Genomic DNA, 144,179 nt, shown 5'->3' with positions numbered 1-144,179 from the left:
CGGAGAAAGAAATCAGCAACCAGCAGGCGGGTGGGGGAAACTAGAGGCGCAGATGCTCTGTGCCCGGCCCAGATAGTTTCTTTTAAAGTCTGGAGAGAGCTATCCTAAGCACCAACCAGTGAATAATACTCTTAGAAGTTCTCTCCCCAAGCCCTGCTTGACTGGCCTCACTTGTGTTAGGGATGTGCATGAATCAAATTTTCAGATTTGATTAGAATTTGAATCGAAATTGGCCAATTTGATTCAAATTTAAATGTATTTATTTAATACATTTGTATACTGCCCAAAACGCAAACCTCTTTTTAGGGTTGATTTGATTAGGATTCCAGTTGTTCGAATCAACCAGATTTGAGTCAAAGCAATTAGAAATCAAACCAATTTGTCCATCTCTAAGCTGTGGGAGCATATTGTGGAGGAGCAATTTCCTAAGAGTTCTGTTTCCCCTGCAAAACAGACTCTACCCAGGGGTGCAGCTATAATTGAGCGGATGGGTTAAAAGAACCTGGGCCCCCAGCTCCTGAGGGCCCCCGCAACTCCACCCCCCCTATTTTCTTCATCATCTCCCTCACTCTGAGGGGCCGCTGGGGAGAAGGGTGAACACAGGCCCCCTCACCCCTAGCTACACCTCTGCCTGCCCACAGTATATACGAGAGCTTGGGCCTCTGAGGGGCTCCCAGACAGCAGAGATGGAAACAGTGATGCACATTTCTCTTCCCTTCTCTTCCCTTCCCCAGACTGCTGCTGTTCCTTCTCCTCCCACTCCCCAGGTTTCAAAATGGCAGAAGAGAACAAACTGAGTGCATGAGGAAGTGTGTAGATGAATGGTAGCCTAGAGGGTTTCCTAAATGGGAGACGGAGACACTCTAGCCCACCATTCTCCTCTCCTCCACACACTTCTTCTTCCTCTCCGCTCATCCCCCTGCCCATTTTTAAAATCTGGTGAGTGAGAGAGGAGGAGGAGGTGGTGGTGTTTGGTGCACTCTCAGACTGAGCAAGTGGGATTTGCTGGCTGGTGGAGGTTGTGGGCAGAAGTAGCCAGCGGGCAAGGGATGTCCCATCTGCTAGACTACTGCCTCTACCAATCTGCTGCCTGAGATGGATGCCTCACCACGTTCACTGATTAATAGGCTGGCCCTGAATGGGGGGGGGCAGCTTTTCAATGGCCTCCCCAGCATTCTGCCTTCTTTTCTGGGAAGTCATTTGCAAGTCAAATTCCACTGACCACGTCCTCCACAAAGTAGCTCTGCCTTCAAGCTCATACAGCTGTTCTAAAGGAATAATAATAATAATAATAATAATATATGCCCTGGTGGAATTAATGCTTCTTAAAAATAAAAATAAAAAATTAGCATGGCAGATAAAAGCCTGCAGGATCCCAATGACAGGGATTTGTTTTTTGTTTCTCCTGGCTGTAATTATATTTGTACTTTGCAGAACTACAAAGCACTTAGATGAACTGTGGGCTCCTGAGAATGAAAGCGGGCAGTTAGCTTCAGTGAGTGCAAGGGGCAGAGTGGATTTACACAAATTCACACAAAGAGGAAATCTGCCTCCCCAATCCACTGAGCTTCTGGAGCTGCGGCAGCTCTGATAGACTCGTAGAGTCTCCTTGCCTGCAAAGGTTTCTTGGTTCACTGAAATTAGGAACGCCTACCTGACCCCCACCTCTTTCACAGCCCCCACTCCCCAAGCTGGAGAGGATCCTCTTGAACTCTTCTCTCTCTGGTGTGGAGTGCCCACCTGCCCTTCCAGAGGGAAAGGAGTTGCTTCCAGCCACTGCAGATCTGCTAGATCTGGCTCTTCTCATGGCCTGTCCTCACCTCCCCCAGTGGAGGGCAGGATCTCACAGGCTGCTGAGATGGCCAGCAGGGACCTTGCCCACTTTCTGCAGTGCTTGATCTTGCTTTCGGTGAATAACCCACCCCTTCTCATTAGGAGGAGGAGAGCTGGTCTGTGGAGGACGAGAGCACGTCTTCTGGTAGCAAGCATGAATTGGCCGCTTTGCTAATCAGGGCCCACCCTGGTTTGCATGTGAATGGGAGACTACATCTGCGAGCACTTTAAGACATTCCCCTTAGAGGATGGGGCTGCTCTGGGAAGAGCATCTGTATGCTTGCATGCAGAAGGTTCCACGTTCCCTCCCTGGCAGCATCTCCAGAAAGGGCTGAGGGAGACCCCTGCTTGTAACCTTGGAGAAGTCACTGCCAGTCTGTGCAGACAATACTGAGCTAGATAGACCAATGGTCTGACTCAGTAGATGGCAGCTTCCTATGTTCCATTAGCACTCTTCTTCTTCTACTACTACTTTATTTTTTTTAACATTTTGTATTTTACAACATCTTTCCCAGTTCTCCACCCCCACCCTGCCCAAGCCCCCAAGCCCAACCTTCCCTTCCCCTTTCAGCACTTGTTGGGGGGAGATGAGAAAAGAAAGGAGAGATGGAATGGGAAAGAGGGAGGAGGAGAGCAGAAGGGGAGGGAGGGAAGAGGAGAAGGGATACTCACAATTGCACTAGTAGGTGTGGGTAGATCAGAGGGGTTTATATTCTAAGAATAGTTCAAGGAAGTTGTCCCAGATTATCCAATTTATTTCCTTTTATGAGGGCCCATTTTTCATGTGCCACTAACTCAAGCAAGTCCTGCACCCAATCCTCACTCCTAGGGGGATTGGGAGATTTCCACTGCCTCAATATTAACCTCTTGGCTACCAGTAAGCTCCTCCATAGCCATTGTTGAGAACTGGATTTTAGTCCCCATTTGGATGGGATATTCCCCCCTCCAACACTACATGCAGATCCTTCAGTGCAGGAGATGAATCCATCACTAAGTTAATTCGCATAGTAACCTCCCTCCAGAAGCCTTGCACTATGGGACAGTCCCAGAACATATGCATTAAACTGGCTTGAGGATTACTGCATCTCCAACAGTGAATGGAGACAAGGATGGGTTAATCATGGGAAGCAAGAGCTGGCCAGCAGGGGGCACTGCAGAAATCCCATGAGGCCCCTGCTGACCGTGGAGATCCCACTGGAAAAGAAGATGCAAGCCTGAAGATGTGTGTGAAGACTGGGGAAGCTCTCACTTCCAACTATTTGCTTGCTTGCTTGCTTTCTATACAACCCTTCCAAAAAAGGCTCAGGGCAGTTCACACAGAGAAATAACAAATAAATAAGATAAACAAAATGGATCCCTGTGCCCAAAGGGCTCACAATCTAAAAAGAAACATAAGATAGACATCAGCAACATTCACTGGAGGGGTGCTGTGTTGGGGGTGGAGAGGGCCAGTTACTCTCCTCCTGCTAAATAAAGAGAATCAGCACCTTAAAAGGTGCCTCTTTGCCAAGTTAGCAGGGGTAACTTGCATGCAAGCTGTTCACACCGTGCAGTTCTTTTTGCCATCTGGAAGGACCCTACGATGGGTCTCTCTCTCTCTCTCTCTCTCTCTCTCTCTCTCTCTCTCTCTCTCCTTAGCATCCCCTCAGTTGCACATGATGACTTGCCCAGTCATATCCACTCCTGTGCAAACATAAACCCAGTTGGGAGACCAGCAGTTCTTTCCTCCCCGTTTGTCATCCTTTATGATATTGGTTGTGTATGTCCTTTTCATCTTCTCTTGTTTGTCCTTCTCTGTCCATGGAGAACTTTCCAAAACAACAGGCTTTTTTCCATAAGGATCCGGAAACCGCCGGGGAAGAGAGACAAAGACTGGCAGCAATAAAGCAACACTCTCCATCTCTGCCCGACACTCCTTTCTCCCGGGAGGGCCCTGCGTGACTGTTTGGTTTTTAGTCTCAGGTGCCTGTCTTGTTTGATGCCCAGGCATCAAAAGGAATTGACAGACGAAAACCCAGCAGCTTCTGGCCACCTTGGGATGCTGCCACTTCAACCAGTTGCAAATTAGCAATTTCAGCTCTAATGAGGCATCCTGGTTTTCTATTTGAGTCTATTTTGGATCTCCAGGGATCCTCCCTGAACTTGTCAGAGTTTCAGCAGGCGGGTGTGTGTGTGTGTGTGTGTGTGTGTGTGACAGAATGGAACTGAAGAGAGAGGGATACCTTTGCCCTATATCCACATCTTATGCTCAAGACTCATACAAGCTGGGGATTCACACACTTTGCTGGATGCAGGTACCACAGTCCACTTTCTACCTGTATCCTGCATTTCAGTGGGTTTGCAGCCAGGTTCACTTTTAAAATGAACTATTAGTCACACAAGAATGTGTGCATGTGTACCTGAATGCACACACAACATAATGAGAAAAGCTGGGTTGTAGAGAGGAAACCCAGCTTTTCAAGGTCGGCCAGGCGCGTAACAACGATCATGCAAGGGGAGACAGTTGTCTGGGGGCCCCACTGCCTGGAGGGGCCCCCCAGAGGCACCTCACGTGACTCCCCATTGCCCCCTGCCCAGCCCCAAGGCCCCTCAGCCCCTTGCCCTGTTCGCCCTCCTCTCTCCTGCTTGTTCTGCTGGCCCGCAATCGAAGCAGCAGCCCAGCTGCAAAGAGCTCCTTTTCTCCCGCCTCTCAGCTGATCGGCGGGTGGGCAATGGGGCTTCCACGGAGGCCTGGTGTAGGCCTCAGTGAAGCCTGAACTCCAGTAGGGCCCAAGCCAGCCAGGAAGGAGGAGGCAGCCAGAGTGGCCACCACTGGTCTCTGCAGCAGAAGACCCCCTGCTGCCAGGTAGAGTGTGAACTCCTTTTTGTGGTTACCTTCCCCACCCGGATATATAGGGATCTGCTTGCCATAGGGCTTTGATATGGAGGGGAGGGACTGAGAAGTCTCTGAATATTTATTTTTAAACAGCTTGGAAAATTTGCTGGCTTAAAAAAAACTATCTAAAAAGTCCTATAAGTGGCTTGTTTCATGGCAGAAAATTACAAAAACTTCTGGAAGAAACAGTATTATATTTATTTTATTCATTCATTCATTCATTTATAAATGCACTTATGTTCAAGTTGTTTTGCAACCCAGAAGGTCTGAGTGAGAACTGTGAAGCATGTGTGGTGCTTTTATTTTATTTTTCTTGTGCGTGAACTGCTCCCCAATAACTCGCAGGGACTTCAGGGTCAATCTGGCCAACATGTGAATGCAGCACCTCCATTCCAGAGGAGGAGATGTGTCTTAAAGGGCTTTAAAAGCCTCCTGTGAAAAACCTCCTGGAATCAAACTTGACTGAATTTGTTCAGAATCCTGAGAAAATAAACATAGGCTCACCCTGCATGGTTGAAAGTCTCCTTTGCTAATCTGCAGCGAGGGGCCCATTTTAATCATTCATCTTTCTAGTGTGTTCTAGGCATTAAAAGTAGCACAGATGTATAGTACTCAATGTATATCACTATATATTGTGACGTGTGCGTGTGTGTATTCAGTGAAATGTATTTCCAGGCAGCATACTTATTTTGGAATATCAGACTTAAATCCTTGGGGGCCTGGGGTGTGCGGAGGCCCTGGACTTTGAGGGGGGGCCCCCATTTTAAAATCTCGTCTCTGGGCCCACTCCAACCTTGCTACGCCCCTGCATGGGGCCCCCACAAACTCACCCCATTTGGACCTGGGTAACCTGTTGCCCAGGTCCAAACTGATGTAGGAGGAAAACAGCTCCGCTCCCACCTTGGCGGCTGGTTGCATAGCTGACCTATCTATAAGGTGTCAGTGGCTGTCAGGACCATAGAGTCCTGTGTAAAGTGGGGCCAGGCAGAGTGGAGCAGCAGCAGCAGTACTGCCTCTCCACTGCTCCAACAATGCATTGTGGGATATTGGAGGGCCTGCCACATTTTTGCCCCTCTCCCGAAGCGTGCAGCAGTCCAATTATGTGGGGGGTTGGGAGGCATGGGGTTCCGGCATTCCTCCCCTCCAACCCATCCCCCATATGATCGTGTGAAATAACATAAGGTCTAAAGAGGACTTTTATTTTGCCCAGTTTCACATCTGGGGATTTCAGGGGAAGGCAAGGCAGAGCTCTGATGAACAGGGCTCAGCCACCGACTGAAAACCTGGAGACAGCTGCTGAAGTCAGAAGCTGGAAGTCAAGCCGACAAAAAGTCCTGGGCTACTTTTTGAGCATTTGCCTAAGCTAGGAGTGCTCAATGACGCTGGCTCGGCAGCTGCTTTCAGACTACAGTTCCCATAATCCCCAGCTACAGTGGCCAATAGACAGGGGTTATGGGAGCTGTAGGCCAGCTTCTCCAGGAGGGCTGAAGTTGAGCACTACGGCCCTGAACTAAACCGTTATTGACCCCTCTTTCCCTCCCCCTTCAGCAAAAGACCTTCTCTTGGGGAAAGGGGGGGAGCGGACAGGTGCTCCCACTCTGTTTCTGAGGCTTGAATCTCGGTGGATTGCGCACCCTGGGTTTTATGATGACTATTAGAATGTATTTATTATTATTTCTTGTTTACACAGTCAGACAGGTGTTATTGACTGGTTTGTTTTATCCAGACATTGAGACCTTCCCAAGGACCTGGGATGCCAGAATTTTATTGTCAATGTTGTTGCTGTTATTATTATAGATATTGTCGCAAAATATAGGCTGTTCCCAGTAAAGTTGCTTCTTGTTGTTATTAATGGTTATTATTGTGACTGTTGTTATTATCCCACCCATCTGTATTCATGGCACTTGTTTGTTGGTTTAACGTATTCATATACTGCTTTTCTATGGCCGCATCTGCAAGTAAGACGAACCAGGGGTCTCTTCACTTCCGGTTTCGGAAACGGCACGTCCAAGTGCGGGCAGCTGCAGTTTCAGGGGGAAATGGACCCGCGGTTTTTCTCCCTGGACAGAGAATTGTACTTTCAGTTTGTAGTGAGGTCCGCCGCCTGGACCTCTGGTTCCGCAGCGCCAGTTGTTACGTCCGAACACTGGCACCGCAGTCTGCCTGTTCCCCAACCAGAGTTGAGGGAGGAAGCTCCTCCCTCTCTCCGGCTTCTATTGGCTGTGTGGGCTGTCCTTCATGCAAGCAGGAAGACTGCACAGCCACCTCCCCCTCCTCTCTGCAATCAGCAAGAATGCAGAGAAGGAGCTTTCGTTCACTCGAATGCAGACGGGAGAGGAGGGGACAGGTGGCATGGAACTGCGGATCCATCGGATCTGAGGTTCTGCTTTACATCCAAAGGTGGCCTATGTAAACATTCAGAGCTTTAGTTACCGAAGTTATTTTAGAAGGCATCCTAACCAAAAGACAGGTCCTTGCTCCAAGGAGCTTACAGTTAGCATTTTATTCATTGTTCCTTTTCTCTCTCTCAGAAATGTATGTCACTTTCTGCACACTTTCTGCACACAGCCTCAAAACAGCTTACAACAATATCAGTTAAAAGCAAGGTAAAATACATTACCCGCATTTACTCGAATCAAAGACGACTCTGAATTTAAGACAACCCCCTTTAAAAGTAGAGGTTAAATACAATTTATACTGGCATGTAGTCAAAAGGAACAGGACTCTGAATTTACGTGGAGCTCCCGGTTTCCAATATCAAAAAACCTGGGGGGGAAACCTAGTCATGGTTTCAAGTATATACAGTAAAAGTAAGGTACAATTTTAAAAATCCAGTGCCCACCCCCATTCCTGGAGTTGTTACAATTATTACCAAGTTTTGTGTCCTGTCTGCCTCTCAGTCAGCTACGCTTGAGGACACCATAGACCAGAGGGTGCCCCCACTTGGGTCGCAGAGGTTATTGGACTACAACTCCTAAATGGCCAAAGGCTGAGGTGACTGGGAATGATGGGAGTTGTAGTCCAGCAACATCAGGGGACCCAAGGGGACCCGAGACCTTTGTCTCATGGGAGAGTCACCCCTTGGAACTGCTCTTTGCAGCTGAGGAAGCAGCACCACTCCATAGAGATTGTTTCATTTTTATTTTTACATTTACAGCCCACTCTTCTTCATAGGCACACAGGAAGCTGCCATATACTGAGTCAGACCGTTGGTCTATCTCGCTCAGTATTGTCTTCACAGACTGGCAGCGGCTTCTCCCAGGTTGCAGGCAGGAATCTCTCTCAGCCTTATCTTGGAGATGCTGCCAGGGAGGGAACTTGAAACCTTCTGCTCTTCCCAGAGCGGCTCCATCCCCTGAGAGGGAATATCTTCCAGTGCTCACACTTCTCGTCTCCCATTCATCTGCAACCAGGGTGGACCCTGCTTAGCTAAGGGGACAAGTCATGCTTGCTACCACAAGACCAGCTCTCCTCATCCACAAGACCAGCTCTCCACGCCTCCAAGGAGCCCAGAGCGGTGTACATGCTTATGGTTATTCTCACAGAAAAAAGAACAGGGATTTGAACTCCAGTTTCCCCAATCCTAACCCAACACTCTAACCACTGCACCACACTGCCTCTTGGTTGCTTTGTGCGAGCATAGCTGCCTAAGACCATCCCACCTTTAAAATGCCGGGACAGGCTGGGCAGGGCTTTGGAGAGAGGTGGTGACTCCATTCTTCCACCCCAGGCTATAAAAGCCAGAGACAGCCTAGATGGTTCTCCTCTTAAAAGCTCAAGAAACTGCATTACAGGTCTGTCCCAGTGGTCTTGAAACCTCTCTATTTTATTTTTTAAAACTTATTTTTACATTTATATCCCATTCTTCCTCCAAGGGCGCAGAGTTTATCCTCCCACGAGCCCTGTGAGGTAGGTTAGGCTGAGAGAGAAGTGATTGGCCAGAGTCATACATGGCTGAATGGGGATTTGAACTCAGGTCTCCCTGTTTGTAGTCCAACACTCTAACCCTGGAAGACCAAGTTTGCCCATCCCTGCTCTAACCACTATACCACACTGGCGCTCTACACTCTGGTGCCCAGTTAATGACCTCTCCTTGGAATGGTGGCATGCAGAGAAAAGAGGTGGGGATGGCCAAGGCCTTTCATTCTCTGTTGTTCCTGCTACAGACGCAGACACAATGCCAGGCTTCCTAGCAATAGCTAAAAAAGAAGAAAACCCTTTTTTGCAAGGGCAAGCAGAAAAGCACATTCCGCTCTTTATGATGGAAAATCAGCTGGGCAGGAGCAAGAAGCTAATGTGTGCCGAACAGGCGCTAAAACTTCTAAGGGGGGATAGATGGCACATCATTTAAGAGGGCCTTTTTTTTAATGCTGAAATGGAAGAAAGCAGCTGCTATCAGTACAAACAAAATTAGGGCAAAAGAGGAAAGTAATTTTGTAAAGAGAAATCGGGTGATGCAGCAGGAGATGAATAGCCGGCACATGAATAAACGCAATCTACATAGGAACAGATAAAAATTCAATTTCTCCGCACACACATTTCCTGTCTGGCTTTCCCTCTCTCTGTCTCTGGGCCTGGATGCATTTACTCCCCACCTTGCTACGGTGCTTTCAAAGCTCCCATCTGGAACGTGGGAGGCTGGTACGGAGATTCAATTCAGACCTGAACACGCTGCAGAATTAGCTTGGGTAATGTTATTTTCCGCCCCACCCCCCTCACAACTTCTTACAATTAGGTTTGCTGTAAAATGTATTACAATAGAACACTCTCACTCTTCCGCACACACGGTCCTCTGTGCTCCAGGTGTTTGAAACAGCTAATTATTGAAATGCACACAGCCTCAGGACGCCAGCGTCAAATGTAAAGAACAAAGCACTCCCTTTGGCCAAATGCAGAACATCCAGTGATCTGCAGATGGAAATAGATAAATCAGCTTCAGTTGTTCTGCCCGTTTTGAGGGTCATCCATATTTTGTATGGGTGTGTGTGTGTGTGCCTATATCTTTGTGGTAGAGCATCTGCTTTGCATGAAGAACATCCAGGGTTCAATCTCTAGCAGCATCTCCGGGTTGGGCTGCTGCCTGAAACCTTTGAGAATCACTGCGAGTTCGTGTAGACAGTACTGAGCTAGATGATGGTCCAAGTGTCTGACTTGGTAGAAGGCAGATTGCTTTGGTCCTTTTTTAAGGGATAGGCCCATAGCTCAGTGGTCGAACAACTGCTTGCATGTAGAAAGTCACAGATTCACCCCTTGGCAGCATCTCCAGGTAGGTCTTGGAGAGACTCCTGCCTGAAACCTTGGAGAGCTGGTCCTCCCAGTAGGTGTGTGCATGAATCAATTTTTGTGATTCAGTTCAAAATGATTTGACTCAAATCAAATCAGCAAAAACTCAAACTGATTTGTTGAAAACAGCCAGCTTGGCCAGCTTCCTTGACAAATCAACCTGGAATAGCTCAAATTGATTGAAGTGATCTGAGGGAGAGAGCTCTCTCTTCTAGGGAATAAAATAACCGGTTTTTTTTCTGGGGGAAGCTGGTCTACCAGTTGGGGTCAGCAGGTAGACCAGCCCTCCAATCCTGCCTCGGAGAACTGGTCTACCTGGCTAGGGCTGGTCTACCCACTGACCCCAATTAGTAGACCAGGCACCCCGGAAAAATGGCACTTGAATCACCTGAATCAATTTGGGTTAAATTGGGGGTGATTCTCCTCAACCCCAAATTGGGCCCCCTATTTTAAGGATGATTGAATTCAAGGTTGAACCCCTGAATCTCCCCTGATTTGACCCAAAGGACCTGGCTTTGTGACCTACAAATCACACTTGTAACTAAAGCTGCAAATGTTTACAAAGAAAAGTGAAATATACAGACTTACATACAGATATGAAAAGACCTTCTCCACTTTCTTACTAGCACGGGCAGTTACAGCCATCACAAATGGACAGGAACTGGGAAGTACACGATATGGGCAGCAACAGGAGAAGGGGGAAGTTGGGGTGTTTTTTTTTTAAGAAAAGACCAGTCATTTTGGTCCCCCTTTGCCCCCACCCCACTCTTCCCCACAAAGGTGGCAGGTTTTCAAAAGAGAACTTACAGTTCAAGTCTAATTGAAAAGATGTATCCGGGTGATGATCCAGCAGATTGCACCGCCTGAGGTGGGGTGCCAAATGCTGCCTGGCCCCATGACCCCAGGGTGGTCATGTGGGCCAGCCCCCTTGCAAAACACATGCTTGCAAGCTTTGAAAGTGACACAAGGGCAGGGAGGAGGGGAGGTTTCCAGTAGCCTTCTTTTGGCAAGCTTTGCAAGAAGTCTGAGGAAAGATGCCCCGTGCAAAGCTCGCCAGGGTCAGTCTGGTCTGGAAGAGCTGCGCCAGTGACAGAAGCAGGGGGCGCCATCTCACTGCCATGCCGGTGCCCTGATAATCTTCCGCCTGAGGCAACTGCTCACTCGGCCTCATGAAAGAGCCGCTTCTGTCCAACCAGTTCTATGGGGCCTAGGAGTGTGTGTCAAGAGACACATTTTCACATGTGTTGGCAGTCCACGAGGAAGTCTGTGCCTTTGGCTGGGGTGTGTGTGTGGCTTCTGTAATTTGTGCAGCCTCTTCAAAGTTGGCCGAAGTCATTAGCGATTCTGATCCTCACCCCTACCCCACCCTTCTCTTGCCATGGGAACTGTGTGGAAGAACAAATGTTGGCTGGCTTGCAAATTCTCTCCCCCTTCTAAAAATAATCCTGTTCCCTGCTGCACCAGAGAGATGAGATTTAGTTATGCGGCTAAGGTAGGTCAGACGTTTACTCCCCTTTTTGCATTCGCTGCTCAGTTATGCCATGCAAATCTAATAAATTAAATATAAATAGAAGCTTAATGACAAGTGGCAGAAAAAGAAAACCCAGCTCACTCCTCAATAGATGACCTAGAAGTAATGCATTTGGATCAGGGATAGCGAACAAAAAATTAGGGGCGGGGGCGGGAGGGATGCACAATATCTTAGAAAATTCTGAATCGCTGTTGGGAAACAGTGAACTTGGCACCACAGGACTGTGGAGAGGATTTACGGATGCCCAGCCAAAATGGAGTCTGCAGCAACACCACAAATGGCAGCGATTGGCTACAAAGGACAGAATCATGGAGTTTCCAAGTTGGAAGGGGCCTTGGAGTTCTTCTAGTCCACCCCCGCTCAGCTCAGGAGACAGCTCCAGCATCCCTGACAGATGGGAAACCTACAACAAGGAGAGCTCAACATTGCACAAGGCGGACTGCACCACTATCTTACTGTTTGAAACCTTTCCTCGGGAGAACAGAGAGCAGGTCCACTTCTTTTCTGGGATAGCCCTTTAGAGATTTAAAGGCCACAATCAGATATGCCCTGTCTCCCGTTCTCCAGGCTAGGCTTACTCAGCTCCTTCAAGCATTACATAGGGACATCGGAAACTGCCATATACTGAGTCAGACCCTTGGTCCATTTAGCTCAGGATTGTCTTCACAGACTGGCAGCGGCTTCTCCCAGGTTGCAGGCAGGAGTCTCTCTCAGCCCTTTCTTGGAGATGCTGCCAGGGAGGGAACTTGGGACCTTCTGCATGCAAGCAGGCAGGTTCTCTTCCCAGAGCAGCCCCATCCCCTAAGGCAGGGGTGGGGAACCTTGGCCCTCCAGCTGTTTTTGAACTACAACTCCCACCATCCCCAGCCACAATAACAGCTGGAGGGCCAAGGTTCCCCACCCCTGCCCTAAGGGGAATATCTTACAGTGCTCACATGTGGTCTCCCATTCAAATGCAAGCCAGGACAGACTCTGCTTAGCACAGGCAGCAATTCATGCTTGCTACCACAAGACTCACTTTCCTCCCAGTGTCCCTCATTGGGGTTGGTTTTCAGACCCCCTTACCATCCTTGCTGGCTTCTTCTGGACCCATTCCAATTGATCAATGGCCTTCTTAGTATCCTACAGTGCCCAGAACTGGATGCAAGATTCCAAGTGAGGACCGGCCTGTGCTGAATAGATTGGAGCCATCACTCCCCCTAGGCCCTGGCAGTGGCCCCAGTCTGCCCAGTGGCCCTGAGTCTTATAAGGCAGGTCCTCAGACCTCTCCAATGGTCACGTCAAGTTAGGATAACCTGCTTGGGAGGTGAGCAGTCCCCAGATCCTTAGGAGTCTGTCTGGAGAGGAATGCCTCCTTTGGTTTCTCTAGAGAAGTGGAGACAGAGTGGATTTGCTAGACTCTCAACTTGGTCCTGACCTTTAAGAGACCTGCCAGGTCTGAACTGGCCCATCAAGGCCAGGGTTCTAGGGATACCTGGCTGAAGGCGCTTTCATGGTGCCACAGTGCCCAGTTCCAGACCAGAGTTCTTCCCTCTTTCCCCCTCTTCCCACAGAGAGGAGAGCAGGTCTTGTGGTAGCGAGCATAACTTGTCCCCTTAGCTAATCAGGGTCTGCCCTGGTTGCATATGAATGGGAGACTTGATGTGTAAGCACTGCAAGATATTCCCCTTAGAGGATGGAGCTGATCTGGGAAGAGCAGAAGGTTCCAAGTCCCCTCCCTGGCAGCATCACCACGATAGGGCTGAGAGAGACTCCTGCCTGCCACTTTGGAGCAGCCACTGCCAGTCTGTGAAGACAATACTGAGCTAGATGGACCAAGGGTCTGACTCAGTATATGGCAGCTTCCTATGTTCCTATGTTTGCCTCTAATTCAGCCTTCTGTTTCCAACAGGAGGCATCTAGACGCCTCTAGCAAGTCCACAAGTAAAGTGTGAAGGCAGCAACCCTCCCTATGGCTTGTTCCCCAGCATTTGGATTTCACAGGTGCACTGTCTTTGCACATGCAGGTTCCTTTTAGCACTTGTGCTTTAGAGCCATTGATAGGCTGATCTTCCATTAACCTAACCAGTCCTTTATTAAGTTGTCTCTTGCCTTAATTTGTGGCAGTGAATTGGGTACATCTGTTATTCAGGGGCGGCACCAGAGGTTGGCTAAGTCAGGCTCTGACTGGGGATCCAGGACCATCAGCAAGCCCAGCCCTGAGACCCTGTCTAGTGCCCACCGTATCTGAGAAACTGTGCAATGGTGCTGATACATCACAGGAGCATCACTGTATGCTGCCATCTTAAAAAACAACAACAACAACAAAAACCAGCCAGCAATGCAATGCACTCATCCCATCACTGGATGTCAGGATGGCACCAACAGCAGTCATTGTGGCTGCCCCAAAGAACTCTGCACTGCTGCCACCCTGTGTAGGTTAAGCCCCGCCCCCGAAGCCCTTGTAAGGACTTCTGGGCTGCTGCCACCTGGCCACAGGAGGGTGGGGGCCCAGTCCTAACTTGGCAAAGAGGCACCTTTTAACGTGGTGATTCTCTTTATTTGGCAGGGAGAGAGTAACTGGCCCTATCCAGCCCCAGCACAGTACCTCCAGTGATTGTTGCTGGTGTCTAACTTATGTTTCTGTTTAGATTGTCAGCCTTTTGGGAACAGGGAGCCATCTTATTTATTTATTAATTATTCCTCTGTGTAAACTGCCCTAAGTCATTTTTGGAAGGGCAATATAGAAATCAACCAACCAACCAATCAATGCATGCCTGTGGGGGGAGGGGGCAGCACACCATCAATGGCATGGTGCACATATTCTCACATGATGTATTGTACTCCCTCTGAATGTACCACTAATTTCTTTTAGTTGGCTTAACCAGAGTCCTAGTACTATGTGGAGCACACCATTCATAACCCATAACGTATAAAACACCGTCATGTCCCTTCTCCCTTAGTCATCTTTTAAACTAAACTAAACATCTCCAGAATCTGGTACCTGGAAGCACATGTTCTCTGAACACGGCATCTTTGGTTTAGGGCCAGGAGCCACAGAGGACTCCTTTCCCCACGTCATCCTCCAACATTCAGATCTCCAACATGCATCCAGGTCCTCATTCACGCACACATTTTTGAACACCAACAATGACGAGCAATCGTGGATAATAATAGACACATAGCACATAACCATTTGAATCGACTTGGCAAAAATCTCCCATCTGCTTTTGTGGATAAGTACCCTTAATCTGCGATGCCAGTGAGCAGAGCAGTAGAAAGACCCCTGACCCCTCTTTCCTCCTTGGCAGTTACTTAGTACTGTATCTTGGGAATCCAGGGCTGCGGATGAGGAGCTAGCAACCACGCAGGTAATGTCTTTGCCACGGCACCTAAGGAATATGAGAGAAACAGTGTGACTGACTCCCCCCTCCAGGGTCTGCTATTAAAAATGTATAGAATTACTCATGCAAAAAAAGAAAGAAAGAAAAAGGAGAAAAGGAAAAAAGGATACCCTGCTTACACACAAGGCCTTTTGTGAGAGTATTCTTTAAAAATCGCATCATTTGTCAGTCAATTTCCTGCTGTTTGTGATTCATTCCTGTTTGCAGTGTTCTTATTACGGGTGTTCCGCGCATTGTTTCTAGGACATAAGCAAAACAGCCTCGTTATCTCACATGTATTCCATCATGTCCTCGGATTTGCTTCATCTCCTCTTGTTTCTCCTCCCCGCCCCATGCCTCCCTTCCCCGGCAACCACAAAGGGTAATGCCACGTCTTTTCGCAAATTGTCCTGACCCACTTTAGAGCACTTAGAGTGTATTCGCCAAGGTGGGACATTAAATCCCGTGGAGGAGTTCAACATCTCACAAGGAGCCATCATTTAGGACCAGGCAAGCCCAACAGCGTTATATGGGCTTAGGGCAGTGCGCACTTGGAAAGCTAAGGCATTGTGCTAGCCGTTTGGTGCTGGAGACGTCAGATTGACTTTGATTTCACTGCAGGTGAAATCTGCAACTCAAAAGGTAAAGGTGAAGTGTGCAGTCAAGTTGGTGTCAACCCCTGGCGCCCACAGAGCCCTGTGGTTGTCTTTGGTAGAATACAGGAGGGGTTGACCATTGCCTCCTCCCGCGCAGTATGAGATGATGCCTTTCAGCTTCTTCCTGTATCACTGCTGCCCAATATAGGTGTTCCCCATAGTCTGAAAGGGGATCAGAAAATAAGTTCGGATCAGTAATGCCTCATCCTAATGAGCCAGGGGGCAGCCAAAGCAGGGTGGCTCGTGTTGCTCCTCATTCTCCCACACTGCCTGCAGGCTGGCCATTGTCAGGTAGAGCTGCATGGTTAACTGTGAAGCTCTACCTAATGAATAGCCAGCCTGCAGGCAATGCAGCTCTCAGGTGGGATGGAAGAGAGAGGAGCAACTTGTACCGCCTCCTTTGGCGCACACACCCCCCCCCAGCTCCTTAGGATGAGCCACTGCTGGTCTGGATTAAGAGCTAGTCCTACACTCAGGAGAAAGAGGGAGATTGTTGTGTTTTCACTCTTCTTGCTGCTTTTAGTAGGCCAACAGAAAGCATGACTGAAGCCATCAGTTACATTGATGCAGTTGGGATTCATGCCTCCTGGCTGATGAACAGGGATGTAACTCTAATTGGGCAGATATGTTCTGAGAACACATCTCAGTGGGGTGGGGAGGCTTGCCGCTTGCCCCCTCCCACTCCTCCCACTTGCTGCTGCTGCTCTCACTCCTGTTACCTTTAATTTATTCATAAATGATCTAGAAGCAGGGGTAAGCAGCGAGGTGGCCAGATCTGCAGATGATACCAAACTCCTCCGGGTAGTGAAATCCAAAACGGATTGTGAGGAGCTCCAAAAATATCTCTCCAAACTGGGTGAGTGGGCAACAAAATGGCAAATGCGGTTCAGTGTTGGCAAGTGTGAAGTGATGCACATTGGGATGAAAAACTTCGTATATACGCTGATGGGATCTGAGCTGTCGGTGACTGACCAGGGGAGGGATCTTGGGGTCGTGGTGGACAGCTCGTTGAAAGTGTCGACGCAATGTGTGGCAGCTGTGAAAAAGGCCAATTCCATGCTAGGGAATATTAGGAAGGGGATTGAAAACAAAACTGCTAATATTCTAATGCCCTTATACAAAACTTTGGTGCGGCCACACCTGGAGTACTGTGTACAATTCTGGTCACTACACCTCAAAAAAGACATTGTAGAACTGGAAAAGGTGCAGAAGAGGGCAACCAAGATGATCAGGGGCCTAGAGCACCTTCCTTATGAGGCAAGGCTACAACACCTGGAGCTATTTAGTTTAGAAAAAAGGACGACTGTGGGGAGACATGATAGAGGTCTATAAAATCATGCATGGCATGGAGAAAGTGGATAGACCAGCAAACAGAAGTATTTTTTCACACAACGCACAATCAACTTGTGGAATTCTCTGCCACAAGATGTGGTGACAGCCAACAATCTGGATGGCCTTAAGAGGGGTTTGAATAATTTCATGGAGGAGAGGTCTATCAATGACTACTAGTCAGAGGGCTATAGGCCACCTCCAGCCTCAAAGGCAGGATGCCTCTGAGTACCAGCTGCAGGGGAGTAATGGCAGGAGGGGGGGCATGCCCTCAACTCCTGCCTGTAGGCTTCCAGCGGCATCTGGTGGGCCACTGTGGGAAACAGGATGCTGTACTAGAGAGGCCTTGGGCCTGATCCAACAGGGTTGTTCTTATATTTATAAGAAGTTAAGAACAGCCCTGCTGGATCAGGTCCAAGGCCCATCTAGTCCAGCATCCCGTTTCACATAGTGGCCCACTAGATGCCTCTGGGAAGCCCACAAGCAAGAGGTGTGTGCATGCCCTCTTAGCATCTTAATGGCTACTAGTCTGGTGGCTGTGGGCCACCTCCAGCCTCAGAGGCACAACGCCTCTCAATACCAGTTGCAGGGGAGCAGCAACAGCATGAGAGAGGGCATGCACATACCTCTTGCCTGTGGGCGTGAAACAGGATGCTGGACTAGATGGGCTTCCTTGGGCCTGATCCAGCAGGGCTGCTCTTATGTACTACTCCCACTGCCTGCCCATCAGCCACCGCCTCTGCCACCCCTTTCCAGCTGGCTCGCATGGCAATAAGGGACTGAACAGCCCCTTTCCTCTCTCCAGGGAATGGGAGGGAAGGAGCCATCCAGCTCCTCACTGACATGTGAGCTGGCTAGGATATGGAGGGTTCGTATGTGCCCTGATGCCAACACAGGGTGCATGCATGCCCTCCGTTTTCCTCCAGAGGGAAGCTCAAAAACTGGGAAGTATGCTGGGAAAGCAGCTGGGAAGTGAGAAGCTGGATGTTCCCTTTCCTCTCACATTCTCTGAAGAGAAAAACGGAGACATTCTGACCAGTCTTGCTGTGTGGGCTGGCTGGCAGGGGGTGACTGGGATGAGGGAGGAGGCTGCAGAAAGGTGCTCCATGTGAGTAGATGTTTGCAGGGAGACATTGTGATCACTACCACTGCAAAAAAAAAAAAAGTGTTAAATAATCACAGTGCCTCTGGTGCATTTGAGGGTCCCTCCCCCCATGGTTCTGTCTGGAACACAGTCCCCCTCTGACCCTGCAGCACCACGATCTATGGATACAAATCTCAGGAGACTTGTAAGGCTTGCCTCAAATTTAAGGTGAGCATAGTGAGCCTGAAAGTTCTTCTCTGGCTCGGATTAAAAATATGTGCTGGAGAGAGAAACGAACCTGTCCAGAGAGAGAATTAAGCCTCCTCCTCCCACCTACTTTCCTTCCCCGATCTCCCAGTGGTGGCATCAGCGCTGCAATGGAGGAAGGGGAGGAAGAGGAAGAAGTCTCTCTTCTCTTCCCTTCTCTCTCTGCTTTTGGTGCCTATGGCACACACAGAGCTGTCAACCTGGCAGCAGGACTGGTGGGCCGGTGCAGTTTTCTCAACACTGATGAATCCGTATGTAGGTAGGGGCTTGTAGTTTCATGGGGGGGGGGTGCATGGGGAGGGATCGGACCCCGACATGTTGCTGATGACATCACTGGGGGTGCCAAAGGATGTGGTTTTGGTGCGGGAACTGGCTCTGAATCCACCAAGCTGTTTTCTCAGGAGCATTTTGGAAACAAGCTTAGTGTCCAAACATCTGGGCCCAGCTGCCAATCAGCCGTGGCACCCCTAAGTCCACCCAAAGGGTTTTCAGGAATGCCCCAAGGAGAAACTGAACTTTTCTCCAAATTCCAGAGTTCCTCCAAAGGAAAGATTTTGGATAATCTTCTCAGATGATTTCTCCACATTGCTAGCGTCTCTATGCCCGTAAGCACTAGGGCAGCATGCCCAGAGACATCTGCCCCCCTACCCCAACTTGGACATTCCATCCAACAGGTAGAGGTCAGGGGCAGCCCCAGCAGGTGCAGCCCTGCTTCCCCCTCAGTGCACCCGAGGCTCATCCACACAACCTAAAACAGGGTTGGAGGGTTGGCCAAGGAAGGAGACGCACTCCCAATCCACGGCTGTGTGAACTCAAAAAACAAGGTGATCATATGGGAGGCAGCCATTGGGTAGGGTGGCTTTTCGTTCACCCGTGGCCAAACACTGTGGATGGGATGTAGGCAGGGTGTGCCTGACTGGCCTCCCGGTCACTCTCCCCTCTGGCTACCTTGCTTTTTGAGTCCACATGACCCCCGTTCTCCTACCCTGACTGGAGGCATCTCTGACCCTCTTTTGGGTCGTGTGAATGCGCCTGCAGTCTACAAAAGGAGGAAAAGCCATCTATGAAGTTCGCACCTTTGCTCACAGGGCCCATTCACAAGGCTACGGGGACATTTCCTCACCTCCCACACAAAAGGCCTCTACAAGTCCTGACAACAGCCTCCCGTTTCCATATGAATCTGCTTCCAGCAACTCCCGGACTCAGGTGACGCGTGGCTCCAACTGAATGTTTGGATGCCTTCCTGGATGACGCTCAGGAGCCCATGGATGCCGGTGAGATGGATGAAGTCTGCTGGAATATTATTAGCAACAAAACATTTGTGGAAGCACAAACGTGTGGGATTAATTGGGTTGTTTGGCTATTTCCCCTTGAGAAAAGGAGGGCTGATTCATGTCTCACTCCCCCCCCCCCGCCCCAGCTCCTGGCTGTGAAAGCATTTCAGTTCTTAATGTGTTGCGCCCCCAACCCCCACCCCCCCACACACCCCCCCGCTCTCTCGCTTTGCTGGAACAAGCAAGTGCTTTGGCAAGTCAATAAGATGGATGGCTGAAGGTGATAGAGCCTGATTGGGTCAACAGCTCTGCTTTCGAAAACATCGGTCACGCTGCCAAAGTGCCAGAGGCCTGGGGCAGCTCCCGCTCCTTCCCCTCCCCAAAAATTCTCACCTTGGCTCGGCAGCTGCGTCACTGCGCTCTGGGAAGGGGGTTCCCCACCTCCTTTCATCTGTAGCCTTCCTGCTTGGAAAGAAACGCCACCACCAGAAACACAGGGGTGTCTCAGGCAACACAGCACCTGTTAAGGTAATATCAGGTCAGGCCGGGGGTGGGACCTGGGTTCAAATCCCCTCTCAGCCATGAAGCTTACTGGGTAGCAGAATCACTGGCCCAAGATCACCCAGCAGGCTTCTTAGCTAGTGGAGGTTTGGGTCCCCCGAGGCCTGGTGTGACCCCCTGGCCACCACACTGCACTGGCAAAGGCACAGTCTTTCCAAGAAAAGTTGGAAGATGAAGGTGGGTGGGTGGTAGTAACAGAGACCAACAGACCAACGGACGGTAGTAACAGAGACCAACTCTTCCAGGATAGTAGTAACAGAGACCATTCACATGACCATCGGGGCTGGTGCTGGGGAGGGCTGGGGGGAAGGCAGGAGCCTGCCTACTCACAGGAACACAGGAAGCTGCCATATACGGAGTCAGACCATTGGTCTATCTAGCTCAGGATTGTCTACACAGACTGGCAGGGGATTCTCCAAGGTTGCAGGCAGGAATCTCTCTCAGCCCTGTCTTGGAGATGCTGCCGGGGAGGGAACTTGGAACCTAGATGCTCTTCCCAGAGCAGCTCCATCCCTTAAGTGGAATATCTTGTGGTTCTCACACATGTGATCTCCCATTCAAATGCAACCAGGGTGGACCCTGCATAGCTCGGAGGACAAATCATGCTTGCTACCACAAGACCGGCTCTCCTCCCCCACACAACATCTCCTCTTTGGAGCACTGCTACTCACACACTGACAGGAGCAGTGCTGCAGTAGTCATCGGACGTGAGATAAAGAAAAGGAAGTCCTCCTGCATCCCACAATGCTCTGTGCAGACAGTAGAGAGGCAGCCACCTCTCCCTGGCCGTGCTGTTCTCTGGGCTCTATGGCCACTGCTCCCAGCAGCCATTTTCACAGCCCCAGTGCTGTACATGACCAAAACGTAAAGTCGGGTTAACTCCTTTTCCATCCTACCTCACTTTTTGCCTGGCTAGTGGATCTGGGCTACCAAGGGCTGCAGCTGCTGGATCAGGAGACCTCCTGGTCTCCCAGATGAGACAGGCTGCTTGGGTAGGATGGAGTTTACCCAAGCAGCCCATGTCATGTGAACAACCCTAGAGTCTATCCTACCTTGCAAAATTGTTGTAAGGATAAGTGCTTGAGCTCCTTGGAGGAAGGGCAGGATGTAAATGTAGTTTGTCTGAATGGCTCAGTAGATGTGATTTGAGACCTAAGGTTGGGTCTTGGGGCTGGCACTGGGATTTTGAAAAAGCGAAATCCAAAACATGTTCCTCCCAAGGATCTAAGAATATTCAGAGGCAGTCCAACAAGTTTCTGTAAAATGGGAAAAATTTCAGGGGTGTTTCTACACATCCCTGTGTGTCATTTCTCTGTCATCTGCCTATCCATTCTCCCACAGCACCCACATATGGAGAACCTTGCCTGACCCGGGGGTCATGGAAAGAAATATAGAAGCTTGGAGCAGTAGAGGTTCTCAAACTTGGGTCCCCAGATGTGGTTAGACTACAACTCCTATCACCCATAGCCATGAAGGCTAATGGCTGGGGCTGATGGGAGTTGTAGTCCAAACACATCTGGAGACTGAGAACTTCTGATTTGGGGTGTTGGAGTAGCAGCTATCAATTAACTACCCAGGATGGGGTGTAGTTCAGTGGAGGAGCATCTGCTTTGCAAGTAGAAATTTTCAGGTTCAATCCTTGGCAGCATCTCCAGGTAGGGCTGGGAAAGACCCCTTCCCCGGGAAAGTGCCACTGCCTGTCAGAGTAGACAGTTCTGAGCTAGATGGACCAATGGCCTGATTCGGTAGCTGGCAGCATCCTATGTGCCTCTGCAAAGTGAGTTCAGTACATGAAGATGTTCTTGCCCATTAAACATAGGGAAAGCCTTGCTGGGTCAGACCCAAGATCCATCTAATCCAACATGCTGTTCCCAAAGTGGCCAACAAGATGCTTCCAGAAACCCACAGAAGGGACATAGGAAGAAACACAGGCAGCTGCCATATACTGAGTCAGACCCTTGTTACATCTAGCTCAGGACTTTCTACACAGACTGGCAGCGGCTTCTCCAAGGCTGCAGGCAGGAGTCTCTCTCAGCTCTCTCTTGGAGATGCCAGGCAATTGCTCTCCCCTTTCTTTGCTCCCCCATGTCATCCGGTGTTTGCAAATATGCTGTTTCTGAACACACAGGTTCTATATAGCAATCACGAGTGATAGGCATTGATCCCCGCCCCCCAATGAATGGGTGCGCTCCCCTATTAAAGCCCTCTGAGCATTCTGTAAGTTAATGTGGAATCATCTACTGGGTGAACATCACCCATGGGTCATTTCACTTTATGCAGCGCAGATGGGCTCCCCACTGGAAACCGGTGTAACATTGGCAGGTGCTCTTGATTTCGGACCTCTTCTCAACAAGATGTTAGCGCCTGACCCCATCGCTAGGCATGCAGCTGGTTCTTGGGAAAGGCCTTATGTCAATACTCTGAAATTACATGTTCCACCACATTGCCCAGTAATTGCATCTCCAAAAAAAAGTAATTACCACTACTGTGTAACTTGCCCACAGTCGCTATGGAAGACAATACATTATTTATTTATCAGTCCTCTAATGATGTAGCCAGCCTGGAAAATTCTCCTCCTGACACTTCTTCATGGCAATTAAGCTGTGATTAACTGGGTCGCCATTCCCAGCACGGGAAACCTTCCCAGGGCCCTCTCTCCCCTTCTGTAACTGGACACTCTCTTCATCTTTTTTGCCTTGATCTATAGTCTGAGCTCCTCTGATGCATGAGTTCCTCCCCGTGATCAGGAGAAACAAAGGCTGCATTCGCACCATCATGGCAATCCTGGTTAAAGGAAGAACCCAAGAACAGCCCTCTATTCCAGCCTCCTGTTTCACTCAGTGGCCCACTGGATGCCTCCAAGAAGCCCACGGGCAGGGGCAGGGGCAGATTAAGCCTGTTGCTGCCCGTAGGCGGCCAAGGATTTTCTGCCCCCACCGCCGCAGTGAGGAGGGTAGGGGCGGTGTTGAGGAAGAAGTCCCCCCATTTTTCTTTTAAAAGCCCGCCGCAGCGGCAGGATGGGGGAAAGCAAAGGCCGCACAGAGGCTGCTGCAGGGAGCAGGGGACAAGGGGAAAAAACCCCATTTTACATTAAGATGCTGCTGCCTGCTGGACAGCAGCAGTGGGGGGGGGTGTTGTGTTGTGTTGTGGGGGAGAAAGAGAAAGGTCCATGGAGAAAGGTCCAAAATGGGCTGCATCGGGGGCGTGCACTCATTTGGGAGGGAGGAGAGCTGGAAGGAGCTCTCTCTCTTTGTTCCTCCGTGCAGCGGCCGTGCAGCGGCAGGCTTTAAGGTAAAGGGGGGAACTCCTCCCCCCAACAACACAGCCCTCCCCACCGCCGCCGCTGCATTCTGCTGCACAGACAGCAGTGTTTTATTGTAAAAGGGTGGACTGTCCCCTCGCTCCCCGCAGCAGCTCCTGTGTGGCCTTAGTTGCTCTTCATCACGCTGCTCTGGTGGGCTTTTAGGAGAGAAAAGGGGTGACTTCCTCCTCAACGCCACCCCTACCCTCCTCGCGGTGGCAGTGGGGCAGCAAGTGGCTTGATCTCTCGCTGCCGCCGCCGCCACCATGCAACAGTAGTTTTAAAAGTTAATTTTTAAAAATCAACTTCCCCCACCCCAAGATTTGCCGCTCCCTCAGGATTTGCCGCCTGTAGCCACTTGCCTCTGTTGCCTGTGCAGTAATCCGCCTATGGGCAGGGGTGTGTGGGCTTGCCCTCTCTGCTGCTGTTGCTCCCCTGAAACGGATATTCAGAGGCATCTTTCTTGCCTGAGGCTGAAGGCCATTGGTAGACCTGTCTTAGTTAGATCATTCACCAAGATCCCTGCGGAAATGATTGTGAGAACCAATTTCCGGGCAAACCTGGTCAAACTGCTGTGGTTGAACCACGTTTAGCCAGGATACGTAATGAGGATCTGGTCCTGGTTAGGACTGTTCACACATCTACAAATCCAGGAAACAGAAATACTTGTTGAAATGGTTGAAAATTGTTGTAAATACTTGAAATTGAAATTGCAAACTTGAAACTTGTAGCATGTAAACTGGGCATGTAAACTTGTTTCAAATTGAAATTGTTGAAACCCTGTGCTTTTACAGGGTTTGCTTTGATGGCTTTGCATGGCCACCTTGTGACAGACAAGCCCTGGGAAAGGAGGTTGCTGTCAGCACGGAGCCATAGGCCTCCAAGACAGGGCAACAGATGGCCGTGGAGGGGTAGAGGCTGGTTTTCTGAGGGACATCCAAGAGGCCATGGCCAGAGGGTCAAGGTGAGATGGTGAGAGGGGCTGTTCAAACAGATTCATTGATAGACCAGCCTGTCGTCACTGGGCATAGCTCCTGTAATCACATCCTCCATGGTGGGCGTGCCCACAATCTGGAAGGACTTGCCACATCTATGGCGGCTGCAAGCATGCCCACCCCCCGGTTGCTGCGCTCACCTATGTGTGGCCAGCTTGCTTCCTGGCCAGCCATTGTGACCAGCGTCTCCCACCCGGCATCATCCGTCAGTGATGCCAATAAACGTGAAATCACAAGCACATGAACCAGGGGCAGAGCCACCAATGAGTGGACGCATTCAAACAACAACAACAACAATTTATACACTGCTTTTCAACAAAAGTTTCCAAAGCGGTTTACATAGAGAAATCATACATACATATGATGGCTCCCTGTCCCAAAGGGCTCACAATCTAAAAACGAAACCAGCAACAGCCACTGGAGGGATGCTGTGTTGGGGATGGATAGGGCCAGTTATGCTCCCCCTGCTAAATAAAGAGAATCACCACATTTAAAAAGGTGCCTCCTTGCCCTTTGAGCAGGGGTCACAAGCCACAGCCACAGAAGGGCCGTGTGAGCCCTCCAGAGCTCATTCCCAGCCAGTTGGCTGGGAGCATTCGTTTTCCTTTCTCGAGACACTGCCTGTGAATGGCCTGTGGAGGCCCTCTGGTGATTAGGCCACACCCATGTGCATGTGACATCACCCGGGGGGAGGGCAGAACCCGGGCCTCCGTTCCAGGACTCCGCCACTCGCATGAAACCAAGCTGTGGGGTGAGTCCTCTCATTCCTCACCCAGCCTGCCCCACCATCACCGGACTGTGTAATGGGCATATTTGTAATCTTGTAAGTTTGCAATACAATTGAGAATTAAAACCAGAAAATGGCACTTGAACTTTCATGTTTGCTCTCTGATACAAGGATGAGATCCTGGCAACACAGCTGCCCTGCACACAGAAACTGCCAAGATACTCTCCTGACCAATGTTCCCTTTGCAGGCCTCGGAGTCCAGCACTCAGGTCTGTCTGTGTGCTGCGATTCCACCGACTAGGGTATTGGCAAAAGAACCCAGATTCCTCAGCATCTCAACACACCTGGTGCCTTTTCCAGTGCACCCAGCAGCATTTGCTATCTGGATAGGTGCTTACTATGGGATGGAAGAGGAAGGGATTCAAACACACTGTACTGCACATGTGCACATTGCAACACAGTTTTTCCCCCTTTTTAATTTTAAGGCATCCCCAGGGCCAAACAGGGTCGGCAAATCACCAGGGACGGGTAAATTGGGACAGCTAGAGTATACCATTCTGAAGCAGCAGTGAACTACTAAATCAAGACCTGCCTGCAATCCCTTCTCTGCCTCTTAACGGCATACTTCACCTTTGAAGGACAAGTCCAGACAGAGGGAAGGAAATTAATTAGGAGGATTTAGCCACAGCATTGAAAACATCTCTGAACATTTGTCCAGAGAATGCCCAGCTCTCACTGGCAGTGGAACAAGGATGAGCTTGGGGAGTGGGAAGCTTCTCTTATCAGTGACTAAACATGACTGGTTGGTACACAGAGCCTGCAAACCGAGCCAGCTTCGAAAAGGGAATCACAGAGCATATCAGAAGAGCTGGTCCAGATCTGGCCAAAGCTCCATCTTGCTCAGTATCCTGTAGGGGTGTGCACAAAACTGGTTGGACTGGTTCAGTTCAAGTTCAAACCGGACTTGAACAAGACCAGGCCAGTTCAGTTTTGCACCCCATCCCTGGTTTGGTTCAGGGCAAGGGGGTTGAGGTTTTAAAAACTCGTTTTAAATCAACTTACTCCCTCCAGGTGGGTGCTGCCGCAGTGGGGGGGGGGGTTTCCAGAGGTACCCCCGCCCCCACTGGCCTCCATTATTGCCAGAAATTGCCCTGTTTGGGCAGTCTTCGGCCCATTCTGGGCCTGCCCTTCATCATGGTGGCCATTTTGGAGGCCACTGTGCATCCCCAATGGGCCTCTGCATGGCTAGGTCATGACCCAACCAAACAAGTTGCAGGGAGGGGTTGGCTTGATACTGAACCGGGGGAGCGGGGGTTCAGTTCAGCACTGAGCCATCGAACCAGACCAGTTCAATGTTGAACCGGTTTGATTCCAAACCAGTTTGCGCATCCTTAGTACCCTGTTTGCAACAGATTCTTCTGGGAAGCCTGTCAGCAGAGTAGACATTTGAATGCAAAGTCACTGCTGGGGGGGGGGCATGCCCCTGCTTCTTACCTCCCTCACCCGACACCTCCAAAGGTCTGTTTTGTCGCCATCTACCATTTTGCTGCCCAGAGAGATGGCAGCCATGGAGAATGGTAGATGGGGACAAAACAGACCTTTGGAAGTGTGGGGTGAGGTGGGGAAGAAGCAGGAATACGCTTATCCTCCAGCAGCGATGGTGCATTCACTGTCAGTTGCACTTCCTGTGCCCACCATGGTGACCATGGGAAACGGTGAGGCACACAGTGGCAGTGGGGGAGGTTAGGTGGGCTCGGGCTCGACTCCAGGTCAAGCAAAGCCAACTGGAGGCAGAAGCTCTCAATGGGAGCTGTTGAATTAGCAGCAGGCTGGTAGAGCCCTCATGGGGAGCCCCACCGCTTCCTGGTTCCTGACTCCAAAGGAGGCCTCCAGGCTGCCCTCTGCTCCTGAGTAGGCCATCAGAAGGGAGGATCTGGGCAGCCAGGCAAGCACACCATCTTCAGGTCTGGAGAACCACCAGGCTGAAGAGCCAGTGAATTCCCTGGTTCCTTTGCTGAGGGATGGGTTGAGGAGGTCAATACCTTTGGTCAAAACCCAGCATTGTGAGAGGAAACAAACCGTAAAACACACACAACTTCATTCAGACATTATTAAACAGGAAGCTGTAGAGCAGGCATGCTTAACTTATTATTATTTATTCACACAGTCAGACAGGTGTTATTGACTGGTTTGTTTTATCCAGACATCGAGTCCTTCCCAAGGACCTGGGATGGCTGAATTTTATCATCAATGTTGTTGCTGTTATTATAGATATTGTCGCAGAATATAGGCTGTTCCCAGTAAAGTTGCTTTTTGTAATTGGCTGATGGTGATTTCTGTGGCCCCTATGGTGTTGAGGTGCTCTTCAAGGTCTTTTGGGACTGCACCCAGGGCGCCAATTACCACTGGGATTATTTTGGTCTTTTTCTGCCACAGCCTTTCAATTTCAATTTGTAGATCTTTGTATTTGGTGATTTTTTCCTAATTCTTTTTCTTCTGTTCTGCTATCCCCTGGTATTGCTATGTCGATTATTTTCTGCTGGCCAACGGCCATAATAAAATTGATGATGATGATATGCCGATTATTTTAACTTGTTTTTCTTTCTTCTCGACTACAGTTATATCTGGTATATTGTGTGGCAGATGTTTGTCTGTTTGTAGCACATGTCCCATAATATTTTTACATCTTCATTTTCGACAACTTTTTCAATTTTATGGTCCCACCAATTTTTGGCTAAAGGTAGCTTGTATTTTTTGCAGATGTTCCAGTGTATCATCCCTGCTAGCTTGTCATGCCTTTGTTTGTAGTCAGTCTGTGCAATCTTTTTACAACAACTGATTAGGGGGTCCACTGTTTCATCTGCTTCTTTACAAAGGCGGCACTTGCTGTTTGTTGTTGACTTTTCTACTTTTGCTCTTATTGCATTTGTTCTCAGTGCCTGCTCTTGTGCAGCTAGTATTAAACCCTCTGTTTCTTTCTTCAAGTTGCCATTCTTAAGCCATTGCCAGGTCTTGGTGATGTTTGATTTTCCACTTATATTGTGCAAACCTTGACCATGCAGGGGCTTATTTTTCCATTTTTCTGCTTGGTTCTTGACTTGTTCTTTCTTGTAGGCCTGCTTTGTTTCATTGATGTTGAATAGTTTCTCGTTATTGACCATTTGAAGAGTATCTTCTTCACTGTCCTTGATATATTCTTCAAGGCCCCTTTTCTCCTCCTCTACTGTTTGATGGACTTGTAGCATTCCTCTTCCACCTGAGCTGCGAAGGAGGTATAGCCTATCAACATCACTGCGGGGGTGCAGAGCATGATTGATGGTCATGATTTTCCTAGTCTTACAATCTAGCATCTCTAGCTCTGCCTGGGTCTAGTCTATTATTCCTGTAGTGTATCTGATAACAGGTATAGCCTAGGTGTTTATGGCTTGTATGGTCTTCCTGCCATTGAGTTTGGACTTGAGGATTTTTCTAACTCTCCTGATGTATTCACTTCCAATTTTTATTTTAACTTCAGTGTGTGTGATGTTATCAGCCTGGAGAATGCCCAAGTATTTGTAAGGTTCTTTCTCTTCCAGGTTCTTGATCTTGCTTCCATTGGGCAGTTCTATTCCTTCTGTTTTTCTTATTTTTCCTCTGTTCATTATTAATGCAGCACACTTGTCTAATCCAAACTCCATTGCTATTTTGCTACTGAATATACGGACAGTGTTTAGCAGTGATTCAATTTCTGACTGGGACTTTCCATACAACTTCAGATCGTCCATGTATTATTAATAATAATAATAATAATAATAATAATAATAATAATAATTCAAAAATGACTTAGGGCAGTTTACACAGAGAAATAATAAATAAATAAGATGGATCCCTGTCCCCAAAGGGCTCACATTCTAAAAAGCAACAGTCACTGGAAGTCCTGTGCTGGGGGTAGATAGGGCCAGTTACTCTCCCCCTGCTAAATAAAGACAATCACCACGTCAAAAGATGCCTCTTTGCCAAGTTAGCAGGGGTTTGGGCAACCCCTGCTAACTTAGCCCCCCCCAATTGTTTTTGAACTACTACAACTTCCATAATCCCCAGCCACAGTGGCCAGCAGCCAAGGATTATGGGAATTGTAGGCCAACATCTGTAGGAGGGCTGAGCAGCCCTGCTGTATAGCCTCAGAAAGCTTACCGGAAATCCCACCCAAAGCACCAGTCATTCACCTCTTTGATGCACCCCACACATTCACACATTTGTCTGAAGAGGTGAGCAGCATGGTGGCAGAAGCTTCCGTGAGTAAGAGAGTGGGACCCTTGAGTCTCCCACTCATAGAAGGGCCCGCCATCCTGCTTACAGCATCCGCCTCTTCAGACAAACACTGCAAGTGTGGGGGGCACGTCGGGAGCGTTGAATGATTGTCGTGTTGGGTGGGTCTTCCAATAGGCTTTCCAGGGTTGTATTCAGGTACTGCCTCCTTCTTAATAACGTCTGAATGAGGTTACACAGACACTCCAGAAGAAGCAGCAGCAGCGGTGTCGATCTGTTGTAGTGAAAAGTCTGTGGGAGACAAAGAACACACAGAGATGCAGAGGAGGAGGAGGAGAAGAACTACCCCTCCAGGACAATACTAACTGAAGAAAGAGGCACCTTTTAAAAGCGGCAATTTGCTTTATTGAGCAGGGGGAGAGCAACTGGCCCTATCCAACCCCAGCACAGCTTCCCGCCAGTGGCTGTTGCTGGTGCCTAATATCTTAGGTTTCTTTTTTTATTGTGAGCCCTTTGGGGACAGGGAGCCATCTTTAAAAATATTTCTTTAAGGCGTACCTGTGGCTAATCCCATGTGTGGCAGCTCTCACGCAAGTTCGTGAGCAATTGCCAGAGAGCCACGGTTACGGGCAAGAAAATGGCGGCAGTGGTGACGGCGGCTGGCGGGGTAAGAATGGTGGTGAATAGCTACAGGGGCGTAGCAAGGTTGGAGTGGGCCCAGAGACAAGATTTTAGAATGCCCCCCCCCCACTGAAGCTCAGCTCATGAAGTAAAGAAATCTTAAACGAGGCTGAATAGTGGTAACAAAAAGCATAGTAAAATTTGTATATCATCCTAAATTATTTTTTTAAAGGTTTTGTAAATTTTGGACGATGCAAGTCATTGAATGGTCCTAGAAAAAGACAAGCTGTTCTGGTAGCTCCAGGTCTTAACACTCACATCAGTTTTGGAGGATGAATCCAACGGAAGGAAGCCCGGGCGGGTGTGCGGCTGGGGGAGTCAGTCATGTGACTTGCCTCTGGGGGTGTCCCCCAAGGCAGTGGGCCCTCAGACAACTGTCTCCCCTTGCCCTATTAGAGTCACGCCCCTGAATAGCTACTGCCAGGCAGAGAAAGCGGCAGGTGGGCGGGCAGGTGAAAAAACTACTGCAGTGGGCAGTGCAGCCTCTCTCTCTCCAGCCCGCCTCCTGGCCAAAAGGAAAGATAGTCCGGCCCACCAGGAGAAGCAGCAGGGAGAACAAAATGGGGCTGAAGGGGGGGGGGAGAACTAAAAGAAGGTGGGAGGAAGACAGGGAGAACTAGGGGCACAGATGCTCTGCGCCAGGTCAGCTAGTCTTCATTTGTTTTCATTTCTCTATGTAAACCGCTTTGGGATCTTTTGTTGAAAAAGGGAAGTAAAGTGTGCCGTCGAGTCAGTGTCGACTCCTGGCGCCCACAGAGCCCTGTGGTTTTCTTTGGTAGAATACAGGAGGGGTTGACCATTGCCATCTCCTGCAGAGTGTGAGATGATGCCTTTCAGCATCTTCCTGTATCGCTGCTGCCCAATATAGGTGTTTCCCCTAGTCTGGGAAACATATCAGCAGGTATTTGAACCGCCAACTTCTGGCTTGCTAGTCAAGTCATTTTCCCACTGCACCATTAAGTATATAAATAATGTTATCGGAGGAGGTGGTGTCTGCCATGCCCTTAACATTTGGGTAGATGGGGACATCTGGGCAATGCAGGATTGCCATCCCAGTGGCATCTGTAGAAGTTCTCTCTGTGACACTGTGAAAGGAGTCCCTTCTATATCTCACCACTCTGTACACAGAGAATCCTGCCTTGAAGCTCTCGTGTGGGGTGAGCTGCTGTCAATGCAACTAAAAGATCCCTTCCAACCCCTTAATGCTGGATCCCCAGTAGCAGAATATTGTGAACTGCAGAAGTATAAGGCAGGCTCCCCTCCCACTTCCCCCAAGTAATCAGCGTGTTTTCTATTGAGTAAATACCTCTGCTTCTTTGGGGGGAGCTCAGGGTGAAAGGCAGGAGCTTGCTGCTAAGGATTCTGGGTCCAAACATCTACACAGCTCTATTAACATCGTCTAAACCAAGTACGTTACACCTGAGTAGCCCTGTCATTTTCCAATAATGCAGACAGAGACAAGCCAATAAATCATCCAGATCCTCCAATCAGGAGATGCCCGGCTCTAACGAGAGACGAGGGCTCAACAACTGACATTTTAAGAAGGCTGATAGATGAATGCGGAATTGCGTGTGCTTGTCCTTTTAGAAGAGGACACCTGGGTTCTGTCGGAGGCTCTGGCACTGACTCCCTTCATGACCTCTGTCAAGTCCCCTCTCCTTCCCCCCAAAGCAAGATGCCTTAACCTGCCAGGTAGCAGGGGGTTCTGGATATTTTGATTTTTGAGTTGAAATTATTCCCCCACAAAACACTTACTGCTTGCTGCTCCAACCAGCACCAGCAAGCTACAAAGTCAATCAGATGTCAACCTCAGCAAGTGAAAGCGACAGAGAGCGAGGGCAAGTGGAGGGGTGATAGCAGCAAGTGTTTTGCAAAGAATGCTGAAATATCCTCTTAGAAAGAGGTGCTTTTTGTTATGGTTCTCTGTCCCTCACCAGGCACCTTTTCTGCAGTTCACTTGCTCACTGCTCGCTGCGGACATGGTTTCACAAGCAGGGTCAAAGTTTCCATAAAGCATCATGGAGCAGCTGCTTCAGGAATCAGAATCTAAAGAGGACACAGCTTCCCAGCCACTATTCTCCATCTCTGAGTGTCATGAGAAAAACAAGACATTCAGAGCAGAGGCATATTTGTGTATGGACGTGTGCACATGTTAAGCTTTTTGTTCCAAATGAAAAGAAATCCCAAGAATCAGCTTGTATAATCAGCGGATGATGGTGATAAAAGGGTTTTCCAGAAGCATGCCACTTCAGGCTATAGGGAAAGTGGGTTGAGCTTTGGACCTTCTACATGCAAGTCTGTATTCGATCACTGTACTTACTTGAAAGTTGGTTATCAGCTGGCCCTCAGTGCAGAATCTGAACCCAGGACCCAGCAAAATCTCTGCAGTCAAACCACTGAGCTATACTTCCCTGCCTTTCTATAGCGCACATCTGTGAGTGATGTGCAGTTGCTGGTGGAACTGGACAACGCTGACTACTGCTACTACTACTATTAGTAGTAGTAATTGGCTAAATGCTTGATAGGCGTTTAGCGCACAACATGCCAGATCTGACAGTTATCAAGAAGAATCAGGTTCTGATAACTGATATTGCAATTTTAGGGGATAGACAAGTCAACGGAAAACAAGTGGAGAAAATAACTAGATACAAGGACCGTTCAGATTGAAACTGAGCAGCTCTGGAAAGAGAAAACAATAGTGGTGCCAATAGTTGTTGGCGCCCTTGGTGCAGTAACCAAAAGAACTTGAACACCATCTCGACACCTTGGGCATCGATAAAATTACAACACATCAACTACAGAAGGCCACACTACTTGAGACAGTGCGAATACTACGACGCTATCTTTAATTTTTCTTGAGTTATCCTAGACCCTTGGAAAGGGCCTGATAATTAAAGTACCAAATCCAGTCAATAACATCTGGTAGACTGTGTGTAAATAGCATAACAACAACAACAACAACAACAACAACAACAACAACAATGATATACTGCTTTTCAACAAAAGTTTGCAAAACAGTTTACACAGAAAAATAATTTAATAATGAAGAAGATTATTCCCTGTCCCAAAAGGCTCACAATCTACAAAGAAACGTAAGGCAGATACTAGCAACAGCCACTGGAGGGATGCTGTGCTGGGGCTGGAGAGGGCCAGTTGCTCTCCCCCTGCTAAATATAAGAGAATCACCACTTTGAAAAGTGCCTCTTTGCTCAGTTAGCAGGGGTAACCACTTTGTGGCTTTGGCTCTTTTTTTAAACCCAGGATGCTGAATGCAGTGGGGCAGCTTTTCTTTCCGCCCCATTACGGAGGGCTGAAAACCTGTGGTTTTGAAATTACGTTTAAAGGGAGCCCATCGAGCTGGTGAGGAGGAATGCTCCTTGAAACAAGGCACATCGGGATGGAGGAGGCTGGTGTCTCTTTATCAGTCAGACAGGAGAGTTGAAAGTGATGTTTGCAGAGCACTTGCACAGTCATTAGCATTGCTAGTAGAGGTCATGGCAAGGGGAGGTGTGTGGTAAAAGGCTGAGAGCTCAATAAACTGAGGTGGGGGACAGGGAGAGAAGAAGGCTTTGCCTATGGCTTTGTGAAGGGAAGGGTGCTTCTGGAGAGGAGGGAGGGAGGCAAAGTTACTGGCTACAACATCACAGGGTGACTTTTAGGGGTGAATAGGTCCTGCAGGCGGCATTTCCGTACTAGTCACCCATCACCTATGGAGCCATAGTTCACGCATGCAGCTGATAGCCATCAATTAGAAAAGCGTCACAAATGCTTCCCTTCAGCCCTGGGGGGAAAGAGCAGAGAAAGCAAAGAATGGGCCAGTTCTTGTGATCCAAAAGTGGGTGGGAGGAGCATCCTGCCGGGCTTTGGGCCCTGTGTGCACTCCTGGTTTTCTGTCCTGTGTTTGTAAAAACCTCAGTAGGAGGAGGGGGAAGGGATTGAGTGGGCACCACATTCCAGTTTGGACACCTTTTCTCCACCCTTAATAGTATGCCTACTATTAGGAACAATAGGAACAAATGCTGGGCAGGATGGCACCATCAGATCCAGCACTGGACTCTCACAGGGTCACTTTCACCTCTTCCTACCGAGGTTTTTGAAAAGACACAACCAAACATCCAGAGTGCTCCCAAAGCTGGGTAGGAATGCTTCTCAGACCCTTTTTTCGCTCGTGAGAATTGGCCCAGTTACCCGCCTCCCGACACACACACAGCACTGAGGGCTGGTTCAAACATGCAGGTTCATTGCTTATTGACGGTGGCATTAGATGGTAACTTGCATGTGTGAATATCTCATTAATGTTGTAAAACCACCTAGAGACTTCGGCAGTGAGTGGTATACAAATTAGTGGTGTGCAAACAGGTTCAAAGTCAAACGTGTTTGACATTGAACTGATTCGGTTTGACCGTTCAGGGTCGAACTGAACCACCCCCTGTTCAGTCTGACTTTGGACTGAACCCCACTGGGAGTTTGTGACCCCCCCACACATTTTTAATCACCTCTGGGGGACTTTCTCTAGGTGGGGGGGTCCACAGGGGTTCCCCATCCCATGCCGGCCTCCTTGCCACCCTAACCAGCCATTTGGCCTGCTCCTCAGCCAGTTCGGGCCTTCCCCCTCCAGCAGGGCAACCATTTGGGGACCATTTGGAAGTACACCCAGGTACTTCCGGGCAGAGGGGACAGGGAGGCAGGGAGGTATGCTGCTAATGCCCCGAAGGAACATTGAAAAATGGAGCACTGGCAGGGGGGAAAGTGGAGGGAGGTGTAAGTGCACCTTCCCCGACCCTTAAAGTGAGAAACCCCACACCTTTGAACAGGTTGCTCGAAGCTGTTTGGAGGCCCTTAAAAGGTCCTCTGAACGGGTTCGTGTACATCCCTAGTGACAACATGTGAGCATGGTCTGCTGTAAGATATTCCCCTTAGTGGATGGAGCAGTACCTCAGTGGGAGAGCATCTACTTGCATGCAGATGGTCCCAGGTTCATTTCCTGGCAGCATCTCCAGGTATGGCTGGGAAAGACTAATGCCTGAAACCTTGGAGAAGCTGCTGCCCGTCAGACAAAACTGAACTAGATGGACCAATGGTCTGACTTGGTATAAGGCAGCTTCCAAGGTTCCTGTATCAGCCTGGGGCTGGATGTGGTGCTGATCCCGTCCCTTTGGGGTCAGATTCTCAGTTACTAGTCAGGGCTGGGTTCATGACACCACTGAGAGAGCTACCGTGACTACCTAATATCAGTGGAGACACGAGGTTTTTCAAGAGGGCCAGTTCACACATTCAGTACTCAAGCAAAGAGGGAGCAAATGAAGTGCTTGTCTGGATGAACTGACTCATTGGAGTTTGGAATTCCAAACTTCCAAGTTGACAGAAGTCGCTTCCAGAAAGGCTTACTCCCTGAAAAGAGTCGTGATCAAATTTCACTTAAAGTGAAATTTCGAGGTGAGATTGAAAATTCCTACTCAGGCAAAACATCCCAGAAATGTTCAAGTCAAGCAGAAAGTTTCAGACAAGTTTAGCAGAATGTCATAGAGTGGCTAGTGACTGATATGTCCTTTCCTGGGATGCCCAGAAAATATAAATGCAGGTTTTGTTAGCCAAGCTGTGCTGTGGGTCTCATTATCTGCCTTCTGCTAGCACAGGATATCCTGTTGGGACTCTGGGGTGAAGCAACACTCCATGCAAGGAGCAAAAACGATATCTAGACTTTCACTTGCAATTGAATTTTGAGTTGAATGTCGAGGTTCCTGCTTGAAAAAAAGCATCTCAAGAATTTCAAGTGACGAAAAGAAGAGGTTTGATTGAGGCTGAGCATTTGACTAGTCAGATATGAGTTACTTCTTTTTAAAGCATCGGCTTTAGATTTTAGCTCTCCCAGGTTCATCGTAATTTAATGTTCACAGCAGTATCTGGTAGTATGTCTTCCTTCGACCTTCATTTCTTGCTACTGTTTTTCTAGACATGAACTCATGTGTGACCAGGCTTGAATCTGAACCTGCTTGACTCGGTTCAAAGGTTTGGTGTTGAGCCAAACTATCCCAGTTTGGCTCAACCTCGGACTGAACACACACACACACACACACACACACCCTCAGTTCACAGGTTCATCAAGCCTTTTTGTAAATGTTGTCTTTTTAAAAAACTTACACGCACACACACCCTTCCAAAGGTTTCTCCACATAGGGTCTGACTGTGCAGATGTGGCAGCCTTCAAAATGGCTGCTGTGCAAGGGAAAAGGCCCGGAAAGGGCTGAAGATGCTGAACCGGGCAATTTTTTAAAACAAGGAAGGCCAGCAGAAGGGAGGGGGAACCTCCATGGACCACGACCACCATTGGAGAAGCCCCTGGAGGGGGTAAGTTTGCGTGTGTGTGTGTGTGTGTGAATGAATTGAATAGAAAGGCTCAATGAACTCGCACAAACCAAGCTGAACCAGGGGGAGAGTTCAAAGAGGGCAAAACCAAACTGGCCCGGTCCAGTTCGGGTCCAGTTTAAACTCGAACCGAACCTGAACAGGTGGTTTTGTGCACACCCCTAACCTTCACCTGAGATTTACAACCGCAGGTAGCCAGATCACATTGAATGGCTCCTCTTTGGACCATGCAGCAAGCAAGATGGTATCATGGGTGGCCCTAGGCAGTGAATTTTGCCACTGCATTCCTGTTTGGAGATGCCTGCAGTTCTACCAGGTGGCCACTAGAAGGAAGTTTTGCTGCCAGATTTGCCTCTGACCGCCACAGGGCTAGGGGGCAAGCTACCTCCACTCCTGACTTGCCCCTTCTCACAAATGACGTCATCACAGTTTTTAAAAAGAGAAGCTACCACCTGCACAATGGAATTCTTGGCTCCATGGCATATTGGACAATGGTCAAGGCAATCAATTGGGCAGTCAACTGAGTGTCTTGACCACCATCAAATATGTCAGATTGACTGGTAGTCCAACAAAGGGCTGAGAAGCTGAATAAAATTGCTTAGGAAGATTTAGCACATTGCTGGTCTGGTTTCGCTGTTTTCATTGCTTTTGTATTTTCCCTACAGCACCTTGAGATCTATTTATTTATTTACTTACAGAAAGGCGAGGGATGCGTTTCCAAAAATAAAACGCAGAATCCTGACTTCCCTCTTTTTAGAAAGATAGCACTTGGCTTGGTCTTGCATTTTGCCTCCCTCCCTCCTTCTTGAGGCTCTCTGATCAGCTTTTTAGCAGCTGCCACATTTGCTTTAGCCTTCAGAATAAATGTCCAATTTGGGGCTTCCGCGGGGGTCATAAATCTCCTGCTTCATGTTAATTTCAGCAGACATCTCAACCATCCGGGCACATGGGTGACAGACCTGCCAAGCCTCTCCACTCCGGCGGTGACATCCTCTCCCATTCCCGGATCATTTGAAGACCATTTTGAAGAGCCGTGCTCTCTCTGTATCCATGACAGATGTGGGCATGTCTCTTGAAACCACACTAAAAAGCCCTGATTCATCATTCCTCCCAGATTTCTCCCTCTTCTTTTTCTCATTCTGTTTGTTGGCATTTGACATCCCTGGGCTGAAATCAGAAATCAGAAGTAGAAAAGTTCCATAACTGGCCTTGAGCTCCTGAAAACTTCCCAGTCTGTGAAATCTCACATTCCATCCATCCAAGAATCAAATGGGGGTATCTCCCTACACTGCAAATTTTAATAGATATCCTCCCCCCCCCTCACCAGGGAATCTTGGGAACTGTAGTTCTGTGTTCTGTGATGGGGGGAAAGGGGTCCCTAATGGAGCATTCTTAGCACCTTCACGAAAATACAGTCAGATTGACCAGTAATCCTGCTAAATGAGCAAAGAGGCACCTTTTAAAAGTGGTGATTCTTATGGCGCACCGGGGAAATGCTTGATTAACAAGCAGAAGGTTCCTGGTTAGAATCCTCACTGGTACTATATAAAGGCATCATCTCATACTGTGCGGGAGGAGGCAATGGTAAACCCCCTCCTGTATTCTACCAAAAGACAACCACAGGGCTCTGTGGGTGCCAGGAGTCGAAATTGACTTGATGGCACACTTTTTACCTCTTTACTGAGCAGGGGTAGAGTAACTGGCCCCATCCACCCCCAGCACAGCATCCCTCCAGTGGCTATTGCTGGTGTCTATCTTATGTTTCTTTTTTAGATTGTTAGCCCTTTGGGGATAGGGAGCTCTTCCTCTCCCTCTCTCTCTCTCTCTCTCTCTCTCTCTCTCTCTCTCTCTCTCTCTTTCTTTCTTTTTTTGTAATCCGCTTTGGGAACTTTTATTGAAAAGTGTTATATAAATATTTGTCATATTTCTAGTAGTCCAACCGTAGTTATGATCAGCTGAGCAACATTTTCCAAGGAGATTTAGCACATTGCTAGCCGGGGGCTGCCACATGCTTGCTCCCGTTGACAGCATTGGGCCAGTTGGGCATGTGCCCCGGATGAATTCTTAAGTGCACTGATGCTGCCTGGCACTGGTGCATTCATTGGTGACTAAAGGCTTCAGCTACTGAAAGAGTGAGTTGGATTCCTTTAGAGAGCGTGAAAAGCTTGAATGATCAAACATGGGATTTGGGGGACCAGGCCCCAGTTCTTTAAGTACCTAGCAACAACCCTGCTTTCTCCTCTCCCTGTGAATAGCATGTGTGGGGTGGGGGATCCAGATAAGGAATGTGGTGGAGAAGAGGGAGGTTTTAACTAGGGATGTGTGAGCTGACTCGAGGTTGAGCTGGCTCGCACTTGAACCGGCCTGGCTCGGCTCGAGCCGAACCCCCTGGGCCAGTCTGGGGCCAGTTAGGTTTTAAAAAATAAATAAATTGTGGACTTACTGCCATTGTGGGGCCTTGTGGGGTGCTGTCACAGCTGCAAGGTGGTCTCCTGTGATTATCCCTCCCCCCTGGCCTCCCCCGTCTCAAATGACCTGTTTTGGGCTGTTTTTGGCCCATTTTGGGCCTCTCTGTGCTGGTCGTGTCCATTTTGGAATCCGTCGTGCATGCACGCTGACAGGGCCTAGGCTGGCTCTAGTGTGCACAAAACCAGACTGGACCCAGTCCAGTTCGAGTCCGGTTTGACTTGAACCGAGCCGGGTTTTGTGCACACCCCTAGTTTTAACTTTCTGCCCTGCATACCGTCTAGGTATGCAGTCCAATCTGGACTGGGGGCCATGAGCATACTCTTTGTCCTGGAAATGAAAAGCTGCAGTCTGTGTGTACTCCCAAGACCAGACTTGTTCAGTCTCCTGTATGGTCTTTGCACAGCAGCTGTCCATTTCAATGAGGCTGATGCAGGAGAACTTCCCAGAGCAAACCTGCTCTTCGCCGCACACAAAGCATTTGGCAAGCAGCCCCCACCTTGGTCCGTCTGGCTTCACATTGGTCCTTTCCAAGGCACCCCACGGCTTTCAAGCACCTCCTCATCCATGATACATTTGCAACACGCTGTTCCCTACCCCGAATTTGATGGCTGCTCCTATTTGGCAGATATAAACATGCACACAAGAGCTTGCTGCATGTGGACCTGGGAAGGCCGCCGTGTAAAAAGCCTTCAATTTTCTCTCCCCTCTTATCTCTCTCCGGGCAGAAGAGACACCTCCAACAATAGCAAAGAGCACTTCTCTCCAACAAAACATTTGAGAAAGGGGATTGAGAGGGAGAGAGGGAGACAGAGAGAGAACTGTCTGCACAAAAAATAAGGTATTGACCTAGAGATAGGCAGGAAAAGGATGGCTTCCTCCACACTTGCATCTCGATTCCTGGACGCTGCGGAGGATGCCTGATGAATCAGACATTCAAGCACTAAATAAATAGACCTTGCCTCTTTGGGTGATTCTGATAGCTCTGCAAAGTGATACAACTGGGCTGTTTATCAAATGCCTCCCTGGACGAGAACCTTATAGAAGGACAATTGGTCTCTCCCCTCTGGGGATGAACTGACCGTTCGGGACCAGGGCATTTGGAAAAAACTGTGGAATATGCGACCATTTCCCCAATGCCTGCCTTTGCCTTTTATAATCCCTTGGGCCGTATCCTCAGTCGGCGTTAGCCAGCGTTGCTCTGTTTACTCTGATGGAAGAGTAGCTTAGAGTAAAGGATTGCTCGGCAGAATCAATATGCAGCAGGAGGCTTATCTCCTTCGCACATCCCTATCTGTCGCTTTCAGAAGGTGTGGGGCATTCACTCGTCATGGTCCCAGGAAATACTGCACTCGCCTTTCCTGAAAGCCCTTTTCAACCCGCTGCTCAAATCCCTGTGGGCTTTTGTTCACATCCACCCCTTTGCTTTTAATTGACTTTGTATTGGTTTTACCATAAAAATAATATAACCTTATTACTGAGCGAGACAAGCCAGAGAAAGCCTTCTCGGGAACATCCATCACTTCTTATTTACTGCGGAGTGTCTCCTCAGAGAGAGGTGGCTGTATGCAGAAGCTACATAACTGAGGCCCAGCAACCCAGAGATGAAGCCAGGAGCGGGGAGGTCAGGGGATGGGAGGCTGTGTGGTCCAGATGACAAGGATCTTGTTGAGCTGGAAAGAGAGCATGGCATCACGAGGCCTCCAAACTCCTCTGCATTTGAATCTCTCCCTGGATTTTGCAGTTCTGAGTTGCCTGCACATGTTTCCAAAGATGGAATTATGCCTAAGGAACCCTTACTTGTGCCACTCTTGATTTCTGATTTTTCTTCAAAGGGATGTACTAGATAGATAGATAGATAGATCCTTTATTATGGTCATTGACCAGATAAACAATCATTTGTGGCAGACAGTAAGAACCTACATCAAAGTAAGCATCACTTTGCGTATTTTGCAAGCTATAAAGCAAAATTTAGAGAAATAAAATCATCGTGATCAGACAAAACGTGCCGCAGATAAAACATATCAGTATGGCCGGGATACTTTACTAAAAAAGGCGAGATAAAACTATTTAGGATATCCTTATAAAATGAACAGTAGAGCAAAAGCCCCTGGTGGGCGCAGTGGTAAAAAAGAGCCCCTGGTTGCGCAGTGGTAAAACTGCCGCCCTGTAACCAGGTTAGAAGTTCGATCCTGACCAGGGGCTCAAGGTTGACTCAGCCTTCCATCCTTCCAAGGTCGATAAAATGAGTACCCAGAATGTTGGGGGCAATATGCTAAATCATTGTAAACCGCTTAGAGAGCTCCGGCTATAGAGCGGTATATAAATGTAAGTGCTATTGCTATTGCTAAAAGATGCATAGCTGTTTCAATGGCACCTGTGCCACAAGGGCATAGCTGAGCGGTATAAGGTATTTTCTTAAATTTCCCATCTAATACTGGGGTAGGGAGTGCATTAAAGTGAGCAAGGGTCATTGGTCTCCTGAATGTTGATGTTGTTAAATGGTTTAAATATCTTGCATGTGCTGGGACAGTGTCCCACCCTTTGCAGATCCTTGAGTCTCCTACATTATCAATATACGCGCATTACTAAAACATGCAAACAAAGCAATCTTGATGTGATCTGGAACTGGCCTGTTCCAGTTTCTCAATGCCCTTCTTAAAATGTGCCTACCACAGTATCTGTCTGGACCAGGCCTCCCTGCAATGGCTCTTTGTCCCCAGGAGAGAAGCTCTCAGGTGTAAATTGGACCTTTGTTCCTGGGGCAAATAGTAGCCACAGAGGAGGCCTGATCATGATTAGAATGGCAGCAAAGCAAATGACGTCAGCCCTTTTCTCCCGTGCTGTAGGCTCAGTCTATACTGGGGGCTACCCTCGCTGCTGCTGTCTAAAGGAATCTCAGCCTGTCAGCCTGTCGGGACCAATGATGCATTGTCCCTAACCTTCTCCCTTTCTCAAATCCCCATCTCTATATATTCAAAATAATGAAGAAGACGCAAAGCCATCTTCTGACAGCTCTTCCAGTGTTTTTGCTCAGGTCTGGCTTCCCTGTTATGCTACAGAGTAAACTCCCAGCCAAGACACATTAATGTTTTCTGGCTGTTCCAAGTTTCCTCTCTGGAAAAGTCTAGTTTGAAATAGCATAAAATAGACTTGGCAGAGAATACTCTCCAGTTTGAATTTATTCGATTATTCTTCACATAGAGAGGGTGCAAATATTTTAGAGAATTATTTTCCAAATCCCCAAATGCTCAGTTCTTGGAGGTCCCCCCCCAGGAATAATTTGGATTTGCATATCTATCCATAGATGGCCCCTTGGGGGCATTTTAACAAAGAATTAAGAGCTCCAGAATATTTAAAGAGCAGACTTTGGATGGCCGGGGGTGGGAGGAACAATCAACAGAAACTCATTTTTTTTAAAAAAGCTGCATAAGTGGCTGATAGACTCTATTGTATGAACAAAATGAAAACAACATTTTGGAAGAGCAGAGAAGAATAGTCTGGACTTCTTGAGTCTAGAGGCCTAGAGACTTCCAAGTTGTTCCAAGCACCTATAATGCCTCCTTTTAGTAGAACAAAAGGTCTCCTTGGGAGTTTCTGTTTTGGTGCTGTGGAGAGGTGTTATTAGAGCAGCCAGATCTCTCAACTTGTTTGAAGGACATGCTTTGGGAGCATACAAAGAGAGATTGATATATTATAAAGGCTAATCCAAGGCTCCCTACCTTAACTGGTTCAAATGCAAAAATCAGTTTTGTTTAGGACTCTAATTGTCTCCCCCCCCCCCCCCGAGGAACTTGAAAATAAGCCTGTTTGGGGCTTTTTTCTTATTCCAGAAAACACTGTTTAACATATAATTATCAGAATTCCCACCTCATATTCTCACCCTGAGAATCTTTGGGGAATATTTAGGGGGCATATTTTCCCCAAGTCGAATAACTACTATGACAACTGACCTGGCCACAACCTGGACAGGGGAGTCAAATGGCCCTCAAATATAATAACAACAACAGTACGTTGAGGATTTCTAAAATCACATTCGCATTCAGTGAGGTGACTTAACATCACATTGCTTAGTATGGAACAACAGCCCAGTTCAGAGGTTATTTTTACAAAGCTGCACACAAGTACAGCTGTCCCAAAGTGCCCAGGAAGTCCCACCCTGGCGCATAACTCACCCCCTTGCCACGCTCTTCACAGTTAGGGTGGTGCTCATCTGAAGAGGCAGACGCCGGAACTGTGATGGCAGCTGTTTCCATGACTGGCAGGCTTGGACACCCAAGTCGGCAGGCCATGGAAACGCTGCCCCGTTTGGGACCGAAATAATGCCCCCGCCACGTCTGACACCAGACATGGTGGGCGTGTCTGGGGCTGTACTCGCAGCCCCTGATTGGTGGCAGCCCGGGTTCTTTGAACCCGTTTGCCCAGAGTTGGCTCCAGCCCTGGTTGCACCCCAGCCGTCAGCAGCTTCCTACACCCCTGGCTCCTTGCAAAGCTTGCAAAAGCCAGATTGGTCACAAAGAGCAGCTGTGATGGAAGTGATGGGGGGTACCTTCCCTCCCCCCACTGGCACCCCAGTAATCTACCATCTGAGGAGACTGCTTCCCCTGGGCTCCTGAAAGGACTGCCCCTACACAGGCTCCAGGCCAGATACCTGGCCTTCTGGGCCTTATCCCCGGCAAATTCTAGGATGAGGATGAGGATGAGGACTGTGCAGACAATACTGAACTAGATGGACCAATGGTCTGACGCGGTATGAGGCAGCTTCCTATGTTCCTAAGAGGGGGCAGGCAATTATGAAATTAATCACTGAGCGGTAACAGAGATTCCGTAGCTCAAAGCTGTCACATGGAGACAGTGATAAGCAGAATTACCACTGCAGTGTCGGGAGTTTGGGAGTAAGAAAGCTTGAGGAAGAGACAGAGGGAGAAAGAGAGGGGAGACAGATAGGAAGAAGAAAAGAAAAACCTTGAAGGAGATCGTGGTGAACAAGATCAGTGTTTTTGTTTCTAAATGGGAGTTGGCACCAAGACAGAACCTAAGCCATAAGATGACAATGAATTGTACAGTAGAGTAGTTTGGAATACTCTCTTTAATTAGTTGCCGGTAAAGAAAACCACTTTCCCCCTCTAAACAAATACAGTTTTTGAAGTCATATGGAGATCACACATCTGCTCCATCAATGACACTCAGTGGAGGCTTTTTATGCATCTATTCTGAGCCCAGGAAACTACAGATGTTTTAGATAAGAACCTGATTCTCCCACTGAGGGCTAGAATGCTGCCTTGATGATTCAAAATTTGCCCCCTACTGAAGCACCCATAATATTGATGGGCCTCGGGCAGAGAAACCCACCAGGGAACTCCACAATCTAATGGGTCCTGATGGTCCATACTGTAAAATCCTGGTGGGAAGCCCTGGTTGGTATAAAATCCAACCATTCTTTTGTAGATGGCAAAGCCCCAATCCTTGCTTTATGTCAGGCATGCATCTCAGTTCCACTCAAGGGCTGAATTCAGATGTAACATGAAACTGGGGTTAAATGGGGCAGAGGTTGGAACTCCATTACCTCCAAATTTGTGGCACTCTGGTCTCGAGCCAAAAGTGACCAAACTCCAAAAAGAGACCTTCAGTTTGCAGTAAGGTTCACTGCCAGAACCAGAGCTTTGGCTGCTGAAGTGTTACATCCTATCAGGGATGCTGCCATAACCATGGGTTCGTGCTGATTTTGAAAACGCAGTCATAGAGACAACCGTACAGAACTACCCGGGATTGTGCCCACTGCATGGCTGTGGTGCTTCTCACCGGCCACCTCTCCAAGCATCTGCCCTGCCCCTCCTGTCACCTCTCCAGCTATGGAGTTGCTACGTCCCATCCCAGGCTTGTCAACCTATCAAGTGGCACAGTCACACAGGGGCATTCCCTCTTCCCACTCTGTTCCTTGCAAGCAGGAGGGAAAGGGCATGGGATGACAGGATGGGTGTTTTGCTTCCCGAGAATGAAGTGATAATGATGTATGTTCACAAGCACTCCAGGTGAGAACATACGCAGGCCACCCCATCAAAGCACCAGGAGGGGAACAAATGGTGGGTGGGTGCCCAGGGCTGGATTTAAAAAGCAGCCCCAACCAGGGATAACTGAGCAGCCTATTTATTTATTTATTCATTCATTCATTCATTCATTCATTCATTCATTCATTCATTCATTAAAAAATTCTTATATACTGCCTGCTCCAAAGACTCTAAGCAGTGAACAACAACACCACCAATAACCATTTTTTATAAAATTAAAGGGCAAATGCCTGGTGAAACAGGTAGGTCTTAAGAAGGGCCTTAAAAGCGGCTAGGGAGGGGGCTGAACAAATCTGGTGGGGGGAGTGCTCCAAAGAATAGGGCCAAAGAAGTTCTCTTTTTTCCACAGAAAGGTTGGGGAAGGGGGCCCCAGCCCCTCTCGCTCAGAGTGTGTGTGTGTGTGTGTGTGTGTGTGTGGTCAATAGGCTTACTCATGAGAAGGGCCAGGCAGCAGGATTGGCATTGGCATCACTGAGAAGGGAGACTCCGTCTTTGTGGTAACGATGGATGCGGATCCAGGGCGGACTGCATTTGCCCAAGAGACTGCCGGCAATGGGGACACCCCCTCACAACTCATGAGAAGAACTACCCAAGGGGAGCGAGTTGCCGCGAAGAATCTCTAATAATGCCTGGTGACAAAACAACCCCTTCTCCCATGGACCGCTCTCTCGCGAGTGTGTCAGACCATTGGGGCTCCATATCAAGCCAGGTTGCTCTATGGAGGAAAGCCATGCAGGTGGGTCCCTCAGCAACTGTTCTCCCTGTCCTGGTGACTGCTGTGAAGTAGCTGTCAAAGTATGCCCACTGCCAGCCCATCCAACCCTATGGGCCTGTATGCCCTTGCTTGTGCCCTGAAAGGGTGACTCTGCTCTCCTGGGATCCCAGAAAATGTGGCCACGCTCTGGCACATGGAGTATCAAAATGACACATGGTGTTTGGCACATCAGAACATCAGAACAGCCCTGCTGGATAAGGCCCAAGGAAGCCCATCTAGTCCAGCATCCTGTTTCCCACAGTGGCCCACCAGATGCTGATGGAAGCCTACAGGCAGGAATTGAGGGCATGCCTTCTCCTGCTGTTACTCCCCTGCAACTGGTACTCAGAGGCATCCTGCCTTGGAGGCGGCCCTCCGATTAGTAGCCATTGATAGTCCTCTCCTCCATGAAGTTGGAGGTGTGTCACCTTTGGCTGAGCGCAAGGCTTCACGGGGAAAGGGGGGTTGAAATGCTTCTGTTCTATCTTTTACCATGGAGAGTTGGGGGGGAGGCCTTTGTTGGATTCGCTCAACTCATGAATGTGCAGTCCGACAGCAGACCAAGGACTTACAACCCCCTGATCTTTCCCAGTAGACTGGGCCTCTCATGAGAGGGACAGCAACAAGCTGCCAGCGCAGCCGGAGTGTGGTTTGGTCTGCATGGACTGCTTTGACAGAATGATCTCTCACCGCAGCAGCATCAGTCATAGTGGGACAGATCCCCCCCCCACCCAGGTCCTTTGCCCTCCCTCATATACTTATCCCCTCCTAGGAAGTCTCCATGTTCCCTTCCCTCTTCTGAGTAACAGGGAAATAGTGCCCCCACCAGATCTCCCCCAAGCTCAGAATTGTATTTGTGCAGGACTATTCTGATTTCGGGCTCTTTGGAGGGTGGTGGTGCCATTGCTGTCTGAAAAAGCACAGGCATGGCATGGCACTTAAAGAGATGTTAATGCCCTTTCCGTGCTGAGAGCAGGGGGACTACTCCAAAAATGAATGCACACGCTCAGCACGCCCCCTTCAAGATTGTGGCCAATCGCAGCCACTCTGCTGACGTCTCGCCCAGAGTCTGGCCATAGAGCTTGCTGGGATTGGCCGAGGAGCAGGAATGGACTCCCTTCCCCTGGAACCAGAGCTTGCCAGTTGGATGACCATCTGTGGGGCAATTTACAGTCAAAAATGGAAGCTGCGGGTTCGCCAACCTCCGGTTTTGTGTAACGTCTGAATTCGGCCAAGGTTTGTTCAAAACTTTGTTTCCTACTGAACAAGTGACAGCTGCAATCCAGGCGCGCGCACACCCCGACCATTGAGTGTCTCCTTATTCTCTAGACTAAGTAAGAAAGATGGAAGGGAAACTGTCAATGAAGACAGAGAGAGAGAGAGAAAGAGAGAGAGAGAGAGAGAGAGAGGAAAGGAAGGAAAGGGGAAAAGGCAAAAATGGTCAGAGAGGAAGCAAGAAGCCCAGGAGTGCAGGAAGCTGGTTTCTACAGGAGTACTTTTTTTTTCTAAATTAAAATTTTTTATTTTTTAAATAAAAATGTTTATTTACAGTCATAGACCAAAATTTAAAGCATACATAGTAATACACAAATGATATAATAGTAATATATACAGAGATCCAATATTATCTCTTCCTAACCAGTGTTTCCAGTTTGCATAATCCAAACGGGTTTGATGTCAAACACATTCGACGTCAAACCTGTTTCCACACCCCCAGACGCCACATGAGATCCAAGGGACATGCCGAAGGGTTCCTTGCTATGCCGTATGCTGTGTCGTGGTGGCACAAGCCGCCTTCAGGTTGCACTGCCCAAGAACTGCATGCATCGCTGGCATGCGCTTCTGCAGGAATCCTGGATGGTGCCTTCCCAGACCAGGCACTGCAGCCTCTGGGGGCAGCAGAATATTCTGCCGTCTCTTCCTTTCCAGGCACCCGGCTGGTGCTTTTGCCAGCAACGTCTCCATTACTCAACCCCCCAGCGACTCTGTAATCAGATCAGACTCCAATCCCAGGGTGGCTAATCTCCGAAATTAACCCTTGCTGCTCACAGAGTCCCCCCATCCCAGGCGAAACACCAACAAACACAGCTAATCGGTGTGGAAATTAATCCTCTCTCATCTCATCTCCCCAATCCTGCCAAAGGCTGGAGGTTATTTGCGACACAGCACTAATCTCTCCTGACAAATCAGTCCCCGCTTCCGCCCTTGGGAACCTCTGGGCCTTGTCGATTCTCTCCAGCCGCAAACCAGGCCCACCAGCCTGGCGGAGCTGCTGATTGCAGAGGAGGGGAAGCAAGAGCGAGGCTCAAGCAGAGAGAGAGATTAGTGAAGGCAGGAGTCCAATGGGCCTTTGCTCCCTTCAAGCCCTATCTTGGGGGAAATATCGACAATCGAGCAGCCAATTTGGAGCCTGGCCTCAAGAGTCAAGGGAAAAGGCGCCTGCCGTGAGAGCACTGAAAGAGAGAACTTGCCGGTGGAGTGGGGTGGGGGTTGAGAAAGCATGCCAGCAGCAACGAAGCAACCCTCGGAGCATAGAAAGCTGCCTTCTGCCGAGTCAGACCCTTGGTCCGTCGAGATCAACAATGTCTACACTGACTGGCAGCAGCTTTCCAAGGACTCAGGCAGGAGTCCCTTCCTCAGCCCTCCCTGGAGACACTGCCAACAGCCATTCGGAAATTCTATTCATTCATCTGGCCGTTTGGAAGGAACCAGTGGATTCCAGTGGGCATTCCCTGTCGTTCATTTTAGTACGTTTCCTAGAGTCTACATGACCAGGTGCCTGGGGTCAGCCCAGGGGACTTGGAACAGAGGAAGCTGTCTTATACTGAGCTCATTTCTCCCTTACATAGGAAGCTGCTTTATACTGAGTCAGACCCTTGGTTCATCTAGCTCAGCATTGTCTACACTGACTGGCAGCAGCTCTCCAAGGTTTCAGGCAGGACTCTCTCCCAGCCCTACCTGGAGATGCTGCCAGGGACTGAACCTGAGACCTTCGGCATGCAAAACAGATGCTTTCTCCTTGAGCTATGGCTCCATCCCCAAAGGGGAATATTGTGCAGCGCTCACATGTAGTCCCCCACCCAAATGCAAAGCAAAGCAGGCCCTTCTGAGCAAATGTAAGGGAGGATTCATGCTTGCTACCACAGGACTAGCCCCCCTCCCTGTATTTCAGCATAGCAACACCTACATAGGGTTGGTTCGTATGATACTTCCCAGCCCAAACGGCGATTCCTAGAAGGATGCACTGAGTGCGCCCCTTGTCTTCTGTGACATCCCGCCAGTGCCGTCCTAGCATGTCCCCTTACAGCGTGGGCAGCTGCTCATCCAAATGGCCGCTCTGTGCCCTTCCCATAAAGTAGGGATGTGCAAACAAACTCAAGGTCGAGCCGGGCCATGTGTGAGCCAGCCTGGTTTGGCTTGAGGTCAAGCCGAACCCTCTGTGCCAGTTCAGGACTGGTTTGGATGAGTTTGGGGGTGCCAGGCAGACATGGATAATTTTTTTAAAACCACAACTGGTTAACCATGGTTATTTTTTTTTAACCACTACTAAGGCTTTGGCGGCCTTGGGGGTTGCTGCTGAAACCATGGGTTTCCCAGCGGCTCCCCCTTCCCCCGCCACACGCTCACAGAGGGCCCAAACAGCCCAGAAATGGCCCCAAATGGCCTGTGGGAGACTGGGGGGGCAGTGGGGGAAGGGGGAGCCACTGGAGACCCCCCATCACAGCAGCGCCCTCCAAAGCCCTCGACAGCGGTAAGCGTGGTCTTTTTAAAAAATGTAACCATGTTTGGCATGCCCGAACTGGCTCGAATTTGAACCAGATGGGGCTCCTTGTTCGGGGCACCAGATCCAAGCGTACTTGGTCTGGTTTGAATCCGGTTCAAATTTGAACTGAATGGGGCAAACTGGTTTTGTATACATCCCTACCATAAAGGGACATGGGGGGGGGAGTTAAAAAAAATGTCACACAGGGCATGCGCTCAGGACACCCTCCTTTTCATCACATGGGCTGGGGAGTATTGTCTGAACCAACCCTGGGCCACTTTCCAATTCACCCAACGACTCAAGCAGAATCCAACTAAATCAAACAATTTGGAATCAAAGCCAGCCAAATTGTTGGCTTTGACAACATGCTGGCAGCAACCTTGAGTCCACTGCAACTAATTCAGTCATGAATTGAGTCCACTGACATGAGTCCACTGCAACTAATTCAGTCTAATCAGCAGTATCTCTTCTAAAATACCTTATTTAACAAAACAAGCCTTTGGATGACACAAGATCCAGAGTGTGGGTTAAGGGACAGGTCTATCAATAGCTACTAGTCTGGTGGCCATAGGCCAGCTCCAGTCTTAGAGGCAAGATGCCTCTGAATCCCAGTTGCAGGGGAGCAACAGCAAAAGAGAAGGCACACCTTCATCTCTTGCCTGTGTGGCTTCCCAGAGGCATCTGGTGGGCCACTGTGGGATACTGGAGGACACTGGACTAGAAGGGCCTTGGGCCTGATCCAGCAGGGTTGCTCTTATGTTAGCTACACACCACAACTTTACTCTGTTATTATATGCCTGTTTTGCAGCTTAACAACTAATTAGTGCAAACTTCTCCTACCTCAGAGCTGGGAAACAAACTCCCAAGGTGAGCACTAGGGATATCTCCTGTGGCTTACCTTGCGCAGAGAACTTGGCTCAAGGCAGGGGATCGGTGCTTCTATCTATCTATCTATCTATCTATCTATCCTTAGCTATATGTACCCCATCATTCTGTGATAAATTATACTCAAGCCAGCTTCCATACCTACCTGGCTCTACAACTGAGCAAGGGTCACATCCCACCACTGTGTGTGAGGGATGCTTTCAGCATCTGCAAATGCAGGCAATTGAAAAAGAGGTTTATGCAAATGATCGGCAGTCATCATCATCATCATAATACAAAAAATAACCATAATGCAAACACTTGGCATTTCTGCCAGTGTCTTTCAGAAGAGGATCTTAGAGTCTTATAAACATTAATTAATTAGGCAACAAAAGGAAGCTAATGAGGAAGCTTGCTGAAATCAGTTCTTGGCTGTTGAATCTAGTTCCAGCAAACATGAAGGAAAAAAGTGAATATTTCCAGGCAATGGTTATCTATCCTGGTTAAATGCCGGTTAATCACACAACGGTTCGATCATGGTTGTCTGGAAATTCTGTGGGGCTCAGTAATTGTGGTCTATCTATTAGAGATATGCACGAAAGGGATTTTGTGATTTGTTTTGAATTCGAATCAAATTCCAAAAATTCATTTTGGATTCAAATCAAATTTGAATCTGATCCAGAAATTCAATTTGAATTTGGATAGAATTTGAATGGATTTGACCCTGTTTGGGCACCCTTTTTAACCAACCAGGGGCTTGAACGGCTTTTAAGGTGCCAAACAGCTTTTGAATTGAATTCAAATTGAATTTTGAAAATTTGATTCAAATTCGAATCAAATGACCCTTTTAATGGGTGATTCTATTTGAATTTGAATCACTCAAATCATTCTGTTTTGAGTTAAATCAATTTGAATTTGAATCAATTTGCACATCCCTAGTATCTATCTATCTATCTATCTATCTATCTATCTATCTATCTATCTATCTATGTGCTATAATGCTGCTTCATACAGCATGGATCGTAAGACTTAGGGCTGGTTCACACATTCATGTACATCACTTGATTTTCTCCACACTTGATGACTGCATGTGCAAACCGACTCCATTGAAAAACATGGGGCCCAAGGTGATAGGAAAGTCCTATCTCTGGTATTTGACCTGTCATGGTTAATTCACACATCCAAGTAATCTCTTGACATTGCACTCCACAAGTGTTAACCATGCATGTGTGAACCAACCTATGGATATAACAGAAGTGCAAGAAATGCACCTCTTTTCCTGCATGCAAATATGGCCAAGTAGACGCGGATGTCTGGTCTCATGATATGCTAGAGTCTGCATGTACCTCTTACCACTCAGGACACCTGAGGTACAGGGATGGCCCAAGGGATTGCTGTGCCACAGGTGAGGCACCAAATGCCACTTTGCCAGGGGTGGACAGGGGCATAACTATAATAGGGCAAAGGGAGGCAGTTGTCTGGGAGCCCACTGCCTTGGGGGCCCCCCAGGGGCAAGTCACATGACTGACTCCCCCAGTCACACACCTGCCCGGGCTTCCTTCAGTTATATTCATCCTCCCAAATTGATGTGAGTATTAAGACCTGGAGCTACCAGAACAGCTTGTCTTTCTCTAGTACCATTAAATGACTTGCATTGTCCACAATTTACAAAACCTTTTAAAATATAATTTAGGATTGTGTTCTATTGTGGCACATAGGTAGGGGTGTGTGTGTGTGTGTGTGTGTGTGTGTGTGTGTGTGTATACATATATATTTTTATATATTTATATATATAAATTGAATGAATGAATCTAAAAAAGCAACATAAGAGAGACACCAGCAACGACTGCCTTTTAAAAAAATTGTCAGAGATGGGAAGGCTCTTATTTCAGCAGGGAGCATCTTCCAAAGTTTGGGGGCAGAAGCGGAGAAGGCCCGTCCCCGAGTAGCCACCAAATGAGCCGGTGGCAACTGCAGACGAACCTCTCCAGATGATCTCAATGGGCGGTGGGGCTCATGGCGAAGAAGGTGTGCTGTGTGTGTTGGATCTGTTAAATGGGGATCCAAGTGCAATGTTAATACGAAATACACACAAATAATGTTGCCTTAGTCCTTCTGTCTGAAGAGTCTGCACTGTCAAGGCCAAGCAAGCAGGCCAAAGACCACTGAGAAGCCAGTTTCCACATGATCCCATTATCTGAGACTGGGATTGGTGGGAGAGAGAGAAGGCTGGGCATAAATCGTGAGCTTCCCCCAGTCCGGTTAATTGCTCGAGAGTGGAGCCTGGCAGAGCCCCCAAACATTCATCAGCATTCCCTTCTTGCCGTCCCCTAAAGCTCAGAGGCGGATGATAAAGTCTTTCCATTTCACTGCCAGAAAGCTCTGAGAATCCCCGAAGAAACAGTAAATCCCCCTTTAGCTTGGAACTGATTACACACCTCACTTTTGTAAGAGTGTGATAAAGGCTTTGATGGAAACCCAATCGGAGGTATCTCTCCCCCTCCCCGCAAGATGCTTCACTTCTTGGCCATGTGCCTGGAGCAAAGAATTCATGGCAAATGCCCTACCCCATCCCTCATGTACACCCCTCATGTATGTCTCCATTACACTCTCCTCAGAAGGAAACTGACTTAGTAAAAACCCTGGAACTGCCTGCCACTAGGAAACATGACTGCATCTATACTGGCAGAATAAGCTTCTGTTCCATTCTGGAAGCATCACTGATTCCAGTGTGGGAGGCAATATCTATCTATCCATCCATCTATCTAACATATCTGTCTACCGCCCACTACCAAAGTCTCTAGGCAGTATACAATATGCACCTCTCTGTCCCACGATTTAATACACTGTTCTAAGCGCAGCTTGGCTTGCACAGAGTAGCCCTGGAAAGCTCGCCTTTGTTTTGAGCCCTTCTGTTTGCATTTGACTGTCATGCTGATGTATGTCCCATTTCCAGGCTTTGCTGGTGATCTGTGAGTAGGACCCCTTCATGAGGCAAGGTGAGATGGTCACCTCCGTGTCAGATGACTGGGGCACCAGCAGGCTGCCAAGGTGCTCCCCCTGCGGCTGCCATTGGAGCAACTCTTTGGGACCATCCTGGCCCTTTGCCTCTCCTCACACCCTTTGCAAAACTTGCAAGAAGCACCAGGAGAGAAGAGGAGGCTGCTGGCAACCTGGCCCCACTTTCAAAGTTGGCAAGGGTTGGTTATGAAAGGGGGCTGGCCCCACCAGGGGCATGGGGCAAGAGCCTCGCCGTCTTCAGGTCTGTCTAGTAATCAAGGTGTCTTAGACTCTGTGTGTAGTCAATTTATCTCTTTTGCCTTGTAGGTACCTTAATAATTTGAGGGTGCATTTCCATTTTCAGAGATTTATCTATAACTATCCTATCTACAGATTTTTCTAGTAATCATTCCTATGATCAAAATCAGGAGGACCCAGCCAGGGTTGGAGAGCTGTGTATGCCCCTGAATGGCAGTCACATGTTTGCAAAGATCCAGGTTAGAGGAGGGGAGAGTGATCATGTGAGACCACCTGGGTGCTGGAGAGGACGGGCATGGCCAACTCACATTCTGCCCCAGCATTTTACCGAGGGTGGGCCAAAATCCAAGCTACCCAGTTGGCACCAACCACACCATCACTCTCTCCTCCTCCCACCTTGATCTTTGCAAGCACACAACCACTGGTCGGGAGCATGTGTGGTTCTCCCACACCCTGTTAAGGGTCATGAGAACAGCCCTAGGGAGGGACTCTCTTGGACTGTAAAGGTAAAGTGTGCCGTCGAGTCGGTGTTGACTCCTGGTGACCACAGAGCCCTGTGGTTGTCTTTGGTAGAATACAGGAGGGGGTGACCATGGCCATCTCCTGCACAGTTTGAGATGATGCCTTTCAGCACCTTCCTATATCGCTGCTGCCCAGTATAGGTGTTTCCCATAGTCTGGGAAACATACCAGCAGGGATTTGAACTGGCAACCTCTGGCTTGCTAGTCAAGCCATTTCCCCGCTGTGCCCTTAGGTGACCCTGCATGGAGTCAAATGTTGCTGCTCTCACTCATAGGGAAGTGCCCCAGGGATCTCAGTGCCCCCTTACTTAAGTGGGCAAGTGAGTAGGCCCATAAGTCTTTATGCACACTGGAAGGTGGGGCCCGCCACACTGTTTCTGCCATACCCAGCAGTTTGCTCCCTTCCTCTCCTGTGAGCTCTATTTTAAAGCAAGGAAAACAACCCGGGCAGTAACAATCTGGAAAGCACAGATTCTAACGAAGCAGGTCACAGTTGGGATCCATTAAATTTAGATTAAAAAACGAAAAAGGGTTGCAGCACGGCACACGAAACATTCCTCTCCTCCTCCCTTCCAGGAGGAAGAAGGTATTTCAGAAGCTGCTGTCACACTCCCCGGCTGATCCCGAGATGGAGAGAAAGAGACAGAGAGAGAATTAAGTGCTTTGGAAAGCTAGCAAAGATTCCTCGGGGAGCTCTTTCTAAAATCTATCTCTTCTTCCCCCTTTCCATCAAATATTAAAAATGTGATCATTGTCGTTCCTTCACTGACAAGACGACGTGTAATTTAACCAGGTATTTATATCTGTGCCTCTCTTTCACCCGCCCTGCCTCTCTCTCTGTCTCTCCCTCTCTCTTTTGCTCTGACAGATTCCTGCCCTTGGTCTTTCGGGGGCTGGCAGTCCGGGCAGAGAGGTCCAGGCACTGCTCTCTGCCAGCCGCCCGTGTCTTTTGTGAGTCAGAGCAGGAGCAGCTGTGCACGATCCCCTCGGCGGTGTGACAACCTGGGGGCTTTTGATCTGGTTCTCCGATGGCAGGAAGATGCTGATGAGCTTAAAATAATTGCTGGGCCATGTTGTGTCAGCAGGTTGCATTGCCTGGCTCCATGCAGAGGTGCGCATTGGTGCGCATGCGTGCGCGCACAGACATTTGTGAGAGTTAACTCTGCAAAACAATTACAGTCTCCCCCACACAAGCGCCTGTTGCTTAGAAACTGTACACACCTTAACTACTCACACTCTCTTCATGTTTGCTTTGCTTTGGAAAGGCAAAGAAGCCACAGATTTTAGGGTAAGAGGCAGTCAATGGGCCCTCTGAATCAATCAAAGGCGGGATGGGTAGAGTGGGAAAACAAAGAACAAGTACTCAAGACAACATGGGAAGTGTGCCACATACCAAATTCATTGTTGAGAAACATCACCTGGCAACTCTCAGTGGGATAACCAAAGGCCAGCTTCACCCTTCCTCACAGCAGTGTTCGCCTTTAGGGCTAATTAAGATGACAAGGAAAGTCGAGACCAAGTCAATTGGTCTTTTGATGATGTCCAGCTTTAAAGGTAATAACCATCACCAGCTGGGCCCAGAAACCAATAAACCAGTCAGCAGCCAGTGCAGTGGTTTTGTTTCTTAAAAACAGAGTAATATATTGCTAGTCTGGTCTAATGACGCAGTGGGGAAATGGCTTGACTAGCAAGCCAGAGGTTGCCGGTTCGAATCCCCACTGGTATGTTTCCCAGACTATGGGAAACGCCTATATCAGGTGGCAGCGATACAGGAAGATGCTGAAAGGCATCATCTCATCCTAGGCGGGAGGAGGCAGTGGCAAACGCCTTTGTATTCTACCAAAGACAACCACAGAGCCATTCACTCACTGCTGCTGACGCTGCCGGTGATGTCGCTGCTCTCTGGCACAAGTCCATGCCAGCGAGATCAGGCACCGGGGGGCAGTGAGGCCACTGGACCCTGTCACAGCTGATGGCAGTGATGACAGTGACCAAGCGGGGGCAACAGAGGAGAGCAGCAGGTGGTTGGTGGGGAGGGGCGGAAGTGAGTGGCAGGTGAGCTCTGTTAGCGCCAGGGGTGGAGGGAGGCCAGCAACGGTCCAGGTCCAGCCCGCCGCTGTGGCCCCCTAGCCCCACCCCTGCATCTGATTTCAGATGCTAAGCCCCACCCTTGCATCTGACATCAGACACAGGGGGTGGGGCTTGTTTGCAAAGGGAGCCATGCAGCCCCGTCTGCAAGCCCCCCCCCCCGGCCAGCATTGCATTTGCGGTGCCGTGGGGAGCGACTCTCCCTGCCTGATTCTGGCCACGCTGCAAACGTGGCATTGCCCGGGGATTTTGCCTGCAAATGGGGCCACGTGGCCCTGTTTGCAAGCAAACATACGCCCCCTGCATCTGACGTCAGATGCAGGGGGTGTGGCTGGGGCACCAGGCGCAGCCCATGATTGGCAGCAGCCTGGGTTCGGTGGCTCCACCCCTGGTTAGCACTGGGAGGTATGCGCGGCGCCCTCTCCCCCGGCCCGACTTGGGGTTCCGTGTGCTCTGCACACATCCGATCAATTGTGGACCCGTCCCAGCCACCTAGGGGTGCATGGAACCCCCTGGATAAGTTTCACTTTTGCGATCAAAACTATTTCAGCTTCTCTTGGAATGTCTCCCATGTTTGGGATCCCGAGGAGGATCCCCTGGATTTGCTTGGAGCCAATTCCCCTTTCAGCGAAGTGTTGGTGGCGCCGCGGCCTGCCGTTCCGATGCTTGGCAGATCCTGCACCCCTCCATCTCCCCCACCCTCCCCCCTGCTTCCCAGCCTCCCCACCCTGGCTTTGCTTCAGCCTGGCGTGCGGCCACCCCAGTGAGCAAAAGGCATCGGCACTGAAGGATGGATATTTAAAGCAAATGTTGGGCGAGGATTCATGCTCTCTAAGTGGGAGGACAATATGTTGCTTTCTATATGCGCAGCTAGGATGAGATCAGCAGGCACTGTAGCCTGCAAAAGAGATCAAGAGTTCCAGGCGGGGGTGAAGTGGGGCAGGGAGGTGAGGCACAATAGAGCCTGCCCTCCTCTGCCTCTAATCAAAGACTCCAGATGCAGTTGTGGAAGCCAGGCTGCCTCCACTGCCCGGCCCCCAAACATCCCCTCCCTTTGCTCCAGGAAGCCAGTCACAAAAAAGGCAACCCTCCAGCTGAGAAGTGGATGCTATGGATTCCTTTCCTCCCTTCTGCTTATAATAATTATTATTATTATGGGAGCAAAATGAGCAAGTAGCAACCTTTGGGTGGTTAGACGCTATACATTATGACAACAGGGGCTGCCATGTACTCAGATTCCATTGCATAATGAAACTTCCCCTAAAGGATTAACCAAAACCCCATGGATGACATCGTGGCAACCTTTGCTTCACCTTTTGGAGGTGGAACTACATGCGATCATAGCCATGCACTGGGACTCTTCACACGGCCCTCAATAGGGTAGGAGATAGGGGTGTGCACGGAGCTGGCTGGTCTAGTCCAGTTCTAGTCCAAACTGAAACCACCACCACCCCAGTTTGGTAAAGTCTGGAGGGGTTCACAAATGTTTTTTGTTTTTTTTAAAAACTATTTAAAAACACTTACACTTTCCGGGGGTGTTCTCCAAGCCGGCAGGGGGAGGGGGGTGTCCATGGAGGTTCCCCCTCCGCCCACCAGCCTCCCTTCTGTTCAAAACCGGCCCATTCGGCTATTCTTCGGCCTGTTCAGGCCTTTCCCCCTGGCGCGGTGGCCACTTTAGAGGCCACCGTGCCTGCGCAATGGGCCTCTGTGTGTCCTGTCATGCCAGGTCACACGAACCGCCTGAACAGTCTGGGAGGGGTCAGTCCAGGGTCAGATTGAACAGGGAGTGGTTCAGTTCAACCCCGAACCATTGAACCAAACCGGTTCAACATCAAACACATTTGAAATCGAACCTGTTTGCACGTGACTAGTAGGAGACGCATCCTACCCAAGTTGGGGAGCTGTGCACACTCCCGCTTTGTGATCATCTATGAGTAAAAAGCAAGGCAGGAATTGGAGGAAGTGACTGAGTGTGAGGCTCAGACTGTACCCAGCAGGGGCCCCATACACGATCACTTCCTCCCCCTCCTACCTTGCCTTTTACTTACAGAGGATCACAAAACGGGAGTATGTGTGAACAGTCCTGTTGGCTAGAAAGGGTTGCAATGGATAAAGAAATTCACCAGCCAACCTCCACTCATCCCCAGCTATTTGTCAAATGCATTTCATGCCCCTAAATGCCAGAAGCTCCCACCCTATTTTGACAATGGAGATTCTGGACTCTTTGTTGCAAACTTGAGGAAGCCAGCTGCAAGCCAAGATTAGTAGTCTCTTCTGGGAACCAGCAAATCATGGCTGTCCCGACCAGCCAGCTGAGCCTGGTGGCTAATAAATCACCAGTCCACAGAGTTGGCCTATCTCTTCTTCTTCTTCTTCTTCTTCTCTTTGTTGGCAAGGATCTATGCTCTCACTTTTCTGAAGCTGAAATATCCTTCGTAAGAGAGAACAGTAGGGGGGAGGACATCTTTCTGAAGGTTTCCTGGTCAACCCGGGCTCACGTTAATGCATCCAGTTCATTGGCTGTATTTTTAGCTCCCCTTTGGCTCAGTTTTTACTGCATACAAGTGTAAAGGGTTGCAGTGCACGACAAAACGATAGCAAAGGTTTCCCACTGAAATGTGACAAGGCAACCTGTAGCCGGTCTTTAGAAGTACAGGAAAGTGAAGGCAGATCTGCTCTGTTTGGCCTCAGACCTGAAAGGAGAGGAACCAGGTTGAAGTCTGAGTTCCTCTCCTCCACCTGGCAATTGTCCATCCTATGAATACAGGAAGGCTCCGGGGAATTTCTCTTGCCCCTGTGATACTCCTTGTGCAAGACACCCAGGCCTCCATCCCCTCTTGAGCAATTCTCTTCCAAGTCACCATCTTGCTTGACTCTTGTCTGTGCATGGGTTTGGCAGGTGACCCCCCCGGGCAAGCAACCAAGAGGCAGGACACAAGAACGTAGCGCAGTAGTGGTCTGTCCTAATGAGCCCAGGGGTTGCCAAAGGAGGCAGCTCAGGCTCCTCCTCTCTGACCCACCATGCTGATTGCAGGCTGTCCGTTCATCAGGTAGAGCTGTGCAGTTAACTGGACATCTCTACTTGGTGAATGGACAGCCCGAAGGAACCACAGCTCTCATTGTATCTGTTAGTTTTGTCTCTTGGTGATTTCTTCCAGTGGCGGGGGTGGGGGATGGGGGAGGGAGGTTCAGATATCACATGGAACCAAGGTCAAAGCTCAAAGGGCTGCCAAGAAACCAAGATCTGGTGTGAAGTGGGTTTCACGTCTCTGTTTATTTCAAGCACTTTGCCTAGAAGAAACCAAGACAGGTCAGTTCAGACATCACACCTGATCCTGGTTTGTTTCTAACCACATTTGGAAGTTGAATTCTTTCTGCTTATGCATGGGCAAGGGAGGGGACCGCATACTCCAAAGGCCAGGGACAGGACTGGCCAAAGATGTAGGCATTAGGCAAGCCAGGCAGTTGTCCAGGGTGCCTACTTGAAGGGGGTGCTGAGCTGAGCTTGGTGGCTTCACTGTTTTTTAAGTAGTGCAGCTGCAGAAGGCCTGTGAAATGTCAGCGGGATCCCAGGATTGCAGCAGGGGAACACTGGCAGAAGAAGAGCTAATAAGTCATCCTGGGCCCTTTTTATGGGGCCACTCTGGGAAGAGCACCTGCATACTTGCATCCAGAAGGGCCCTGGCATCTCCAAGATAGGCATCTCCAAGTTCTCTCCCAGGCATCTCAAAGATAGGAATGAGAGAGACTCTTCTCTGTGAGCTTGGAGAAGTCTCTGCCAGTCTGGGTAGACAATACTGAGCCAGATGGACCAAGGATCTGACTCGGTAGAAGGCAGCTTCTTATATTTTTCCTGTGTTCCTGTGTTAGGTTTCACAAACCCGCATGAGCCACATCCCTTGGCAATACTGATGAACTCAGCATGGAGAGGAAGGGCATAGTCAAAGGCACTTCTCACCCACGGCACTATTTCTTCCAGGGCCAGCCCTGGCTTGGAGATGTTGTGGGGAACTGAGATTTAGCTTTGGTTCCACGTGGAATCTGAACCCACCTAGTGTCTTGCCTGCCCCATTGAGGGGCTCATTGTCTGCCAAAGAGGTGCACTCAGGTAATTTTGGAGCCTTGACCTAAAGGCCTTTTGGTGCCCCACCCTAGCCCACCCACCACTACCATCGTCACTGCCTCCACCGGATAAGCGGCAATGCACTATTTTTCACACCAGAACATGCTCAGGGGGAGGTGTAAACTCTTTTTATTTTTAATGTTTTTTTAAACATTGCATATGGTGTATTGCAGAGATACACCACATTTTGCTTGCTCGGCATTGAGAGGCCCCCCAGGCCTGCGGGGGACCGGACCGCTGCCCGGAAGTCCAGTCCAAAGAGCACCACTGTCTGTCAATAACCCTTGTTCTATAGCCACAAGCCATTGTCAGGAAGGTGGTGAATGTGACATAGTCTGTCCCTGGATGGTTCCCACCTGTAGCAAGTCCCCTCCCTAATATCAAGCCTGTTAACTGCCCATGGCTGTAGCCTACAGCAGAGAGCAAGGGCATGGACTAGGATGGGCGGGGGGGGCGTTAATTTCCCTCTCTCAGCACAGTATTAATTCATTTTGAGCGTGTGGGTATATTGGTTTGACCACTCTGTTTTATCTTCTTAGTAATCCAATTTAGACTAAGGAATGGAGAAACACTATAAAAAGAGACACAGTAATAAGCTTGAGGGCAACTGACTTGCTCCTTATGCAGGCGGTTGAACCCCTTGCAGAAAATCGCAGCGGATTGGCTGCAGGGGGGCAAGCTGTACTTATGGCTTGGCCAATCACATTTCCCCGGCTCACAGCTGCTTCACAGCACAGTGGCTTGAGCCCATTCCCAGATGTGTGATGCTTGCTTTTGCCACGGAAAAATCATCCTTGATACCTCAGCCTGATTTCACTCACTGTTGAGGCATCAATGGTCATCAAAGTCAGAGCTGGTTGCCAGGTTTTTGTGGGGGATCACAGAGAGCAACTGTGATCTTTTGGCAAAGGGAAGGATCTTGATCTAAAGCTGCAATCCTATTGAATGGGGGTGGACAAGTTATTTGTCTCCTGAGCAGAGAGGCATTGGGTCACCTGGTCATGTGCTCCACATCAATTTCTTAGTGGCCTGGTCCTCAGCACCACCTGGAAAAACTTCCTGGTATCAGCAGCTGCCCTCCTATTGGCCATGAAGGAGCAGGAGGTGGACGCAGCCCTGTTGATGTTGCTCCGATTTGGGGAGCATGGGGTATGCTTTGGAGGCCAGCATGTCCTCTGACGATGGCTGCTCCTATGGTTGCCCTGTAGGTGTGGACATGGCACATGCCAATGACCCAGGTAGGAGCAAGATACAGGTTCACATGGATGAACATGAATCTAGACAGGAGGGCTCTGCTCTCCTCCTCTCTCAGTAAAAACCTGGGCACAGAAGCTGAGTACATAGGAACATAGGAAGCTGCCATATACTGAGTCACACTATAGGTCCATCTAGCTCAGTATTGTCTACACAGACCGGCAGCGGCTTCTCCAAGGTTGCAGGCAGGAGTCTCTCTCAGCCCTATCTGGAGATGCTGCCAGGGAGGGAACTTGGAACCTAGATGCTCTTCCCAGAGCAGCTCCATCCCCTGAAGGGAATATCTTACAGTGCTCACACTTCTAGTCTCCCTTTCTGTCATGGCACAGACTTCTGACTCAGAAGAGTCAGAGGAGGAACAGGAGGATTCGCCTGCTAGTGAGGGCTCAGAGGCACAGCAAGAGGATTTGGCAGGGAGACCAGACTCTGGAGCTGAGGAATCGGAACAGCTGCCAGACATGAATCCTGATCAGGAGCAGGCTGATCAGGAGGAGGCTGGGATTTCACCTGCTCAGTGGGAGACCCACAGGTGCAGGAGATCACAAGAGAGGTAGCAGAAGTGCTGACTCAGGGAAGACTGATTGGCTGCTGGTTCTCTTGAGCCATATATCAAGCAGTCTGTGATTTCTACCAATGCTGTTAGCAACTTTCGCTGACTGCAGACTGTGTTCTATTTTGAATTCTCAACTTTTCTGAGTTCCAGTTTGCCCTTGTTCTGTTCTTTCCTGCTCTGTGTTCTTGTTCTGTTAATTCCTTGCTCTGGTATCCTTTGTTCTTTTTCATTCCTTGCTCTGTTGTTTTCTTTTCAGTTATTACTCAGTTATTGTTAGAGTGGGGTACCTAGTTCAGTTTCAGGGGACTTGATTCATTTACTATTTTCTTTGTGAGCCTTTTGTTTTCCTTCTCTGCTACTTTCTGTTAACTCACAGGGGGAGTGCTGAAGGGGGTTGTAAATCCTGTTGGGTTAGCAGAGCTAACAGATTTATGACACTTTCATATGCAACCAGGACTGACCCTGCTTAGCTAAGGGGAAAACTCATGCTTGCTGTCACCAGACCAGCTCTCATCTCCATAGTACCATGAACAACCTGGGCTGGAGAGAAATGCCCGGGTTCTCATGATCAGGCAAAGCCTGCCGCCTATCCCAGTTTTAATGGTCGTGTGAACCTGCCTACTCTCTTTCCCTGACTCTGCTCCTCAGGTGTGCAAGTCCTAATTAAAACACACACAAACATGTGTTTTTATAGTGAGCAGTTCTCAAAAATGCATCGGTGGTAGATGGCTTCCAAAAGTGGAAGAGAGTGTTGGATTCCTTTAGAAAGCATCATAGATGTAGCTACAAGTAGTGTCCGGTGAGGCCCATGTACTACCAGCCTCAACCTTTTCATTTCTGTGCACGGCCAAAGCTGGTAGTTGCACTGAACCAATAGCGGCTGGTCCCAAGGAGCCTAGGGGACACCAAAAGAGGCACAGCTGCTCTCTGCTTCCTGACAGCAGCTCGGCTTGCTCCTCTTTCTTCTGCCCCGCCCAAGAGCCATGCTGCCTGCAGGATGGCCACTCATCAGGTAGAGCTGTGTGGTTAACCGCACAGCTCTACCTGTCAAATGGCCAGCCTGCAGGCAGCATGGGAGTGGAACACCCGAGCTGCTGCCAGGAAGCAGAGGCAGCTGTACCTCCTTTGGCTCCCCCCATGCCCGCCAGAGGAGGGTTGGACAGGCTGCCAATGCCCTGCACTCCCTCCTCCTATTTGCTTATTGGAGGTCCCCTGCAAAACCCACACCCAGACAAGTGTCAAACATTCTCTTCATTCTATCAGCTCTAGTTTGCCAGAGTCAATATGTTTTGACCTTTCATTCAGCCGTTTTGTTGAAGGATGTAAGTGGGAGACCCATTAATTGTCCATCAATTAACCCATCAATGGGATGGATTCCCTCCCAGCAACTGTCTTCCTAGCTCTATGAATCTGAGCGATGGTTGGTTGTTGTAAGGATGACTTGAGCTGCCCCATCTCTAACCTGGTTTCAGAAGCGGCTTATCCCAACCAGCTTGGAGAGGCGCCAACGTATTCCCTGATTCCATTTGCTCCTCTCTCTACCATGCTGCCTGGCCCAAGCATTAATGAGAGCCATACTGCCTGCAGGCTGGCCATTCATCAGGTAGAGGTGTGTGGAATGCAGGCTGGAATGCAGCGTTGACTGGGGAAGAATCTGATATCAGTGCAGGAGGGGCATGACTACTAACCAGAAGAGGGTTTCTTCAGACCTTGTCTTGATCCTCTGCTTGTGGATCCCTCACCAGCACTGACTGGTGGGGGATTTCTTTTTCTGCCTCACTGGGAATGAAGCAGGGAAAGAAGCCCCCAACCAGCCAGCACTGAGAGCCTCATGTTCCCAGCCAGTTTCATAGGAACACAGGAAGCTGCCATATACTGAGTCAGACCATAGGTCCATCTAGCTCAGTATTGCCTTCACAGACTGGCCGCGGCTTCTCCAAGGTTGCAGGCAGGAATCTCTCTCAGCCCTATCATGGAGATGCTGCCAGGGAGGGAATGTGGAACCTTCTGCTCTTCCCAGAGCAGCTTCATCCCCTGAGGGGAAAATCTGACAGTGCTCACACTTCTAGCCCACCATTAATATGCAACCACGGTGGACCCTGCTTAGCTAAGGGGACCTTTCATGCTTGCTACCACAAGACCAGCTCTCCTCTCCTGGCCAGCTCTCCACTTCATCTGCTGGCTGGTTGTGGAAGGGGCCAAGGGAGTGTCTTGGGAGAGGGGCAATGGGGGACCCTTGGTGACCCCTCAGACTCCAGCGGCCCAGGGACTGCCTCCCCCCCTTGCTCCATTGTCCCTACGCCCCTGGACAGAGCTGTTCCTTGTGGTCTAACTATCTCTACAGCATCTAGTTTCTGCTTTCTTTAAGATTAAATCCTGTCGGTGGGGCTTACTTCTGAGCAAACCGGCCTGGTAACTGGCTGCTATTCGTCAGTCCCTCTCTGGAGTGGGGAGGTGCCCTTTTTCTTCTTTTGCAGAAGGAAAAGCAGACAGGGGGCAGAGAGATGTGGGAGAGTCAGGACAGAAGCAGGAAAGCAAAATGTCCGAAGATGATGCGGCTGCTAGGAAACATCCCAGGCATACGAATGAAGGACTTCACAGGGGATGCAGGCATCTTGCAAGGAAGATGAGAAGCCAACATCCCACCAAGCGGAAGCAGACAAATGAAAGGGCCTAGGAACATGGGGGGCTCCCCATCCCTTGCCCTGTATGCAGCCAAAAGTGTCCGTCCATCTAAATAAGCCATGCTGAGAGCTGTGGATATTGGTATGACCTGCTCCCCACACCATTACTGAGCCCATTCACTTCTCCAGCCTAGCAGGAGATGCTTTTCCACTTCAGAAAGCAGCAGAATACGCAATCTGCAGTCGGCGGGTGTGGACTACTAATTCTCTGCCACGGCACTGGCCATCTGGGTCAGAGGCCTGCAAGATTGCTCCTGGTTGCTGGATACCTCCACTGCTGGCCGCTACGGGGGCCTCCCTCTCTGGCTCGCCTGCCGGCCAAAAGGCAGGATGGCCCAGTGGCAGCAGCGGTGGGGAGGGACAGTGGCGGGGGGAGGGAAATGGTGGTGGCAGCACCAACGGGGGGGATGGGGGAGAACTAGAGGCACAGATGCTCTGTGCCCAGCCCAGCTAGTTATTCTTGTTGTTATTGCTGGCTTACATGTCCTGCAGCATTATGCACGTGTTGCAGATCTGGTCATGCCACTGCGGGGCTCTAACACATGTGGTGGTGGTAGTGGTGCTCGGCAAAAGGGCATTCACAGAACTACTGGTCTCTTATGCAAGCATGCGTCACACCAGTTGCGGCTGGTCTGAGAGGTCAGTCGTTGCTGTCCTGCTGTCTTGTGCAGCACCGTCGCCGCATGCACTGGAGGCCTCCAGTGGCATGGCCACCTCAGCCATTGCCCTCGCTGCTGATTCAGAGTCCGCTGCCTCTCACCATCCTGATGTGTGCTGCAGACATGAACACCATTGTTATTAGATGCCACTTGTCAACAGACATTTCTTTTTCGCTCGGAGCACTAAGATATTTGCTGTCCCCCCAAAACAGCATGACGTGGCGACAACCACTGGAGGGATGCTGTGCTGGGGCTGGATAGGGGCCCCTTAATCGCCAGTAACCCAGAACCAGAAGTAGTTTCACCCATAAGAAGAGCCCTGCTGGATCAGGCCCAAGGAGGCCCATCTAGTCCAGCATCCTCTTCCACACATTGGCCCACCAGATGCCTCTGGGGAGCTGTGACAGATTGCATCCTTGTCACAGCCCGGTCTCAAAGAGCCCCATGACTTTTGAATTTTAACACTACTACCAAGTAGACCTCTGGGCTTGCTATGGCTGAGTCTACTACAACAGCCTTCCAAACCTTTCTTGTGTCAAAAAATAAAATAAAAACTTTAGTAGAGTGGTAAAGACTTGGGCATGGAGTGGAGAAAACACAAGCTATTTATATATATATAAATAGCTCCTTATATACACAAGAAATTTTACTTAAAAAATAGCTCAGCTTAAGAAATGAAATATGATCAAAATGCATCCAACTGGCCTGTCTAACACTGGGCCCTATCTCAGAGTCCTCTGCAGTCACCTCAGTTTCTTCAGCAACCCAGCTTGTCCCTTGTTCAGCCTCAGGTCCTGCTCTCCTTCCCAGCTCAGGGGTTTTCAGCTGCAGACCATTTCTTCTTGCTTGTGATTTTAGAACTACAGAGAGATTCCACTCTCTGCCAGTGATTTCTTGGCTCTTTTCAGCCCCAGCTCTGATTCTCTCTCAGACTGTGCCAGCAATTCCTTCACCAGGACTCTTCCTGTGCTGCATTCTCTTGGACTCTTCTTCCAGCACTCTTACTTGTATCCTTGGGACTCCTTTTCCAACACACACACCCCTGCTGCTGCTGCTGCTGCTGCTGCTCCTGACTCCACACTAAAACTCTGCTGAAAGCAGGCTCCTTATATACACAAATTTCCTTCCCTTTTTTCCAGACTATCCAATCAATATAACTTGTTCCTCCATTTTTCAAAGCATAACCAAACTGACAAACTGTTCCTCCTCAAAAATGAAGCTACACAGCAGGAGCCGTGAACTTTTGATCCCTGCACAGCTTTCTTGATACAGTGAATAGCAAGACAATTTACAACATAAAACCTTATTTACAAATAGAAGAGGTTTAGATCTTGTTCCTTCACAGAAGCCCACAGGCAAAAGGCAAGGGCATGACCTGCTGTTGCTTCCTTGCAACTGGTATTCAGAAGCATCTTGCCTCTGAGGCTGGAGGTGGCCTATAGCCACCAGACTAGTAGCCACGACTGGTCCTCCATGAATTTGTTTAAGCCCCTTTCAAAGCCATCCAAGCTAATGGCCATCACCACATCCCATGGCAGAGAATCTGCCCTGTTATGCCTTGCCATAACCTGCCTGTTGGCCCATGATTCTCTTCGTCAAGTAGAAATGGGAGCCTAAAACCTGCATCTGCATCAGGGTTTATCCTAATGTGCAGCTGGACACATTTTGTGCAGTGGGAAGACATGCTATCCAGTGGGAGCTCCGTCTTTGTGCAGAGGGGATATAGAGGTTTAATAAAGAACAGAGCTGCGGAAATAGGTGACAAAAATGCTGCAATTCTCAACTATTGTTTGGGAAGTAAGAGAACCTCGCCCATTCTTTGCAAGGCAAGCTGGTCTTGTGGTAGCCAGCATGACTTGTTCCCTTAGCTAAGCAGGGTCCGCCCTGGTTGCATATGAATGGGAGACTAGAAGTGTGAGCACTGTAAAATATTCCTCTCAGGGGATGGAGCCACTTTGGGAAGGGCATCTAGGTTCCTAGTTCCCTCCCTGGCAGCATCTCCAAGACAGGGCTGAGAGAGATTCCTGCCTGCAACCTTGGAGAAGCCGCTGCCAGTCTGTGAAGACAATCCTGAGCGAGACAGCCCAGTGGTCTGACTCTGTATACGGCAGCTCCCTATGTTCCTAAGGCAACTTCTTCTTTTCTTCCTTCTCCTGTTTTCTTATCCTTCCTTCCCGTCTCTTCCTCTTAACGTTCTCTGTATCAGCTGTTTGTATTGTGATCTTTCTGGTCCGTGACTGTAATAAAGATGACTACTGCTACTGTCTCCTTTCCCCTCCCGCTCCTCTTTTTCTTTTCCAGTTAGAAAAGGTTGGGGAGGTGCTCACAGACTGGGGATGAGAGGCCTTTACTGGCTTCTTGTGCAGTTGGGGGGGGGCGTGGAGAGGTTAGAATAACCCCCCGGTCAGCGCAATTCATTCCAGCTGCAGAAATCGGAGGATTGTTCTCCCCTTCTGACCGCAGAACGCGGAGAGCACCACCAGAGCCTCCAGGCTTCCGCTGCCTGGGAAGCTGCGAGATGACAGAAGGAAAGAAGCAGTATTGCCAGCTGAGTGATATTCTTGGCTGGCTGGTTTAAAGCCTCTCTGAACGATTGTTGTTTGAACCATTGCTAATGAGATTAAACTGGGTGTGAAAGGCGTCTTGCACAATGGACTAATCCACACACTTTATAAACAGTTGCCTGCCGCCCTCACCCCCCCCCCCACATCTGCTCTCTCCCCTTTGAATCAGCCGCCTCCTTAAGGGGGAGCCCTGGAGGTCTCTGACTGCAGGCCACTGCGGGGGGGCCCACGGGAGGAGGGCGGGGGGGCAACACCCTGATGGAAATCGGGGAGGACGCACCTCTGTAGACCCAGGCGAGATCGGGGCCACGTGGCATTTCAGGAGATAATCGATCGACTCTGGGCATGCTCCAGATGCATGGAGACAGGCCACAGCAGTGACTATGAACTAATAACTTAATTTAGTGCTATTAATAATCATCATCGCTTTTGGTTAGGCTGCAAAGAGGCTCGCAGCTGGCATTCGTGGAAGGGGCGAATGGAGAGACTGGCGGAGGTTCAAGAGCAGCACAGCACCGGCATCCCGATAGGGCGGGAGTTGTGCTGGGAAAGAGCCTGGATTTGCTCCACTCTCAGCAAGGGTCTTGTATGGAGCCCCCCCCACACACACACCGCTTGCCAGCAGTGGCTCGTCCAAAGGAACCAGGGGGTGCTGAACGAGGTGCGTCTGCCTTGGGTTCCTGGCAGCCCGGTTGCACCTGTTTTCCCGAACCCACCACACATTAAGGAGATGTGGGGATGCACAGCTCTACCTGATGAACAGCCAGCCTCCAGGCAGCAAACATGCCTTAACGTGGGGTGGAATGGGACAGGAAGGAAGAAGCCGATTTAGCCCACACAGCTATACCTGGTGAACAGCCTGCCTGCAGGGCGGGATGGGGGGAAATAGGTGCAATGGGGCTGCTGGGAACCAGAGTGGGGGGCAAGTTCATTAGGATGAACCGCTGCCGCCGCACCCTCTTACAGCCCCTCCCCTCCATGTTTGGTGGGGAAGATCCATTCATCATTTCCACCAGGGCAGGGCCTCCTTCAACCTGATTCCTAGCCTGGGGTGATGGGAGGGTGGGCACATGGTGTGCCGCCCACCACCAGGCAACGGGGGAAGGAGCTTGTTGCAAACAGCTTCCCAAACCCCTAGTTGCAAGAGTTACGGGTGCCGTCTTGTTCCTTGCTGGTTCTGATGTTCTGTTACTGCCCTGACCCTCCTTTGGATGCCTCCACCCCAAAGAGCAGGGGCTCCCTGCTTGGACCCCCAGACGCAGTTGCACTACGACTCCCATCGTGGGAGCCCAACAACATCTGGGGATCCGAGACTGAGATCCGAACTCTGGCTGAATGCTGGTCTCATGGGAGCAAGCATGACTTGCCACCTTTGCTAAGCAGGGTCTGCCCTGGTTTGCATTTGAATTGGGAGACTACATGTGGGAGCACTGCAAAATGTTCCCCTCAGGGGGTGGGGCCGCTCTGCGAAGAGCACCTGCCTGCTTGCATGCAGAAGGTTCCAAGTTCCCTGCCTGGCAATTCCAGATACGGCTGAGAGAATCTCAGAGAAGCCGCTGCCAGTCTTTGTAGACAATACTGAGCTAGATGGACCAAGGGTCTCACTCAGTATAAGGCAGAGTCCTATATTCCTGCTCCCAAATGGCCATGGAATGCTTGAATGTCTGAATGGTGAATGAACAGCTAGTTACAAAACCAAAAGGTGGTTTGTTTTAGCAATGGGGTAAGGACCTGGGTTTGAAAAGGAGCGAGGAAGAGAGAAGTTACAGCACCAGGGAGTTATCCACACATGGCTTCATGCTGCTGGGTAAATGTTGAGCGAAGCCACTTCGAATCACACTCCCAGCATTGAGAGGAGAAGCCCCTCCCCTCTGCTCTCGGGTTTGCTTTTGATGCAAGTTCACATGGCATGCCTCTGTGTTTTCCTTCTAGCCAATGGGGTGGGGGAGGAGAGATTACTAAAGAGCTATATCTGCATTTCTAAAGAGAGTATCCTTCTTATCATGCTCATGATTCTACATCAGTGCCTCTCCCTATTTGCTCCGGCATTTTCAGAAAAAGTAGCTTCAAACCTGCATTTTACAAACCCGGAAATAACTCAAGTTAAGCTAGAATTCACAAGGCAACGCCTGATTTGTGTGTGGGATGGGTCCAAAGATCTCAAAGGGACTTTGGAGTAAGTTTAGCTGGTGTGTAAATGCACACACTCTCTTCTGAAGGAGATACAGGGTAGAAGCCCTGTCTGTAAAGCCTCCAGGCATTGAAACAAATGTAATAAAGAGCATAGGAAGCTGCCATATACTGAGTTAGACCATTGGTCTATCTAGCTCAGTATTGTCTTCACAGACTGGCAGCGGCTTCTCCAAGGTTGCAGGCAGGAATCTCTCTCAGCCCTATCTTGGAGAAGCCAGGGAGGGAACTTGAAACTCACTAGCCTGAACTAGCAGATTCTTGTTGCCTGCTCCAGGAGTGAAGGAAGACTGCATCTCGAGTCTCCTGGTTCTGTCAGGCAGACTTCCTCCTCTTTCTCTTGAGTTTGAGTTCCCGGTGTCACAAAGGCCCCCTTCCCAGAGTCAGGGCCCAGCCCATCTCTGCTCTGCAGGGCATCTAAGGTCTGGAAGGCAACTTTTTGCTAAACATAAATTGAGGGGAATTGTCAATCAAAGGAGCTAGAGCTTTAACTTAGTGAGTGCCAGGATTTCACCACTGACGGGACCCCTGGAGAGCGAGGAAATTAATCCAGCTCACACAGCAGAAGTTCAGCCTTCAGCAGGGTGTATTAGTGCAGCTGGTGGGTTCACCGAGGGACTCTTGGTGGATGAGGATGAAGGTGTTGCAAGCATGACTCTGTTATTTTCCGCTGCAAGATGTTGGTGGGGAGCGGGGCGTTTGTCCCTCTGGATCACGGCCAGGTCAAGCTGCTCTCTGGCGGCGGCTGAAGCCTCCACGCTTCCTAACCAGCCACTCTCTCCCCAGCAGCTGTTTTGCTGCTGGCGGCACACACCGGTGTGTGTCCAGGCAGCACTCAGGAGGCTGGGCAGACAGAGTCAGAGAGCCATGGAGGCTTGGAGGGCAAAGTGTTTGCCTGAAGACCCAGGTAAAGTCATGGCAGGAGGCCACCTCCCAGCATCTGCAGACACACTTTCCCAATGGGGGCAGTTTAGACTTCCCTGCTGCTTAATAGACCGAAAGAGACCAGAGAATTGTAGGGGCATAGAAATGAGCAAACAGCACATGCAGGCTAGGGAGGCAGATCTATTGGCTGGGGCAGAGAGGAACATAGGAAGCTGCCATATACTGAGTCAGACCATTGGTCTATCTAGCTCAGTACTGTCTGCACAGACTGGCAGCGGCTTCTCCAAGGTTGCAGGCAGGAATCTCTCTCAGTTCTATCTTGGAGAAGCCAGGGAGGGAAGTCAGAACTTTATGCTCTTCCCAAAGTGGCTCCATGCCCTGAGGGGAATATCTCATAGTGCTCACACTTCTAGTCTCCCTTTCATAAGCAACCAGGGTGGACCCTGCTTAGCTAAAGGGACAAGTCATGCATGCTTGCTACCACCAGACCAGCCTCTTCCTCCTCCTCCTCTCCTCCTCCTCCTCCTCCGTTTGTTTAGTTTATTTAGCATATTCATATACTGCCCCAAACCCATGTCTCTGGGTGGCTTACAATAAAATGTCATAAATTAAAACTAGAAATAAATCATTTAGAAATAAATCACCAGAGCCCCTGGTGGCACAGTGGTAGAACTGCCGCCCTGTAACCAGAAGGTTACAAGTTCGATCCTGACCAGGGGCTCAAGGTTGACTCAGCCTTCCATCCTTCCGAGGTCGGTAAAATGAGTACCCAGAATGTTGGGGGCAATATGCTAAATCATTGTAAACCGCTTAGAGAGCTCCGGCTATAGAGCGGTATATAAATGTAAGTGCTATTGCTATTGCTATTGCTATTAAAACACTTTACAACAATGACAGATTCTACTACGAATATCTATATACCACTCCCCACCCAAAGTTCTCAAAGTGGTCTACACAGAACAATAAATAATACATTCATGAAGTTGTCCCCTGTCTCCCAAAGGCTCAAAACTAAAAAGAAACCTAAGCAAAAGCCACTGGAGGGATACTGTGCTGGGGATGGATAGGGCCAGTTGCTCCCCCCTTGCTAAATATAAGAGAATTGCCACTTTAAAAGGTGTCTCTCTGCTCAGGGTAGTGTTAATTAGCAGGGGTGACAGATTCTGTCAGTCTAATTAAAAGCCTGGATGGTGGGGCTCTTATTTTGGTCAGAGATGGGGAGGCTCTTATTTCTGCAGGGGGTGTATTCCAAAGCCTTGCTCAATAGCCTGCCAAAACCTGAAGCTAGACATCTGCTTTGGGCCATGATTGGCTGGCTTGCTCGAGCCATCTGGAATTCCTTGTTCTACAGGTGGCATTTGGGAGCATGACTGCTCTCAGACTGTGGCATACCATCAGGACAAGGCATGTATGATGCAACCAAGGGGCGGCCCTTTCATGAGGCAAGGGGAGGCAGTTGCCTCAGGCGGCTGATTACTGGGATGCCGGCAGGGCAGCAAAATGCCTCCTGCTGATGGAGCAGCTGTTTGGGAGCCAGCTGACCCTCAAAAACATGGCAAGGAGCACCTCTCCTCACACTCCTTGCAAAGCTTGCAAGGAGCCTGGGGAGAAGAGAGGAGAGGAGGCTGCTGGCAGCCTTCCCTCCTCCTGGACCTTTTGCAAAGCTTGCAAGGCTTGGTTCTGAAATGGGGCTGCCCCACTACTTGTGGGCAAGGCAGTATCCCGCACTTCTCTTTAAGCGCAGCAATACCTTGGGTCACCTGAATCCATCCAATCCAGCAAGAGCATGGGGGGAAAGGAAATAGCAGGCGCTGAGTATGAAAATTGGGTTCTGGTGATCCTCGATTTATATGTTCGGCCTGGCCTTCCAGGGTTTTTAAACTGTTGTAAAGGGTTTCTAATGTTGTTACCTGGTTTTTCGGGGTTTTTAAATTGTTTTCATTGTTTAATTGTTGTTTTATGGTCTTTTTATAATCTCTGTTTTAATTGTTAATTGATTTTAATTGTTTTGTTTTAATTGTAAACCGCCCTGAGCCGTTTTGGAAGGGCGGCATAGAAACTGAATGAATGAATGAGTGAATGAATAAAAATATGTGCCAGTTTCTAGCCCTAAGGCCTGCAGAGGATTGCTTGGAAGAGTGTGGGCAATGCCTGCTGAAGTCCCCAAAGCCAAAGAAGAGGCTGAAGAAGATTTCCCACTAGGTTGGAGGCTTGGCTGCCATGTCCTGGACAGCTCTTTGCCCTGCCTGCTGCCCCCATGCCTAGGAAAACAAACTAATGACCAACCGTCAAAAGAACATTTGAGGCAGACTTAGAGTGTATGCAAATCTTCTAAAGGTTCCTTTTTTTCTCTACATTGCAGAATCGAGCCTTCTGCATCTTGGTGATTTGATCATCTTGTTGTTGTTGCTCCATTTGTATCACACTCTTCTTCCAAAAACTTCAGGATGGCCAACAATACTCCCCTTCCCAGTTTATCCTCATGGGGGAAAAAGGAACAGAGGAAGCTGCCTTATATCGAGTCAGACCCTTGGTCCATCTAGCTCAGTATCGTCAACACTGACTGGCAGCGGCTTCTCCAAGGGTGCAGGCAGGAGCCTCTCCCAGCCCTACCTGGAGATGCTGCCGCCAGGGACTGGATCTGGGAGTGCCAAGCACATGTCCGACTGCTGAGCTGCAGCTCCCGCCCCGAGCAATGAACTTGTGAGGTGGGCTAGGATGAGAGGAGGGGTCTTGCTGGAAGCCGCCCAGTGAACCTCATGTCTGAGCAGGAATCTGCACCCAGACCTCCCTCACTTAGGCCCACAGATCCCTAGGCTCACTGCATCTCTCCAGTAATGTGAATCTGAAGATACATAATGCCATTATCCCTGCTAACTGAGCAAAGAGGCACCTTATTAAAAAGTTGTTATTTTCTTATATTAAGCAGGGGGAGAGCATGGCCCTCTCCATCCCCAGCACAGCATCCCTCCAATGGCTGTTGCTGGTGTCTATCTTAGGTTTCTTTTCCTTTGGGGACAGGGGACCATCTTGTTTATGTATGTATATTTATGTAAACCGCTTTGAGAACTTTGATTGAAGAGTGGTATATAAATATTCGTCTTCGTCGTCGTAGTCGTAGTAGTAGTTGTTGTTGTTGCATGTGGGATCATTTCCTTGCCTACAGGAGGTGGCTGGGGCCAGTGTTCCCTCTAATAGGGATTCCCAGATGTTGTTGACTACAACTCTCAGCATCCCCTGCTTCAATAGCCTTTGCTTGGGGATTCTGGGAGTTGTAGTCAACAACATCTGGGAATCCCTGTTAGAGGGAACACTGGTTGAGGAAGCCATAACATGAAGACATTGTGTGTGTGTGTGTGTGTGTGTGTGTGTGTGTGTGTGTGTGTATTTCCAGCTACAAGTTACCGGGAAGAGATGGCTCCATGGAGGAGATGAGCCTGAACTCAGGTTTCCCAGGTGCAAGAGGCCTTTCTTGCTATCCCCTGCACCACACTAGGGCAGTGTCCTTCTGTGCCCTTGGTGGACAAGCGCAGGACAGATGGCCTCATTAAGGTTCATGGGGGCCTTGGGACAGGAACGGGAGAAGCCGAAAGCCCACACTGAGCACAGCCTGATGCACAGACCTGATTCCAGCCGCTGCATCTTCTGTCTTGATTGGGTCACGTGCTCAGAGACTAGTACCGCAGGCCCTGCATTTCCCCGTAATGGAAATAATCATTATTCATTACCTGGCTCTCTTTAAGCACCAGAACTGCCTATTGCTAATAGCCAGGCAGGTGGCCTGTTAGTGACTAATTAATTTCTCTAGTACACTTTGCTGCACACATCGAAAACAGCTTTTGAAGTCACAAAATGGCACGCTGGGCTTGCGGTGGTTCCAGGAAAGAGTTGCCGAAGAAGCGGGGGGCCTTGAAGCGCTGTTTGGAGGAGGGGAGGGGAGACGCTCGGTGGGCAGAGAAGTCTGTTCTGGCAGGGGAGACGGGGTGGGGAACAAGTGTGTGTGACTGCCCAGGATCCAGACTCCTGCTGCTATCAGAGGAAGAGGAGGCAGGCAGGCTGCAGGGTTCATTCCAGGAGAGCATAGGAACATAGGAAGCTGCCATATACTGAGTCAGACCCTTGGTCTATCCAGCTCAGTATTGTCTTCACAGACTGGCAGCAGCTTCTCCAAGGTTGCAGGCAGGAATCTTCCTCAGCCCTGTCTTGGAGATGCTGCCAGGGAGGGAACTTGGAACCTTCTGCTCTTCCCAGAACGGCTCCATCATCCCCTAAGGGGGAATCTCCTCCAGTGCTCACACTTCTAGTCTCCCATTCAAATGCAAACCAGGGCAGACCCTGCTTTGCAAAGGGGACCTTTCACGCTTGCTACCACAAGACTAGCTCTCCTTTCCCATGGCTGCAGACCAGCAGCAGCCACTTCCCCAGAGATTCCATGCAAGGAGGCCCCCACCAGCCTTTCTCCACCTCCCCCACCACCACTGAAGATGCAGCTCTGCCTTCCAATCTTGCCCAATGTAATTCCAGAGAGGCGGCCAAACATGCTGCTGAAGCCCTGATTGGCCAAGGAGGCTTCTGGCTGGGTGGTGTGGGTGGAGCACAAGGCTTGCAAGCAACTCTGTGTCAGCAGGAGCCGGAGAGCGGCATTTCCAGCCTTCCTGGTCCCAAAGGCATCCAGCGGAGGAATACCCAGGCACTGAAACAGATGGTCACCTCTGGTAGGCGAACTGGGTCCCCGAGCTGAGCGTGAACAAGCAATGGAAATTGGCCGTGCCAGTGCAGAGACAGGGTGGGGCTAAGCAGACGGGAGCAGGCTTGGTTCTCAGCTGGGTTCTAGGTTCTACTACTAGTCGTAAGAGTCAACAGTGCAGATAGGAGCAGGAGTTTGAGGTTCATAATGTGGAGAACCAGAGGCATCTGTAGGTCTTTTCTGGGGGGTGGGAGGGGCTGCAATCCTATACCCACTTAACTGGGAATAAGCTCCATTGAATTAAATGGAACTGGCTCAATCTGGGTGGGGAGGGGAACTGCACCCTTGCCCCCCACCCTGGATGCATATGTGGGGAGCCCTGCTCAAGTCCCTTGTACTTGAAGGCTGATGTCTAGGGCAACATATTACTGGGAACAGAACCAGAATTGGATCTGATCCAAACTGAGTGGTGATAGTTTGCCAGTGCACCAGAGGGTGCCCTCATGGAATTGATTCAATAGTGCAGGGTGCTTTGGGACCGAGACAATGTATGCTTCATGACAATGTAAATGGTTAGGGGTGTGCACAAAACCACCTGGCCCGGTTTGGTTCAAGTTTGAACCAAACCCGAACCGCAATGGGCCGTTTGGTTTGGGTCCCCTTCAGAACCACCCCCCGCCGGTTTAGTTTGGTTCAGGAGGGGGGGTTCATCAAACAATTTTGAAAATCCTTTTTCTTTTTAACTTACCCCCTCCGGAGGGCTTCTCCAAGGTGGCGGGTGTGTGTGTGTGTGTCCGTAGAGGTTCCCCCTCCCCCTGCAGAGGTGGGGATTAGATCATGACTTTGGGTCCAATCTCTACTGCATTACTGGGGGGGGGGATAGCCACCCCCTGAGCATATGGGCTTCCATCTTAGAAACACAGGAAGTCCTCCTATATGGACTCCGACCATCGGTCAACCTAGCTCCGTATTGTCTAGGGAGACTCCTGATTCAGGCAGGGATCTTTTCCAGCCCTACCTGGAGATGCTGCCAAGGTTTGAAGCTGGGACTATTTGCATGCAAGCAGATGCTCTGCCACTGACCTACAGCCCCATCCCCTCAGGGGTGTATTTTACAGTGGACAGCACTCACATCAAGTCACTCATCCAAGGTGAACCCCTGCTTAGCAAAGGAGAAAATTCCTGCTCATTCACTACTGCAGGAGAGGCTTAATCCCACAGCCAGAGGCTCCATTCTCCTCTGCCCTGGTGGGTTTATCACCAACAACTGCTTCTATGATATGCAGTCTCTCTTAGGTACCATGGTAACTACGGGCCACTTTGTCTAATTGCAGGGATGGAGCTCATCTGTAGGCATTTCTTCCCCTCCCTGAAGCTTTCCACTTGGGAGGAAGCACGGGGGGGGGGGGGCTTGTGAACTCTGCTGCAATAAATTGGGTCCATGGGGAGACAGGAAGCTAGGAAGTCCCCCCCCCCAACAGGACTGTGCCAGGAACCTCTTTTCATGAAGAGGAGCATGAAGATGAGCTGGGGGAGGGGGGAAGAAAGCTGTTCAAGTAAGGAGGGGAAGGATAGAGGATCTCGCTCAACGTTGCACAACTTCAGCCCTCCGTTGAAGTCCTGAATTCCTTCAGTTGAAGTCCTATTGGACTTCAACTCCCAACAGCCTCAGCCAGCCACCATGGCCAATAGTCAGGGTTGATGAGAGTTGTAACCCAACATCTGCAGAAGTTGTGCAGCCCTGTTCTATGTGGCAGCCAAGGGAATTCAGGGGGAAAGGTCTCCAGAACATCTGACTAAGGACACTTGGTTGTATATCTCTCCCACCCCCATCTGTAGAATCAGTGAGCATCCTGAACTGGTGCCTAGAACTGGTGATGGGTTAGATGGGTGTGAATCTGGACAGCCTTGTCCAAATTTGGACAAGGCAGAGACTTTTCTGGTCAGCTGGGCTGCTGAGGTGGTGAATGGATATCAGCCATTTCTGGATGGAGTTGTCTGGCCCTTGAAAAAAACAAGCCCACAATGAACTCAGGGCATACACTTTGTCCCAGCAACACTTTTTCAAGCCCAGGTAGTGTCTGTAGCTCTTAAAGTCTTCACCCAGCTTGTGACAGTTGGGCCCATTTGTGGATGCTTACACACACCCTTGTCACTGGATACAGAGAAATTTCTCCCAAGTGGAAACTCTCTACAAAAACAAATTCTAGGAGTTTCTCCCAAGAAGGAATTTCTAAGAATGTTCTCTGTTGGTTTCTCCACATCCTGTGACACACGCTATGCAGGGCTGCCCCTGAAAACCATTCAGAAACTTCAGCTGGTGCAGAATGAGGCTGCCATGGTGCTGATGGGAGCCAGAGGCCATGAGCACCTCAGCATTGTGACAGCTATACTGGTTGCCAGTCTGTTTCCAGGTGTGGTCCAATTCAGATGTAAATCCCTAAATAGCCTGGGCTCAAGATACCTGAAGGACCATCTTCTCCCACATTTCTCCACCTGCTCAGTAAGATCATCCAGAGGAGCCTTCTTGCAGGGAAGTCCACTGACCATGGAAATTCAGGCCGTGGGTACATGCAAATAGGCCTTCCCAGTCATTGCCCTCTATGGACTCCCTTTCACTAGAAATTCATTTGGTACCCTCATAGCTCACTTTTTAAAGGACACTCAGAACTTAGTGATTGAAGGAGCCTTTGAAAACGGATCCCTATCTCTTGCTACTTTGTGAATTGCATTATTTGAATGGTTGTTTTAATGGGTTCTACTGAAAAGCTGACTCTGTGCTCCTTTCTTTGATATTTATTTTTTTAAACTCTTTTTATGGGTGTTGGGTATTTTCACTGCTGTGTTCTTTGCGAAGTACCTTGAACTTGTGGGAAAGGTGTTGTAAAGATATTTTTAAATAAATACATGCATAAATCTAAAATGCGACATCTTGCTCCTGAGAAATAGCATATAAACATTCAAATACTGAACCAAGTACCATCAGATCTCAGTTGCTGAATATAAAATAATTTGACATGTCTTGCTGGCTTCAGAGGAGATTTGACATCAGTATTCACAAAGGAGAAGTCTGGGGAACAAATCCATTCCCGCTCTTGTGGGGAGAGGAATGCATGTACTTCAGTGTAGCTACCATGCTGCCTCCTTTATCCATGGTTTTGAAATTACTCAGCTTCTTACAAAAATACAACCAACAGGTTCCACTTGAGTGGTCCCTTGAGAGCAATGAATATTACAAGCTAATGGGGATCCTATAATCTGCGATTCTGCAGACGTCCAAACCCTCCTGCCAAAAATCAATGGTTACGTCCAGATTTATAATGTGGGCAGCACCTACCATGACACAATGGAGAAATTTTAATGGGTTTTAAAGATGCCAGCTGTTAATTCAATCAATTGCTGTATTTCTCCTGGATGACAAGTCACATCAAATAAAGGAAGAATGGGACTAGAATCAAGGAATCACAGGTGTTCTCCACTATCCCACCGAGCTGTATTGATACAACCCATCTTGCTCTAGAAACATCACAGACAGATCTTTTCTGACAAACTTTGTGGCTACACTCCAGTCCTTCCACTTCTGCAAATACCTGAAGAATGTATCTACCTACGCCTTTATCTGTACTCAAGGAGAGAGAGAGAGAGAGAGAGAGGACTCCACTAGTGTTCATGGGTCCAACAGCACCTTAAAAGTCATTTGACAGCACCTCTGCTCAGTAACCCAGAGGTTCTCAGCCTGGGTCCACAGATCCACAGATGTTGTAGGATTACAACTCCCATCCTCCCCAACCACAACGGCAGAAGTCATAATGGTAGGGGATGATGGGAGTTGTAGTCGGCTCCTTGGAGGAAGAGCGGGATATAAATGTAACAAACATACATGTTTGGATCTCGATTCTACCCTCTAGCTTTCCCAGCTGGTTCCTTTCAAACTTTACTACAGGATTAGGATTAGAGGGAGAATCAAAATTCCACCCAAATGGAATCCAAAGAGTATTTCTGAAGGATGCATGGAAATTTGAAGAGTTCATTCCGAAGTAGAAATGTTGGAGAATTCTCTCAGATTGCCTCTCCACATCTATAGGATTGAGCCAGCTTCCACCGAATCCAAATGCCCCATCATTTCTTCCCCTGCTCCCTCTTTTCTCTGATCTTCAGACTACCCTATAACAGGCCTGTCTGGGGGCTAAGCAGACATGGCCCAGTCATTGGAAAACAGTCACCGATATGGCAGCCACAGGTTTGTAGCTCCTGGCCATGCCTCGTTGCAGCTGCATCTGTAGTTCATTTATTTATTTAGGGGGTTTCAATACCACCTTTCAGTTAAAAAAAATCCCAAAATGATTTATATAAAAAACAATAAAACAGTAACACTGAATCAATAAAACAGCATGACCCTCAGGACATACATTCAGAAGGCACAGGGGACTTCAGAGGGAAGGGGAGATAAGCAAAAATTGCCCCTCCTGTACTGCACATATGGCATTACTCTGGATTTCGGCCGCTCAGCCCTATCCACACATTCAACTCTCATACAAGCGGTGTACAGATCTGGTACACAGGCACATGTTATGCTGAATGCAGGTATATCAGTACACTCCCTGTCTGTATCCTACATTAACATTTCTTGGGCATGGTACCCCGGTTCACATTTAAAATGAACGCAGGCACAGTCATTCACACAAAAACATGTACAGGCTTCTGAATGCAGATAAAACATAATGTCTGAATAGAGCAATTATGCCACATGTTCCAGAAGTTTCCTCCAGGACTGACAACATGTTCCAAATTAAGCGTCTGTGCCGTTGCTTACAATCAGTCCTTGGGAAATGGTCTTGCACATGACGCTTCCCCAGGGATTAGTCCCGTTCCATTTATGAAGCTATGAACGGGAGAACAGGAATTGTCACAAGGTATCATGGGAAGGACTGATGAATATCAGTATTAAAGCTGCAAAGCAGAAGGCTTTCTAAAACTACGTGGGGTTGGCAAAGGAAATTAAAATATCTACATATAAATTATCTGAAGTTGAAATTATCCCAGTAGTGCTTGCCGTAAATGGATTAGTGTCAAAGAATTGTAAAAGATGCCTTGAAGAAACTGGTATACAAACCACAAATCACAGCGCCCTATCAAATACCAAAAGCTATTATCTTTGAAACAATGAAAATTGTCAAATTCACACTCAGGCTTTGATGTTCATAGTCTTGGCAATTTTCTCCCTTTCTGTTTTAACGTGCTTTGATGACTCAACTGAGAAAGCGAGGTAGCAGTGATTATTAATTATTATTGCTCATTATTGTTATTACTAGCAGTAGTGCCCTTATTAGGCAAGGTAGATAATTTCAGTGGGCAATTAAGTACTTCAAAGTCCTATCAATTTCAGTGGGAGACTTAAGCACATGCTGACCTATTAGGGCTTTGTGGAAACTACTCGCTGTTTTATGGGGATATTTCCTATAGCACCACAAAAGGCTTCCCCATTTCCAATGATTTTTTCCACCATCCATGCAAAACTGAAATGTCCTGCCGCGTGTTCGGTCGCGGAGATAGCTGGCCATAGAGTGATCCTGTAATCCATGGTTATTATGTCATATGGAATGAGTATTGTATGGGGTTGTGGTTTATGAGATATATTTTTAAGATATATCTTTATGGAATTGTGTTGCTGTGTATGTTATTGCTTGTAAGCCACCCTGAGTCCTATGGGAGTAGGGCGACATATAAATCTAATTAATTAATTAACTAATTAATTAATTTTGAAAAATGTCAGCAACTTCATTTCAGTTGTTTTTCCTGGCCCCTGCTCTCTGTTGCCCTCACTCAGGATGATCATTATCCAAGCTGTATCAGAGACTGGCTACACAACACCATGATATCCCTGTCTTCACTGCGTGATCCCTGATTGGGTGGGATCCTCCATAGGACTGTCCCAGGAAGTAGGAATAAGTTGCTATCAAAGGAAATAACAGCAGCAAGTAAGATTTTTAGAAGATGAATATTCAGACCAGTGGCCGCCATTGAGGGCAACGCTGCGACGGGTGGCCGGAGGTACCTTTAAAATTAAATTAGAAAGTTCTTGCCAGCAGTACTGCTGGCATCTGCAAGTTGCTGTGAGCAGTGGCGCTCCACCTGACATTGTGTGCAGCAGTGCCATGGCTTCGGCACTCACCTGGCCTCTGTACATGCGCAGAGGCCAGGTCAGTGCCAGAGCCGCGGTGGCGCCATGTGGGATGGTGGGTGGAGCACCACTGCTCACGGCAGCTTCAAGCTTGCAGGTGCCAGTGGTACTGCTGGCAAGCCCTTTCTCTCACTGGCCGCCACTAATTTCAGACCAAGTGGTTTGTGGGAAACATTTCTACTCCACAGAAAATCGTCCCTTCCCAGGCCGGTATTGTGTGCAGTTCTGAAGTCAAAGAACTTAAAAAAAAAAAAAAAAAAAGACAACCAGGAACATCAGTTAAGTGTTTTTATGTGCACGTGCCATTCATCTGGATGGCAGCCATAGTGCTCAATGGAGCTTCATATTGAATATTCAGATTTATTTATTTATTTATTTATTTATTTATTTATTAAACTTCTGTACTGCCCAAACTTTCGTCTCTGGGCGGTTTCAGGTCCCAAGTTCAGTATTTGAAACCACCTCTAAACCCATCACCAGAATGTTTTCCTATAATATGAATATAGGAAGCTGGCTTTCTACCAAGCCAGACCCTTGGCCCATTGAGCTCACTATTGTCTGCACTGACTGGCAGCAGCTTCTCCAAGGTTTCAGGCAGGAGTCTCTCCCAGCCCTACGTAGAGATGCTGCCAGGGATTGAACCTGGGACCTTCTGCATGCAAAGCAGATGCTCTGCCAGTGAGCTATGGCCCCAGCCTCAAAACAGGGGTCAGTAAGCATTTAGGAAGCCATTTTATGCCTAGTCAGATCATTGGTCTATCTAGCTCAGAATTGTCTATTCAGTAGCAAGCACGATTTGTCCTCTTAGCTAAGCAGGGTCAGCCCTGGTTGCATATGAAAGGGAGACTTGATGTGTAAGCACTGTAAGATGCTCCCCTCAGGGGATGGAGCTGCTCTAAGAAGGGCATCTAGGTTACAAGTTCCCTCCCTGGCAGCATCTCCAAGATAGGGCTGAGAGAGATTCCTGCCTGCAACCTTGGAGAAGCTACTGCCAGTCTGCGTAGACAATACTGAGCTAGATAGACCAATGGTCTGACTCGGTATATGGCAGCTTCCTGTGTTCCTATGTTCCTACCTGGAAACGACAGGGATTTTGCAGAGGACCTCAGCTCTACCATTGAGTCGTGGCCCATCTAGATCAGCAATGTCTCCACTGACTGGCAAGCTCTCCAAGGTTTCAGACAAGGGCCTTTCCCACTCTTACTTTCAGAGGCCAGGGCGTGGACCTGGGACCTTCTGCATGCAACCATGTGCTCTATCAAGAAGCTCCAGCCTCTCCCCACATTCTAAAACTATTAGGACATCAGCTTTCGGCTATGGGGGTGGAGGGAGGGAGGGAAGAGTCTTATCAAATCATGGATTGTTCGGGTGGGAAATGTTAAGAGGGAACAGCTGTTTAATCTATTTCATCATTAAAAAGCAACCGTTTCCCTGAGGAAATAAACATCCAAAACAGGGCTTGGGTGGAGGGCTGAATTTGTTCCAGAAAAATGAGGAGCTGCCAGCCGCCTGCTCCCCATCCCTGCTTAGCAAACAAATACTGTGAGCATTAACAGAGAATCCAAATGTCATGTATTGATATTTTTATAGAATCTGAATAAAACCATGTGATTAAAAGATTGTGCAATTGCATGCGTTATAATAATACTGAAATAAAAATAGATCTGTATGTTCAATAAAAATTTATACAAAATGGTCATTAAAACAGTCTCTATATGCAGCTTAAAGATTGGACCTAATGGTTCATACTGAAGATGTATTGCTGCTGAAGCGGGAGAAGTTCAAGTGGATGCTCCCAAGATAAAGTATCATGTACTGATTTCTGGTGCGTCCTGTATTCTTGCCCAATGCATTTCGACTCTCTCGAGTCTTCTTCAGTGGCATTTTTTGGGAAAATCTCTTGCTACTCGTGGTCTCTACCCACCATGAAAACTGAGTTGTTTGCTTCTCCCTTCAGCTGCAGAACACTGTTTTGAAGAGTCAAAATGCATTTGGCATGAATATGTCAAATGCTTGCATATATTGTTAATGCTTGCATATATTGTTGAACCCATATAGGGTTTTGTTTTCTCTAGCAAGCAAATACTCCCAACTGCTTCTGACAACACTTTTGAAGCCATGAGGGGAATTGGATTCAGCTGTTTTCACTTTGTCTGATTTTTTGGAAAATCTCTTGCTACTCGTGGTCTCTACCCACCATGAGGACTGAGCTGTTTGCTTCTCCCTTCAGCTGCTGAACGCTGTTTTGAAGAGTCGAAACGCGTTTGGCATGGATATGTCAAATGCTTGCATATAATGTTTGCATCTATTGTTGAATCCAGATAGGGTTTTGTTTTCTCTAGCAAGCAAATACTCCCAGCTGCTTCTGATAACACCTTTGCACCCATGAGGGGGAGAGGATGCAGCTGTTTTGACCTTGTCTGCACTGGCACCACACCATAGGGCCTCTATGCATTCTCTGATGCCATCCAACATGCAGCCAAACTTTGCCGCCAGCACTGTGTAGAACTCCCTGTTACACTGCAGAACCTGCCAGGACCTTCAGCACACCCTCCTGCTGCCCTGGGGTCCGTTTCCAACTGGTTCAAGAAAGGCACTGTAGCAACGGAGGCTGGGAATATTAAGGAGCTGATCACTCAGAGCCCAACTAGGCCATTGGCAGCAGGTCTAGGATGGAGAACATGAGTTTCCAGTAAGCATCTAGGAAGTTGGTGGGGGGGAGTTGGAGAGATGCAGGATACAAACCCCCTCCCCACAGTCTTCAGTCCAGGAAAAGATTTGGCACGTGTTTCTGCCGAATGTATAAACTGGCCCTAATACATGTCTTTACACCCACAAATTAGCCAGCCAGAAAGGAGGTACCACATTTTTGCATATATAACCCACAAGTTATACTTACAAGTTACATTATTTCCCCTTGTGGTGTGTGGAGACCACCTAGCTGGCCATCCCAGCCCAGCAGCCTTCCCCGCTGGAGAAAGGAGCCATGCCCCCACCCCCACTATTGCCTCTCCCTGGCAACTTTCCTGACACAAGAGCAGAAGCCACCCAGATGGCTCCCCTTCCTGCCCCTGAAAGTCCAATGGGAGCCGCCAATCCCACTTGTGATGCCCCTCTTGTCTAGGAACATAGGAAGCTGCCATATACTGAGTCTGACCATTGGTCTATCTAGCTCAATGTTGTCTTCACAGACTGGCAGCGGCTTCTCCAAGGCTGCAGGTGGGAATCTCTCTCAGCCCTGTCTTGGAGATGCTGCCAGGCAGGGAACTTGGAAGCTTCTGCTCTTCCCAGAGCAGCTCCATCCCCTAGTAAGGGGAATATCTGACAGTGCTCACACTTCTAGTCTCCCATTCATATGCAGCCAGGGCTGACCCTGCTTAGATAAGGGGACAACTCATGCTTGCTACCACAAGACCAGCTCTCCTCTACATGCCTCCCCAGCACCAACTCCTCCATCCCTGGCATCCGTGAATCTCCTTTGCCCGTCACTCTGCTGGCTGCTCTGCAGCTGGATTGGCTCACTCCCAGGAGGCCAGGGAAGAAGACCCTAACCAGAGGCAGGAATACCATGCTCACAAGTTAGCCCACTTCAGCCTTAATCTTTCACATGTCCGCCATATTGAATTGGGGGATGACATCATCACAAACTACACCCTTGAGCTGTCCATATGTGTCCCTACAACTGTAGCAAATTTGGTTCAAATCGGTTAGGTGGTTCACAAGTTAGTCCACTTGCACCTCAAATGTTCATGCATCCTCCATCTTGAATCAGGGTGGATGAAATGGCCACAAACTATGCCATTGCGGTGTCAGCGGGAAATGACTTGCCTAGCAAACATGAGGTTTCTGGTTAAAATCCCCCCTAGTATGTTTCCCAGACTATGAGAAACACTTATATCAGGCAGCAGCAATATAGGAAGATGCTAAAAGGCATAATTTCATGCTGAGCGGGAGATGGCAATGGTCAACCCCTCCTGTATTCCACCAAAGACGACCACATGGCTCTGTGGGCGCCAAGAGTAGACACCGACTCGACGGTACACTTTACTTTATGTGTCATTCACAACAACTGTAGCAAATTTCCTTCACATTGGTTAGGTGGTCCTCAAGTTAGATCACTTTCACCTCAAACATTCATGCAAAGTATGTATATATGTATTTATTTAGCAAGTTTATTGACCACCTGACTTCCATAGACTCGAGGCGTTTTACATAAATTAGAACCACCATGAAAACAAGAGGAACACACACACACAATGAAAAGCCTGGCAAAACAAATAAGTTTTCAAAAACTTCTTAAAGGACAGAAGGAAGGTGGCATTACAAATCTCAGCAGGCAGGGTGTTCCATAAGGAGGGGGCTACAACAGAGAAGGCCCTCCCATGAGCCCGGGCCCCTGGGCCTGGAACTCTGAGAAGGCCCACCTGAGACGACCTCACAGGGCAGTTGGATGGGACGTACAAAAATATGTGTGGTATTTTTCTGTTTGTTTTTAAATAAAATCACATGCTACTTATCTAGAGCAACTGGGGAAATGTTGGAATATAAGGCCAAATACATAATTTAGTTAATCAAAACATCTGAGGATTGCAGCGGGAAAACAGAGTTCAAAGCACCTTTGACAGGGTGCACTATTAGACCTCATGAAAGTGGCATTTAGCTTGCTGTCTATCACATTAGAAATTCCTTATTCATTTAACCTAAAACAAGGTTACGGCTAAGATTGCAGTGGGTTGAAAAGGGGAAGAGAACATTCAATATCTTAGTATTCTATTCTCTGTTATGCACTTTATACATTATGACATCAAAGTGGTATTTAATGGCTGAATTGGCATGTATGGAGGATTTGGCATTATTCTTATTGCTTCCTCTGTTTGGTCTCTTGTGTCTTTGATTGTATTGGTCTTTGGAGATAAGCAATATATTCTTTACTTCCTGGCTACATTAGCACATAATGCATAACTGGAGGTCCCTTCACCTCCAATTTCAGAAACTGTAAATCCGAATGTGGGCAACTGCAGTTTCGTTCAAAAATGTTTCCCTCCCCAAACTCCAATTTGCACCTTCAGTCTGAATGATATTTCACTGCCTTCAACTCCAGTTTTGTGATGCCTGTGTTATGTCCAAATGCTGGCACTGCAGTTTCTCCCTCCTGCAACTGGAGTTGGGGGAGGAAGCTCCTCCCTCGCTCCAGCTGCTATTGGCTTCTGGGGCTGTCTTTCAGTCAAGAAGGAAGCCCTAGCAGCCTGTTCCCCTCCTCTCTTTAGTCAGCGAGACTGCAGACGAATGCAGATGGGAAAGTGGGGGGGGGGGAGGTGTGGAACCGCGGGTCCACTGGTCCCATGGTTCTGCGTTATGTCTGGAGGTGGCCACTTACTGAAACATATTTATAGATTTTCCTCAGTCTATGGTTCAGAAGGGTGTTCCTTGAGCTTTTGGTACCGACCTGCTTCATCGACATCACTGATTACTGATAAGTGTCAACAGTTTAGTACCCTAATGATATTTTGGTAGAATTTCCATGCAATTTCTTGAGAGACATCTACACTACCAGTTTAGATAGGCAGGCTAATGGAGCAGAATTCCAATTCCTATGATGAGAGAGAGAGAGAGAGAGAGAGAGAGAGAGAAGAGATCAGGTCATTTTGTGTTGGGTTTCTCTCAGTGAGAGGGAAAGCTAATTCATGTTACCATTGAATTATTTGTTGTGGCCATGTTTCACATAGGTGGAAAGGAGAGACATGTATGAAATTGGTGAATTCATTCATTCATTCATTCATTCAGTTTTTATACCGCCCTTCCAGAAAGGCTCAGGGCGGTATAAAAATTTACTTACTTATTTGATTTATATACCACCCTTCCTAAAGTTGTTCAGGGCTGTTTACACTAAAATAAAAAATACATAACAATTAAAATAAAGAACAATTACAAGAAGATTAAAATTATGATTAAAACTAAATAACATTAAAAACTAGTTAATTAATTAAATCAACTAGTTTGAGACTAGTTTCTCAGTCAACTAGTTCGCCCCTCAAAGGAAACATCCTGGGAACTGCTGTTTTGCAAGACTGATAAGAATTCTCTTTAAGAAGCTCCTGGAATTGCACACCCAGGGTTTCCTTGGTTGGGAACCATGACAGTCAAACAGGCTCAAGACCAGTTTAGACATTCAGTGTAGCCCTGCCCTTATTTCATCAACACTCCTTCTTCTTCCTGTTCTAGTTTTCTCAAGTTTAGCAGGGATTCCAGCAACATATCAGGAAAGGGCACAGCCAGGAAGCATCTCCTTTGGCTTTATGATTAAGGGGCAAGAGGACTCACACCTTGTAGATCATTTGCACTTGAACAAACAATAAATATTTTTGTTTGTTTTAAGAAGGGGTGCTCCACTTATTAAAAAAATGACTTTTCAAAGGATTGGTTAAAAATTAAAGCATAAGGTTAAACCCTCCAGGAATACAATTAACTTTTCAAATTAAATCTGATTTTGGAGCTGGTGGCCTTTTCCCACCACAGGGAGGGTGAGTTACAAACAGAAGGAAAGCACAGACAACCCCCTGATGGATTCCAAATGCTGTGAAGACCTCAGGAAATGAGCAGATGAGCAAACTGCTAATGATTCCATGCAATTAACTTTGCAGAGACGCTAATCCTCCCACCACACACACACACCACAGGATTCCTTCACACACACATACACCCCAATGCTTGTGCAGCAGAGGTAGACTCTGAGTAGCAGACATAGCCGGCCTGTGTGTTCCTGCTGGATAATTTAATATCCGTATTGATCCAGCAAGGCAATCCAAAGCAATGTAGTGTATCTTGCTAAACCCAACAGGTAATTAAGTGTTTACCATCTGAGTTTGTCTGCCTCTCTCCTCCGACCCAAACAGCAGGTGAAAGAAATGTGCTTTCTTATTCAACACCATGCCAGGTTCATACTCCCATTGATTATTCTTGAGCATCTCCAAAGCAATTCCAGATGTTCACTCACTCTTTTCTGCCTTTAAATCCCACAACGCCATCTGCTGACATGGGGTCAGCAGTCTTGCTGAGATCAGGGTCAGCTACTACGTCCTCCCTCCCTTGGTGATGATTGCCAAGAATCCCACTTCTTCTTCACCCCCAACTGCAACACACATCAAAAGATGGGGAAAAAGATCTAAGCATCTGTGTAACTGCAATTTGCTCACATTCCTCCTCTGTTACATTTGTCTCTTTCATTCTCACCTCCTTTTCCAGACTTTGCCTGTGTTGGGATTTGCATGGGAAGCACCATAACTCTTTTGGTTATGGAACTCTGTGAAATACCATGTGCACTGACTATGCTGTAGATCATAATGGTGTGTTAGGAAGGTAGGGTATTCATTTCCAGGCACAGTTTAAAGGGCTGGACATCACCTTCCCAGTCGCTGCACAGCATGGGCCCAAGGCAGCGTAGGGATCAGCTTCTTCCATATGTACCTGCCTATGAAGACCTTCTGCAGCAGTTCTGCTGCATTTGCTTCAAAGGTGTGGATGCAAAGACTTCTCTGGGCAGGTGTTTGGTCTTTGCTCAATTGATCACTGGGCCATACCCTCCCTTCCTCCCTTCCTTTGTCTGCTTGATTGTGTTGATTATGTAATGTTTTAGGAACATAGAAAGCTGCCTTACACTAAATCAGACCATTGGTCCATCTAGCTCAGTATTGTCTACACTGACTGGCAGTGTCTCTCCAAGGTTTTAGATGGGAGTCTTTCCCAGCCCTACCTAGAGATGCTGCCAGGGATTGAACCTGGGACCTTCTGCAAGCAAGCAGACGCTCTGCCACTGAGCTATGGCCCTATTCCCTAAGGGGAATATTCTTACAGCAGACAGTGCTCACATGTAGTCACCAATCCAAATGCAAAATAGGGCATTTTGCAGACACTGATTTGCTTTTGAGCTGCAAAATCACTTTGAAGGCCTTATAGGCAGGAAAGGGAACCTATAAATACTATGAAAAGAAGGAAGGGAGACAGAAAGGCAGATAGATTTTCAGGTAGTTGGTAATAGGTGGACATGTATTATGGTTGGGGGCCCATAGGTACTGGTCCCCTACCCCACCCACACCCCCTTTTGCAGTCCCAAGCAGGCAGGAGTCCCTAGTTTGCTCCTATGCATTTTTGCAAGCCTGTGCTTGGCTTAGTGGCTCACCAGCTGTGCAAGCCTGGGCTAGTGTATCAGAAAGTCTGCTAACACGGAAATCAGGTTCTGAGGTTCAGTCCTGGTTGTAGAACAATCCCTGGAATCAAGAGGCTTACAGTAGAATGAATAAGTTTGCACACAGTAGGGTAGGGAGGACACCGGAGGCCCCTGTTCAGCCTGCCACCGGAGGGCCCCTCCATCTGACGTCAGATGGCCATGCACCCCATTTGTAAGTAAATTCCCGCCAGTGCCACGTTTGCAGCGTGGCCAGGATGGCTCTTTCCATGCTTGCAAAGGGAGGCTGGGAGCCCAGCGCTGGCTGAAACGTCTCAGAAATGGAGCCATGCTGCTCATTCACATAAGGCCACCCGGGGGAAGAAAGCATAGGACCATAGGAAGCCTCCATATACTGAGTCAGACCCTTGGTCTATCTAGCTCAGTATTGTCTTCACAGACTGGCAGCGGCTTCTCCAAGGTTGCAGGCAGGAATCTCTCTCAGCCTTATCTTGGAGATGCTGCCAGGGAGGGAACTTGGAACTTAGATGCTCTTCCCAGAGCGGCCCCATCCCATGAGCGGAATATCTTCCAGTGTTCACACATCAAGTCTCCCATTCACATGCAACCAGGGCGGACCCTGCTTAGCTAAGGGGACAAGTCATGCTTGCTACCACAAGACCAGCTCTCCTCCCAAAGCAATTGAGGGCAGCCTGTATCCTGCTTTAGGTGGAACCAGACTGTCCTCAAAGGGGCTTCAGGCCTTGGACAGCTCCCAGGGCAGCACAGCAGAGCCAAGGCCAGAATTAGCCAGCAGTTCAGTTCTGCCACAGGGGGAATGTTACTCCAGCAGTGACTTTCTCGGCAGATTGCTGGGTTTTATAGCCTGCTGCTAAGGCAGGGTGATTTAGTCACACCCTTTCCATGGGCGGGTTGAAACAGCATGATTTTATTTCAGTCTGTGACCAACATAAAGTACAACATATATAACACAGTTTAAATGTAATATCATTCAGCATAAGATTAAAAATTATACTAAGGCATTAAACATGAAACATTATAATATTACAATGTTGGAAATACTCAACAGCATAAACTATGGCACTAAATAACACCAGCCCCTTAACTAACCCTTAACTGCTGTCTATAATCTATAAAGCCCGAAGCCACTTAGGCTCTGTGGATCCCAGAGAACATCTTCTTCTCCATGAGCTCCATTGCCCATTGAGATCATCCAGAGAGGACCACCTGCAGCTGCCACCAGCTTGTCTGGTGACTACCCAGAGATGGGCCTTGACCTTCTTTGTTGCTGCAGCGACACTCAAGAATGCAGCCCCTGCTGAGATGACAGCCTCCCCATCTCTGACAACCTTTAAAAAGTCATTAAAGACTTACCTTTTCATCCAAACTTTTTCATTTAACTGTGGTTTTAAATTGTTTTCAGGTTTTTACTTTTGTGTCTTGGCTTGTTTTTCTGTTGTTGTAAGCCACCCAGAGACAGAAGTTTGGGGCAGCATACAAGTTTGATAATAAAATAAAATAAAAAGCATACTCATTATCAGTAACCAAGTTAGAGTTTCTTGGTAGTCAACTCACGACTTACCTTCCTTAGGCAAGCTTTGGGGGTGAAGGAGGCCCTGCTCAAGAGCAATTCTGGGGGCCTTTGCCATGACAGGGGCAGGGGTGGGTTAAACCTTTTGCCGCCCGTTGGCAGCCAAGGATTAGCCATCCTTTTCGGGGCGGCCATTGACCCACAGCAAGGGTGAGTGGGGGCAAGGGGAACTTCCCCCCCTGAAAACTGCCACTGTGCAGCAGGATGGGGGCAGCAAAGGCCACAGGCAGCTACAGCAAGGGGGCTGAGGGGAAAGTCGTCCCCCCCATTTACCTTCTGAAATGTTACTGCATGGTGGGATGGGGCAGCAGCGGCTACAGCGGGGAAGGTGGTGGTAGGGCGAGGGGAAAGTTCCCCCTTTTAGCAATGCCCGCTGCATTGTGGGATGGGGCGGCAAGGGCGGATGGAGAGAGCTCCCCTCCTCCCCACTCCAAAATGACTGCACACCCCCATCTGCAGGCCCAGAAAGGGACGGCAAAATTTGAAGAGCAGCAAGCCGCTCCTCAGATTTTGCCACCATAGGCAAGTGCCTACTTTGCCTCTCCTTAAATCTGCCACTGGACGGGGGGGGGGGTCTGTTTCTTCCTCTGGACTCTCCATCCCATTCCCAGCTGGGGGTTCTGGGGTCCAGTATCATGACAATCTGATATCTGATACAAGATTTATCATCTTGTTTTTAAATGTTATTGTGAGCCGCCTTGGGATTTTCTTAATAAAAGGCGGGGTATATATTTAACAATTCTTTTTTTAAAAAAATACTAGACTGTCATGATACTTGGTTTTCCATGAGACAAATGGAAGAGCCAAGGCAGAGCTGGGGAGCTTTATAAGGCCAGAAGGGACCCCATTGGTCCCTTCTGCCATAGCAGAGTCAATAGTCTTGATGGTCTGCAAGTGCGGCCAAGAGAAAGACAACAGCGCCCTCCTCTGGTGAGCTGCTGTGGTGGTGCGGGAAGTATGAGGGCCCGGATGCCTGTCAGATCATTGCCCCGTCTTGCTGAATCTTGTCTACACTGATTAACAGCAGCTCTCCGAAATTCCAGAGAAGGGGTTTTCCCAGCCCTGCCTGGAGCTGCCAGGGATGGAAGCTGGGACTTCCACTCTGCTGGGCACCTGCTCTGCTCTGGAGCTCCTGCCCCTTCTCTAGACGAGACCACATAGACAACCCACGGAGTCCAGCCAAGCACTCTAGGCTTGGGCATGGCAGAGAGAGAGAGGAAGGTGTGTTTTTATGAGGCTCTTGTTCCTTCCCTGTCGCCTCCCCGCAGTCTCCACGGGCCTCCATCTGTGGCCTGTAGCCCTCCAGGCACTGACAGCAATCCTTTTATTGACAAATACTCTGCAGAAACCCTCCCCGGAGAGCCCTTCCACGAGACCGAGACGTTTGGTCTGTTCCAAGGAATTCTCATTTTCTGATGAGTGCACTCCCTTGCCTTTGCACTCCATTAGTTCCACCGTTGTTCGTTTGCACTTCATTAATCTGTAATTCGTTAATGCGTCTCCTCGGCTGTCCATTACAAGCCATTTAGGTGTTACTAACAGAGGTTAAACAAAGTTCAGCTAAAGGAGACAAAGTTGCCCGCAGATCAGCACCCAGGAGCAGCAGCCTAACACAACGGGCTTGCCCTGACCCAGTGGCATCAGATTGCGCATGGGCAGACTCACCCTTTGTTTTCTGGGATGCTGAAGCTGGGTCATGAGTTGGAATATATGAGACTTAAATATTTAGAAAATGTCAGATAATGATTCAGCATCAGTTGATATTCACTGAGAATTTCAGATAGGGATGAACTGAGGTCCACAGACCAAATCCAGTCCCTGAGGCAATTTCATCAGGTCTGGGGGGTGAACAAGACACCCCCAGGGAGACCCCTCCACTACCTCTTTACTACTCTTGCCATCAACCGCTGCTCCGCCTTCTCCCCACAAACCTGCGAGGGAGGGAGCCAGTTGGCAAACTTGCCTTCTCTGAGCCCAAGGGAAAGGGGATTGCTTTTGCTCAGTGGAAAAACATCTGCTTTGCATGCAGAAGGTCCCAGGTTCAATCCCTGCGGTCTCTTGGTAGGGCTGAGGAAAACCCCTGCCTGAAATCCTGGAGAAATGCAGGGCTGATCCTCTGACAAGGCCAGGTGACGCCATTGCCTAGGCAGCAGAAGACACCCATGGAGCTCCATCAAACCCCCAGTGATTTTGCTTCTGTCAGGTAACCTGCTTACTCTCCACCACTCTGCCTCCTCTTCCCTTCTTAGTAATGGTTACATGTACCACCACCTGAATTAGTCCATGTGCACAGCCTCGACCACCCCCTCCTCCTCTGAACGCTGGGCTGATTATGAAAAGGGGAAAGAAGAGGAAAGTGGAGAAGAGCATTGCATGGAGCAGGGGAGTCCCTCTGCTGCTGTTGGCCTACAACTTCCATCATTCCTAGTCACAGTGGCCAGTAGCCCGGGATGATGGGAGCTCTGGGCCCACAACACCTGGGGGGCTGCAGTTGGACACCCCTGCTGTAGAGAGTCCCCAGCATTCTACTCTCCAAATTTCCTCTTCAGCTCCTTCCCCTTTTTCAAAACCAACCCAGAACTTGAAGAACAAGGAGATAGAGAAGGAGGAGGGTGTGGGCCAAGTCAAGGAGTGGTTGCAGCTATTGCCAGCTTGAAGGAAAGCAAAGTGGAGGAGGAAGGTACGGTGCATATAAAGAGAGGAGGCAGGGGCTATAGCTGCCACCAAGGTGAAGAAAGAGGAGGAAGAGGAGGAGGATCACCACCACCACCACCACCACAGGTTGGGAGCCCCGTTCTAAAAGACACCATCTACCTTGGGGGTTCTCACACTTGGGTCCCCAGATGCTACTGGACTACAATGACGTTCAGCCATTTGTGGCTGTGGATGATGGGGGCTGTAGCCCAACAACAGTTTGAGAATCTCTAACTAATGTCCATCATCACCTCTTGTGGTTGCAAGTACTATAAGTAAAATGGATCGTGTGAAGGTCCTTGCTCTTCTCTCTCCTAACCCAATCAATTCCGTTGAATAAATTGAGTAAACCCTGAGATGAATTCTGAGAGGAGCAATCTCTCTCTCTCTTTCCCTCCCTCCCTCCCTCCCCTTCTCTTTCTCTCTCAATGCCTCCCTCCCTTCCTCTCTCTCTCTCTCTCTCCCCTCTCCTTCTCTCCCTCCCTCTGCCAAGTCCCCTCTTAGTAATCTTTTTTGGGGCAAGCTTCAATTTGGGCTTGAATTAATTTATTTGAGGCTCAAGTCTGATTTGAACCATGCCCTGTCAACATCACACCTGCTATCTGAGGCCTGCACTCAGTTGAATGAGCTAGGAAGCATGGGAAATGGCCTTTCCCATACTCCCCAACAACAATGGGCACATTAAGACTGAGATCTCCATTGCCAGGAGAGCTAGCTGCTGCCACCAGTTCCTCCCACCAGCAAGTATAAGTTTGGGAAAGGAGGGTTGATGAAGGGAGGGATGGTGGTGTCAAACTGAGTGCCTTCCAATGGAGCCCAAACTTGGAAGGGGCGGGGCACTGGGCCTCAATAGTGTGAGGGCGTGGATGCAGAGAAATTTCTACAAGATGGAAATTCTCCCTCAGTGTTAGGGTGTTCATGTTCCCCCGAGGAATTCTCTTTGGATATCAGGGTTCTGAAACTGAGATCTCTTTGTATGTCAAAGTTCTTCCCAAGAAGAAATTTCAGAGACTTTCCCCAGAGAGTTTCTCCTCATAGAATCTTAGAGTTTGAAAGGACCTTAGGCGGTCTTCTAGCCCAGCCTCTTGCCAGAGCAGGAGGCTGCTAGAGAATTCCTAACTGATGACCACCAAGCCTCTCTTTGGAAACCTCCAGTGAAGGAGAGCCCACCACGTCATGAGGTGGATGTTCCATGGTCAAACATCTCTTACAGTTGGGAAATTCATCCGAACATCTGGCGAAATCGGCTTCCTTGTGATTTCAGCCTGCTGGCTCTAGTCTTGGCTTCAAGAACAAGAAAGTTGGGGCCGGAGCTCAATGGCAGAGGACCTGCTTGCAGGCAGAAGGTCCCAGGTTCATTCTCTGGCATCTCCAAGTAGGGCTGGGAGAGACTCCTACCGGAAACTCTGCAAAGCTGCTGCCAGTCTGGGTAGATAATACTGACCTAGCTGGACCAAGGGTGCCTATGTAAAAAAATCAAATCCACATTGTAAAAAACAAATCCTCTTCCATTCACCTGCCAACAACAACAACAAAAAATTCCAAAATTCAGCACTGATGCTACTAAAATACTTGGTATTTGAAACAGTGACCTAGCTCGGCTTTGAGATCAGTGCCGTGGGACATACTCTCTGGCCAGTCACCAGCTCAGACTCAGCCGGCAGTAACCAGGAGCAGGACCTTTTTTTTTTAACAGTGGCACCACACCTGTGGAATGCTCTCCCAAGAGAGGCACCCTTCCTAAGCAAGCTTTTGAGAAGCCACGGAGCCCTTCCTGTACCATGAATTTTTCACGCAGCGGTCTTAGCTGGCTCTTGCTCTCTTGGCTGTTTTGAGGATATTTTGAAGCTGCGTTTTTTCATTAGCATTTATCATGCTGTTTTTGTTTCTAAGTAAATAAGACATACATACTTTAGCCTTTCCTCACAGGGATGGTGATCCAGCAGGGGGAAACGGGGTGGATTTTTTCCTCCAGTGAGAAGAATCAGAGGTCAGTGTTTTTGGAGCCAGAGAATTTCATGATCAAATCAAAGTTGGAGAAGGGGTCATGAAGCAGCTTTTCCCCACAAAGGAGATCAGAAGGAGGAATCAGAAAGTCATGAACACGCCTGATGCACCCAGGCAGAGCTTCAAAGGTCATCTCTGGCTGTGAATTTTAATTTGCACCCACAGACGTTAGGTTCATTTGTTAATTACTGTTGCATAAAAAAGAGAGATATTTCTGGAGCAAGCTGAGAGGGAGAAAGGACAGCGCATATTTGAATTTCAAAGGCAAGCTGTTTTCTAAATCAACAGAAGGGGAAACTGGTGTCAAGGGAAGAGCCAGAGCCTGTGTGGAAATCCTCCCTTCTTGCAGCTCAGTTCCTAGAGGTATTGTTATGGCCTGGGTGCTGGAACGGCATGATCCATTGCACCGGCAAAATTTGCACATTGCTTTCTCCAGAGTAGAGCAGATCATTTGCATTAAAATCAATGGCACCGGGCCACGTGGTTGTATTAGTAGCTATAAACTTATCAACTGGTTGCTCCATGGGGGGGAAGGAAGCTAACTAGAGATGTGCAAAAGCTCCTCCAAGAAATTTGCTCATTTTACTGAAACGGTTTCTGCTTCCATCAAAGTTCCTTCAGATCCCCCCCTCCTTTGCCTCTACAAGGACCTCCAAATGTCATTTGAAAATTTGCTGTGTTTGGAATTTGTCGGCACTTGTTGAAGTCAGCCATCAAAGCATCTCAAACCCTGCTGAGTACTGGGTATCAAGGGGCAGGCAGAAGGCGCTTTGCACCAGACTGGCAAGGATTTGTAGTAGTAGTTTAACAATAACAATAACCCCAAAAAAGGACTTCCTCCCACCAAATTAGGCTGCTGAAATGAAGAAAGTTTGGGAGAAAACTGTGAAAGGATGTTGAATTCAGTTTCAGCAATTAAAACAGATTCCTGGGTTGGATGTGTGCATAGAGGCATCCCTGTTCCTTAATATCTCTCTTTCCCTGACCTGCTAGATTTCCATAGGTGTGAAGTTTTGGAACATTCATAGACATGACCGCCCACTTGCAGTCTGAACTGATCATCCTGCTTGATATTTGATGTTCATGTTAGAGGAAATTTCAGTGGGCAGCTCAAAAATGCTACCTGTAACTCTGATCCCCACCTCCTGCCACCTCTTCTAAATGGACTTCAGCTCAGCTTGACTTCTGCTGTCTGCACTTCTGTGGGTTGATTTCTCTCCCGTCCCTCTTAAGAACATAGAACATAAGGAAGGCCCTGCATGCTGGATCAGGCCAAACGTTCCTCTAGTCCAACATCCTGCAAACCCAGATGGTTGGCAGCATGGCAGCCAACCAGGTGTGCTTGGGAAACCCGCAAGTGGGGGAAAGAGGGCAGCCTCCCCCTCCCCTGATGCTCCTTAGCACCTGGTGTTCAGGGAGGTCACCTCTGATCCTGATTATTATTATTTATTTATTGTTTACACAGTCAGACAGGTGTTATTGACTGGTTTGTTTTATCCAGACATCGAGTCCTTCCCAAGGACCTGGGATGGCTGAATTTTATTGTCAGTTGTTATAGATATCGTCGCAGAATATAGGCTGTTCCCAGTAAAGCTGCTTTTTGTAACTGGCTGATGGTGATTTCTGTGGCCCCTATGGTGTTGAGGTGCTCTTCAAGGTCTTTTGGAACTGCACCCAGGGCGCCAATGACCACTGGGATTATTTTGGTCTTTTTCTGCCACAGCCTTTCAATTTCAATTTGTAGATCTTTGTATTTGGTGATTTTTTCTATTTCTTTTCATTCTATTCTGCTATCCCCTGGTATTGCTATGTCGATTATTTTGACTTGTTTTTCTTTCTTCTCGACTACAGTGATATCTGGTGTATTGTGTGGCAGATGTTTGTCTGTTTGTAGTTGGAAGTCCCATAATATTTTTACATCTTCATTTTCTTCAACTTTTTCAATTTTATGGTCCCACCAATTTGTGGCTACAGGTAGCTTGTATTTTTTGCAGATGTTCCAGTGTATCATCCCTGCAACCTTGTCATGCCTTTGTTTGTAGTCAGTCTGTGCGATCTTCTTACAACAGCTGATCAGGTGGTCCACTGTTTCATCCGCTTCTTTACAAAGGCGGCACTTGCTGTTTGTTGTGGATTTTTGACTTTTGCTCTTATTGCATTTGTTCTTAGTGCCTGTTCTTGTGCAGCCAGTATTAAACCCTCTGTTTCTTTCTTCAAGTTGCCATTCTTAAGCCATTGCCAGGTCTTGGTAATGTCTGATTTTCCACTTATATTGTGCAAATATTGACCATGCAGGGGCTTATTTTTCCATTTTTCTGCTCGGTTCTTGACTTGTTCTTTCTTGTAGGCCTGCTTTGTTTCATTGGTGTTGAATAGTTTCTCGTTCTTGACCATTTGAAGTGCATCTTCTTCACTGTCCTTGATATATTCTTCAAGGCCTCTTTTCTCCTCCTCTACTGTTTGATGGACTTGCAGCATTCCTCTTCCACCTGAGCTGCGAGGGAGGTCTAGCCTATAGACATCACTGCAGGGGTGCAGAGCATGATTGATGGTCATGATTTTCCTGGTCTTACGATCCAGCGTCTCTAGCTCAGCCTGGGTCCAGTCTATTATTCCTGCAGTTTATCTGATAACAGGTATAGCCCAGGTGTTTATGGCTTGTATGGTGTTCCCGCCATTGAATTTGGACTTGAGGATTTTTCTAACTCTCCTGATGTATTCACTTCCCATTTTTCTTTTAACTTCAGTGTGTGCGATGTTATCAGCCTGGAGAATGCCCAAGTATTTGTAAGGTTTTTTCTCTTCCAGGTTCTTGATCTTGCTTCCATTGGGCAGTTCTATTCCTTCTGTTTTTCTTATTTTTCCTCTGTTCATTATTAATGCAGCACACTTGTCTAGTCCAAACTCCATTGCTATATCGCTACTGAATATACGGACAGTGCTTAGCAGTGATTCGATTTCTGACTGGGACTTTCCATACAACTTCAGATCGTCCATGTACAGCAGATGGTTGATTTTACTTGATGTTTTAGATGTTTGGTATCCGAGGTCTGTTTTGTTTAGTATTTGTGAAGGTGGGGTCATGGCAATTACAAACAACAGAGGGGATAGTGAGTCCCCTTGGAAAATGCCTCTTCTAATGCTAACCTGTCCAAGTGTCTCACCATTGATTGTTAACTGTGTACTCCACATGCTCATTGCTTTTTTAATAAATATCTGAATGTTTTTGCTGACACCAGTTGTTTCTAAACATTTTAGTATCCGTGTGTGAGGCAATGAATCGAAGGCTTTCTTGTAGTCAATCCATGCAACACTTAGATTGGTTTTTCTTCTCTTGCAATTTTCTAAAATCATTTTGTCAATCAGCAGCTGGTCTTTTGTGCCTCTTGTGTTGTTGTTGTTGTTGTTGTTGTTGTTATTTCAATTTCTATACTGCCCTTTCAAAATTGGCTCAGGGTGGTTTACACAGAGAAATAAGACATAAATAAGATGGATCCCTTTCCCCATAGGGCTCACCATCTAAAAGAAACATCAGATAGACACCAGCAACAGTCACTGGAGGTACTGTGCTGGGGGTAGATAGGGCCAGTTACTCTCCCCCTGCTAAATAAAGAGAATCACCACATTAAAAGGTGCCTCTGCCAAGTTAGCCGGGGTAACGTGGGGAAATAGACCACCAGGCAAGTAGTAGCCTTTGATAGCCCTGTCCTCTGTGAATTTGCCTAATCCCCTTGTAAACCCATCTAGGTTGGTGGCCATCACCGCATCCAGTGGCAGCGAATTCCACAGTTTAACTACACATTGTGTCAAGAAGTACTTCCTTTTGTCTGTCCCGAATCTCCCAGCACTTAGCTTCAATGGATGACCCCAGGTTCTAAAATTATGAGAGAGGGGGAGAAAAACTTCTCTCGATCCACTTGATCCACTCTGTGCATAAGTGTATACACCTCTATCATCGCCCCTTTACCACCCTTCTTTCTGAACTGAAAAGGCCCAGACCTCCTGCTTGTCCTGCCTGTTATCACATTCTCAGCTCTCCTTCTTTCCTTCTCAACAACAGCCCTTTGTCGATATTACCCAGCATGCCTCTGTGGGCCTTCCTTGCTCATTCCGCTCAAGAGTTCTCTTCTCCTTGATGGATGCAGCAGCGCTTGCCTCTCCGTGCATTGCTTCAAACGTTTTCCCCCCGAAATACCATCCTCCCCCGCTGCACACCCACACGCTGCCCATGGGGCTTAAGGTACTCCCACTCAGTGAGACATCAAGGGTCAGCAAACTTTTCCCTGGGCTGGGCTAATTAAGTGTTCAAATCATGCCAGGCAGCTGAGGAACTGAAACCTGTTAAAAATCCACATCTAGGCAGCCTCTGGTCTGGCTTGTCATTACAGACTCAAGAGTAGAGGAGCCTTCCATGGGGGGGGGGGTGGAATCAATGAACCCCTTCAAGGAAGAATTTATGTTTTCATATGCGAAGCACTTCTTTGTCGATGCCTCACTGCTTCCAGCTGGGCTCTTGAGCAGAAGAGGCCGTGAGGCTGGGGAACGCCAGCCCTGCCTGGCAGGGTTCGTCTTCCCAACCCACAGATCTTACTCAGGTTGCAACTACTGCGGGAAATGTACCACAGATCAACAATGTGAATGCAGGCTAAAGAGCTCATGTGGAAAGCGAGTTGTGTGTGTCAGGGAAGCTGGAGATGCAACCACAGCTTCTCTCCACAGCATCAGTTGTGCATGTGAAGAGGAAATGGACAGAGATATCAGTGATGCCCCCACGAGAAGCTCATCCTCATGAGCCAGGGGCGGGGGTGGCTAAAGAGACACAGCGGCCTCCACTTGCTCCTCTCACTCCCACTCTCCGAGAGTTGTGCTGCCTGCAGGCTGGCCATTCATCAGGTAGACCTGCGTGGAACCCAAACGCCATCGGAGCCTACACCCACCTCCCACACAATCAGGGATGGATTAACGCATAGACAATATAGGCATTTGCCTACGGTGGCAAATTTTGAGAAGCGGCAAATCTCGGGGGGCGGTGGGGGGGGGGAGTTCAATCTGTTTTTTAATACTTTTAAAAACCGCTGCAGGGACAGTGACATGAGCTCCTAGTGGGCCTGCCTGCCTGCCTCCCAATTCATGACAGGTCAGGCTGTCTGCTCAGCAGAGATGGCGTGTGCAGAGGCCTCATATGGGCCAAAAGCGGCCCGACCTGCCATTTGGGAGGAAGGCGGGCCCGTGGGAGGAGCTCTCCCTGTCATCTCCGCCACGATCTTGCCACATGTGTGCGCGCAAAGACGGCCCAACCTGCCATGATTTGGGAGGCTGGCAGGCCTGCTAGGAACTCTCACCTCCATCCCGGCCACACAGCAGTTTAAAAAGGTATTAAAAACAGATTTAGCTCCCCCCATGCATCCACCCACCCAAGCCCTTTATTTGTAAAGGGGAACCCTTGCTGGGGCAGTAAATCTCTTGGTTGCCGATGTGCAGCAAAAAGCTTAATCCGCCCCTGCACACAGTCCCTTTCTTCTCCTCCAACCTGTTTTTTAACTCACACGCAACCGAGAATCAGGAACACGCAGAGCTTCCAAAGTTGAGTAGGACGTTTGTCCTTCCCATCCAACGGTTATGAGAACAGCCCTCGTGTTTCCTTGCCATTTAGCTTCTGAAAATGAATAAAGTGATCCAGTTGGAGGTGAAGCCTTCTGCAAGAGGCATGCCATTCCTATGGCAGGCAATATCAACCGTTTCCCCCAGTATCTGGGGTGTGCTCAAACATCACATGTTAAATATAGATTCTCACTTTTCGTGCAAGATGTGCCACTGCATTTCTGGGAGATGCTGGCAGACATATTTCTTTATTATTTCTTAATTTATTACATTTCTATACCACCCAAAACTTGCAACTCTGGGCGGTTTACAATTAAAATAATTTAATTAACAAAGATTAACAAAGCATCAGAAGCTTGTTAGGGATGTGCACGAACCTGTTTGGAGGCCCTTTTACAGGCCTCCAAACAGGTTTGAACACTGGCCAGTTTGAATAGTCCAATGGCAGGGGTGGGGTAACTTTAAGGGCGGGGGAGGGTGCACTTATTCCTCCCTCCACTTCTCCCCCGCCGGTGCTGCCTGGAAACCTGGCGGCAGCGTACCTTCCTGATGCCCCATCCGCTCTTCAGACTGGAAGGAGTCGGAAGTAGTGAGCGCGCGTGCAGACGGCGGTGCATGCATCATGCTGTGTGCACGTCCAATGTGCGTGAGTGCAACGTGTGTGCGCACATGTCCAACATGCGCACACTCGCTCACTACTTCTGGTCCAAAGAGCGGATGGGTCATCAAGGAGGTACACTGCCACCCCGCTGGACCAGTTTTGCAGCCAGCGCCGGCAGGGGAGAAGTGGAGGGAGGGGCAATTGCACCCTACCTCACCCTTGTTATCCCACCCCTGCCGTCGAACCAGTCCCTGCCGGTTCCGTGCACAGCCCTAGAGCTTGTATTCTGGACTAGTATCATGCTAGCACAAACAGCCTTGCTCTTGCACAGTAACGAGGCTGTTCTCACCAACACATGGGAGTGGGCTGGAAGGAAGGCATGCTCCTACGTTGTGGCTCCCAGATGACCAGAGCCTTCTTCTGGCTCCGCAGCTCACCATCCACATAAACGCTGCAGTGATGATCTCCATTGCTGATACTGGGAGCTGGAGACTCCAGCTATCCCACAATGCATTGTACAAGCAGCGGAGAGGCAACCCTCAGTAAAGTTCCGCTCTGCCTGGTCTCACAAGCCACAGGACTCTATGATAAGCATGGCTGATGGCTGCTCAGGAACTATTTAAAATGGTGCTGCAGCAGCACAGACAACCAAAACCAAAGGTAGGACGGGCTCTGTTTTGTCCTACCTTCCTTTTAACCTGGGTGGCAGATCTGGGCTACCTAGGTTTGGAGCTGCTGGTCTCCCAGCGTCCCAGGCGACCAGAGATTCTTGAAACAACCTTTTTTCTACCCAGAAGACTCAGGTCATGAGAACAGCCTCGGGGCATGCAAATTGTGCTGTGCCTCTTCCTCCACCCATTTCCATTGCAGAGAGTGTTGGGCAACATGGGGGAGTCTGTGCAGCCCATGCCCCTTCCTTGCAGCTGTGCAATTATGTTTGTTGCACAAGTGTAGCACTACTCTAGATGTTGGCTGCTGAGTTGTGATAGCGAATGGATGGAGCCATGAGTCAGGATGGCCCCGATTCAGATCTCACCTCTGCCATGAACTCATGAGGTGGCCCTGGGCAAGCCATTCTCTTCCCCAAACAAAATAGTGTGGACCTCCCTTACAGGGTTGCCATATTATTACCATGTTTCCCTCCTTTTTTCTCTTTGCACTGGCTTCTTTTCCATTATTATTGTGCTTGGGGTTTTTTGCATTCTACATCTCACTTTTAAATGTGTGTACTTTATTGCTCCTGTTTATCTCTCTTTGTTAATTTCTCCTTGTTCTCTTCCAAGAGCTCTGCATTTCTGATGCCAGTCTCTTAGTTAGACCAGCGATTACATCTGTTGTCTCACGCCTCCATCCATTTCCTCCAGTAGCATCTTATCTTTGGAAGTCATATCCCCCAGACATCCAGACGATTCATCCTCTCCCACTCCTTAAGAAATGCCTCCAGACATATCTGTTTGCCGGGGCCTGCTCTAATGCACTGAGATATTAACCTATGGTCTCCCTTCCTTCATGCTCTTGGATTCCTCCCTCTTCCTTCCTTATCCTCTTGTATCTGCTTATTTAGATTGCAAACCAGCAGGCAGAGTTTTGTCACTCCCAATTTTATCTTATATGTTGAATTCTGTCTTGCTTTTTAGATGCAAACAAATAACAATAATAGCAATAGTAGTAGTAGTAGTAGTAGTAGTAGTAGTAGTTGTTGTTGTTGTTATTATTATTATTATTATTATTATTATTATTATTATTATTATTTGTGTATGTGTAGTGATCAGCCTCCCCCCCCCCCAAGAGTTAACAGGGAGTGAACCCTTGTCTTGACTGACAGGCTGGTAAACTCCAGGGCAGCCAATCAGTACATCAGGTGGGTGGGACCTAGAAAGCAGTTGCTGGGAATTCTGGGAACAAGAAGGGCAGTCTTTGTTGGAGAGAAGTGGGCGCGGAAAGGCTTAGTGAGGGGCAATGGAGTTTTGCTCCCTCATGGTCAAAGCCAGCATGGAGGTTTCTCTCATGGAATAACTCTGTAGATCCTTGAAAGAAAAAACTGCAGGAAGCTTGATTCTCATCAGGAATTGGGTGTGTTCAAGGAAAAGGGAATTCATCAGCACAGGGAGCAGTTTGTTTAGTCAGACTGTGCGTTAGGAACTTATATTCCTTTGTAAGTGTGTGCTTTTGCATATTCCTGACAGCTATTATTGTTTACCTGTGACATAATTAAAATAAGAAACACTAGCTTACACGCAACCTACTAGGGTGTTGCAAAAGACTCTATAAACATTTAAGTGTGCCTAAGACAACCTATTTTTCTAACCTACTAAGTATTTTTGAGTGTATCTAAGAAAGCTAGAAGCTTCAGAGTGAAGCAGTCTGTAGTAACTGAATAAGACTGTTTTTTGTTCTTTTCTTTTTACAAGCTTCTCAGAATTGGTTTTTAACTCAGGAAAGCGGGGGTGGGGTAGAAAAGGGGATTTCTCTGGTGCAGAAGTATCCTCAAGCACACAGCAGCTATTGGTTTTCTCATCACGTGTAAGCCTACATGTGGAAGGTTTTTGTATTTACCCAATAGCAAAATAGAGTTTTCCCTGGGATTCCACCCTGAGCCCATGGAAGTTCAAGCTCTGTTGATAAGAGGGGTGGTGGTGGCAGCATTTTAATTCTATCGGAAATATAGATTAGTTTAGGAGAAGCCTAGCCAGGCAGCTCGCTAGGGATGATTCAGCATTCCCACCCACCCCTCACATGAGCTGCTCTGAGACAAAAGCTTTAATCCACTACAATGTGAAGTTGTGTGGAAGCTCCAATGCATCGTCCTAACGAGCCAGAGGATTGCCAAACAAGGGTCAGCTGACTCGGGTTCTCAGAAGCTCGATTACACCTGTTCCTCCCACCCACCGAGAGAGAGTGCACAGCTCTACCTGTTGAATGGTCAGCCTGCAGGTAGCATAACTTTCATTAACACTGGAGCAAGTGGGAGAAACAGGCACAACCAGGCAGCTGGGAACCAGAGGTAGCTGCTTCTCGCTTGGCACCCCCAACTTCTCGTTAGGATGAGCTTCTGCTGGTATAAATAAATGCTGATTGTTATTACTATCCCTTACAGTGAAGATTTAAGAAAACGGCTCTGTGTAATTGAAAAGTTGTGCCCCAGAATGTTGTGCTGGTCCCTGGGCTGTACTGGCCCCACTCCAAGCAGACAGTGCAGCCACACAGGGTCATCCAAAATGGCCTCCTCACCCTTTCCAGCCTGCGGAGTGTTTGCTGGAGAGGACAAGGGGGCCATCTCACATTCCTTCCCAGCACCGGCCACACCTCCTGTGCTGGTGTGATTACACAGGCTTTGCCCATCACTGGGCAAAGCTCAGCACTGCACCGTGAGAATGGCCATCTCTGCAGGGCGCCAGGCAGACTGTGCAGCCTATTCAGCTTCATCCAAATCTCTGCACAGGCCCAATAAACAATTAGAGAACCACGCTTGGGGTTGATAGGGCTCATCACTGCCTTGCAGGCCTTACAATGAAGAACATGGCTTTAGGGCCGTAAGGCTCCAAGGGGAAGAAGGTGTGTCCCTGGGCTCTCTGGAACCCAGAATTACAGGCTGGGAACAGACAAGGAAGCTATTCACATGCGCACTGAAAACCAGGCTAAGGAAGCCCAACCCAGTTTTTGGTGCATGTGTGTACTGCCAGGAGCTGTGCAGTGTGGCAGCAAGCCCACTGTGGGATCCCACCACTTAGTCCATGTTTGGCGTGCAAATGGGATAGATTTAATCAAAATGTCAGATAAATGCTTGTGTGATGGTGGCGTGCAGCTTCGCGCGGCACCTCCACACAAGTAGCCTCCCGCCCAGCATTGGGAGGCTTCCCATAATGCACCACACACTCACACAGTGCATTGTGGAAGCTCTGGGGGCTACCTGGCCCCCAAACCTCCCTGCTCCCTCTCTGCTACCGGCAGTCATCTGGGAGGCCGATTTGGTCGCCCAGCAACATGGACGGGATTGTCTGTGGGGGAGGTGAGCTTTTCGCGTCTTCATCCCCTCACCCTATCTGATAAGCCCATTCCCCAGTGGGAGAATGGGCTCAAAATCAGCCTCAGAGTAGGCCAGGGAAGGAGGTTACTTCATCACCTCAGCTCTCCTCCTGCCTTGCTACACCCAGCTGGTTCCCTCTCCAGGGGTACCTCTGACTCCCACGCTCAAGAGCAGCCCTTATCACTGGCTGCCTGGGCTTTAAAGCCTACTCCAAGCCCCGCCCCCTCCCAGGTCCCACTTCCTGCTTCCTGCCATGCCCAACATGGCTGCCCCACTGGAGCTGTCCTCTGCCGCTCTCCCTGCTTCGCCTGCTCATTGCCACCGGGACCCGAGCAGCCTCAGCCTGGAACCACTTCACCCCAGCTCCCTTTGGGGGAAGACAGAAGCCCCAAAGCAGGGGTGTCGTACTCTCTGCTGGACTCCACAGTGCCACACAGGCAACCAGATAAGGCGGCATCCCAACAGGGGCATTGTGAAAGAAAAAATGGCCACTGCCACAAACATATGGTGCTCCCCATGGTTGTCATCCACCATTTTCCTCCCACAATGCCCCAGAACAAAACCGAAGTGTGGGGCATTGTGGGAAAAGTAGAAAGAGAGCCACCAGTCAAGAAGACCTGCCACTGTCTGCTGAAAATGTACACACGTTTTCTCAAAAGAAAAGAGGCTGCTGTTGCAAGACCCGTCTAATAAAGAAGAATGTGTTCAAAATGAATGCAATTTTAGCAAATGAATAACTAAGCGAACGTGAGCCGAATGAATGAGTAACTAAAATAAATGATGTGTTTAATAACAAAAACAGATGGAGTTACAAAGGAAAGCCAAACGCTTGCAGCGTAGACCTCTGGGTTTGATGAGCCCAGGAGCGCCCAGGTTCTGTCTCTGGCATCTCCAGTGAAGCGGATTCAAAGGGCAGGGCTGGAAAAGGACGCCTGGCCAAGACCTGGCTGGCTGCCCCTCAGAGGAGACAGACCTTGGCTAAACAGGAAAAGGAGGAGACACAGGCCACTGGAAGGACACGCGCTGCTTTGCATGGGCAAGGTTCCGGGTTCTGTCCAGATATGCCAGCAGCAACACCGTCTCAGGTGGTAGGGCTGAGAACAAGACCCCCATGCCTGCCCTAGACCCAGGAGGGATCCAGCTGCCATCCACAAAAGATCACCCTGGGCTAGGAGGATCAATAATCTGACTTGGCTGCTTCCCCAGATTTAATGTCATCCACACTCACACCCTCTTGGGGCAAGGAGGCATTTTTGATTCAAGAGCTCCCCGTCTTGGCTTCTTCAGAGCGTGGCTCTGCCTGGCCCAGAGCATGCAACCCCAGTATCTCCTTGTGTGATCTGGCGGCACCTGATTGATCAGCTGCAGGACTTGGCGGTGACACCAACACGGGCTGCTGAAGCAATGGGCTCAGAACCTTTTCTGTCTCCATCACCGGTGCAGCAGGGAGAAGCTGGGCTTAGAAAGCATGAATTGTCCCCTTTGCTAAGCAGGGTCTGCCCTGGTTACATTTGAATGGGAGACAGGAGACTACATGTGAGCAATGTAAGATATTCCCCTTAGGATGAGGAATATGAGGATATTCCCCTAGGGGATGAGGCTGTTCTGGGATGGGGCCACTCTGGGAAGAACACCTGCCTGCTTGCATGAAGAAGGTTCCAAGTTCCCTCCCAGGCAGCATCTCTAAGATAGGGCTGAGAGAGACTCCTGCCTGCAACCGTGGAGAAGCTGCTGCCAATCTGTGTAGACAATACTGATGCAGGAAGGGGGGCAGTGCGATCCAGAACGGAGACGCAAACCACCCGAGAGACTGAGCTTGTGACTGGACACCCTACTGGTGGTGCATCACTAGGTTCATTCACACGTTATGTTCAACACTCATACATATGAGTGTACAGTGTACACAATTGCCTGATTCAGACATTATGCTGTACGGGTATACAGATGCCTATACACTCGTACTTGTGTTTGTGAGAATGACTTTACCTGCATTTGTTTTAAGTGAACCTGGATACAGGCCCTTCAAATGCATGGTACAGCTATGAAGTGTACTTCTGCACTTGCATTTGATGCAACATGTGAATGACTGTACCTGTGCACAGATCTGTACTGGTGTACACTGTACACTCGTATGAGTGTTGAACATAGTGTGTGAATGGGACTAGGTACAGATCTGTACATAGGTACAGTCATTTACATCTTATGTTGAACAGAGGTATAGAAGTCCACTTCCTAGCTATACTATACCATGCATTTGAAGGGCCTGTATCCAGGCTCACTTTTAACATGAATGAGTGTTCGGGGACCTTGTGCAACATAATGTCTGAACGGGGCTACTTTCTTGTGTATAGCTTTGTCTAGTATTGGCATGAGTGTTCCCTCTAACAGGGATTCCCAGATGTTATACACTACAACTCCCAGCATCCCCAGCTGCAATGACCTTTGGCTGGGGATTCTGGGAGTTGTAGTCAACAACATCTGGGAATCCCTGTTAGAGGGAACACGGATTGGCATTCTTGAGGGGAGGGATCATTGTTAGATATGTTGAATTCTTTAGTGAATCTGCAGTTAGGTTTCACTCTGCACTGAAGGATGTTGAACCTGCCAAGCTGTTGTTATCTGCAAGCTTCCTTACTGTGTTTGTTGCTCAACAGAAATGCTTTCTTAAGAGCTCTGTGTCTGCCTGGAATTACTCTATATAAGAAATACTGCACAGGATCTTACACACACACAGCTGTCAATGGCTTTAGCCCTATGCATCTCTCAGCACTGTGGATTATGCAGAACAGAGATGCGCAGTGCATGTTGGGTGGAGCACTCCTCAGGCTGGAGAGCCAGGTCCCCCAGTGGTTATTACCAGATCTTGCCCCACACAGTAGTGGCTCATCCTAGCATGCCAGAGGGTTGCCGAAGGAAGAGCAGCAGCCTCTGCTTCCTGGCAGCCGCTCAACTAGCTCCTCCCTATCCTGCACAAGAGCTTTGCTCAGGGGCGGAGCCACCATTGGGTAAATGGGTTCAAAGAACCTGGGCCACCGTCAAACAGGGGCCGTGCCTCCACCCCAGACATGCCTCCTGCCTCTGATGTCAGATGTGGGGTGTGTGACTAAACACTCCCTGCATCTGATGTCAGATTCGGGGGTGGGGCTGGGGGGGCGCAGCGGAAACTTTGCTCCCTCTGCACCTGAGTACAGGCTGCTGACACTTGCATCCAGCTTCGTGGCTGCACATGAAGGAGTCTCCAGATCAGGGGTGTAGCTATAATTGAGTGGAGGGCCCCCAGCTCCCCACTCAAGGACCTCCCAGGTCCACCCCTCTCTATTTTCTTCATTATCTCACTCACTCTGAGGGGCTGCCAGGACGATGGGTGAACAGGGGCCCCCTCTCCCCTAGCTATGTTCCTGACTATACTGCCTACAGGCTGGTCATTTGTCCAGTATGGTACCTGACGAATGGCCAGCCTGCAGGCAGCACATCTCTCAGGCGAGGTGGGAGAGAAAGGAGCAACCCCAGCTGCTGCTAGAAAGCAGAGGCAGCTGCGTGTCCTTTGCCCCACTTTTGGTGGGACATCTTCCACTCATGGAACCACTAGTCAGGATGCTGCTCAACGTGGAGCAGTGGAGGAAATGTGGTTCATGAAATGGTCCTTAGGACAGAGATGTTACAAGCAGGGCCCCATTTCTGTTGCTGGAATCTTGGAAGGTATGGGTGGGGAAAGGTAGGAAGCTGTCTTGTGTCTAGTCAAACCAGTGGTCCATCTAACTGCTACTCTGACTGGCAGCAATCCAAGGTTTCAGGCAGGAGTCTCTTTCTCAGCCCTACCTGGAGATGTCGCCAGGGAGGGAACCTGAGACCTTCTGCAAGCAAAGCAGATGCTCTTCCAGAAAGCTACGGCGTCATTGGGCATGTAGGGCATGTAGGAAGCTGCCTTATAGGATGAGACCTGGTCTTGGGATAGCAAGCATGAATTGTCTCCTTTGCAAAGCAGGGTCTAGCCTGGTTTGCATTTCAATGGGAGACTACAAGGCTATTCTCATAATTGGCCAAAAGTGGGCTAAGGGAGCCTAGCCTACTTTTGGGAGATCGTGTGCTTCAACGGGAGCTGCATGGAGTGAGCGTTTTATTAACCTCATATTTTTACTCGTGTGCTGCTGCAGACACACAAGTAGCAGCCTCCCAGGCTCACGGTCTTTCCAGGATGCCCCCTGTGCTTGCGTGGGGCATCCTGGAACTTCTGGGGGCAGCACAGTACCCGATCCCCGCCGCCCCTTTCGGCTCCGTGATGGAGCTGGCAGTCATGTGGGAAGCCAATCTGGCCGCCCAGCCACAAGCGGCTGCTCGTCTGCGGGGAGTGCGGGCTAAGCCCACTCTCCCTGCAGTTAACCCCAAAGCTCTTCTCACTGGTCGTGAGAAGAGCTTCAGTATGTGTAAGCACTGTGATATATGGGAAGAGCATCTGCTTGCTTGCATGCAGAAGGTCCCGAATTCCCTTCCTAGCATCTCCAAGATGGGAACATAGGAAGCTGCCATATACTGAGTCAGACCATTGGCCTATCTAGCTCAGTATTGTCTTCACAGACTGGCAGCGGCTTCTCCAAGGTTGCAGGCAGGAATCTCTCTCAGCCCTCTCTTGGAGATGCTGCCAGGGAGGGAATTTGGTACCTAGATGCTCTTCCCAGAGTGGCTCCATCCCCTAGTATCAGTGGCTTCTCCAAGGTTGCAGGCAGGACTCTCTCTCAGCCCTATTTTGGAGAAGCCAGGGCTGAGGGGGCGGGACTTGGAAACTTCTGCATAAAAAGATGCAGATGCTCTTCGCAGAGCGGCCCATCCCCTAAGGGGAATATCTTACAGTGCCCACACATTTAGTGTCCCATTCAAATGCAAACCAGGGCAGACCCTGCTTAGCAAAGGGGACAATTCATTCTTGCTACCACCAGACTTGGCTTCAACCTTGGAGAAGCCGCTGCCCGTCTGTTTAGACAATACTGAGCTAGGTGAACCAAGGGTCGGGTTCAGTAGAAGGCAGCTTCTGATGTTTCTATGCTCCTGTACTGAGTCAGACCATTGGGCCATCAAGCTCAGTATTGTCTGTGCTGAGTGGCAGCAGCTTTTCAAAGGGCAGGAGTCTCTCCCAGCCCTACCTGGAGATGCTGCCAGGGCTCCAACCTGGGGCCTTCTGCATGCAAAGCAGATGCTCTTCCACGGCCCCATCCCCAGATCTGCAAAGGCAAACAGGTATTATTGAAAGCCTGCAGGGAACACAGCAGGGGGCAGGGAAGTTATATGGCGGGGAGGTCAAGCACCCCTCCCTGCCCCAAACAGACCCCTTCCCAAGCAGCTCCCTATTCCCATAAAGCCCCCCCCCCCGCCCCAGCTGTGTGTGATGCGGAGGCAGCCTTTCCGCTTTTACCCGGCCGGATTTATCAAATGAAAATGAGCACATTTATTTCACATCATGGGCGAAGGGAACTCCCCGCTGTGAGGCAGTGAAAGAGTGGCAGGAGAAAGTGGGCTTCCAGGGGAGGGAAGCTCTTTGAGTTGATTAAGTGGGAGATTTCTCCAAGCTCTTCAGCCTCCTTTTGTTGGCCTGTGCTAGAGGTTACCTAGAAGTCAACCACAGAGTTGCCAAGGAATGCTAAAAAGAAACCGTGTGTGTGTGTGTGTGTGTAAAAATCCTGTGTTATATGCTGAAAGCTGACACCGTTTCGTTGCAATCCTGACAACAACCCTGCAGGGCAGGCTATTATGACTGAGAAGCTATTCACACACACACCAAAAACTGGGCTAAGGAAGTGTCAGTGCAACAGCTTAGGGAGCCTGCCGCTTAGCCCAGGTTTGGGGTGCGAGGGCGCCCAAAAAGCGGGCTAAATGCTTGTGTGTCAGTGCCGCACGGCTCTGCACAGCACCGACACACAAGTAGTCTCTTGTGCAGTGCATTATGGAAGCTCCGGGGGCCTCTTGGCCCCCAAAACTTCCTGCTCCCTCCCGGCAGAAGCCGGCAATCGTCTGGGCGGCGGATCTGGACGGGGTCATCTGTGGGGAAGGTCAGTTTTCCACAGCTTTCTCCCCTCGCCCCATCCGAGCCTGTTCTCCAGCCGTGAGAATGGACTCCGAAGCTGCAAGGGAATGGTATCCCTACTTCATGGGTTCGTGGAAGAGGCAAATACTGAGAGGCGTTCTGGTTTGCAGTCTAACCTCTTCGCCTCTGTGCTGCTCTAGTGGCTGTACAGAATTTTGTTGCTTCTCTCTGGCGTAGGATGCCTGATGGGTTGGCTCCCCAACCATCTCCACGGCCATCACTTCCTTCCTTCCTAGAAGCAATGTTTAAATGTGAAAATCAAGGTGCATGTGGAGAACCACCAGAGTGCAGAGAACACACCCTTCCTGCTGTGCAGGATGAGTCCCTGAAGCAACAGGGCTTAAGCTGCAAATACTTAAACCTGCACACACAGACAGAGAGAGAGGCAGTGTGGTGTAGAGGTTAGAGCAGGTCAGCACAACTTTAGCCTTCCAGCTATTGGCCCTCATCATCCCCAGCCCCACAGTGGCCAATCGTGAGGAACGATGGGAGTTGTAATCCAACAACAGCTGGATAGCCGAAGTTCTGGGTTCTGGAGTGTTGGTTGAGACCCCTGCTTGGCCACGATGCTCACTGAGGTAACCCTGGTCCAGTCACAATCTCTTGGCCCTGCCTACCTTGCAAGGCTGCTGTGAGGATAGAATGGTGCAGGGAGAAACCATGTGCACTACTTTGAGCTCCTCGGAGGTACAGTGGGGTATAAATGTGAGAAGCCACATGAAATGTATAGACACGTCCACACAAGCGGCACTCCTAAGATGGTGGAATGTACCACAGTAGGTGAAGAAATTGTATTTTTTAAATTCTCCTTTACACTAAAAATTCCCTGCTGGGGGTAATTGTTGCAGCAGAGAACAGACTATGCTCGAAGCTCTGTTCCCCATGTGCGAGGGGCTTTTCTTCCACTTGTGGGGGCAAAAGCTACGGTTGTTCTTTTATTTGCAGGGATTTTTTTTAAGCTTCGGAGATACAGGCCTGTAGCCAAGGGTGAGCTAGCCCCCCTGCACACACACACACACACACACACACACACACACACACACACCATTTTTAACAAACAATTTAAAAATAACGGAATGTGGTCTGCCCTTGGGAGTGATGGGAGCCAGATCAGCTTCCCCCTGACTGCTATGGTGCCCCCCACACAAATGTTTGGGCTGGCTCTGGGCCTGTGGGGAGAACATGCAAAGCTGGTGCCCACGGTCCTGAGCCCACTCTGCCAGCCCCTGCTGCTTCTTATGCATAGAGCAGGGCAAGGGCTGTTTCCAACAGCTGCACAGACTTGTTTCTCAGAGAGCAAGGCGTCCTTTCCGTCAGCCCATGATTCCCACTGTGGTGTTGAAATATGTTTCTCACAGGTGGATTTCAATTACATTCTTGATGTGTCTGAACATCCTGTTTGTTTTTCTAACCAAGCGGCACACGGAGCAAAGGTCTGGCAAGAGAATATTGCCGTTCAGCCCAGTCGCTTTGCCAGTGCCCACTCTGTTGTGTGTTCACCCGGAGTGACAAGGGAAAAGGTTTATGGTTTATTAGGTACGCCAGTAATCTTATACTCGAGATGGGGATGGTAGCATTGGTATGGAGAGGGAGTGGCAGAGCACATGTTTTGCATTCAGAAAGCTCTCCATTCACTCCCTGGCATCTCCAGTTAAAGGAACCCAGCACTGACGTCAGATGGGGGGGGGTGTCGGGGCTGCGAGGCGCGGCCCCTGAAGGGGGCAGTGGCCCGGGTTCTTTGAACCCTGTTGCCCAGTGCTGGCTACACCCCTGGAACCCAGGTAGCAAAGATTTGGAAAGAGCTCCTGAGATATTAGAGAGCTGCTGCCTGTCAGAGTAGTCAACGCTGAGCTATGTGGACCAATGGCTTGACACAGCGGACAGCAACTTCATATTTATTAATTAGATGTGTATGCTGTTTTTCAATTCAGCTTCAAGGAGAATAACAAAGTAGTTAAAAATAAAAGGCAATAAAACCATCCCAATAATTACTGCAGACAACAGACAGAGATAATAACACAACCAAAAGCTGCCCCTCAACTTAGCCCCCAAAGCACAGCAAAACAGGTGCGTCTTCAAAGGACAGACAAGGCAGCACAATCCCACTGGAGTAGGAGTTGCAAAGACTAAGCACTATCCTGCCCCACATTCTTAAAAATCAAGCCCCAGTAGGCAGTGGGATATGGAGCAACCCCCACCCCAAATATTATGCCAGGTGTGCGGGATCATATGGAAGCAAGTGGACCTTAAGGTATCCAGGCCCCAAAACATATAGGGCTTGAAAGATAATGACCAGCACTTAAAATGGTACTCAGAAACAGATGAGAAACCAATGCAGACTGTACAAGAGACCCCAGTCAGCAACCTGGCAACAGCTTTTGGTGCTTGTGGTAGCAAGCAGAATCAGAATCAGAATCATTTTGTTTACGGCCATAAGCCAAACAAGGTAGCAAGCATGACTTGTCCCCTTAGCTAAGCAGGGTCTGCCCTGGTTGCATATGAATGGGAGACTAGAAGTGTGAGCACTGGAAGAGATTCTCCTCAGGGGACAGAGCCGCTTTGGGAAGAGCAGAAGGTTCCAAGTTCCCTCCCAGCCAAATCCCCTATGTGGCTGGTGCACCAGGAATGTCCCCTGGAGCATGGCGTTCCGGTTTCCCATTCTCACAAGCAACGCTACACCCCTGCATAAATCCCAACACCCAGAAGGGATATGACAGCACTCATCTCTGAGTTGATGCTAGAGATGTGGGGACCCCCCCCCCACACACACACACCACATGAAATTACACCTATCTCATGTTTAACTCCCCTTGAAATGCCTACAGGTGCTGTGCTGGAGCAGAAACACGCAAAGGCACTCCCATCTTCCCGTTTAGCTGAAATTTGGTGGTGACTCAGAATTTTCAGAATTCAAAGGCGACTCCTGCTGTGTTGCAAAATACCCATCAGGATGCACAAGCAGGCCCCTTGTCTCAAGCAAGTCTTTTTCTCTCTTTGGGCTTCTTCAGCTACTGAAGGGGAAAGACAAAGTTGTGGGTTGGATTCCAGAGCTAGCTTTGCATATTCACCCACTCCCACCCCACCCCACCCCTTTGGCAGGGAAATAGCATCCACCAGCTCAATCCTGAATACAAGAAGAAAAGCTGATAGAAATCATTTATTTGGGGGGGGGAGGCTCGCCCCCTTGGTTGCCCCCCTAATGGGGACACCAGCAAGAGCTAATTGGGTAAGACCAAATTACCGTGGCATGCATTAAATTTCTGAATGGCCAATGGCCATTTGGAAATTCCAAGCATTCCTATGTTCATTGGGGAGGAACCAGTGCATTTCAGTGGGCATTTCCTGTCATTTGTTTTAGGATGAGGGTGTAGCTCAGGGGAAGAGCATCACTCTGGCGGCAGCATCTCCAGGTAGGGCTGGGAAAGACGCCTGCCTGAAGCCGTGAAGATGTACTGCCAGTCAATTTAGACCAGGGGTGCACAACCCAAATGCCCTGGTGGGCTGGAACCAACCAGGTCTTTGATGACTTGATGTGCAGGGGCCAAGATCAATTTTCAGCACATTAACTATTGCATTACAATTACATTACGAAGGATGCTGGGAAAGGACTGATGAAAGGGCAGTAGATTGTGGGAGGTGCTCTTAGGAGAGTGTCCTGTGCTCCACCTCACAGAGCACTGGACATTCTGTAGAGGGCCTCCTGTACTCTACACCCTTTTATCTTGTCTGAGTCCCTCCCCTTTCCATTACTAGCCCAGCAGAGGTGCAGCAGAGAGTTTGGAAGGTGCATGCCAAGCTAAGTGGAGTTGGAAGTGCCTGAGGGCTTTCTCAGAGTGGCTGTTTCCTGAGCTGTGACCAGTTGGAGTCAGGGGGAGAGAGGAAAGAGAGGTGGTGGCCGTGGGATACAGACCAGGATAGGACAGCACGTGCAGAAAAGTCCTACCAGCAAAAAAGTCCCTGTGGGACAAATCTGGGCCCCGGGCCTCAAGTGTCACTAACATGTTCAGGTTCACACCACAAATGTTTGCCATTGAAATCATTGGGCTAATGGGCTTAGCTTTGGCTGGATCACGGCCACTCTATTTATTAAGTAGGCCGGTGATATTTCTGCTCCAGAAAATGTAGCTGAGCAACATTGGATCTCAACCTGGCATCCATTTCAAATGGCCTCCATGTCACCAGGAACAGCCCTGGGGGACCAAGTTCCATGGCAATAAAAATTAAAATATAGCAAGAATCTCCATTCAAGATGAAGAGGTTGCAACAGATTTCTTTCCCTCCCAGCAACATTTTCATAAACGATCGAGAGTTGCCTTAGGAGAATACAAAACCAAACTTAAGTGATACTTTGGCGTTCTCTCTCTCTCTCTCTCTCTCTCTCTCTCACACACACACACACACACACACACACACACACACACACACACTTTCTCTCACACACAGCAAAATAGCAGAGCTATAAAACACCAGAAAATAAGCCCCCTAGAAGTACTGTGATACATGTGCCACCTTGCCAATTGCAACTGAATAGCCCTACAATAATGCAGCGTATAAATATTTATGCCACCACATGCTTACTGAAATAAAGCGTTATTTTTTTTCCCCAATGGCTGAAATACATTTCCCCCCTCTTCATCTAAATTTCTCTTTATTCTCTTGACACAAGTACGGGAAAGGGGGGAACAAACAGCTGGGGATGTTGGAGAGGAAAGACCCACCAATGCATGGGCTGGCTTCAAGGGCTTCTTGGCATGCACTCCCCAGCCAATCACGAAATGGATCCCTAACAACCAGCGGAGCAGCTGCGTGAATGACAGAGCAAGCGAGTTAACACTTGAACTGGAGTCACAGAATTACCGCTAAATGAGTGCAGAACAAATATGGCAAAGGGCTCTGTCTATTTATCCTTTAATCAGGTTCCCTGGCTCTCTTGCTCATCTCCATTATTGCTGGAACAAATTCTGCATTCAAAACCCATGAGATAGTGTAGAGATGAACACTGCAGGCTGATAAGAAAACATAACATAAAACTGTAAGAAAAGGCTTGCTGGGTGAGGCCCAAGGCCTATCTAGTCCAGCATCCTGTTTTCCACAGGGGCCCGCCAGATGCCTCCAGGAAACCAACCAGTAGGAGACGAAAGCATGCCCTCTCTCCTGCTGCTGTGGCTCCCCTGCAACTGGAATTTGGAGGCACCCTGCCTCTGAGTTTGGAGGTAGCCTATGGCCATCGAGACAAGTAACCGTGGATAGTACTAGATCAGTGATTCTCAAACTTGGGTCCTCAGGTCTTATTGGACTTCAACTCCCATAATCCCCAACCAAAGGCCACTGAGGCTGGGGATTATGGGAGTTGAAGTCCAATAACACCTGAGGACCCAAGTTTGAGAATCCCTGTACTAGATAAAAGAGAAGGACCTCAACAGGAAAGAGCTGATGATGAAAAAGTTTTGCTCCACCCCTGCAAAGGATGTATCCACTTGTCACAGGAACAGTTGCATGCTGTCATGTGGTGTCATGAGCTATCTCAACCGTGGCCCCTCAGCCCATCCAATGAGGGCTCCGTGTAACAGGGATTCCAAATAGTTGTTGACTACAATCTCCTTCAGTGTTGTCTACCCTGACTGGCAGTGGCAGTCTCAGGTGGAAAAACCTTCCCAGGCCTCCCTGAAGATGCTGTCAGGGATTGAGCCTGGAACCCTCTATATGCAAAGAAGATACACTTCCCCTGAGCTACAGCCCTTCCCCTTTAAAGAACATGGCATGATGGTTTGCTATGCATTGAGATGGACTTTTGATCCATCTATCTACTTTAATGGCCAGTGGCTCTCTAGGGTCTTGGGCAGAGACATTTCTCAGCCCTGTTACTTTATTCCCTTTCAACGGGATATGCTAGAGATTGAACATGGGAGTTTCTGTGTGCAAAGCGAGTGTTTCACCACTGAGCTATGACTCCACCAAACAGGATGCTGATCAGGATAGATCTTTGGTCTGATCCAGCAGGGCTCTCCTTCTGTTCCTACACAGCCATTTGCTTTTTGAATTAAAACTGAAGGCATTCTTGCACCCTGAATGTCTGGCTTTTGCAGCATGAAAGAGTTTGGCTGCCTTCGGACATCATGGCAAACCGCAGGTCCAACAGACCCTCTGCTTGCTTCCATTCCTCACGTGTGCTCCCAGATGAGCCCAATCTGCAATCTGGGAGATTGTAAAGGGGGAGGCACTGGAGGAAATGAAGGAAAGCCATGGCAGCCAATTGAGTAGGAGGGAAGGAGGAGCTTCCAACCCTCAACTCCAGTAGGACACAGCGGCAGAATTCAGATGACACGATGCCACCTTTGGCATCGGTTTCCCTAAGGTTTCCCTGAGCGGGGACACGCACTTGGAACTGAAGGTTCAGATTTAGGTTTGGGGGCTAAAACAGACCCGCGGTTTGGTGACATTCGGACAACCAAAATCTTCAACCTCTGGCATGGTTGGCTCTGGTTTCGCATTATGTCCGAAGGCAGCCTCACATTTCAAAGGAGCCTATCCTCTGTCTTTCTGCATGAGTCATGGATCTAGGTAGTTGGCATCACTGGAAAGAGGGAATCACAGAGCAGTGACTCATGAAGATTCATCTCCCAGGAACCGAGCTGTGCTTAACACAGAGTTCATCTGTGGAAATCTCAGCCCCCAAATATCATCATGACCCAAGGAATGGCTTAGCATGGAAACCATAAATAAAAGGATTAGACATCAACATGACTAATGGGAGTTCTGCCTGTTGCTAACACCCGCCAGAATACAAATTTATAAGGTGCATAAAACCTCCTACTCTTGCCCCAGGTGTGTGTGTGTGTGTTTTCCCCATGGGCAAACTAACACAGGCTTGCTGAGAAGATTAGAAGTATCTTCTGCTCAATACCATCAGGAGGGATTACCATGAAATGTTTTGCATCTACTGACATGGTATATGTGAAAGGGCAAGAGAGGCTCATTGTAAGGAGCTTGGGGGAGCAGTGCCAAAGGAGGCACAGTTGCCTCTCCTTCCCAGAGCTCCACTTACTCTTCTCTCTCCTGCCCTGCATTCTGCCTGCAGGCTGGTCATTCATCAGGTAGAGCTGTGTAGTTAACTGCACAGATCTACCTGACAAATGCAGGCAGTGTGGCTCTCATTAACACTGGGGTGGGGCGGGAGGGAGGGAGAGAGAGAAGCAAATAGTACCACTCAGCTCCACCTGATGAATTACCAGCCTGCAGGCAGTGCAGCTCTCCACACTGGGGCAGGGTGGGCAGGAGAAAGAAAGGCAAACAGTCAGGGGTGGAGCCACCATTGAGCAGATGGGTTCAAAGAACCTGGGAGCTAAACCACACCCCCACATCCTGACACAAATGAGGCCTGCAAGATGAGGCCCTTGGCCTCAGCAAAGGGAGAGGCGAGACAGCCCCTCTATCGGCCTCAGAGGTGCTCTAACCCCCAGATCTTGGGGACCCGGTCCGTGGCCTCCAAGATCTGGGGGGCTCCAAATGCCGGGGGGGGCCTCCTTCAGCCATCCCGCCCCCACCCCACCCCTCCGAACCTAAAAGTTTTTTCCTGTTTTCATGGGCTTGGAATTATCTCTCTACTGCGCAGGTGCGCCTCGCAGTTACGAAGAGTCGCTAGGCTGGGCGGACAGGCCCAACACTCGCTCCAGCAGCCACCCCTCAGCCGCATGGTGGGCTGACATTTTTAAAGCATGAAAAAACAGAGGTTCAGCATTGCAGGAGGCCCCCCAAAGTAGGTGTTAGGAGGCCTCACGGGGGGGGGGCTTTTGGCAGCGGGGGCCTTGTGGCAGGGGCAGTCCAGGTCCCATTATTATCTACCTGTAGGTGCCACCCTGATTGGCCGGGCTGTGGACAATGGCCTTTTGGCTCCTCCTCCGCCTCCCTCCATCAGCAGTCTTTCCACCTGCTCATCATGACATGGGGCAGAGCTATAATTGAACAAAGGGCGGGGGGAGATATGTCCCCCCCTACCGGACCCCTGGAGGGGACACCAGCTGAACGACAGCATGCAGTCTCCCCCTCCATCCTCTGTGAAGAAGGAAGTGGGGGGGCTGTGGGGAGAAGCGACCCCTCTTCCCCTTTCGTCCCAGGGTGCACTTCCATCTTGCTACACCCCTGTCATGACATCCTTCATTACATCACCCGGTGAAAGAGCTGGGCCCGGGTTGTGCTTCTTTTCCTCTTCCCTCCATGTTCCTGTCCCCCTCCCCTTCAGTATCATGTTTCTCTAACTTGTAAGCCATTATTCTCAAATGCAAACTGCCTTGAGTGCTTTAGCAGAAAGGTGGTATATAAATGTGGGGGATAAATAAATAAGTGTGAGCACCGAGGGTCAGGCAAAAGGCAGCAGAGGGTTCCCTGCTGACCAGCCGGCTCCGTTTAGCTGGCAGGTGTCCATCTGTGCCCATCACGGCTCAGAGAGATCAACCATCCATTGCAGGCAACTTTACCCTATTTTTATGCTGCAAAGCTCCCTGGCCCCTGAGCTGGCCTCTAGCAACTCCTTTGATGTCTTCAAAGGGAGGGAGGGAGGAATGGTACCTTCCAGCATCACATTTGGCTGCAAGACCAAAAATGTGGAGTTTTCAGAAGAGCACTAATTAGAACCAGTTAGAGGCCTCCTGACCTGCTGTAGCAGGAATCTGGGTTCCTTTGCAAACACCCCCTTGGTAAAGTTGGGGATAGTTAATCAGAGAGAGAGAGAGAGATAATGGCCCCTCACTCAATCACTCAAGTGGTTCCTGAAATTGCCCCTTATGAGAAAACTCTCTAGAAATAAAACGCTCCTTTTGACTGCCAGTGCAGAGAAAGGACTTTGTGAAATGGCTTGAAGTCAACCGTGAAAAGCCGCCTCAAGGTCAAAAAATATTCAGTGGTAAGAAAATGAACAATTTCTTGATGGGAGGAAATGGTGCAGATGCGAATGAAATCGCTCTGTGTTGGAAAGAGGGGCAGCAGGGCAACTGGGGGTTCCTGAGCTGGACCCCCCAGCAACCATGCTGAGCACCTGCAGCCATGTCGGTAGCAGCAGGACACTTAAATCCAGTGGCTGCCACCACTGAATATAAGCCTGTGAGGCTGCCCAGCTACTGACCACATTAAAGATGGCAGCAAGCCTAAGGACACAGTGCTATTCTATTCAACATGCTTGATTGTTGCCTAGTTCACACAATCATTTGAATCTAGGTCTCATGTGGGTTACCAACATTAGCATGCTTGTGTGAACTCACACCAAGCTGGTTTATGGCCTGAGACGAATCACTTCACACAATCGTGCTAATGTTGGTAATCGACATTAAACTTAGATTCAGATGTTTGTGTGAGCCAGACCTGTATTTAATACTGTGCTAAACCTGCCTCATCATGCATCACACTGTGACAAAATACCAGGTAAGCAAAAACTGAACATACAAAGGTAGCCCAGTATTATCTACTTTGACTGGCAGCAACTTTCAAAAATCCCACGCTGAAGACTTTCACAAAGCCTGCTACCAGGAATTAGGGACAGAGGTGTAACTATAGGGGGGGCAGGGGGGGCACGTGCCCCAGGCACCAGCTTTTCTGGTCATGTGGGGGGCGCCGCCATGACAAAAAAAATTTTTTAATTTCTTTTTTAATTTTTTGTTAATACAAATGTTTCCTGCTCAGTGCAGCAGTGCTGCAGCAGTCAAGGGAGCGCATCGGCGCCCCCTCCCCCACGAGTGGTCCCTTCCGCGCCGCCCGTGCCCCCCCATTGCTTTGCTGGCGCCTGGCAGCCAGTCAATGGCCTGGCTTGGCGGCGGGCACTTGTGAGGAAAAACCTAAGTATAATGTAGTATGTGGGGGGGGGGGGCCATTTCAGTGCTTGCCCCGGGCGCCGTTTTCCCTAGTTACGCCTCTGATTAGGGATAAGCTAACTGTTTTGAATTTGAATTGATTCAACTCGAATCTGGATGATTCGAGTGATTTGAATAAGAATTGAATCACGAATTGAATCAAATGAGCAATTTAACCAAATGGGGGGGGGGAATCCACATTTCTATTTGAGAGCTATTTGGCAGCTTTTTAAAATAGTACAGGCTCCGTGGTTGGTTTAAAAAAGGCACCAAAACAGAGTTGAGACTGAATTCAAATCTGATTCGAATTCAAAACGAATGTTCAGAATTCAATTCAAATTTGAAATGAATAAAAAAATTTAATTTTATGCACATCTTTACCAGGAATCCTTTTAGCTAGAGATGCCAGCGATCTGGCATCTGTTTGGATGTGCAATCCAGACTGGGACCAAAGTGTGGGAGAAGGGGATGTAACCCTTTACCCACACTGTTAGGAGTTGTGTCGTGGGCAGCAGTCACTAGCGGGTGCAGATCCAGGGCCAGGACTGGGAGAGTTGGGAACACACCAGGAGTCATGCTGGAGCAGACAGGAGTCAGAGGGTCCAATAGGAGATAAGAGCCAGGAACATGCTAGAGGTCCAGCCAAGTAGGCAAGCAAGAGCTTGTGCATCACAGGAGCCAAGAGACTGAAATGCACCAAAGGTCAAGTGAAAAGTCAGGGATACGCCTAAGATCTCCCTGAGCAGACACTCTATAGGGGCAACAGGACAAACCCACCAAAACACAGAGACCTGGATATGCAGGTAAGACCTGCCTCAGCTAGGAAGCCTTTTATACTTCCGGCTAGCGGGAGGAGCCAGTTGGTGGTCCCAATGGGCAGTCACAAGGGGCCGCAAAGTGCATAGCGAGGATCAGGTAGCACCGGACACACACTCCGGATCAGGACCTCCCTGAGCTGCTGTTTACAAACAGCAAACAGAGGGAGCCACATGCCAGGTTAAAGGTCCAGGGGCTTTAGCTCGGAGAAGATGGTCTTTTCATTGTTTCCATGCTGGGATGAAGCCTTTGGGTCTACACTTCCTGCATTTCATGTCCTGTGCTTTGAAAGCACTTGGGACATCTGCCGACTGGTCGAGGTTATACAGTGGGAAGGGGGAGTCACTTTGAGGATGCTCAGAGGCGCTCGATTTCTTCACAAGACTGAATCTTAGCCTTGAAAACAGGAGCTGGGGTATACCCCGATGAGCCCTCCTGTTGAGCTTTAGAAAGACAAAGTGAGATGTTCAGCTGCCTTGGAGGCCTTTTCTGGCGAGTTAGGCACCTCTAATTGCTCATGTCCAAGGTGAGAGCCTGACCAGCCCTTTCCATAACTCGGCAAAGGCTTCTGGTCCCCTGGCCAGGGCCGCTGGAGCTGCCCCTCACATTGTTCCTGGGGTGAGAGGCCCCCTCCCACTTAGTGGAGATTGTTCAGAAATGCAGCATTTAATGATCTGCTGATTCTCTGCATTTTGTGTGTCTGCGGGGTGGGGGTGGGGAATAAGCTGGGGGGGAATAAGCGAGTGGTGTTTGCAAAGGAGAAGCACATTTAAATGCAAATGGTGTTATTTCGGTCTTGGAAAGTGTCATTAATACATTTTTCGGCAATTTGGGGGAAATCAGTGGCAATTACATTTATTTTTTCATAGAAACCCATTAGCCAATTCTTGTTTGATGGGAGGGGAGGGCCCGGAGCAAGGAAGTATCAAGAGACTTATTGAGTGAGTTATGAATCTCTTCAAACCTGTAAGCCTGTCAAAGGACTGTCACAGAAAAAGGGAGCAATTACCATGAAAAGGAGGAAGAAGATCCATGCCCTGGGCAGCAACAGAGCCATGGTGACAGCCCACCGAAACACATTCCTTGCTTTGAACAGCCACATGCCTTATTCTCAACACATCTTTCTTAGCATGGACTTACTTCCATGCATGGAACCCACTGCCACAAGACACAGTAATGAATGACCAGTTGCTTAAATGGCCTTCAAAAAGTCCAGCACTCACATACACAGTGGCCCATCTGATGCCTTGGGAAACCCTTAGGCAAGCGATGAAGGCATGCCCTCTCTTCTGCTGTTATTTTCCCACCACTGGTATTGGGTATTGGGAGGCATCCTGCCTCTGAGCCTGGAGGTAGCCTATAGCCATCAGGATTAGTAGCCATTGATAGACCTGACCTCCATAAAACTTATCTAAGGCCCACTTAAAGCCATCCAAGCTAGTGGCCATCACCACATCCCATGGCAAAGAATTCCATAGGTTAATTATGTGCTGTGTAAAGAAGTACTTCCTTTTGTCAGTCCTAAATTTCCTGGCCTTCAGTTTTGTGGGATGACCCGTGGTTCTAGAGTTAGGAAAGAGGGGAGAAATATCGTCTCTGTCTATTTGCTCTACTCCATGCATAATTTTACATGGTCTCCCCTTGGTCACCTTTTTCTGAACTATAAAGCCCCAAATGTCTTGTAAGGAAGGTGCTTTAGCCCCCTCATCCTCTTAGTTGCCCTCTTCTGCACCTTTCCCAGTTCTCCAATACCGTCTTTGAGATATGGTGACCAGAACTGTACGCAGTACTCCAAATGTGGCCACATCATAGATTTGTATAGGGGCAGTTTTGTTTTCAACCCCCTTATGATCTCTAGCATGGAATTTCACTTTTTCACAGCTGCCCCGCACTGAGTCAACATTTTCAGTGAGTGTCTTCTACGACCCCAAGATCCTTTTCCTGGTCAGTCACTGACAGCTCAGACCAGCAGATACCAAAAGCTATTAGCTTTGAAAGCTAAATCAAACCTAAATGAAAGACTTTTCTTTAAGGAACAGTTTCCACATCAACTGGTCTGCCAAGAACCCGCCCCCAACCCAGAGCATCTGCTATAGAACCTTTGGGTGTTGCAAAGGATTCTGGGTCACATTCTAAGACACATTCTCACGGGTTGGGCCAATGGTGGAGGGAGGCCAGCAGCAGCCCATGTTCAGCTGCTGCATGTCAAGGTCTGGCCAAATGCCAGGGAAGTTCACGGCTTGGCTGAACGCTGTCGACTGAATGGCGTACGTTGTTTTTCAGCAAGGAGTAGACGGCTGGTGACAGGATTTATAGTGGAAGCCGATAGCTCCCAGCTGGCAATAATTCACGGCTTATCAGCCTTCAGCAAGAGGCGTTTGCTTCTTCTAATAGATTCTAATTGCGTCCTGCGTTTAGTGCGCCTGCGTTGTTGTGGTGTCAGTGTTTCATTGCATAGTTGTTCTTCCGATTGGTCCCTCATGCCTTCTGCTGACTCAGGTTGCCGTGCCTGCTCTAAATCATTAGTTGGATCTACCACAGCCATTTCATGAACGCTGACAGCCGGGCTCTGCCCCTCAGACACTCCTGAATTGGCAGGAAAGTTGACAGCTTCCCCTTCTTCCTCGCTGTTGGAGCTCAAGGGCGTGACACTGCAGCCCCCTCACCCTGCCCCCTGGATATGGCATGCCCCCCACATGCCCAATTTAGACATGCCCCCCACATCTGATGTCAGATGTGGGGGGCGTGTCGGGGCTACGCGGTGTGGCCCCTGAGGGACGGCAGCCTGGGTTCCTTGAACCCTGTCACTCAATGGTGGCTTTGCCTCTGGTTGGACCTGTTCCATTGCCTTACGTGTGCTGTGCCCAAAGTGGAACTAAGACTCATATGTGAGCATATGAATTTGCCTTATCATTGACCCATGTCAGTACCGAATATCAGTGTCTCGCATCGATCTCAAGCCAGATATTTTAGCTGGAGATGCTGCCAGGGACTGAAGAGGGGACCTTCTTTGGCATGTAAAGCAGAAGCTCTATCACTGAGATACAGCATCTCTCAAAAATTCCCTTCTAGTTGCACATTTCAGGAGAAAACTGGTCATGGTCTCAAGCTGTCTCTCGTGGAAGCTGGTCCACCATTTGTTGGATCCTAATTTGAGGGACTGCAGGTGAACCTCCAAGAAACGAACTCCAGGAGTCATAAACCATTCTCCTGTACCAACAGTCTTCAGTCTTTTTAGACCTGGGTACCCACATGTTGACCCTGAGAACGAACCCTTTTTCTAGTCTTTTTTTAAAAAATGGATATGTTCATCTTTCTCCCTCAAATTCTCCCACTTTTTCTTGCTTATAAAATCGTATAAGAGAAAGAAAGAAAAGGTAGTGGTGCTGTTAATGACATGGAACAGTGGGCAACATAAGGCTGCTTCACAGGTTGCTCTACACCCACTTCCATACCAGGACAGACTCTGCCTTTCCCAGCTGTGCCCCAGTTTCCTTTGTCCAGCAGAACTCTGCGGGAGCCATGGAAAGGGAAGCCAGACCATCTCTGCACACTCTCATCCTTACTATCCACAGAGCCTCACCTGCTTTCCATTGCTTGGTGAGATGCTACAGCAGTGAACTTTGCTATTTTTCAGATGGAGGCCACTTTGGCAAAACACCTTCAACATGAGAGCCATTTCCCACTGTGCTGACCTCAAACACAGTACTGTACTTTTCTCCATGCTGGGAGGGCCCTATAAGAGAGACAGGGCCCTCTCTTAAAAGCTCTGTGGGGAAAGGGCAACACTTCCCCGAGCGCTCAATATACACCTTCTAAGATGGTCCAGGGGCTCAAGAGAGCTCCATTCCCCTTAAAGGAGCACCCCAGCCCTGAGAAAAGCACAGCACTGTATGGCGAGAATGATCGTCTCTGCAAGGTGCCAGGGAGACTGTGCAGAAGATTCAGCTGAAGCTGAAGCTCAACACAGGCCGAATAAACAATTAGCCAGGATGCTGCATTTCGGGTTGATGGGGGTTTCCACTGGCAGCGGCTCTTACAATGAAGAAGATGATGCAACGGTGTGATGATCATGGAAACCTGACAATTGTCTCTTCTATGTGCCGATGACATTTTTCTTTGCATTAATACCATTTGTAGCATGAACACATCCTAGCAATCTTAGAGTCCCATGACTGTGCCAACGAAACCCTCGGCTACATTTCTAGCTCGGTCGATTCGTAGACCTTAGCCTTGCCTTTATTGTCAAGTAACAATATATTACTCAGCTACCTTGACAATGGGCGTTGGGATTCTTAGAGCAATATTGCCAAGCAGTCTTTATTCTCCTCATCTGGCTGATTGTTCTGTGTCCCTTGAGACATTGTGACTCACTGCGTCCTCCGCTCCTGGAGACCAGTCTGAGTCATGGTGCTTGAACACAGAGCACTCCACTTGCAGTGTGCTTACAGAGAACGTTAAGGCAAAGCAGTAATTTCCTGCATTGGGATGCTGCAAGAAATAATGAAGTAGTTAAAGGTTCCCATATAGGATTGCCCACTGTGACTCCATATGATTTACTGATCTGACCATGCCTTTTCCCAATCAGTCTCTGCCTGGGGGACAGGTAATTCTGGTTTTATCCGGTGGGGGTGGATGGTCCAATCACTCCTGATGCAGAGACACAACTGAATCACTTGCCCTCAGCGGAGGACGAGGTTGCCTTTTGCATTTCTGTATGGATAACTGTAGGACAGTGGGAGGGCATCTGCTCAGAGTGCAGAAGGTTCCTGGTTCGGTATCTGGCATCTTCAGCAAGGCCTTGGAAAGGAAGACCCCTGCCTGATAATGAAAAGTAGGAAAGCGAGTTAGGGCTTCAGCTTGGAATAATGAAGAGGATGGTTGTATGAATCCCTGCATATCGAAAGGCAAAGGCAAAAGCCCCAGCTAACTGGGCAAAGAGGCACTTTTTAAAAGTGGTGATTCTCTTTATTGAGCTGGGGGAGACCAGCTGGCCCTCTCCACCTCCAGCACAGTACCCTTCCAGTGACTGTTGCTGGGGTCTGTCTTAGGTTTCTTTTTAGATTGTGAGCTCTTTGGGGTCATGGTGGATCCATCTCTATTCATTGATTATTTCTTGATGTAAACCGCTTGGAAACTTTTGTTGAAAAGCTGTATATACCGTATTTTATGGACTATAAGACTCACTTTTTTCCTCGAAAAATATCGGCCAAAATTCAGGTGCGTCTTATATGTTTTAACAGTTTAATATGTTAAAACTCTGAAAAACTGGATTAAAATTAAGGTGCGTCTTATAGTCCGTAAAATACGGTAAGTATTTGTAATAGTCGTCGTGAAAATTGAGAATGGGGTCGTCCAAGGGTAAGCAATTCTTCCTCTTTCACGTGACAAAGCCCCAGCTTTTTGGGGCTTCTCGGGTGTGACGGGGGAAATGTGCTAGTCCTATATAAGAAAAATGCATTTCCGTTTTATTTAATTTTTGCTCTTTTTCAGTTCATTGCCTTTTTTGTTCTATGGTTCTTTTAATTAATTCCCAGTTTGCCTCATGGGGAAGCTGCCCCTCCCTAGATGGATAGCCCTCATGCATGACATTATTTCTTTGCTTTTAGAGGATGCAGGTACATTTTGCAGCAGTCAGATATACCTCCTGATATGTGGGATTTCCTCTTGTGTGTGAGATAAGAGAGAACACCTCTTTTCTCATACACACGAGGGAATGCCTCTTCTGCTCTGGTGACTGCCACCCACTGTACTTGCATCAAATATAACTAAGTATAATGCTAAAACTAATGCCAAACTATTATTTATATCTATGTAAGCTGCTTTGGGAACTTTTGTTGAAAAGCTGTATATAAATATTTGTCATACTCGTCATAAACTAACACTAAAAATAAGGATTTGCATTCAAAATAACAAAGATTTGTCTGATTAATCAGGAGCATTTTTAAATTGACCACAAGGTTTTCATTTCTTAATCTAACTGACTCATTGACTAAATGTCACAACTCTAATATATATCCATGGAGAGAGAGAGAGAGAGAGAGAGAGAGAGAGAGAATGAGAGAGAGAGAGAGAGAGAGAGATATGCTGGGAGCATTTTTAATTCCGGCTTCTTGCTACGATTTGTCTGTTACTCCCATTGCGATGTTGGTAAGTGAAAAGAAACGAAAGAAGAGATCAGAACAGAGAAGGTTTTATTTTAAACAGAAGCACCTGATCACATCTGTTTCAACCAAATGAGAGCAAAGAGCAAATTTACATAACACTGCAAGTGCTCATTAATGGATATTAAATGACAAGCAGACACCTATAGGACAGAGCAGAAATCCTGAAGAATATTAAAGGGCTCTCTGTACCCTGATCAAGATGCCCTACAAAGAGCTCCTGGAAATGCATTCAAAGCCTGCTCCCGGGAGGCCTCTGCTGTGGAGATGACAGCACCATGAGGAGGATGGCAAAGAGCAGGGGAAATGGGCCGTTTCCCACCCTCTCCATTTAACCTCCCAAATGCCGAAGCATGGAGATATAGGTTGTGGCTCCCCACTGTCTGTGCTTCACAAATGGGTGAGCTGGTGAGAGCTGGTCTGTTCTCATTGCACCAGCATGGATGTCATCCCTGAGACTGGTTGGGGTTCAGAAAGCTGCTTGACTTCCCATCCTGGATTTTACAGCATGGGATGAAGATTAAAATTGCATCTTTCTGTTTATGACTGACTGAACGCCTGGACTTTCTGTCCATTAGGGATGGATGAAATTATGATTACAGACATAACTGCACTTCGTCAGGTGTGCTTCAGTACAAACGGAGGATTGATTTTTTCATAAGCTTATGTGCACGATGACCTTTTCCATTGTATATTGGGGCCTTATTAAATTACAATGCATATTTGGAATCATATTCCTCTTTGAGCCTTATTTATCGCACGACTGGTATCTTGTTATTTTGTGCAGGCGTTTTGCAAATGAAGCCATGGCTTCCTTGGCTGTGGAAGTAAATTTCCAGGGTTCCTGAATGGTAAATGCCACCCCAGGACCTTTTCTGGCTACTCAGTGATCATGTGTGGTTCACAGATGGCTTACAGAAGAGTGGAATGTGTAGGAGAAATGTGCCAGTCCTCAAAGCCAATTCAGTTCAAAGCCAAGAGGAGAGCTGGTCTTGTGGTAGCAAGCATGACTTGTCCCCTTAGCTAAGCAGGGTCTACCCTGTTCCCATATGAATGGGAGACTAGAAGCGTGAGCATTGTCAGATATTTCCCTTATGGGATGGAGTCATTCTAGGAAGAACATCTAGGTTCCAAGTTCCCTCCCTGGCAGCATCTCCAAGATAGGGCTGTGAGAGATTCCTGCCTGCAACCTTGGAGAAGCCGCTGCCAGTCTGAGCTTGATGGAACTATGGTCTGACTCCATATATGGCAGCTTCCTATGTTCCTACGTTCACCCCTCATTGCTCTGTATTCTCAGCTTGTGTGGGTTGGGGAAAGGCCTACAGCCTGTATCTGCACATGAAGGGCCCATTCACCCTTTTAGGTGTTCACATAGGAAGCTTTCTTATACCGAGTCAGACCCTTGGTCCATCTAGCTCAGTATTGTCTACACAAAGATGCTGTGGAACTACAACTCCCATCATTCCTAGCCACAATTGGACAACATCTGGAGGCCCCCCCCCCAAGGTTGGGAGGCACTGCTCCAGGGAATGTACTAAAATAAATGCAGGGGATGTCCACTGAAAAGCTCTGGTTCCTTCCAAAGGGCCATAAAAACACTTGGGATTTCCAAATGACCATTGGCCACTAGGAAATTCAATGCATCCCATGGCCATTTGGAAAGAGTAACATAGGAAGCTGCCATATACCACATCAGACCCTTGGTCCATCTAGCTCTGTATTGTACTGTTCAGACTGGCAGCAGCTTCTCCAAGGCTGCAGGCAGGAATCAGCCCTGACTGAGGATGCCAGGGAGAGAATCTGGGGCTTTCTGCGTGCAAGCATGAGGGTGTTCTCCCCAGAGTGGCCCCATCCCCTAAAGGGATAATCTTCTTATGTCCACATGTAGTCTCCCATTCCAATTCAAACCAGGGCATGCCCTGCTTAGCAAAGAGGCAATTCATGCTCGCTGCCTACAAATGTCAAAGCACAGCTGTGGGAAATATGCATCTGCAAACACCGTGCTTCATGCAGGGAGGCTTCTCAGGGTTGCAGTTAGCAACAAATTGACTATTTGAAGCAAATAATTGCTTTGGGGCAAAGAGAAGCTTCGAGGGACGGAAGGGTCTGGATTGGCCCCTGCTCACCTGCCCTTTTGTCAACAGAGCAACCTGGTCTTAAACGCCTCTCCGAATCATGAAAGCGGCATATACTGAAACTTGGCCCAGGAACTGAGGCCCAGTAGGTGGAATTAGCCTTGGCCTGCACCCTTAATCACCGTGGGCTTTGACCTAATCTGAAGCCAACAATGGAGAAAATGTGGGCTAGGTCCCCAAGGGGAAATGTGCCGGGGTGTAGCTATAATTGAGCAGAGGGGTTCATAGAACCTGGGGCCCCCAGCTCCTGAGGGCCCCCCAGCTCCACCCCTCCCTATTTTCTTCATTATCTCCCTCACTCCGAGGGGCTGCTGAAGTGGGGTGAACACGGCCCCCTCTCCCCTAGCTACGCCCCTGAAACTTGCAACCTGGAAGACCAGGGAAAAACTCCGGCATTCTGCACTCTGAGGCTCCCTTCAGGCAGTGGCGGATTAACGGAGAGGCAGAGCAGGGATTTGCCGATGGTGGCAACATTTGAGGAGCAGCAAATTTTGCCCTCCTCAAATTTTGCCGCCCCTCTCTTTGGGCAGCTGCAGCAAGGCTGGAGTGGGCGAGGAAAAGGTGCCTCCCCCTTTTACCTTAGTTTAAAAAAAAAGGCAAACCTTTTTTGTTTAAGGTAAAAGGGCGGCAAAAAGCTTAATCTGCCCCTGACTTCAGGAGCCGCCTGGGTCTCTCCCGTCCTTCCAAGCAGCCACCAGCCAGCACCTCCCTCCCCCCCTTTTTTTTAACTGACAATGCAGCCCCAACTAAAATGGGGAGAAAAGCTGCAGCCTGACACCCGCCATTAAGCCCCCGCCAAACAGTTCTCCTGCCGCCATGTTGCCATCTCCAGCCTCAGAGGCAAGATGCCTCTAAAGACCAGCTGCCGGGGAGTGCTGTGTTGGATCCAGTAATCTTTTGTGTTTTGTTGTTTGGAAGGCGGGTGGGGGAGGATCCTGGAGAGAGGGTACGGGGGGGGCATGGGGCTGGGGGGCAGTGGGTAGAGTCCTAGAGGGGAGGGAAGGGAAGGAGAAGGAGAAAATGGAGCTGTTGCTAAATAAGGTCTTGGTTAAATCTACATAAGATTACATTGTGTTGATGAGGGAAGCAGTTATAAAACAGGGAACAAGGACAGGCGAGAGGGCATGCCCTCCCCTTGCCTGTGGGCTTCCCAGAGGCATCTGGTGGGCCACTGTGGGAAACAGGATGCTGGAAGGGGTCGGCCTTGGGCCTGATCCAGCAGGGCTGCTCTGGAGTTGAGAGGAGAGCTGGTCCTGTGGTAGCAAGCATGGCTTGTCCCCTTAGCTAAGCAGGGTCCGCCCTGGTTGCATATGAATGGGAGACTAGAAGTGGGAGCACTGCAAGATATTCCCCTCAGGGGATGAAGCTGCCTTGAGAAGAGCAGAAGATTTCAAGTTCCCTCCCAGCTTCTCCAAAATAGGGCTGAGAGAGACTCCTGCCTGCAACCTTGGGGAAGCCACTGCCAGTCTGTGAAGACAATACTGAGCTAGATAGACCAAGGGTCTGACTCAGGATATGGCAGCTTCCTATGAGTTCTTAAATTGCTGAAATGCCCCCTGGCTTTTCTCTCTTTTTGGGAGCCCACTCCGCTGAATTTTGTACCTATACCCTCCCTCCCTCCTTCCTTCCTTCCTTTCTTTCTTTCTTTCTTTCTTTCTTTCTTTCTTTCTTTCTTTCTTTCTTTCTTTCTTTCTTTCTTTCTTTCTTTCTTTCTCCCCCCTCCACATCAAATCACATTAAGACACCACACCAGTGAATTTCTATTGCATCCCTCCCCCACCGTGCAACTCCATTTCCCCTCCTTTGAACTCTCCCTTCCCTCAGTGTTTCCTTCCAAGCCTGTTGAATTCTCTGCACCGTCTCTCTGGATATTTATCTCATTCCCTAAAGTGCAGTGAGGGTGAAGAGGAGGTATTGCATTTTTTACTAAGTCGTGCTTTTATCTGCCATTCGTGTGTCATCTTTGATTCTCTAGCCGAACTTGAGAATGTTGTTCTCTGGGGTTTTTTTCCCCTTCTCAAAAGGAAATTCAGTTTTTAAGGAGGCAGAAGTTCTATCCAACTAATTGCATTATCACTGATCAAAAGGCGTGGTGACATTTGGGGAGCCAGTGGTTGCTGAAACTGAATTCCAGAGAAATATCAATAGGCCCATTCACACGTTATGTTCAACACTCATACAACGAGGTACAGATCTGTGCACAGCTATAGTGGTTCACATGTTATGTTGAACACAGGTACAGGAGGACACTTCCTATCTGTACCATGCATTTGAAGGGCCTGTATCCAGGTTCACTTTTACAATGAACCCAGGTTCAGTCATTCAGACAAACACACATATGGATGTACAGATATCTGTACACTTGCACAGCATAATGTCTGAAATGAGCTATCCTTAATCTGTTATTTAGGGGTGTTCATGGAACCGCCAAGGGCTGCTGAGGAATTCTAAGGGACCGAACGGTCTGCGAGCCGGTTCGGTCGAACTGGTGATGGCCTGGTCTGAGCGGTCGAACCGGGTTGTCTGACCCAGTTTGGATGCTTGTAAAGGGGAATCCTGTAAGGATTCCCCTTTACAAACATCTGGGGGGGGGGTTGGAAAAGGGCAGGCAGGGGGCGGGCGGGAGGTTACCTTATGCATGGCTCCTCTGGTGGCAGGCCACCACCAGCTCCCCCAGGCCCTGCCAGCACTCCCCCAACCCATCAGGCCAGGCCAGTGGAGGCCTGGTTCAAGCTTGAACTGGTTCGCACACCCCTACTGTTATTCTAATCTGACGCAGCCCCTTCAAAATTTCTGACTTTTTCTTTAGCAGGACATGCCGTCTCTCCCTCCGTTGTGCAATCCAGATCCTCCAGCTCAGACAGATACAGAGCTTGTGCCCACTTTGGCTGAGTGGCCACTGCAGTTCATGTAAAGTAATACTATTTTGAGCCTCCAGCTTCCCACAAGAGCCACCCAGATGCCTCTGACAAGCCCACAAGTGATAGCACTGCTTTACTGTTGTGTCCCCACAACTGGTATTCAGAACTAGACTGCTCTGGACATGGGCGTAAGAACTGAGATCGCAATAGACCAAGGGGGAGATATGAGAGCTGTCTGCAAATATTCGAAGTTCTGTCACTTAGGAGGTGGAGCGGAACCATTCTCTGTTGCTCTCAAGGGCAGGACTAGAACCAACCACTGAAATGACAAGGACGCCAGTTCTGGCTAGACATTATGAGGAATCTGCTAATGGTTAGAGTGGTTTGACAATGGAAAAGCCTGCCTCATGCAATAGTGGGCTCTTTTTCACCGGAGGCTTTCAAACCGTGGCTGAACAGCCATCAGTTTTCTATGATCCCATGAGCTCCTCCTCCTCTTCTTCCTCCATGAATGGGCCTAATCTCCTCTTGAAGCATCACCCTATGCTAACTATTCCCTCCTGGGGCAAGTCCAAGTCAGGTTCTTAAGAACATTATATCTGACCCCCAAATGTATTTCTAATGCCACTCTGAGATTGGAATCGGGTGTTATCCCACAAGAAGCCAGAGCTTGATATGTAATACTACTAATAAACTGGGCAAGAATCAACGTATTGCCCTCTGGCCTTCCAGCCTTCCCTTGTTATTATTGGATAGTCACTGCTCAGGCTGGTGGGAGAAAGGTGTCAGGAAACTCCATACCTACTTACTTTCACCTGAGGCAATCCTCTCTGTGGGTTCGGTCAGGGCCAAAGAACTTAATTAAACGAAGGATCTGGGATACTGAGTTTCAGAAAGACCTGTTGAGGTCATCTAGGTCATTCCACCTGCTCAGTGATGGGATGAGAACTCGCCCAGCGGATTATCTAGTCCTCCTTATTTTCCCTAAACATAGATGGGTCTTCTTGAGGGCCCGTATGAATGTCCTTGCTTCAGAACTTTTGGCTGGTAGATATAATAGAATTCCAATCGAGCAGAGATATTGCCCCTGCAACTCTAATGAGATTGAGTCAGTCGCACATGTGCTCCTGCGATGTGACTTTTATATAGATCTTTACACAATCTGCCGGGTCGATCGGATGAATTCTACATCAAATAGTTGCTAATAGCTGTGAATTTGTCTATCACACACACAGTTGCAAAATTCTGTTGCTCTGCAATATGAGTTCATTGCACTCTGCTCGGTAATGGTTAGATCCAGTGTAATGTTATTCATATGGCTATGCTTAACATTTTATATTGTTTTAGATGTTGTGATATTGGTCAAAGACCGTAATAAAGACTGGCTGACTCTTGAAGCATCTAAGCGAGTGGATATCACCACATCCGGTGGCAGAGAATTCCAAGAGTTAATTGTGCACTGTGTAAAGAACTTTCTTTTTCTCCTGTCACTCAGTCCCCTTGGATGACCTTGATTCCCCAGATTATGAGCAAAATGTCTCTTTCTCCACACTGCACATAATTTTATATCCCTTTTACCCGGTCTCCCCTTAGTCCTCTCCCCTCCCCTAACAAAAACACCCCCAATACTATCACCTTTCCTCTTAGGAAAGGCGTCCTAAGTTGCCATTGTGTTTTGTTGAAAAGCAGTATATAAATATTTTGTTGTTGTTTCTCCTCCAGAGTATTGCAAGGTCAACATTGCCAAAGAATACTGAGAGACCTTCAGGCAAATCAGTGAGATGTCCCAGGAGGATTCCACCCCCCCAGGGGGGCGGGGGGCTGTCCTCCAGAGCATTCTTCTGCGCAAGAGCACTGCTCCAGGGGGTCCCCCCCACACTTGCCACTTGGCTTTAAATTAACTCTGGCAAGGAAGCAATGGTGCTTATCTGCTTGCACTTGTTGCGAAGCTCCCCGTCTGCTGATTTTGTGTTTGTGTGTGACACAAACACAGAGATACGTTCATTTGCTGCCCTGCAGAAATGAGGCATAAAAGGCCAGAATCATGTTTTCTGGCAAGGTGAGAGATTCAGGCATGTCTTTCCTTACACATACATTGTGTACTAGTCTTCAAAACGGCACGGCAGATCTGAGGCAGATTTCAGTGGAAACAGGACAGCACTCCAGGGCAAATCTGTGCACCGGGTCATCCAAATCATGTTTCAAAAGTTCAGGCTCAACCCATGAGCTGCCAACTGACCCCTGCTCCTGTACCTTTAATGCTGCCAACTGACTCTTGCTCCTAGACCTTTAGCATTGCCAACTGACCTCTACCTTTAGAGTTGCCGATTGACCTCTGATCCTTTACCTCTAGAAGTACATTTGGGGACAAGGGAAGAGGCGGTGGGGTCAGGAGTGACTCAACCTGCTGAACTGGGAGTGGGGGGTTGCAAATAAGGTCCCCTTCCTGGAACTCCATTTGCTCCTCTCTCCCCTGCCCCATCTGGCCCCTGTGTTAATGGGAGCCGTGCTGCCTGCAGGCTGGCCATTCATCAAGTAGAGGTGAGCAGTTAACAGTTTGTTCCTCTCTCCCCCATTCTGCCCTGCCTTGGAGTTAATGAGAGCCATGCTGCTTGCAGGATGGCCATTCATCAGGTAGAGCTATGCAGTCTGCACAACTCTACTGATGAATGGACAGCATGCAGGCAGCACGGCTCTCATTAACATGGGGGGCCAGATGGGACAAGAGAGAGAGAGGAGCAAATGGAGCTCTGGGAAGGAGATGCAACTGTGCCACCTTTGGTGCCCCCCCCCCTCATTAGGATGAGCCACTTCTGGGTGGGGGTCTATGGGTACATTGGGCATGGGGGATTGCCAGTGGTGGTGATTGGGGGTTGCCTAATCCTCTCATTTTGGAGGATCTTTCCTTGTGAATGCTTGAAAACACCTGCCCCCCCCACCCCAAGTGTTCTAAAAGAAAGGTAACAAGAGGCAAGTGGAAATGAAGCGAGTTTGCCCATCACTAACTAAGAACCCCTTTTCCCTCCTGCCACATAACGAAACCTGAAATTCCTATCAATGCAATTTTGCATCAGATCATCCATGGGATTTGACCAGCCACCCAACTTTCTGGTTCGCAGTATATTTCCATACTGGAGTAAATAGCTCACTGCTGACTAATTTAATGGAAACTAGAGGGACCCGGAAGACTGAGGTTATTCTTGGACAAGGAGTGGGATGCAAAAACTGAAAACTGGCTGGCAACTGATTCGCTGGTTAATTGCATTAGCTGGAGAGCAGATTAACCAACTAATGCTGCAGTCGTCTCTTACGTGTGTTTGTGTGTGGTGGGGTACATTTCGATCAGTGGGGCCAATGAGAGCATTCCAGTCCTGTTGGTGTGATAAGAAATGAAACAAAGTTGAAAGATGGTCTTTCAGGAGGGAAGGGAAGGGAAGGGAAGGTGGTGGGAAAGTGAGCGTCAGTGAGGGGCAAACCTCAGTACATAGGAACATAGGAAGCTGCCATTCTTAGTCAGACCATTGGTCCACCTGGCTCAGGATTGTCTACCCAGAGTGGCAGCAGCTTCTCCAAGGTTGCAGGCAGGAAGCTCTCTCAGCCCTATCTTGGAGAAGCCAAAGACAGAATTTGGAACCTTCTGCATGCAAGCATGTAGGTGCTCTTCCCAAAGTGGCCCCATCTCACATGTAGTCTCCCATTCAAATGCAAACCAGGGCAGACCCAGCTTAGCAAAGGGGACAATTGATGCTTCCTACCATAAGACCAGCGCTCCTCCCACAACCTCTAATCGAAAGAAACACAACCTCTAACCGAAGACTTGAGATCAAGTCCTAGATTAATAATCTCGGGCAAATGTCAAGCGTTTGCACAGACATTCCCTACACTGACGAAAATTTTCATATTCTCACAACCAGAAGTAGGGAGCATGCTCGGTGTACTGCTCTCAAATTCTCCAGCTTGCTCACATCCTTCTGATTGTGAGGATTTACCCAGTGAGTCCCCAGCCCTTTTCAAGAGTTTGAGGTGAGGTTCTGGATGGGAGCCGGGAGCAGGGAATGGGTGCAATTTGTACCGTCCTGCTTTGCAGCAATGACTTGAAGCCAGAGATGCTGAAATCAGACTTCTGGAGATGCTGCAGTGGAACATTTAGAGGTCATTGAGGCCTTTCCAGGAAGAGATGCTGGCCGGTCCCAAAAGAAAGGACCAAAGGAGTCGGGGATATCTGTCTTTCTCTACATGAAATGCTGCAGTCATGGCCCCTTGCCACAATATAACCCTTTGTTTCACATTATAGCACATTGATTAAGAACAGCATCCATAATGGGAGCCAAGCAACTTCCTTCCCTAATGAAAGTTTGGTCCCCAGAAAAAGAAATCTCACACTATTATCCCTGTAGATGGGATGCGTGCAGCTCGTTATCAGATGCAAAGTTGGAATTCAGCTCCCCTACCCGTAGAGACAAACTACACACTAAATCCACCCCCAGCACAGTACCTCCAGTGACTGTTGCTGGTGTCTAGCTTGTGTTTCTTTTTAGATTGAGAGTCCTTTGGGGACAGGGATCCATCTTATTTATTTATTATTTCTCTGTGTAAACTGCCCTGATCCATTTTTGGAAGGGCGGTATAGAAATTGAATAAATAAAATAAATAAATAAATAAAATCAGGGGTTCTCAAACCTCGATCCCCAGATGTTGTTGGACCACAGCTCCCATCACAGGATCCTCCAGAAGGTAGGAGAAGCATCCTATTCCAGTTTGGGAGTGGTGTGTGCTTCCGTTTTGTGATTGCGTGCTCGTAAAAACATAGGTAGGAAGAGGATGGGAGGTGCCCGTTGGGGAGGAGGGCTCCATCCACTGTTCCCTCTAAGAGGGATTCCCAGATGTTGTTGACTACAACTCCCAGAATTCCCAGCTATAGTGACTTTTGCTTGGGGATTATGGGAGTTGTAGTCAACTATATCTGGGAATCCCTGTTAGGGGGAACACTGGGTCCATCCTACCCAGCAGCGGTACCCAGCGGCTTAATGATGAAGAAGGAAAAGCCTTTGTACCTAGTGGCAGCCTCACACACAATCACTTCCCCCGCCTCCTGTCCTGCTTTTTACGAGCATGTGCGGGAGGGCATCCAACTCCCGAACTTGGATAGGACGCCTGTCCGACCCTATTGCTGCTTGTGAGAAGAACCAGCCTCATGTGTGCCACTTGCCCCCAGACAGGTCACTTGCCAGGACCCTACAGCCTTCACTGCCTCTTATCCCTTCCCCTAAGTTTCTGTTTTTAACTGTAAACTGCCCTGAGCTATTTCGGAAGGGCTGCATAAACATCGAATAAATAAAATAAATAAGCTGAGATTTCCCCCACTTTTCAAGCATGAAAAGTGCAGAGCTGGTCTTGTGGTAGCAAGCGTGCCTTGTCCCCTTTGCTAAGCAGGGTCTGCCCTGGTTTGCATTGGAATGGGAGACTCCATGTGTGAGCACTAGAAGATATTCCCCTTAGGGGAGGAGGCCTCTCTGGGAAGAGCACCCGTCTGCTTGCATGATTAAAGTTCCAAGTCCCCTCCCTAGCAGCATCTCCAAGATCGGGCTGAGAGAGACTCCTGCCTGAAACCTTGGAGAAGCCACTGCCAGTCTGTGAAGACAATACTGAGACAGATTGATTCAATTCAAACCAAGGATCTGATTCAGTATAAGGCAGCTTCCTCTGTTCCATTCGTTTTGAAAAATCCCTCTGAGAGTTTTCAAGTGCTCAGCAAGAATGTAGTGGTGGGGGCCCTCCTGGATCAGATCAGATCCACATAGCTGCAAGCGGGCAGGTTTGATTCTCCCCCTGTGCACCATTTTCTGGATCTAAATGGCTCAACAACAGCTATTTACCCCATGGAGTTTCTGTCTGTTTCCCCTCATTGAGCAAGCAGCAGCTTTGGAGTGGGGGGAGTCTTTAGATAAGTAGAATGCTGCGGTGTTGAGGCTTTGGGCACAGAGGCAGTCTTGGGGATCAGCAGTGGGTCCTTCAGAGCAGGGGCAGTTGCTGCCGATGAGCTGGGGGGTGCGGGCAGGTTCGAAAATGAGCTGCAGGTACATTGCTCCTTCACCTTTCTCACATCGCCCAGGCTGCCTGTCTCTCCCTCCCTCTGCTTGCCCTACCCTGAGCTGCATAGGCTGGCGCTCACCCGGCTGGAGAATGCCAGGAATTCCCAGCCATGTAACTGGGATTTCAGTCGCATGGTTGGGGATTGAACCAGGTGAATGACAGCCTGTGTTGCTTGGGGTGGGGCAAACACAGGGAGAGCAAGGCAGCCTGGGAGGGCTGGGAAGGGTGGATGAGCAACAACTCCGTGGCCCTCCCAGTTTATCTGCAGTGGCCACCCCTGCTTTGGAGGGCGTGGGGCCTTCAGCAACTGTTCAGAGATGCCAGCACCTGATGCTAGCCCTTCTGGGTCTGAGCCATCTTGGATGTCATTCAATGACTGGATGGATGACCACCTGGGAACCCCATGGATGCTGTTTTGAGTTCTAGGATGGAAGAAAGGTGGGATAGCCATTGCATCAAGTGGGGGTCGGGTGCAATTTGAAGCTGGCAGGGTGCAGGCAAAAGGTGCTGTGCTCTGCCCCACCCACCGCTTCTCCTGCTACAGCCCCAGGTGTACTTTTGGAAGGCAAGCCGAGCTGGGGTGCAAAGGTCTTCAGAGGAGGAGCGTGGGAGTAAGAGCAGGGCGCAGGAAGTGGATTCAGCTCCTTCCAGCCATATTCCCACTCACATGTTATGTTCAACACTTGTACAAGGAGTATACAGTGTACACCAGTGCAGTCATTTAGAGATGAGCACAAAACAAAATTTTCAATTTGTTTCAAATTCAAATCAAATTCCAAAAATTCATCTCGATTTCGAATCAAATTCTAATCTGGTCCAAAAATTCGATTCAAATTCGAATAGAATTCAGATCCATTTTGACCCTCTTTTGGCACCTTTTAAAACCAATCAGAGGGGCTGAACGGTTTTTTAAAAGTGCCAAACGGCTCTCAAATTGAATTTGAATCGAATTTCAAAAACTCAACCTGAATCCAGATTGAATTGCCCTTTTAAGGGGTGATTCGTTTCTAATTTGAATCACTTCAATCACTCAGATTTGAGTTGAATTGATGTGAATTTGAATCTATTTGCACATCCTTACAGTTTTTCACACGTTAGGCTTCATGCAGGAACAGAAGTACACTTCCATCTGTGCCGTGCATTTGAAGGACCTGGATCCAGGCTTGCTTTTAAAATGAACCCAGGTACAGCCATTTACACAAATGTGTCTATGAGTGTACAGACTCATGCAGCATAACTTCTGAATCAGGCTCATGTCTCTGGGTCATTTTAAACCAGACCCTGCTTAAGATGAGGTTGGGGTCAATCTGCCTGCCACCGTGTGTGCTCTGGTACTGTGTCTGGGTTCCCCACTTTTGAAAACAGCCGCCCTGCTCCTGTCCCTTCAATAACTGCTGAATCTGCAGACAGGACCAGTGTTCCCTTTAACAGGGATTCTCAGATGTTATTGACTACAATTCCTATATTCCCCTAAAAATCCCCATAATCCCAAAGGCTGTTGCATCTGGGGATTATGGGGGTTGTAGTCAACAACATCTGAGAATCCCTATTAAAGGGAGCATTGGACAGGACCCACTGATACTACTACTACTACCACTACCACCACCACCACCAATATTTATATATCATTTTTGAACAAAAGTTTCCAAAGCGCTTTACATAGAAAAACAAATAATAAATACTTAGATAAGATGGCTCCCTATCCCCAAAGGGCTCACAGTCTACAAACACTTTTCTTTGTGCTGTGAACATATTCATTTACTGATATTTGCCAATCAAGCTGCCGCTAGAGGTTGAGAAACCAGACAGAACTATGGGAAACACCTATATCAGGCAGCAGCAATATAGGAAGATTCTGAAAGGCACCATGTCAAATTGCGCGGGAGAAGGCAATGGTAAACCCCTCCTGTATTCTACCAAAGAAAACCACAGGGCTCTGTGGTTGCTAGGAGTCAACACTGACTTGACTGCACAACTTTACCTTTACATTGTGTAATAGGTCAATGCAAAACAGGAGATGTCTAAATACTTGAAGCGTTGCCTCCTCTAATATGATCTTTCCCAGGGGAACTGCTTTGACTGCCTCGTCCTTCCAACAGAGATCTGGTGAGTGCTGCTTGGGACGGTTCCTTCTTTTTGGTGGCACCAAAGATATAGACCTATTTGAGGATGGTCCACCTCACTCTTTGGGCAAAGGCAATATTGTTGCAGGGAAACTTTGGGGCTTTCTGATGGTGATTTATTTAAACCATTTTTCTTCCTCAGAGCTCTGTTGATTTGTTGGTCTTACTTATGGATTTTCTTTTCCCCTGCTGTGATTTTGTTTTCTTATTGTTTTATAATTCTATTGCAGATGTTGATTGTGTATTTAAGTAACAACAAACACAGAAGTGGCACAACAAAAGCAAAGACAAAATGCAGCAGGGAGACATCTCAAATATTTTCTCATCGTGATCAAATACTGGAATAACACGAGTATGCAGTTCCTAACTAAGAATTACACTTTAAGAGCAGGTACAAAGGTTAATCAAACATCTCTTCCCCAAAAGTTTGATCGTTGCTTGCGGGCTGAAGGGAGTCACTGTTACTATTCGCAAAAGCAAGAAAAGGTTGCCCTAACTTGCAGATTTTAATTGTTATAAAGCCATGTCGGCAATTTATCGAATCAAAAGGCAGGGGATCCATAATTTTAGGATGGAAGGAAGGCATACATAATACATTACTAATAGTCTGCTATGCTTAAGTTAAAGCTATTTAATTGACTGGACAATTTTAACAACATTAAACTGCACTTTAATAACATTGCTAAGTACTTGTCTGACATCCAAGAACCTGCACACTCTTTGGCTGGAAGATGGGGGCAAAATTACTTAAATAATAATAATACTAATAAGCAATTGGTTAGAAATGCTGCCTGCATGTTTTTTTAACCTAATGTCTTAAGTAAAAGAGCAAGGAACCAAGAAAGAGCAAAGAAGAAGAAAGATGAAACTGTAAAGAAGGGGACAGAAAAATCCATAGCGGAGGAGGCTTCTTCTAGTGAAATCTCCCCCATATCCCACTATCATTTCAAGCTGTCTTTCTTTCCGCTGGCATCCTGGCTTCTGCAGCCAGACTAACCCCATAACTCTTTCTCCCTTTAAGTGGCATGTTCCTGCAAAGTCCTTTGATCCAGGGAGCTATTACAGGGGAGGGTGGGAGGGGTGGAGAACCACCGGTCTCGGAATGATAGCAAAGCAGGATCACTGCACAGACTTCTGCCAACCCTATTGCCGAAAGATTGATTATCAGGCATGAAGCTCTGCCACGCAGCATTCTCCTCATGAGTAAGCCAGCCATGAGAAAAACACAGCTCCTTGGCGGCGGTGACAAATCGATCTTGTTACCTCCGATGGCCCTTTGTGATTGATTTTCCGGGATGTCTAAAGAATGCTGTGGTTCCCCTACTATTGTGTGGCAGGACTCCTGCTTACCGGCACCCAAGTGTGCAGGTCTGAGTCATCCTCTCACACAAACAGGGCGGGCCAGAGAATCCATGGTTGAAGCCACAAGCCCTG

Source organism: Hemicordylus capensis, chromosome 7 (assembly GCF_027244095.1).
Source record: "Hemicordylus capensis ecotype Gifberg chromosome 7, rHemCap1.1.pri, whole genome shotgun sequence".
Lineage (NCBI taxonomy): Eukaryota > Metazoa > Chordata > Lepidosauria > Squamata > Cordylidae > Hemicordylus > Hemicordylus capensis.
Note: the sequence above shows the minus strand (reverse complement) of the source record.